Source organism: Myotis yumanensis, unplaced genomic scaffold, assembly GCF_028538775.1.
Source record: "Myotis yumanensis isolate MYYU_CA2020_CCGP unplaced genomic scaffold, mMyoYum1.0.hap1 SCAF_8, whole genome shotgun sequence".
NCBI lineage: Eukaryota > Metazoa > Chordata > Mammalia > Chiroptera > Vespertilionidae > Myotis > Myotis yumanensis.
The window spans coordinates 8,878,297-8,980,944 of record NW_027223759.1 but is presented as its reverse complement, the minus strand read 5'-3'; the positions used below and the strand labels follow the sequence as shown (position 1 = coordinate 8,980,944).

The 102,648-nt window shown below is 42.4% G+C and overlaps 2 protein-coding genes and 1 long non-coding RNA gene across 5 annotated transcripts; 1 reads left to right on the top strand and 2 right to left on the bottom strand.

Moving 5' to 3' along the window:
- Positions 1-8,915: 8,915 nt before the first annotated feature.
- On the bottom strand, positions 8,916-75,960 carry AOX1 (aldehyde oxidase 1). Of its 2 annotated transcripts, XR_011472376.1 has the most exons (36): positions 75,644-75,960; positions 71,107-71,164; positions 68,948-69,044; positions 66,789-66,897; positions 64,697-64,823; positions 64,322-64,383; positions 63,056-63,145; positions 62,139-62,219; positions 61,401-61,545; positions 60,150-60,242; positions 59,061-59,212; positions 58,775-58,868; positions 57,276-57,385; positions 55,429-55,613; positions 54,323-54,485; positions 52,651-52,743; positions 50,220-50,389; positions 49,760-49,886; positions 45,971-46,093; positions 42,654-42,750; positions 36,477-36,601; positions 33,910-34,043; positions 32,975-33,062; positions 32,045-32,131; positions 31,030-31,221; positions 28,427-28,654; positions 23,231-23,326; positions 21,015-21,143; positions 20,283-20,357; positions 18,357-18,409; positions 17,008-17,122; positions 15,432-15,497; positions 14,239-14,427; positions 13,597-13,764; positions 11,326-12,551; positions 8,916-9,028 (listed from the first exon to the last, which is right to left on the bottom strand). XR_011472376.1 is itself a non-coding variant. In XM_070421790.1 (35 exons), the coding sequence occupies exons 1-35, from the start codon at positions 75,686-75,688 to the stop codon at positions 12,501-12,503; spliced, it is 4,017 nt and encodes a 1,338-aa protein (XP_070277891.1). In that variant the 5' UTR covers positions 75,689-75,960; the 3' UTR covers positions 10,470-12,500. The 2 variants fall into 2 exon arrangements, 1 of the variants encoding a protein (XP_070277891.1); XM_070421790.1 differs by lacking the exon at positions 8,916-9,028 and having other exon boundaries at positions 10,470-12,551.
- Positions 10,629-15,035, top strand: LOC139014903 (uncharacterized). The gene is made up of 3 exons (XR_011472377.1): positions 10,629-10,756; positions 10,885-10,944; positions 13,953-15,035. It is a non-coding gene; the product is annotated as an uncharacterized lncRNA (long non-coding RNA).
- A 4,525-nt stretch (positions 75,961-80,485) lies between the features above and the next one.
- SGO2 (shugoshin 2) lies at positions 80,486-101,315 on the bottom strand. 2 transcript variants are annotated; one of them, XM_070421787.1, is made up of 9 exons: positions 101,211-101,315; positions 98,307-98,441; positions 96,311-96,486; positions 95,432-95,509; positions 92,219-92,304; positions 89,851-90,080; positions 85,465-88,635; positions 83,345-83,492; positions 80,486-80,782 (listed from the first exon to the last, which is right to left on the bottom strand). In XM_070421787.1, exons 2-9 carry the CDS (start codon positions 98,437-98,439, stop codon positions 80,767-80,769), a joined length of 4,038 nt encoding a protein of 1,345 aa, XP_070277888.1. In that variant the 5' UTR covers positions 98,440-98,441; positions 101,211-101,315; the 3' UTR covers positions 80,486-80,766. The 2 variants fall into 2 exon arrangements, with proteins under 2 accessions (XP_070277888.1, XP_070277889.1); XM_070421788.1 differs by lacking the exons at positions 96,311-96,486; positions 101,211-101,315 and having other exon boundaries at positions 80,487-80,782; positions 98,307-98,370.
- Positions 101,316-102,648: the final 1,333 nt, after the last annotated feature.

Here is a 102,648-nt window from a genome sequence, read left to right as displayed (position 1 = left end):
CCTCCTTCTCACAGACCATTGTTGTTTCTCAAGCAAGGTTGAGGGGTTTCACAGGGGTTCCACAATTGAAAATTGGACTTTTCTCCCTAGCAGAAGTAGTTAATGGGCAGTATTTCATTAAAGTTTTCCTCCCATCCATTTGTCTAAAACTAGTGGCACAAGTGATGGCCGACCCTAAGATGGAATGAACAAGTATTAAGTACATATTTATGAGGATAATTTGCAAATAGTTGACTATGCTTAATTGGGTGACCTTTCTCTCTTTTTTTCATGGACTTCTGTGCTCCCATTTTTAACCTCGTGCAGGGATCTTATAACGTAGTCATATTGTTCCTCTTTCTTCCATTTTAACGAAATTTGCCACTATCCTATAGTGTTCCCCAAAGAATGTGGTATCTCTGATTATTGACTTCTCATTGCTTCTTCACATGAGTAAATCTGGTTTTGTTTTTTGTTTTTATTATGTTTTTATTGATTTTAGAGAGAGAGGAAGGGAGAAGGAGAAAGAGGAACATTGATTGGCTGACTTCTGCACGCCCCCCACTGGGGATTTAGCCTGCAACCTGGGCATGTTGTTCTGACTTGGAATCGAACCGGTGACCTCTCAGTGCAGGGAATGGTCTTGTTTTATAGAAGAAAATAATAAGGCCCAAAGAGGGGAAGTGACCTGGTCATGATGATACAGATAGTTAATGTAAACAAGACCGTGGACCTGGGAGCACCAGGCTCCCTGCCCAGAGTCCTCTCAGCCCGAAATGGCTCATGCATCTGGGAAAAGCATGGTTTAAGCAACTTCTGCTGGTTAATAATAAATAAGAGAACCATTTCTCAAGGAAACTGAATTGTTTAATTTGTTTGAAATTAAATTTTATTATGCCCTTGTAAAAATATTATATGGAACACTATTTTGTTCTTTGTGGGAGCCATTCAAAGGGCGGAACTTTTGGTGAAATTTCCAATAAATCATTTCACATTGTGCAACCACAGAATCAGCTGAAAATGAACCTGTCCTGTTTAATAAGATACTGTGTTACTCCTTGGAGACAACAGACCAAAATGGGATGTCATACAGCCCCAGCATATGCAGAGGACAGAACTTTGACCTCCAGTTGTTCCTGGAATGGAACCAAAGTCACACACACACACACACACACACACAACCAAAATCTCCCCTCCCCCCCCCCCCCCCCCCCCCCAACTAAAGGACTGGAACATAACCAGAAGTGAAGGGTCTGTTGTCCAGGAAGATTCAGTGCTGACACCCCTTACCATAAATGCCCAAGTTCCAATGTCCTCCAATTAAAACTCACTCTGCCAGCATTTCCACATACATGCATCCCAACCACTCAAAACCCTTAACCTAGTACAGTGAGCAAGACAGATTTGAGGCACCATTAGGTCTCCCATCTTGGTTGCTGCCTTCTGGGAAATTGGGGAACCCTGCCATGGTTGGGTTGTGTGGGGAGGTGTTAGAGGAAAAAGACCTTGTTGCCAACATCTCAGTGTGGAAAATAGATGGACTGGACCAGCGCAGTGTGAGTGCAGAGGAAAAGCAGTCAATGAGCATGAGGGCTGGTGCATGTTACAATTCTCAGGCCCTGGTTATGGGGGAGGAAAAACAAAAGGTGGTGCTACCAATACCATACATATGGAAGTCAGGAGAGAGACTGGTTCAGTGGAGTAAGAGTGGGGTTACAGTGGACTCAGGATCAGGTGTGTGAAGGAAGAAAGTGTCAAGAGAGAGCAGAAGTAGAAAAGGTTAGGGCATCATTGATGGAGAGCTTACCTGGAATCTCGGGAATGAGTAAGACATGAAGTGAAGAACGCTCATGAGAATAACTTAGTTAGAAAGGAGGGTGAGTGGGGATGAGAGCTGGCTGCACCTGTGAGAAAGGCTGTCTCATCGATGAGGCATAGACTTGCCCAGTATTAGCCCATATATATGAGAATTACAGGAAAGCAGATCTCAGATCAAATAAAAAATGGCTAAGACAGAGCTGGCCCAAAGAACTGCGGAATCCAACTCTATCTCTTGGCTGTTACAGTTCCAGGGAGATTCACCACTGAGTCTCCAGTTCTAACACGAACTAAACTTGATTAGTTGGCACTCTGCAGGGAGGAGGTACAGGGATAACTATGGCTGAAGAATGAGAAATGGTTAGATTGAGCACTTAATTAGATCTTCTGCAACATTATTTTTTATGCATTCAAACTGCCATCCTAGAGCTCATTCTTGGTTATATTTCTGCTGATGTCAGAAGCATCAAATGTGGTTTGCAGGGATATACTCCCAACTCTGTCTTAGGCCTCAGGTCACTGGGACTCTGCTCTGGGTCCCAACTCTGTTGGTCAGGTCCATCAGGATAATCAACAGGATGCACTGAGACCAAATATGAAAAGCTGCAGATAAGAGAGGAGAGAAAGGGAAGACTTGCACTAGTTTGGAAGTCAGGCTTGTTTTCTTCTTGATCCAAGCAACATTTCCCTGCCCTATTCATTTGGCAACAAGATGGACTCTAGGGGAGAGTATAGGATGGCAAAATTAGAGAATTCTGGAGTTGTAAAATGCCATGAGAGGTAATAAAAAGGATAATAATCCTATATAATAAAAGCCTAATATGCTAAGTGTCTGGTCGTCTGGTTGACTGTTCAACCAATCAAAGCATAATATGTGAATGATATGCTAAGGCCGCTCAATTGCTCACTATAACGTGCACTGACCACAAGGGGGCAGATGCTCTGATCAGTAGGTTAGCTTGCTGCTGGGGTCTGGCTAATCGGGACTGAGCGAGATGGGCCGGACAAACCCTGGAGCCCTCCCTTAGTCCCTCCCCGCCCCGATGGTGCCCTGGTGGGGTCCCTCAGCCTGGCCTGTGCCCTCTCACAATCCAGGACTCCTCAGGGGATGTCAGAGAGCTGGTTTCGGCCCGATCCTGCAGGCCAGGCGGAGGGACCCCAGTGGTGCACAAATTTGTACACTGGGCCTCTAGTAATATTAATACCGACGGCAGCAGTGGCAGCACGAGGGGCAGTGGCTGTGTTAACTGCAGTAGAGGTTTTATTGAGCACTCAGTGTATGCGTGGCCTGATGTTTTCTACTCTATAAACATGACCTAATTTAATCCTCATGATCATAGTATTCTTTTACAGATAAGGAAACAGAAGCTTAGAAAAGTTAAGTAATTTATCAAATTATATAGCTAAAGAAGAGCAGAGTCAGAATCTGAAGACATGCACTCGGATAGTGGAGGCTGTGCTTGTAAAACACAGCTTTGCATGGCCTCTAATCATTAACTACAACTACAGTTTCCTGATTGTCCACCAGAATCCAGGGCTTCCCATTCATTAAGGCACTTAATCCCGCAAACAACCCTCCAGAGAGAGGAGTAGAGAGCAGGCTGCCCAGTGAGGACTGAAAGGCCTGGGGGCCCTGGAGGCCCTGAAGCCTCCTGAGTTAGAGCAATACCCACCCGGCTGCCCCTGAGACTCGGGGATTGGCTCCCTGGGAGGATTCTCCCTCCTGTTGAATCTCTGACACCAACCTCCCCCCACCCCCCCTCGGTTCATCACAGTCTGGGAATCTGGCTCAGGCCTTTTCTCAGTGCTTATTTGACCAGGTGTTCTAGCTGATTACATAGCCTTTAAATTCATGAGTAAACTGAAAATGAATTATAGGTGACAACGGAAGGTACCTAGATTCTATAAAACACATGCTTTCGAATAAATAATGAATGCATTTAAAAGTGAATGAACAAATAAATAAGTAAATCTTATTGCAATTTGTCTTACTTCTCCAGCTCAGGTAAATAGTAATACTAATATTTAGGTACCAAATATTAGGTACCAAACAGGTACCAAAACAAATGTTTTAGATGGATTATTCATGTCAACTTTATTTACAAAGCTCTCTAGTCTCTATTCTTTAATCTTTCTTTTAGACATATTTCCTTGCACACCCCCTTTCAAAATCATCTAAACTCTCACTTTTCCACATTCTTTTTAATAATTTAGGGATCCAAACCTCTCTGGGTATATAACTTCAGCAGTTCATAAGTCATATCTTTGCGGGAAAAAGATTGTCTTTTTTGGAATCAATGACTCCATATATTCTTTCTTACCTACTTGCCATAGGTTTTATTTGGGGGGTGGTTATTGGACACAGTGTGAAGAAGAGAGTCTGAAAGCAATGCTCTATGGGTGTTACAGATTGCTTAGAAGCTATTGATTCCACACAACATGAGAGATGGAAATGGCTTCCCCTCGCTTCCCCATAGACCATTAGTACTGATCAAAGATGGAATCACATTCAGAGAGGACATAGGCATTTGTTTCACAAAATGTTTCACTTTGGCGGCGACTCCGCAAATGTGCTGCTGAAATGACAGTGTGAGAAATAGTCTCTTCTCTGAATTTCCCTACCGCAAAGCTTGAGGTTAGGAAGATGACCCAATCCATTTTCACTTAGAATATGCTGTTCTGTAACCTTCACCTTCAAAGAAGCCATTAAGGTGCTACCTGTCTGTATTTCTGAGAAAAATATCTGCTTACCCTCATTGAGATGGGCAAAGCAGTAAACCTCTGAGTCTGTACCGCACAATATTGGGCTTGCCTTGAAAACCAATTGCACATAATGGGTGTGAGGCTTTGCTGTTTAATCCCGAAGTTGCTGGCTCAGCAGCTGTCAGTGGTTTCATATTCCCGGGACTGAGACTTCCCCTACTCTCCACAATGGGCCTGTACTCAGCATGGCCGCGTACAGAACCCGGGTTGACATACATACAGTGTCTCAACCCACAGGACCCTTCTGCCCTTGGCATGTCTCTCTCCTTTCTCCTCCAAAAAAGAATCATAGACAAAATCCAGTTGCTTTTCTAGATTGAGTTGGTGTCTTGAGAAGACATTTAGAGAAGATTTCTGGGGTGCACTCTGGGGAAGGGTGCAGAACAAGAAGTCAGGGCAGAGAAAGGACAAAGGACAGAGGAAACCCTACAGGAGGAACAAGCCATGGGCCGGAGATGAGCGCATCTTATGAGCAGAGCCACTGACTGCTCTAGTTCCAGAAGATCTTGACAAGGATGTTGGTATAGAGACCAGCCTTGGAAGATGAAAACAGTGCCACCTTGTGGAAGAATGATGAAGAATTTTTACTGTCGAATATAATAAAGATAATGTCAAAGGGGAGGCTTGCCACCCATTATAAAAGATTCGAGTTCCCTGATCTTAGGATGACTCTCCTGCAGCACAACCCATTACACAACCAGGTGTCTACTGGCCCCTCTGCTCATAGCCTCGTGGGAACTGGGGCTCGAGAAGCTGCCATAAATTCTATCACACTAGCCACGTTATTGCTGTAAACAATAATGTTTTTTTGTATCTGACCCAAGTGTCTTATGTCTTCTGTTAGCATCCATCAAATTGTGTCAGGCTAACATGTTTGCTTGTAAGTAGGATGAATCTCAGACTCTTTACAGTTCTTGACAATCATTACACGGTATTAAAAAAATCTCATAACATTGGAAGGACTGACACAGAGGGATTATCTCTCAAAAAGGGTGAGAGAGGATGCTTGGGGGCATGGCTCCTTGATCTGTTCAGAATGTCACTCTGTTATAATTATTTCTGTGTCTCTTCAGACCAGTGATTCTCAGCTTTATAAGAAGGAGTCATAAACTCTTTGAGAACTGACAATTCTGAGTATACACTCAAAATCACATGTAAATATTTGTGGGCCCCTTACAGGCATTAATTGGCCCTAAATTTGAACCCCTGGTTTGGACTGATTTGCCCTAAGGGTAAGAACCATAGTCATACTGCTCATAACACACTGACACTCAACTAACACTTATAGCAGGGCTCAGGAATGAACTTGAGAAATGAATAAGTAAATTAGAAGACTGACTCTTACATGGATAATACTCCAAAATATGCAATGAAAGACAATTGTGTGTGTGTGTGTGTGTGTGATAATAATAAAAGAGGTCCTGATAATTCTCTAAGAAAAATAACAATGTACGTGATCTCAAGAAAATAAACAGATTCAGCCAAGATGGCTAAGAACATGGGTTCTGCAACAGATGATCTGGGTTCAAATCCTGACTCTTCCACTTGCTAGTGATGTGATCTTAGGCAGTAACCTAATCACTTTGTACTTCAGTTTCGTCATCTGCACAATTGGTACAGAGTACCTACCACAGTATATAGTGCCTCGTACATAGCGACAGTTGGCTGTTATGGCAATGCCTAGATATTAAAGCACAGACTGTGGGTGATAAAGAGGACTTGCAATTTTGGTGCAGTGATGCTACTATTGTCTAATAGAGACCACCAAAAACCAAAGGGATGAGACCCACTAAGGGGTCTCACATCTGACAATGCTGAAGAGCAAACTAACAAAGGAGGCAGAGACCATATGAGCCTAAAATATAAACTTGAGTGGAAGTCCAGGAACCTCGCAGGAAAGAAGGGGGTAGAGGCCATTTGAGTGAAAGCTTAAAGAGAAACAAACAGAAGTTTACCCATGACTCTCTCATACATCACACCATGCGCCACGGTGCTTGCTGAAGATAACTGTCCAGATTCACTGCTTTTCTCAATTACTGTGTCTGTGTTTGTGCTTTTTTTTTTTTTTTTTTTACCTGACCTTTGATCCTTGGCCTTACTTGGCTTTTGATATCTGCCTTTAGCTCCTCAGTTTTGGGCAAAATGCTAAGACTTCTATTTCTGGCTCTTGAATCCAGTGTTCCTCTGAACACCACTTACAGCATCCTCTGCAGCCTCAATATGGGATGTCTTCATACGGCCATTCCCACCCTACCAGTTTAACCAACATTTAGTGTCTATGGGGGTTTCAACAACACAGGTCACTTGGTCCCACAACAGGTATGGATGGGGCTTCCCTAAAGCTAATTACAAACCTGGAACAGGAAAGGACATAGCTGGGAAGGGATGCTTTGGTCACCTAGGCTTGAGAGATTCTAAAGAACAGGGGCTTAAAAGTTCCTGCATGGCTCACAAGTGAGAGGAATAAATGAGGGGAATGGCTGTCAAGCTACACGCAAAGTCTGCGATATGGAAGTCATGGAATGTTTGGGGAGAACAACTTTAAATTCATAACAAGAAAAGGAGGAAAATGCTGGATTATTTATTTATTTATTTAGGGCTTTAGTCTTATGAACAGCCAATTTCAGAAAGCACAGAGCAATAATTGACCCTCTCCCACTTCCCAGAAACTGTAAAAAGGTGCACAGAAATGAAATTTGGAGAATGTAAATATAAATACAGAAGAAAGAAGGAGTTGGGGGGCTGTAAGTAGATTGCTCTCTGATCAGCAAAGATAAAGGATATGAACAAATGATGGAAGCAATGCAACAAACTGTTGAAGGCAGACGTGGCGCACGGAGCAGTGTAAAGTTGGCTAAAGCACCGGAGAGAGATGTATTTTGTGGAAAATACTATAACCATAAGATGTATCAGAAAGAGAACAAACATACTGCTCAGTGGCCGTAGAGTAATACTAACAAAGGCCAGAGAGAAGGCAGAACCATCTTATCCTAATTTTTGCTTCCATATTTCTCACTAAAGGTGTGCTCGGTACACTAAAAGCACCAGAAAGACCTGAAGGCCAAGATACTGGGAGATTTCTAAGAGAACATGTAGCCTTTTTAGATTTGTTCACGTGGTCAGATCGATCGTGGTGCTTTATGTCCCATGACCTTGAAATAATTTGTAGATGAGATCGTGAAGCCATGATCAGTCATCTTTTTGAGACATCGCAGAAAACCAGAGCCGTGCTAGAATACTGAAGACAGGCAACCACTGATCCCAATTTTCAAAAAGGTGGACTCAGATGAGGTCAACTCTGTTCTCAGGCAACTTTCTGGATCTATTCTGCAATCAATTATTGATGAGAGGGCGTAGAGCACTGGTCCCTAAGAGGAGTCTGGGTACTCAAGAAAACCAACCCCCTTTTCTTTTTGAGAAAAGATTTCTGTACTGAGACACTAATCAGTGTCAGTGATACAGTAGGCGGGGATTTCACAAGGCACTTGACAGTGTCTGTACTCCCTCTGTGAAGGGAATGGAGAAGGTAAAAGTCTGATACCACAGAAGAGCTGGTGCTTGACTGAACAACAGCTTGATGTTAACGGTATTGATTCATTTGCTCATAGTTCTCCACTTGGCTTATCCTACTCAACATTTTAATCAATGACCTACAGAGAGAAGGCAATGTTTAATCAGACTTTCAAATAATAGAATAAAAGTTAAACAGTATCTTGAAAGGATAGAATGCATTGTAAAATTTAGTATGAAGTTAAAATTTTCTAAAAGGACAAGAAGGGAAAACATCACTTTAAAAGTCTTAAGGCGTTTCAAATGACTGCAAATGTATGAGTCATAAGTGACTTTCCCCCCATTTCTAAGAGTCTATGATTTCATGAGCATTAATAGTACTGTAGCAGCAACAGCCACAACAAAAAATATAAACAAACCAAAAGGCCATTGCTTCTTTTGGCTAAGTACATAATTAAAAGATGTTTTAAAGCCCTAATATTTCCAAACATCATTCCAATAGCATTGCAATTGCATCAAGACACCCACGCAATGACTGTTTCCATAAGCATCTGCTACCCTCACATACGTTTTCACTATGATGATTACAAACAATTGCGTGGTGCCAAGAATGTAACAGTCATATGGAAAATTCACTTTATTTTCTGGGTGGCTGCCTCAGTTTCCCCTCCCACTACATAGGGTTGGATAATACTTGCCAACACTGCTGGCATAGACCAGAAAGATCCACAAATCAATGTTTGTCAAGCCCTTTGGCTTAATTCCTTGGAGGGAAATATTCAAGTATCCCTCTCCTCTTGTTAAAGACAATCCTCACTCCACAGAGTAAGAGGTTCATGACTCACCCCCCAAGCTTCCCATGAACTGCTCTCTGGTTTCCTAGGAGAGTGTAGATGCTCATCACCACACCTGGGATGCAGGACCTGCACTGGGAGATGCAGCCTTCAGCAATCCTTTCCTAAAAGCAAAGAACACAGAGGACCCGGCCTGAAAACTGAGGGGTAGGAAGCTCTCAGAAATGAATGGAGGCTTCTGATTGGTGCAGCTAAAGGGAGCACAGGCCTGTCAGGTCTCAGTGGGAAGTGCTGTGATTGGTTTCCATTGACGATGCCAAGGGAAGCTTTCTGGGAAGAGATTGCATTGAGGTATTTGGGAGAGGAAGTGCTCACAGTTGATCCAGGGCTTGAATTGAAGGGCACAGCTTAGATTCAACCAAGACCACAATGAGATCACCTGCTTTTACTTTGTTCTCTCCCTCATGCTGCTGCCACTTGAGAGGGAGGGAGAGGAGGGAGAGGATTTGAATTGTAGGGATTTATTGAAAAGTCTTCTGTCCACCAAGAAAGCTCCAGCTTTTCTACTTCTCTTTTCCCGTTCTAATGAGGAGCGTTAGCAGTAGTTTCCTTCACTTTGGGACATTTTTAACTTGTGCATCTTTAGTCCATGAGTTAAAAAAAATCCTATACAAACTCAATCCTGAGTCTAACATGCCCAGCTGCGTGCATCTGATGGTATGAGAGGCTTCATGGACAAAAGGACACATAGGCCTATGATGTTACTGCCTCCCCGCCTCCCCCTCCGCCCACCGCCTCTGGCCCAGTGGTCTGCCAGCAACCTTTATGGCACACCAATTCCTCTGGTGTGGAGGTATTTTTAGAACAAGACACAATCCTTACCCAAAAAGTGTTTATAACTTAGTATGGGGTATATTCAACATAGACAGTCTTGATTAAAGACTTAACACACCAAAATAGCCACATCAAAAAAGTATTTTTTTCTGGCTAGAATTAGCAGTATGCTCATTTACACAGACCAAACACAGACAATGCAGCCTTGCTTTTCTCATTTTATTATAGGAACCAAGATAAATGTGAATTGTCCCCTTTTCGTGTCTTTGTGCACAGGAGCTAAATCAAAATCTTTGCAATGAAGTGTGACAGAGAAAAAGTTGTGCAAATGCCAGAAAGATTGCAAAGTTTCCAGAGTTTATTATTTGCTTTGCTTTCCTAAACAAACAAAAGGATATAGTTTTCCTGCAGGTAGAATAATAAATATATTTCAGGGCCTGAATTCTTCTCAATGATTTGTGCAGAGGAAATGATCCTATCGATTGAGGCAGTTTTTATATAGCCCGTTCTTTATGAATAACTAAGAGTCATTGAAGATATGTTTGCTGATCTTGTTTGCCTGAGTTGATCAAACATCACTCTTTGCAATTATAAAATGATGTAATACTGTATTGTATTTTGTTTTATTTCAGCAGGACAAATGTTTGGCTTTGTTTCAGAAGATAAATCAGCAAGAATTTATATTCTAATACAGCACTGGTTTTGGGTAAATCATAAAAGGTTGTGAAATATTGAATAGTTATAAACTTAAAAAATCTTGAGTTCACACAGTTGAATAAAAGAGTTTTAATTCTCACCGCTACCTGCAAAACATGTTCTTTGTTCTTGACTCATATTTGCAAAGTTAAGAAAACAAGACGTTGGCAGCCGTAGGTAAATGGCGTTATTTCAGCACCCACAGGAACACACTGGCACCACCCACCCCTCTTCCTGTTAGTGAAAGGATTCTAGAAGACTCGCTACCTCCTTAGGAGAGGACACATGTCACAGAGGAAAGAATGCAACCTGGGGAGCAGACAGATGAAAAGCAGAGTCTTTCTAATGCTGAGTGATCTTGGGTACATTATATACGTGGAGCTTCCATTTCTTTGCACAGCCTGGCGGGGGCGTGGGCTCGGTTTCAACCGTAACTAACTCTTCCCCTTGGTTGTGGAGCTGAAAACACTGATACAGGGTTGCTCTTCAGGTGCAGGTTCAAGGACAGTGAAAAGCAGGAGCACATTCCATTCATGAACTCAAAACAAAGGTAGGACCAGAAAATTATTTTGTCCATTCTGTTAAGTAATTTAAGAATCTCTGCTTAAAGGAGCAACATATAAAAATGTGAACTAACTATGAAATGTATTTCTAGCTTTCCGGTATGATTTCCCTTCTATTCTTGCTGGTCAAAATTTTATAATTATTTGCAAATAACCTGAAGGTTTTATACTCATGTGTGTTTGTGTGTGGTGTTGATAGTGGTTCAAGGAGTCAGAGGGGAGGAAGGTAATGGGGGAGAAGAGAGAGATGAAGAAAATCATAATAAGGAGAAGGTGATGCCTAACACTTAGATGAATACAAACGCAATTACAAAATGTAGTCTGAAGGCTCAACATAACCAAGTGCTTTCCATGAGGAATCCTAATACCTTTCACGAGTAGATTCTCTCTCCTGTATCCGTTCTCTTGCTCTCTCATTCTCGGTCTTTCTTCTCTCTCTCTTTTCTCCCAGAGAACTATAAATACAAATTGATACAGGTTTATCACAATCAGAGCAAATTCCCAGCTCACACACTGGTCACTTGGACACCTACTTTCTACTGTGGTTTTTTTCTCTACATAAATGTAGAAATAACAATGTGGAAAATTTACCATTCTTCCATTCACAAAGAAAACAACTTCATTTGACTTCTTAGACTACACGTTCTGCTATAACAATTGGCCGACAGTTGTCCTATAGAAAGCACTGTTGCTGTGTCCACCTGAGAGACTAGCTGAGATCTCCCAGGAGGAGGGACAGCTGGTTGAGGCAGCCCCCCAGGTGGGGGGTGATTTTGGCTTGTTCTCTGCATGTGTTCCTCCAGTCACATCCTGCCTCTATGCTCTCAACCCTCTCATGTCCCCACCTTCCTCTGCTAACTCCAGTTTCCTCCCCTCTTCAACCAATTTGAAATTTCAATCTCAACCTCATTCTTACACAATGCACACTTCTCCCTGCCCTGAGGCGACCCCCTGGAATAAAATTTCCTGCAGTCAGCAACAAAGACCTTTAGTCAATGAAATGGAACTAAACCATGGAGACGTAATGCATTCAGGTGCTGTTTCTAGGTGTTAAATGGGTCTATTTATTAATTTGCTTTAAATGACAAAACTAAAGCATATTTTTAGAAACTAAAACATACAAAGCGTATAAAGTAAAAAGTGAATATCCTTTACAGTGTATACTACTAATAAAATCATTTAGAAAACTTCCTTTCACTAGACAGTATAATTTCGGTTGCATACAAGCCAGATGTGAATTACATACAAGTCATCACCTTCTATTCCATTCAGCCGGAAGGCTTAAGGGGCAGAGTGATGGGGAATATCTTAGAGGAAGCCAGCTAGTGTTTACACCATTTAAAATATGATTTCTAAATTGCTTAAGCATATCTATCAAAATCTAAATGGAACGTTTAAAGTCGGCATCATATAAAAGCAATACTCTGTGAAATGACTTCTGAACGGTGATTTGTCTTTCAGACCGAGCATCCTAGAGCATAGAAACTGGGTAGATTGCTATATTGGAAGAATCACCCGATTTTCTCCCAAATTCTGTACTTGATCATATGGGTATATTCCAAGGAACATAGGATCCAGGTTTGTCTCTTGGAATCTAGAATAAAAGGACAAATGTGCACGTTTGCATTTGGAAAACATTTGTGACAGGTGAAATACAGCAGCATATAAAATAGGATAAAGACCACCCGAGGGCGACCAGGACAATGAGAGGTCTGGCAATGGCAGTGTGAGAAATGTGGAGGAATCCAGGAGAGGACTCAGGGTCGGTGGGGGGGGGGGGGGGGGGGGGGATAGAGCAGCTACGGGAGTTTTCATCCCATTTTGAAGAGGGACAAATGAAAAGTGGAATCAGTCTGTGTTTCTCCAGAGAGAAGAGGTGACTCATGGGGTCAGGAAGAGCTGTACCAGTAAGGGGTGCCACAAAGAGCCAGCATGTGCAGAGATATGGGGGCTCTCCCATCAATATAGGGATAAACAAGGAATAACGTGTTTATAGTCAGAGAGGTCACTGGGAATTCCTCCCACAATTAAAAATCCCATCACTGAAAATGACCAAGGAGAGCTCAGATGTTTGCTCAGCAGGAGTGTGGATGTAGGCAGGATTCCTGCTACTGGGGGCTGAGAAAGGGCCCGTTGAGTGTGTGCAACTCAGATTGTACATGCCCAGTTGCCTGGGTGGGGTGGACTGAGATAGACTGGCTGCTGGAGTGGCCCAGAGTCTTGGCCTCGGTTCTGAGGCTCAGGGCACAGCGCCTAAACTTCTATCCTGGACCAATGTGTCCTGGGAAAAAACAAAAGAAGGGAGGAATATAACTGATGATAAAAAAGAAACCTCCTTTTTTTCAAGAAGTGCAGAACTGAGCCTCAGGACTCGTGCTATGAAATCTTTCCTGCACGAACTCAAGAACCCACACACCAGCAGCTGGCCCCAGGCAGTCCCGCTCAGGGCTGGGTCCCCTTCCTAGTAACAGGGCCAGGCTGATGGAAAATGCACTTCAAGGCCATGCTGCTCTTCTCCTGTTCAAGTGCCCTTGGGATTCTTGTCACCTTTTCTTCCACGGAAAACCGCCATGGTGGGCTAATAACACTCAACCACAGGACAGGGGACAAAAATTCAGAATTTGATGAGCAAAGCATACCATTTTTGTGAACTTATCTTCACAGGCCATTCGAATCTTCTCTGGGGTCAGTGGGCTATTGAGTTTCAATGGTCCACGCAGGCCTCTCTCCTGTCGCGCTGCACTCACCGCGTCATGGATGGCGAAGAACACTGAGCAGCCCAGGAATATGCCAGACTCTCCCAGGCCCTGCAAGGGGACAAGTGAACTAGATTCTCTCTCTCTCTCTCTCTCTCTCTCTCTCTCTCTCTCTCTCTTCTCTTTCTCTCTTTCTCTCTGTCTACAGTACATGTGTGCACGTATAAAATATTAAATCTGTAACTTTTTCCTTTAAAAAAAAGCAATTTACTATTTAATCCTGATATTCCCATTCTTAGGATTCCAGTCTAAGGAAATGATCCCAAATGGAGAAAGGAGATATGGGCATGAAGATGATGATCACAACGTGAAAATTCAGATGCAACCTGATGACACCAGTAGTTTGCGTTAGGCTCCAAGATTTGGAGTATTTAAAAAGAATTATGTTAAATTATTTTATAATTAAAATGCTTAATAAGCCTTTTTTCTTGGTAAGAACTCCAAATAACCAAAAGATGAATGCAGCCCTTCCCTCCCTGCACGAGTATCTCATCAGCATGCATTTATTCATGGAGGATAACTTACCTTAGATGAATACAGGGTATTTGAGTCTTGAGATGGAGGCAAAAAGGAAACGTGAAACTCTGTGGGGATGTCACAGATGGTGGGGATTTTGTATTGGTCTGGACCTCGAGTGTACAGGACACCCTGAGGAGAATAATTCAGTTCCTCGATTGTGTAGAGTCCCATGCCTTGAATAAATGCACCTTCGATCTGAGGCCAAAAAAATAAAATAAAAAGTAGAATTTCCATGTATGAGAAAATGCAGTCAACAGTAACATTTCAACTTCATGCTGTTTGTCTGAATTTTTAAAATACAGTGCAAGAGGGGGTATTCAGTATGTCTTGGAAAACGTCTATGAAGTTTACATAAAAGTTTGCCTAAAAGCCTTTTAAACACCTTATGAGCCCTAAGTTCAATGTCAAAGGCCTTGAGTTCAAATCTCAGCCTGACGTTAGCCTGTCAAGGGCCCTGGAAGAAGCCTCAGGAAGCCTGGAGGTTCAACTCTCTCGTGTTTTCTTCCAGATGAAACTCTGACTGACATGTCCACAGGTCCCAGCCCAGTAGGAAAGGCTCTCGGGCCTCTGGAACCAAATCACCCCTCCTAACATTCTTGCTCACGAGCTGGCCAGCCTGACTCCCCTGGACTCAGTTTCCCCACTTGTACCATCAAGGGTTTGAACTGTGTTCTTCAAGCTCTTAGATGTGCCAGACATTTCAATATTGATGGAAAACATCTTGTGATTTTTCAATCTTGTCAGTTACTGTAAATTTAAATTAAAAACATCTGGGGGCAACATAGGCTGCCTCTCCGTCACTACTGCTGCAGTTATGTGACATTTGTTATCTCGGCCCAGCTCCAAACTCCTCGAAGCTCAAGCCTGTTGCAGGCCGAGGCTCAGCACTGAGCACCCTCCTTTACCTCCACCCCCAATGTGGGGCTCGTTCTGTCCCCTCCAAGCTTAGCCCTCCCTCGTTCAAGCTGCCCAGTCCCAGGCTGCATGTTTCTTCAAACATGAACTAAAACTCCTTTGTTTCCTTCCCTTTTTAAACAGTAAGAGATGTGAGTTGTGTGGCTGGTCTGAATAGAAAGATTCTGACTCCGGGGTAGAAAAGGGAGATGAGGAATAAGTTAGGTGGGATGTTTCCCCTGAAGATCCCATAGCAGCCTTGGCTTTTACACACAGGAAGTTAGGCAAGTCAATCCCACACATACCTGGCCTATGTCAAGGGCTGGATTTATACTGCAGCCAACATCCATGACGATGTCTGTCCTGATGTTCTAGTCATTAAAAAAAAAGTTAGAATGTTTACTGTGACGAACACAGCACAGGGAGGGAATGCTGAGAGATAGTCCTGTCAGGGTGGCGTGGCTATAGAACCTTTCTTTGGGCCACATTATACTTCAGAAGAAAGAGGCAACATTGTATGTTACCACGTGTATTATGTATGAATTTCCGAGTTCTACAAATACTCTCCACCCGCTTAAACACTGAATATTTTTATTGGAAACAACAGGAGAGGAAAATATTGACTTGGCTTTGATTCCAGCTGAGTGATGTAACATACTGAGTTCAATCCAGTGCATGACATGAGACACGACACAGAAAACAGAAAACCTCTATGGCCCTCGTGGTCCTCATTGCGAAACTTTGTGGTGACTATACAACCCAACACCCAACTGGCCGCTTGCCGTTTCCCGAATCACAGAACTCAGGGTGCATCAGCAAAAAAAGTCTTTCAGTGATTATCTGCTGTTCTAGATTTTTCATTTTTAGAGCTGAAGAGACAGTAAATCTAACATTGAAACTTGGTGACTAAAAATTCTCCAGTAACCTACCAAGGAGGAGCCGGGCTACTGGAGCACCTGGGCTCTCCGGCGAGCCTGCACCACCTCTGATGGGACATAGTGGTTTCATAATGGCGATGGCAAACAGATTCTACTCATAACTATTAATGGGACGAAGGAAACCCAAGAGTGTCCTTCTTTGAAGAGGGACTTTCATCTGACATTTTTCTTATGAAAATCAGTGATCTGGAATGTTCCACTATAATAAAACATCAGGCCCTCATCTCTCTTATTTAAAGACATAATGAAGTGTAAAGTTCTCTTTGACATCAGGCAGTAAGGGTCCATGAGACCAGTGGCCCCCATCGGAGGGGAGGGGAGGTGCTCTCAAGTCTGCAGTGTGAGTGAAGCTTTTACTTTCAAAGCTGTGGAGTTACAGGACTTACAGGGCTGGAGAGAGTGGCTTTAGGTTGTGGCTGCCAGCCTTCAAGATGGCCCTAAATGACCCCCACACCTTGGTATCATAAGGATGAAGCCTTCTTGTGGTTCCTTCCGACATTTTACCAGGATTGGTTTATGTGACCAATAGGATATGGCAGAAGTAATCGTATGTCACCCCAATATCAGGCTATTAAAGACTGTGGCTTCTGTCTTGTTGGCAGAGTATGGGTGCTTATGACTTGGCACCCATATGATGGCATTTCACCAAAGTGGTCCCCACAGTCTACATGGAAGCCCCCTGTAGGCTGTGTTTCTTCCTTGAAGTGGCTTCTTTCCTTATTCCATTAAAGGGCCAGGGAAGTAAAGAAGAGAGGCCACTGGTTGTTTTCCATGGGAGCAATCATAGCACCAAGGGAACTGCTGGGCTTCTATTTTCCTCTGATAATACAGAGAATTGTCTTTAGGCCAAATTCCTGGTGCTTCCGTGGTGCTCAGTAGAGGGGTATGTGGGGTTGAGGTGCATCCAGCGTGCAGCCTGGAGACCCTCCCCATCGGTACTGACCTTATGAGCACCTGTCAGGCAGTCTATTTCAACCTCGGAACAGGCAGCTCCGTAAACAAAGTATTCGAAGGGATGGCCTTCGCCTGTTTCCCAGTTCATGTTTGACTCGTAACCCCTGGAGGAAAGAGAATGCTTGAGGAGTGTTGTTATTAGAGCTGAGCTCGATTTGTATGTCCTGCAAACCAGATGAGTAGACATGTGCAATGATGTGCTTGCACATACCTGCAATAAATATGTTGCATAAATCAGTATTTACTTCTTCCTAATTAAATTTGTTTTTCCTGATAAAAACATCCAATTGTTCCCTACCAATGACTCCACAAGCCTGGAAGTTAACTGCTGACTGTATGGTTATCTACCCCATTGCTTTGAGCTAATATTGGCTCAGATAATCCTACTGTCATCAGATTGGGGAATTCCACCTGCTTCTTACACAACACACTACTTCAAAGGTTCACACTGACCTGTTTATTTGTCTTTCTGGCCCCAGGATTTAGCCTCCTGTGTGAGGGATAAGGCACCTAGGCTATCTCTCTCTTGCTTTGAGAATACTCCAAACTCCCACCATCAACTCATCTTTAAGGACACCAAATGCATGTCCCCCTTCCACCCATCTTCTAGGACACCACATGCATGTTCACCATCAACCCATCTTTAAGGACACCAAGTGAATGTCTGGTAAAAGAGAAGAGCCAGCAGCTTTCCAGGACTCCCTACCCCTTTCTCCTGCTTCCCCAACCTGGAGGTGGCCATTAAAAATGCTTCCAGTGCTTGTTCTCCATAGCCAGACAGTGCCTGGGACTCCCAGGACAACTGGCAAGGTGCCCAAATCAGGTCAGCCTCTCTCTGATGGCTTCCACTCTCCATTTGAATAATCAGATAAATTGTTTACCAAAGCACGTGAGTTCCACTTTTTCCACATCTTGATAACACATAGTTATTGTCACATTTCTGATCTTTTGCCAAGCTGGAAAGTGTTAATGCTGTTTATCTTATTATGGATTTTATTGCATTTTTTTCCACCTTTGTTAAGGAATATACTGAGTTTTCAACAAAAGGTCAGCCACTGCTGTAGGTTCCTGTCAGTGCCCTTCACTAGCCCCAGAGAACCCTCTAGAACTACCCAGTAGGATCCGAACCATCGATTCATAATAGGCCCATTTTATTTGTGGGCCTATTTCCCCCAACAACAACCTTTCTGGACATTTGGATTAAGTGGCAGCTAAATGTTTTTGATTACAGTGGGTCACTAGAAGGTACAGTTGGTGCCACAGCTGCAAGCAGAAGCAAAATGCTTCCTCCAGATGCCCCTGCCGCTTCCCAGAGCCGAGACAGAAAGGACGTGTTACCTGAAGTACCCGGTGGCCGAGAGGCTGATGCTTTCGTCGAAAGCCGCCTGCGCCTGTGAAAGAGGGGGTCGGGACACAATAAGGGTGTTTCAATCAGAATCACTGGAAACTTCCATTTTAACTGCAGTATGCTACATAAAGCTCACAGGGGTCACAACTAGGAAGAACCAACATTAATTTATTCCTGTCGGCATCCTCCACCTCCGCCGGTATGTGTGGTTCACTGGTTGTGGTCCCAGCACCTGTTCAATGTATGTCACTGTCATCAGTGATGCCACGGCATGCTACACGGACAGCCTGGACTGTGCTGGGCAGCACATATTCTGCTCATAAAGACTCTCGATCAGTCATCTGTAAAGACTAAGCCTGTTAACATGAAACATTTCAGGAAACAATGAGTGGTTGCATGTTTCATTTTAACACCATATATCCGTAACAGTCATAGGAGAGAGGTAATCTTGTGCTAAATTGTACCATTTGAAGCAAACGTTCTCCTGACTTTGCAGCACACACAGATGACTAATAGATGGGAAAATGGGGGTTAGGTCCAAGTCCCCAAGTCTGAGAAAGAAAATAGGAGAAGTGCAACTGTACAGCAGAAAGTGGGCTGAATGGCAGCACTGCCCAATGGTGGAGGACTGAGCCTCTTGCCCTGCATCTCACCGCAGTGCGTTGGCGTTTCTCCAACCAGACTCCTCAGCCTCCAGGGCCCAGGCAGCACAGGCAAGAGGGCAGAATAAATATTCCCCAAAGGGACTGAGTGCTCCCATAAATATGAATTATAGAGCGAGTCCTAACTCTATGGAATAGAAGAAACCATTTCTAAGTAAGACTTCCCAAATGTTATTTCCTCCAGACCCATGCTTCTAATGTGACATGCCAGAGCTGTCATCATGGCACACGCTCCCAGCCTTTATTGATATCCATTCCATGTCATCTGGTGCTTTAGAACCTATTACTCTGAAAAATTTGCTGGTTGAATGAGTGTTTTCTCTTCCAACTACATCACACGTAGATCAAAGGAAGCAGTTAAATATTTCCATTCCATTTCAACTATTGGTTGAATATATAGCCAATGGCTTGCTTTCCTATTTCTAAATAAGTGTTCACATGGTTTTTAGTTTTATAGAAGGAGAACTGGGAACTGTTTTCTTCCCATTGTAGGAACAGTGGAACCCAAAGAAGGAGAACAAACAGATTTACAGCTATTATCTAGAAAACACCTTAGTTCTTGCTTAAAGTAGGAGTTCTGATAGGAAGTACCATCAGTAATATTGTAATCACTATGTGTGGTGTCAGATGAGTACTAAATTTATCAGGATAATCACTTTGTAAGTTATATAAAAGTCAAATCATTATGCTGTAAAAAAAGTTTATACTATATGATTTAATTTTTATAAAACTGTAGACAAAGCAAATTGATCTCTAGTGACAAAAAGCAGATCAATATGTTTGGGGATGGTGGGGTGGGCATGGGAGGAAGGGATAAGTGAGAATGGAGCACAAACGAACACTGCCCATCTTTTGGGGGTGATGGGTATGTTCACTCTTAACTGTGGTGATAGTTACATATATGTACACATATATCAAAACTTATCAAGTTGTACACTTTAAATGTGTGCAGTTTATTGTAGGTCAATTATACCCCAGTAAAGATATTTAAAATAAAAATAATAAACATATTAAAGCATTTTAAAAGAGTTCTAGACAAAAACCATCTTTTTCTCTGATAGAGGATTTTCTCAGATGTAAGTGCTTCCATCATCCTGTGATATGATTTCCCCGTGCCAAGAGCCCAAGGGCCTCTGTTTACCCTTACGTAACTACAGCACCTCTTAAAATGCTCTTTCTACTGATGTCCAGTTCATACATAGCCCTTTCACTCTCCCTCTTTCATTCTAACATAAAACACAAAGTGATTCTCACCCAGTCCTTCCAAGTGCCTCGAGGATTCTTGCTGATGATGGGTTCCAGGCGCTTTAGGAGAGTTTGGCAAGCGTCCTGGGGATTATTTTTTAGTTAAAATTATAATCATAATTCCACGCAAACACCAATACCAACACCGCATGACGTGTGCCCTTACACAGGCTTGTTTAAGAGGCCCAAGGAACACAGAGAAGGAAGAGACCCATCTTGTAAGAGGTGATGTGACAGGTCTCCCAGGGGTGGGCTGACGGGTGACAGCCTAGGCTGGGAGCCACGCGAAGTCAGGACTTCACACAAAAACTGCTGGCGAACCACCCACCACTGTTTTTAAGCACAGCCTGGTCAGGTTTACTCTGTGGAAGCATGAAACCAGGTGGAAGGCAATGTAACTGGGGCGCAGAAAGAGCCCGCAGTGGCCGGGGCAGGGGCTGTGGTCTGAACCCAGCAGCCGTGTTAGCAAATCAGGGCGGTAGAGATGTCTCCACAGAGATGTTTTTGCGAAGAATGGAAATGACCTGAACACCAGTGAGATGTCAGGAGTGAGCGAGGAGAAGAGGTGGCGTTTCCAGCTCAGAGCGCCTGGTGCTGCACCACTGAGCCGGGGAAGGACTTTCCACCGAGAGGGTGTGGGGAGGGGCTAAGAGCTGGATTAATTCCCAACATCTTCCGAGTGCCACCCGCGTGTTGGTCCTGATGGAGCTAACGATCTGGCTGGCACAGCAATGACCTTACCTTTACTGCCAGCCCGTTGAGATCCGCCACCACGGAGCCCCCGGAGACGTTCGCATTGGGGACGGTTTCTGTGCTTGTCCCACGCAGGTGGACATTGGACAGTGGCATCCTTAACTCACGACTGGCCACCTGGATTTTAGAAGAGAGTTGTTTTGTTTTTCTCCAGATACTTTGGGGAGTCACAGGCCCATGCACGTGCCCACAGGTAGCACCGGCAGGAAGCCCTGATTCGCCCACTGGGGACCGGTGGGCAGAAGCACAAATTCTTCCAGCCGCACAAAGTTCCTCCGAATAAAAACCCGTGGCTAGTCTGGATCCCAAGTGCTGAGCACATGTTCTTTGTCTCTGACTGTCTTATGTGCAATGGCGTCAGGAAGAGGAAGCAAAGCCTCGGCAGGAAGAAGTGCTTTATGTCTTTGTCATCATGAAATCAACACCGTTGAGGCCTCTCCGGCGCTGCACTCTGTAAAACTGTAGGCGAGCTGACCTTCTCAGAGTGGCGATGCCCTCCCCGCATTCCCGGAGGGGCTGCAGGAAAGAGCACTTCTGAGAAGGAACAGTGGCCTCGTTAAAGCAGCAGCACCAACACCATCTCAAAGGAGACGGTGCCAGGGCCGCTGGCCTGCACAGGACTTAGCTGGCCGCTGTGTTCTTCCTTTGTTTCTAGTGCTCGGAGGCAAAATCATATTACTAACTGCAGCGCATTCAAAATTCTCCTCTTTCCTGCAAGCAGGATAGCTGAATAGAATTTGCTCATAGCTGTGACAAGGCCATGGTCATAGGGAGTCCTGCTATACCACTGACTTTCAGAAGATTGTCTACATGAAGTGCATCAGTTCAGACATAAAGTTCTGATGGCCCATTGAAGAAAACACCAAAGTCTCACCTCCCAAATGGGCAAAGTTATGACCAGACAGTTCTCAAGTGACTGATTATATGAGAGAAAATGTATAGTCAACATTTCTCTACTCAGAAAAAAATGCAAATTAAAGCAATAATGAGGTACAATCATTCACCTATCAATTTATCTACAATTTTAAAACAGCCCATAGCATATAACGTTGGTTAGTGGTGTAATGAGATGGCTACATTCTGGAAAACAAGTTAGTAATATGTGCCCAATGATTTAAGGCACACTCTGTGACTAGTAATTCCATTTCTGAGAACCTGTTCTAAGAAAACAGTCACTAACTTGATCACAGGCTTCTGTAAAAATATTCACGGAAATGTTCACCCATCAGGGAAGGTTCAATAAATTATATAGACAACCCCGTGCAGCAATTACAAGTCATGAGGGCAAAGGCTTCTAGTGCCAGGAAGCAGGGCTCACTCTGTGGAAGGACAGGTGAAAAACCAGGGTACAAAAGCCTATACACAGCATGTTGGCAATTTTTGGAAAAAGAGAAAAGTCAAGCCCAGCCGGCGTGGCTCAGTGGTTGAGTGTCGACCTATGAACCAGGAGGTCACAGTTCAATTCCTGGTCGGGCCACATGTCCAGGTTGTGGGCTGAAGCCCCAGTGTGGGGTGTGCAGGAAGCAGCCGATCAATTATTTTCTCTCCTCATTAATGTTTCTCTCTCTCCCTTTCCCTTCCTTTCTGAAATCAATGAAAAATATATTTTAAAAAAATCAAGATGGGAAAGGGCTCAAAAACAGTAATTATTGCTAAATGATGGAATTGTGTAGGATCTTCTAAAAAAGAATTATTTGCCTCTTACAAATGTCTTTCAACCTCTGTTATTACTGGTATGATTAGCAAAATAGAAACAGTACCTAAAAATTAATCTAAAGTAAAGGAGCCATGAGAAAACTGGTAAAGTTTGATTAGTAATATCACATGTAATTTATAGTATCCGTTTTTTAAGAGTCCTTACTATGAAAAAGCCAGAAATAGTGCAGCACATCAGAATTTACACATCTTTCTATTTTTCCAGCAAAGGTTTAAAAAAGACAACTCATTTGTTCTTATGTCCAAAGGAAAGCGGCCAATTACCACAGAGCCTTGTTCAGCAATGAGACAACTCAAGACTCTTCTGCCACCTCCTTGTAAGAGGGTCCGTTACAAACTGGATGGTTAACCCAGTTTCTGCTTGTAGCTTCATCTCGGAAGTGGACAAAGCTAAAGTCCCCTCTCCTTTTGACTTTGGAACCGAGAATGTGCACCCGCGGTTTCTCTCTCAGGCACACCCCACTTCACCCAATGATCTGCGTCCTTACCTGAATCATTTTCGTGTGGACCCCTTGCCCCATTTCAATTCCTCCGTGAGTCACCAGCACGGACCCGTCTAGATAAATGTGAACCAGGGCAGCAGCCTAAGCAAAAGAGATACAAACAGCTTCCATGATCTTTTGACTGATATTATCATATGTCTTGTCAATGAAAACATTTTCCCTGGAAATGATCCCTTCCCTTCCATCACCGGCCAAAATATACATAGACACTTTTCCTGGACACTTTTCGCGTCACCCTGAGAGCACTGAGCAAAGCCAGGGCAATGCTGGGGCCCCCCATGGTCACCCACGAGAGGCCAGAGTGTTGCTGGGTAGCTTCGAGTCTGGGTCAGGACCCTGCTCTTTGAGCTACTATGTCCTCAGTGGGACATCTGAGGTTACTGCCTGGTACCTTTTAAGGATCCCCCAACATGGGTGGGGTGACGATATAGGTTTGGGGGAGGGGTTGTCGGTTTTAACAAGCAAAGATAAATGTAGATAGAGGAAGAGGGAGAAGAATTACTTAATGTGAACACATAGTCCCACAGTTGTAGGTTGCTATAGAGAAGCAAACATGAAAATCCAAGTAAGATGAAACAGATAATTTTCTCACTGCAAAGTGAGCTAAGCCCACTCTCACTCATCTTGGCACAGCATTTCGGAGCTTCAGTTGAAAGGGAACCTGGAAGTGATCTTATCTAGCTGTACAGCTCCCCGCAGCGATCCAGAAGGAACCAAACTGCTCACAGAATTAAAGGCGGCTGTGATCGGAAACATCCCAACTCTAAGCTAAACATGTTTTACAATTAACTAGAATATGCCGTCTTGCAAGTCCGCCCGTGCTAAACCAGGGAGTATGGAGACAGCGCAGGAAACTGCATTAAACAGGGCAGCATTCTCAGGCTGCGTCTCCAGTGTAAGAGCAATATTAACGCGCACGGTTTTAAGAAAGGCCCCTAGCGCTGTGCTTCAGCAAGGCCTGCGAGGCACCCCGTGCAGCAGCTCCACTGGTGTGGGCTGCAGCTGCCGGGGTCACACAGAGCTCTATTGGCCAGGTGTCTTAGCCTCTAAGCTTCGGTCAGAGTGGCACAGTTATCTAGGATTTGTAAAGGCGGAGCCTTCAGAAAATTCTGTAACAAGCTAATTTCCATCTAATAAAGCTAAAATCTGAGTAAGGCTTTATGACTCACTGAGATGACTTCTAAACAACCCTGGTCCTAAACCAAAGTCGACGGACTCACATGTCAATCACCAGATACATTCCAAGGAAAGGACTGCATTCCTGGGCCCATTCTCTGCCCCGGGAGGGCCTCCTTAGCCATCTGCCAGCCACAGGCCACATGTGGAGAACTGCCTCTTTATTGGTGCCCAAAGGCCCGCATTACTCCAGCGAATGGCAAGCAGAAGCCTCTACTATTCCAAATAAGACACTCTAGTCACCTGGTCCCAGTGCAAACTAGGGAAGTATGGGGAAATAGGGACCTGGGTTACCCCTTCTCTGAGGACAAAGGCACATACCTTCCCAGCCCAGGGGAGAATTTCAGCGCCTTCGGGAAGGCATGGTGCCATAATAACCAGCCCGGGCCTTGGGAAGATGCAGCAGAGTGCACTGTACTGTCTGTTGACACACCGTTCCTGGAAACACTGTCTTCTGCTCCTGGCCACTTATTCTCAAAATAATAAAGACAAAGCGTGGCTTCCTCTACAGAGAGCCCAGAGCTGGCTGCCCTGGGGGCGTGCTTGGGATGCCAGCTGGTGCTGCGGCAGTGGCTGCTCCGGGCTCCCTTCTATGGCACCTCCCTGTGCTCTGCTAGAACGTGAGCCCCTGAAAGAAGAACCTGGGGCATCCCTTGGAATGCAGCACAGCCTCTCACGCCCAGCGAGCGCTCGATAAAGGTTTGATAAGTGAATTTGCAACAACACGGCCATTCTCTCTGCTTCTTGAGCTTGTGGGCTCCGTGTTTGGTGTCCTTGGCTCCGCTGGCATGTCAGATGTGGCGAGTGAAGTTCGCAGCTGGCGCCTGAGGCTGAGGGACAATGGCAGTGGGTGGCGCCTCTCTCACACTGTGTGGCCTGCTGGCAGCGGTGCTCTGCCCACGGGCCCAGGGCAGCGTTCCTATCAGGGGCTGCCAAGTTCCTGGTTCCATGTACCACTGCCGTCTCCTGGAGCCGTTTCAAATGTCACATTTGGTTCCGTGAAATGGCACCACCGGATGGTTCACTGTGAGCCCCACAAAAGACAATCCCACGGAGCTTCACCCACGCAATCGGCACAACTGGAGAGCTAGAACAGACGGCTCTGAGGGATAAACTGGGGACTGCGTCGGTGACATTTAAATCTTCGAGCAGTGACTGCCGGTGTTGGTGAGACGCTTGCTTTGGTCCCACAGATCCCCAAATGTCTGAGCCATTCAAACATGTGCGTTCCTGCTCTGCTCTAGACTCCATCCCAGGACACTGGGAAGACAGAGGTTACTTAACTACCGTGTGTCCTTCCGTGTTCACGGTTAGGAATGAAATATGATGCAGGTGAGGTGTGCTTGGCCCCTCCGCTGTGGGGAGCACAGGGCAACTTCTGCTCAGGGAGGCGGCGTGGAATGATAAAGGCATCCCTGTGTCCCCCCTCCCCCAGTCCTGAAGTCCGATCCCTGCTCTGTCACTCACTGGCTGCATGTCCTTGGGCCAGAGAGCGAACCTCGATGGACGCAGTTTATAAAATACGATCACACCTACCCAACAGACAGGGGCTCAGTCAAGTGGGAAATTACAAATCATTCAGCCTCGGGCCTTACACACAGAAGGGGCTCGAACATCACTTCTAGTTCCCTCCTGCTTGGTTGGCGTCAGAGTAGCCTTTCAGCATCTGGCACGGGAAGCAGCTTGGCTGCTCCCGATGCTGTGAGTCAGCCCTAAGCTGATGTTTTAAACATGGGCGCTGGTTAGTTTCCGGCGGGTGGGGGAAGGCCTGGTGGCTGGGCCCACTTCTCAGTGGTCTTTGAGAATGAAGTTGTACTGGTGGCTGCTGTCTGGTTTCTTCCCAGCTGAGTTGAATCCCACCTCAGTTTCCACGAAAAGGCTGAGAATGCCCTGCTTCTGGCCCCGAGCCCGCCTCTCAGCAGCTATGGGACTCGTACAAGTCGTTTAAGCTCTGGAGCCTCCATTTCTCATCCCCGAGACAAGGCTACAAATCTTATAGGTTGATCTGAGGGTTGAATGCAATAAAAGCTAAAAGTACTTATAAACGTAATGGGAGCTTAGCCATCCTCATTATTTTTTAAATCTAATTTTTTGAGAAATTCCTGATGAGGAAAATGAGACAGACCTGGTCCCCCAGAGGCCAGATGTTAAGTGATGGCAGCCATTAAGCAGAGACAGCTGCCATGCCTACCACAGCCTACAGCTCACGGCTCTTCCTACAACCCACAAACGAGGCGGCTGTTGTCCTGGGACCCCAGCCAGCCTGCACCAGGACAGCAGTCCAGACTGGCTGCCAGCTACCGGCAAATCAGTTTCCCCAAAACTGTGTACCAAGACTCCCCGCTCACTACTCCTTTTCTAGTGGCACTTTCCCCCTTTCCTTTCTTTTGAATAACCTTGTTTTTGTCTTTATTCCTCAACCCCAGCGTTTTGACTGTCCCACTCATCTGGGTAAATGGGGTGCAGATGACTAAACGACTCTGTGTTGGTTTTTGTCATCACAAACAGACAAGAGATGGTTCGACTGTAATAAGATCACCCCTTGTCATGTCACATTGCTCCTCTGGGTGAATCCAGCTACAATCAAAACTGCATGAAATGTTCTAATGATTACACCAAAGCTGAATCTGGATGGGCAGGTGAACGGATGGCTATGGGGATGAGGGAAGGACCTTCCCACTTCTCTTGGCCTCCTCTACTCCCTCGACTCCCAGCCTACACACTAGTGTCCCTCACAGCCCCACCCCCATTTATCAGTATTCTGTCAGCACATCTGCCACATCTTCATCAGGCCTCAGCCAAAGGTGTGAATAATGCAAAGGGGTGACAATCATATTGAGGCTCTGCCATGATATTCATATATAAAAATATATATATATATATATATATATGCTAATAATAGAGGAAAATGCAAATTTTCTGGGACACCATCACATTAGCAGTAACGACTGAACAACAGGCTGCATGGGGTGACAAGGCCGGCAAGGGGGTTAGTGAGGGACGACCAGATGACTGAACAGCAGGCTGCGTGGGGTGACCAGGCTGGCAGGAGGGGCGGTTAGAGGTGATCAGGCTGGCAGGCAGGTGAGCAGTTAGGAGCCAGCAGTCCCAGATTGTGAGAGGGATGCCCGACTGCCAGTTTAGGCCTGATCCCCGGGATCGGGCCTAAACTGGCAGTTGGACATCCCCCAAAGGGGTTCCAGATTGGAGAGAGTACACACACACACACACACACACACACTAGAGGTCCAGTGCATGAAATTTGTGCACTGGGGGAGGGGGAGGCCTCAGCCCAGCCTGCACTCTCTCCAATCTGGAACCCCTTTGGGGGATGTCCAACTGCCAGTTTAGGCCCAATATATATAATAGGGTCCCACATCACAGCTATACAATGAGCAAGGAGAGACCAGTCCTTCTTCAGTAAGTTGCATTCAAGAAGGAAGACATGGTAATAATAAGTGGGATTTAGCAACCAAGCAGGGAGTTTATTTAATCAATAAAAGAAATTAAACTATAAGAATAGATTTTTAGTCTTCCTCTTCACACTTTCAATGGCTATGAAGTGAATAAATTCCTAAAATTGTGTTCTAAGAATTCTTTAAATGATCTACTTATCGTTTAATTTACCCCTCAGCCTTGCAGCTGCCTGTTTCTACTTCACAGCCCAGAGACACTGAAGCACAGAGGAGCTGAAAGAAGAGTCTTGGCAGTCATTGGTCCCACCTTTGATTTTATATTGGAGCAATCTGGGGCCAAGTGAGTTGGCTCAGCTGCTTCATACTAGGGCCAGGAGTAGAAACTGGGTCTCCCAATTTCCCAGGAGGGATGCTTGTCACCAACCTGGGGATGTGGGCAAAGAGGCTCTGGTCTCCTCTAGAGAAAAGCCAGTGTGCTTGAGCCCAACTTTGGTGACATTTAGCAAGCAGATATTGCAGCCATATGGCTAATTCACCTCCATGGAAAGCTTCCTGAACACCTTTTCATTTGTCTGTTTGGAGAACTGACCTGGCCAGCAGCCCGGGATCCAAGGCCAATAGGAAACTTCACGGGGACCATGGCCAGCCCCTTCTTCTTCCAGGAATTCTCCGAGTTGAATTTTTCCACAGCTGCTTTCCTCAGGGTGTAGGAAGACATGGCCATACATTCTCTCCAACACTGGATCAGGTTCTTGGCATTAATCTTTTGTTTGTAGTGTGTTTGATCAATTTCCTTGTACATGTTTATCATTCGGACCTATAAAAGGGAAGGAGATGAAAAAAAAATGGGGGTGAGGAGACTTGGCAGATAGACTCTTCCATCCACTGTCCTCCTAGTCAAAATCTGCTCCTCCAGTAAGGCCCAAACTGAGTTCAATGTACGCCTCGTTGAAGCCTTTCCCAACGTATAACAGTCTCTTTTACTCGGAGCCTCTGTCAAATGTTACCACTTCCATGCTGCCCATGCTGCTCTTATGTAAGTTAAGGGAAGGCATCCTTTCCTTGTGCTTCTCACAGAACTAACCCAGTGCAGGTACACTGTGGACTCTTAATACTGGATGAATAATTGCTGAAGGATAATCCCGAATTTAATTTCCAGGCTACATGATCTGCATGATTCAGATGATAGAGATGCCGTGGCAAGTTAAGATCACTTCCTTCCAAAAGGAAAATGTGAAAGTTTGTTTACATAGAATCCATAACTGTGGTGAAAAACCAGTGAAAATGTTCGACCCCAGCCTGTCTGAAGCACCGAGTAGAATTCTTCCTGAACTCCCAGAATTGAAGACAGACCGACAGCTGAGAATGAAAAGTCAAGTAGATCACATTCTCAGTTGAGAAAACTTGGCAGCTGAGGCCTCAAAGCTGACAAGGGCCATTACACACATCTAGTCTCCCCATCCTCCTAAAAAATTCCCGGATCATCATAAAAAGATCACTGGTAGGGGAAGCCGGGGTATTGTCAAGGGCGGGGGGAAAAAAAGGACACATATGTAATACCCTTTGTAATACTTTAAGCAATAAAATAAATAAATAAATAATAATTAAAAAAAAGATCACTGGAAGTTAGTGAGCTGTGCCATTTTGTGCAAGGCAGTGGTTTTTGTTTTTTAAATATATTTGTATTGATTTCAGAGAGGAAGGGAGAGGGAGAGAGAGATAGAAACATCAATAATGAGAGAGAATCATTGATTGGCTGCCTCCTGTAGGCCCCATACTGGGGATTGAGCCCAAAACCCAGGGATATGCCCTTGACCGGAATCAAACCCAGGACCCTTCAGTCTGCAGGCTGACGCTCTGTCTACTGAACCAAACCAACTAGGGCTAAGGCACTGTTTGTAAGGGTGGCCATTCTTTCCCTCAACTTCCCCAGGGGATGAAAGGCGGGCATTATCTGATGTTCTTCCCTGGCACTACCAAGTGTGACAGAGCATTGGGGAGAGAGGCTGTCGTCTGATGGCCAGGAAGGGTCCCCCACAAGTTCAAGAGACATGAAGATGGCTCCTGCCTATGGTCACAGGTTCTCAGGCTGCGGGGGAAAGAAGTTAGGGGCTTTCTAAGGATGGCTGCAGCATAGGGCACAGGGGATGGGCATCAGGGGATGCCGCCTGAGGGGCCAGTTAAAGGGCAGGTGAGATTAAACTCCCCATCACAGAGGACTGTCAATTTTCAAGAGAACTGGCAGAAATGGAGCCCAGATACAAGACACTTGAGAAGTGGCTGCATCTAACCAAGGAGAGGACAGAGAGCTCACAGGGAGCAGTCCCACGGGCAGATGCTGCCTGTTTTCCTGGTCCTCCCTTCCTCCTGCCCCAACACTGCAGCATAAGACACAGGGAGAAGGGGCAGAGAGCACCGAGTCCCCCACCTAACTCCACGCCAGGACCCTGGGGGCAAGAGTTGCAGGGAAGGGAACAGAGCTGTTAATGACAGAGTTGAGACTGAGACTTGAAGAACTGAAAGGAGACCATTGTGGATGAAGGGACTGGAACTCGGTGACAGCTGCCTGAGACGCTGAAGGAGTGAGGAAAGAAGGGGTGACAGAACCTGTCGGTAGCAATTACACCCCAACCAATGGAGATTTCTCACTAAATGAGTTGGAATCCAATGCTCACTCTTCAGTATCTCCTGGGCCCCAGGGTTTATTTTATGCTCTTGGTTAGAAAATGGTTGCAATAATACATCAGAAACATGATATGTTTTAAAGGAGATTTCCTTGTTGTATTAAAACTTCTGATAGAATTTTGGGCCATATGCCTGGAAGATACAGTAGTGATTAACCTTCTGAATTCCCCATTTTATAACCAAGAAAAATGAGTACAGGATTTTTATAAATTTTTTAATAAATCTTTTTATAAATTTTTAATAGATCTTTTTATAAATTTTTATTTATTGTTGACAGTATTACAGATGTCTCCCATTCTCTACCCCCTTTGCCCTGTGCCCAGGATTTTTGAGAAGCACCCTGAGTGAAACAGGGATCACTGAACTTGGGGTCCCTGGTGAGTTGGGTTACCCAGGGCAAATCACTTAGCACCAACAGGCCTCGTACTCCTCAGCATGAATGGCCTCCAGTGGCCCTCCTACCTTGAAAAGTCGGTATCTTTGTACGTGGGACTAATTTAGTCTTACCTTCTCAGGGGACAAGCCACACTTGGCTGCCACATCGGTGATGCAGGCTTCGGTGATCAGCCCTGCCTGCGGGAAGCCGAACCCACGCAAAGCCGTGTTGGGTGGCAGGTTGGTTCTGCACACCCACCCTCGGCAACGCAGGTTGGGGAACTTGTAAGCATTATCCAACTTCAGGAGTCCCATTTCCAGCACCTGGGAAAACCCAGAGTTGATGTGATGAGACCTTGTCCTCTGTCCCTGTTGTACCATCCTGAGAGCTCAGACCAAGAGCAGGCCAGAAATGTCCAGCCACCTCTCCCTCACATCAAACATGTTCAAACAGACGCAGAGCTCAACTTAAATTCATCTTTGCTGCAAGATAATATTTAGGGATTGGGATAATTTTTCTTTTGAAATCATTTTTTATCTTCATATTTTACTAGTAGAGCAGATGCATTTTTTTTTCCAGGTTTCAAACATTTCAAAAGTCTGTGAAGCATGCATAGGCCCTAACCACTGAATCCATAGAATGTACTGAGTATAAATCCTAGAAAACAGGAAAAAAAATGTTTGGGCATTTGGTTGAACGCATTGGTTCTCAATGAGGGGCAATTTGGCCCTCTTTACCCCTGGGACACTTGGCCGTGTCTGGAGACAGCTTTGGTTGCTAGGACTGGAGGGTAGCTGTGCCACTGAAATCTGCTGGGTAGAGGCCAAAATACCGCTAAACATCCTACAATGCACAGGACAGGCCCCACCACAAAGAATTGTCCAGTCCCAGGTGTCAGTAGGGCTGAGGTCTAATGCTTGCACCTGGGGAAAGAGCTGGGAGTACAGGAAACATGGAGATGGCACACAGGTGCAGACTTAGCCAATATCTTCGGGCTCACAGTGGGGCACCAATATCATGTGGCTATCCCTGCAATGAGGGTCTTTCTGCTTTCATAATGAAATATATGTGGCTATTGGAAATTTTCTAGATTAAACCATTTTATATAACACTTTCCAGAATGTGAACTTGCTCCTTAAAACTTACAAATAATGACTCGTCCAGGGAGGCGCCTCCATTGCCATAGTGCTCCATGTCCAGGGCCAGGATCCTGCCGTCCTTCATGAACCCCGCCTGCGGAAAGAGAATTGGCCTCTGACACACGTGTGGGGGGCCGAGTCTAAGTGTGCTCTGTCACTTGTGAAAGCTTCATGACATTGGATTCAGTAATGATTTCTTGGATATGATGCCAAAAGCAGAGTCAGCAAAAGAAAAAATGGATAAACTGGATGACATCAAAATTTAAAAATTCTATATATCAAAGGACACAATCAACAGGGTGAAAAGACAACCCAGAGAGTGGGATAAAATATTTGTCAATCGTATATCAGTTAAAGGGTTAACATTCAGGATGTATAAAGAACGAATTCAACACAACAGCAAAACAACAAACAACCTGATTAAAAAATGGACAAATAAACTTCTTCCTTATAAAGCAAAATCATAATTATTTTCTGCTATGGAAAATTTTCTGGGACAGTTCTACAAAAATACCCTGATATACCTAAAAATGAAGAACCTGCTGGCAAATCATTATAATTTCATGTAACACTGTTGTTATAGGAATCATTCTATTTTTATCTCTTTTTTATAGGTGAGAATAGTATGCTTATCAGATCTACTTTCATGGACTTATATACTCATATGTTTTCCAGTTATTTCCTCTGGATCAGCCAGTACCAGCCAGCACTTTTCACAAATTGTCATCTATGGGCTAAGCAGCAAAGTCCCAATCCTACCAGCCAGTAACCAAGCAATTAGCACAAGAAATAGAAAGTTAAACAGAAGCCCAGTTACTAGTAGTTTGCTCGTTGTTATGCCCCATTACAGAGTAGCCAGGTGCTGCCTCTGCACTTAGGGAACGTTACAACATGAGTAAACATACAACACGAATCCTCTCTCACTTCTTCTACTCACTTTGTACTTCCCAAGGTAAGGGTGGCGGCCCGCGGTTATTAACATGTCTTCTCCCCGCTCCAGGATGCAGCGGACTGCACGGCCATGTCTAACACAGAAAAAATCGAGAGAGGTAGATACCACATAAGTATCACCCAGGGTTTATGTAACCCCTTGTGACAGCTTGAGTGGCATCCAAGCTGACAGAGCAGAGCTACTCCCTGAGCCCAGGCTGTGCCCATCTCAAGTGTACACAGTCGGTCAGGGCACCATGGCTGGCATTCACTGCTTATGGGAGGGGGGCTCTGGGGTGCTCCACAGTATTGCTCTGGGAGTACTTCACCCTGTGCCAACAACCTCCGCCAGAGGCAAAGAGTCCAAAGACCAGTTCCCAATGGAGACACTCAGGTGGTGTGATTGCCAAGGGCTCCCCAAGAAGACAGGTCTGGAATCAAGGCCTTTTTGTGTCATGGGATAGAGGACCTGACCTATGCTCTCAGCACAGAAAGGGAGCCTTCTAGGAGAACCTGTTCAAAGACAATTCCTAGGGAAATATTTTGAGATTCTTGAAGGAAAATGGTAATTTAAACAAAGGTAAGCATAACAAAAGCAGAACCTCCATTTAAGTCAAGGGAACACACACACACACACACACACACACACACACATGCTAAGGATAAGTAAGCTCCACCCTTTCAGGACCTGTTTCTGTCTGCTCTCCAGGTAAACACTTTAGTATGTCCACTGTGGTTTTTATTTTTTTCAGTAATTGATTCTCATTTTGGTTCTTTTAGTATGTAGTTTGACAATATAGGATAAAAAAGTTGTAATAACTGGTAGTGTCTGTGATTTTAAATAATCTTCACCCTGGTTCTTTCTCTATAATTCTGATATTGCTAATATTCAGCACAGCCTCATTTAATTTTTAGCCTATTTAGCAGATTTGTTCCACTTACTTGTTTGCTGCAAATGCGGTGATGGCTGCCATGACGCCAGTCTTAAACGCCTTCCCCCCGAATGCTCCGCCAACACGCTTTACATGACACATGACCTTGTTCGCCGGCAGCTTCAAGACCGAAGCAACGATGTCCTGGGAATGATGACAGTTCTCATTAATCTAATCCATCAGTAGCAAGGGAGGTGGGACGCCCTTCCACGTTTTGATTCTATAATCTTGTATATGATACACGAACTGTGTGGTTATACTAAGTAACAGGACACTTTCCAATGACCTAGGCATGCATCCATGCTCATCTTAGTGGGATTTGGCTACAGTGACATTGCCAAAACTATCATTAATATTGAGTAGTCCATTCAGTAGCAATGAGATATTTCTGTGCTGATAATATTTTACCAATTTTCCCCATGAACTATACTCAAAGTATCCTTTCACACTGATCCCTGGGGATATGGTTCCCGAAGCAGTGAGGTTTTCGGCCTTCCAAACCTCGTTCAGGTAGGTCTTCCCATGTATTCTACCCCTTTCCTCTGGGAAGTGCTCTCTTCTCACCTCCTGTTTGGATTACTGCTGTAGTTGGCCAGTAGGTCTTCTCTGGATGCAGGTCTTGCTCTTTTTTACATCCTAATGTTTAGAGGTCTTCACAACTCATTTTTATAACTAGGGAGCCCAAAAGGGATGAAGTGAGGGGCCCAACGTCACACAGGACGTGGGAAGCAGAACAGGACTAGAATGGAGTTTGCTTGACCCTTCTTAGTGTTCCACCTTCTACAGGCCTCCTTCTCCACATTCCCACATTCCACTTGCTCTGTAACAACACTGCTCTGGTAACAACCCTACTGAATCAGGACCCCTCTGCTTTGTTCCCCTTACTTTCACCATGATGCTTAGACTAGCCACCTCTAAGGGGCATCCTCCATCCCAGCGTGGCCGGTCCTTGTATTAACCCTCCTGTTTTATATGCATGCTGTCTGATATATAGGCAATAAGTGTTTACAGAAGGGGCAGGTGAGCGAATGGATGGATGGATGGATGGATGGATGGATGGATGAATGGATGGATGGATGGATGGATGGATGGATAGATGGATGAATGGATGGATGGATGAGTGGTATTTGATCTTGGTGTGAAATTGCCTGGAAATGGCATCTCTTCTCACCATCTAGACCAAGAGTGGGGAGTGTTTGGCCTGCAGTCCAGTCTGGTCCTGCCAAGGCATTAGGGGTGAGTTAATGAAATGTTTGACTAAATACAGCAGGCTAATTTTTAAGTTGATAATTTTGTATGGCCTGAGAATGATGTAATAAATATCCAAATGGATCTTGGCAGAAAAAAAAAAGGTTCCCCACCCCAGATCTAGATAAACCTTATTCTCAATATAAATCCAAATTTAAGACTTCACCTCCAGGGGACTTTCTGGATGATTCCAGCTCTAAGCAGCCCCGTTTCCCTTAGTTCTTCCACATACTAATATGAAGATTTACATCAGGTTGCATTCTCCTCAACACGCTTTCCTAACTACTTCATGTGGCTTTGGAGGGCAGGCCCTCTTCTTTTTCCTTTTTTCTAGTTTTATTGAAAAATTATTAATGTATATCACTATGTAAGTTTAAGGTGAAAGCATGATGGCTTGATTTACATATACTGTAAAATGATTACCAAACAGGTTTAATTAACATTCATCATCTCATAGATACAATAGGAAAAAAAAATTCTCCTCAGGAGGATAACTCTTAGGATTTACTCTATTAACAACTTTCCTACATTATCATTCAACAGTTTAAGTGATAGTCATCACTTCTTTTGTATTCTTAACAGTGTCAAGAGTATAGCAAAAGAGCCCTGGCTGGTTTTGCTCAGTGGATAGAGCATCAGCCTTCGGACCAAAGGTCCCTGTTTGATTCCAGTCAAGGGTCAAGGGCACCTACCCCAGTTGCAGAAGCTGGGTCCTGGTAGGGGCATATGCAGGAGGCAACCAATCAATAGGTTTCTCTCACATCGATATTTCTCTGTCTTTTCCTCTCTCTTCCACTCTCTGAATATCAATGGAAAAATACCCTTGGGTGAGGATTAAAAAAAAAAAGAGTATAGCAAAAGAGACCTGCAGATTCCCTATCATTTTACAGTTACAGATCCACAAACAGAAGGCCTCTACTCTTTTTTAAAAAATATATATATATATTTTAATTGATTTCAGAAAGGAAGGGAGAGGGATAGAGAGATAGAAACATCAGAAATATCAATTATGAGAGAGAATCATTGATTGGCTGCCTCCTGTACACCCCACACTGGGGATTGAGCCTACAACCCAGGCATGTGCCCTGACCGGGAATCGAACTGTGACCTCCTGGCTCATAGGTGGAGGCTCAACCCCTGAGCCACACTGGCCAATCAGAAGGCCTCTACTCTTATAATACTAACTTAAAAGATTTAAAATTGTATGGTTATTAATACCCAAATGGATATTCAGTTTCTGAAATGACATTTTTGTTTGTAATTGCTCTTGGTATACTTTGCTGGTAGAAACCATTTAACTATGTCCTCTCCACAATGGCCCTATGTTACCTGTATGCCTTTGGGATGTTGTGTGGACACGTAGACATCCATTTCTTGATCCTCCCCTTTGGGAACAGCAAGCATGCTTTGGGTTTCCATATAAAAATGTTCTTGACCTCCCAAATGTATTTCACCTGTAAGAGGAAAAGACACCAGAATCAAGAAGGCCATCAGGTCAGACAGGTAGCATCCCCCAGCTGTTTTCCCATTATGAAGACAGTCCACTGCCAGTGATTCTGCTGACAGGGTCACAGACAATAATCTTTAGCTGTCATTATACCTGCAGATTTGAAGTACAATTCTGTAGAGGAATCTGTCATATCTGCCAATACAGTAGATCACACAGTCCTAAGGAAAGGTGTTTAGAGTAGAAATAGTATGACAAGGAGATTTCTAGTTCTAAGACAAGATGGTGTAGATACACATCTCCCTGTTCCTTCTGCTAACAGCCTGGAAATCCTATATAATAAAACCCTAATATGCAAATTGACCGAACAGTGGAACGACCAGTCGCTATAATGCACACCAACCACCAGGGGGCAGATGCTCAATGCAGGAGCTGCCCCCTGGTGGTCAGTGCACTCCCACAGGGGGAGTGCCGCTCAGCTAGAAGCCAGGCTCATGGCTGGTGAGTGCAGCAGCAGTGGCAGGAGCCTCTCCCGCCTCTGCAGCAGCGCTAAGTATCCCTTGGGGGATGTCCGACTGCCACAGGGAACGGGCCTAAGATGGCAGTTGGACATCCCCCAAAGGGACCCAGACAGCGAGAGGGCACAGGCCAGGCTGAGGGTCGCTCCCCCCTCCCAGTGCAAAAATGTCATGCACCAGGCCTCTAGTTATATATAAAAGGAACATAAGAAGACTCTCAAAGATAGAGAGGGCAAGGCACCAGCTAGGGACTTTGGGACCCAAGGGAAGATACAATGGTGAGTTCTATGGGTTATGCTGCTGTTGTTTGCTTCTTATAGCCTATACTTGGTACCAGAGGAGTCAGAAATCCAAAAACACTACCAGGCAAAGACAGAAAAAAAGTCCCAAGGAAAGCCTTTCTCTGGATGAAGAACCACGAAAGGAGAAGCCTAGCAAGCCAGAAAGCTTTTATACAAAAACCACTCTACTCCAGTCTAATACTACAGAAAAAACTGTGGACCTCTCTTTGTCTGCAAAAGTTGAATGGAGAGCCTAGTCTTCTACCGTTATCAGGTTGTAATGAGGTACTGAAGACCCTCTGCTGGATGGTATCATAGAGACCATATGGGAACCTAGATTTCCACCCTCTACCTGGCAATAAAAGGGCATCGCCACCCCTTTCCGCACCAACACAGGGCCAGAGGCATTCTGATAAAACAGAAGGTTTAAATAAGATCCAGAGTCTTTTAACATAATACCCAAAGTGACCAGGGTACAATAAAAAATCACTCATGAGAACAAGAATTCAACTTGAATAAGAAAAGACAATCAACAAATGCTACCACTGAGAGGACACAGGCCGTGAAATGTTCTGACAAGGATTTTAAAGCAGCCATCAAAAAAAATGCTTCAATGAGTATTGACATGAACACTTAAAGAAAATCTCAACAAAGGAACAAAATATACAACTAGAAATGTTAGAACTGCAACAACCAAAATATAAGAGGCTCAATGGCTGAGCTCAATAACAGAATAGAGAGAACAGAGGAAATTATCAATGAACAAAAAATATAGAACAAGAGAAACTTTCCAACCTGAACAACCGAGAGAAGACGGACTGAAAAGAAAATGAACAGAGCCTAAGGGAACTCTGACTGAAATAAAAGATAAAAAATTTGTGTCATTGAAGTCAAGCATGTGAAGAAGTAATCGCTGAAAATTTCCCAAACATGGTAAAAGACACAAACCTACAGATTCAAGAAGCAGAGTAAATCCCAAAGGGATAAACCAAAGAAATCCATGCCAAGACATCACAGTCAAACTTCTGAAAACTAAACACAAAGAAAATACCTTGAAAGCAGAGAGAGAAAAACATTACCTCATCTATTAGAGAAAGATACTTCAAAAGACAGCAGATCAGTAACCATGAAGGCCAGAGGAACTGGTAAAACATTTTTCTGCAAGTGCTAAAAGATCTCTCAGTTTTGAATTCTATATCCAGTGAAAATAGCCTTCAAGAATAAAAAGGAAATAAAGACATTCTCAGATGAAGAAAAACTAAGAGAGTTTGTCTTCAACAGACCTATCCTAAAATAACAAATGGCTCAGGTAAGTTCTTAAAACAGACAGAAAATGATTGAAAAATATCTTGGAACATCAGGAAGGCGAGAGCAATGGGAAGAATAAAGGTACAGGTAAGCCCAATAGACTTTCCTTTCCTCTTGAGTTTTCTAACTGGTATTTGAAGCAGAATTACAACATTGCCTCATGTGGTTCTCAATGTATGTAGAGAACATTTTAAAGACAATTATATTGTAAATGAGGGAGAGTATATCGGGGCCAAAGGAGTAAGGAATGTCCCATACCCTATCCAGGAGTGGTTGTCCAGTAAATGTAATGAAGACGAAGATTCACCACTTCATCCTACATATTAGTTACCTATGTACTTGTCACCACTTCCAAAAATCTACAAACAGTTTACATGGATGAGAACTGATCACTGATTGTCAAATAAAGTTATAAAACAAAAACAACACTAGTGATAAATCAAAATGGAATTCTAAAAAACGTTTAAGAAACTCATTGGAGGACCGGGGAAAAAAAATTAAAAAACAAAGCTTAAAAACAAACAAACAAAACAGAGCACAACTATGACAGTCATCAAGCTAGGTGGGAGGCAGACTTTTTTTTGCTAATCCTCACCCAAGGATATTTTTTTCCATTGATTTTTTAGAGAGAGTGGAAGGGGGAGACAGAGAGAGAGAGAAAAACATCGATGTGAGAGAGACACATCAATTGGTTGCCTCCCGCATGCACCCCAATCAGGACCAGAGATCGAGCCTGAAACTGAGGAACATACCCTTAATAGGAATTGAACCCACAACCCTTTAGTCCAAGGGCCAATGCTTCAACTACTGAGCCAAACCAGCTATGGCAGGCAGAACTTTTAAAAGTTAAAAATATACCCAATAATAGTGATTTGTAAATTGTTTGAGAAAGATTCCCAAGGAAATCTTTTGTATTGGAGTCTGGACTTCCTAGCTCATCCACAATCTGAGTAAAGAAAGAGTAAAAAAGAATGGACAGATTCTGCTTCATTTATAAAACACAAAAATTAAAATGTCAAGAACTCAGATCTTGGTTGTAATGTAAGCTTTTATCAGGGACTGTACATTGAAAACCCCACTTATCAGTAGGCTCCAGTTCATGGTTTGCAATATTAATGATCACACCTATCCACTCAAAATTAATCTTATTAAATATGCACTTCATTTAAAAATACACAGAACTAAAAAAAAAAAAAAATACTAGACAAGAGCCATTTCCAGGGCCCTGTTATGTTGTGCTGCCCACCTCTATTGCCCCACACCACGGTACCCTCCTTCACCCTGGGGCCTTGCTCTCAACTCTCTAGGCTGGAAACCAATTTGTTCAACTAATCCCTGAGATAAGATTTCATCCCAGTATGGGTTTAATAGTGATTCCTCCAGGCATATTTACATTTTAATAGCGGCCCTTAAGGAAGGCAAAGCCATCCAGATAGGAAGTTTATCTGTGCTGTGCCCAGCAGGACCGGCTGCGGGGAGGTAATCTCGCCTGGGCTTCAGGCCTCGCAAATCTTGCTGCAGAGATTGCCATCTCCCTCTCCAGTGGAAAGCCGGTCCCAGCGATGGAAATTGTAAAGAGATAAATGGGAAGCGGCTTAATGCAGAGGAGAGAACGTGCTAACTTCAGAATTGGAGAACTTAGGTTTGATTCCTGCTGGATCACACGCCTCTCTGGCCTCCGCTGGCTCATTTGTGCGTGGTGCTCTTTAATGCCTGTGACCCCGGGGTTAAGGAGGGCTGAAATCTATCTTCACAGCCAGCAAAGGCAAACAATAATATCACCCCCTTCCACAACACAGTGTAAGACTTGATATAATGCCTGTATTTTATCTTGTAAATATTCTTTGTTCTTGGAGCACCAATTTTCCTAAGGGGCAGATCAAGGGCTGTTGTGACAATTACCTCCAATTATCTCACATTGAAACAAGTAGTCAAAACATCTTCACCCAAATGACAGTTGCAGAGTGAGAAAAACAAACAAACTTAGTGAGTTAAGGGAGTGAAAACTTAAAAGTCCCCTTTTGACCTTCCTGTATCATTTTTATACCTATTTACAGGGTGTGATGCAGGTAGCAAGTTAAAATTCAAGAAAGAGACAGAATGAACACATTACCTAACTGAAATAAATAAATAAATAAGATGCCAGGACCTTCCATAAAAACATATTGTGGCACAAGTGGAAGAAACCCCTAAATATTGACATTTCTAAGATGTTCACACCATGGACTCTCTATGCTAAACATGCTCCCTCTTCTCCCCTAAAACAAACTCAGCCTCGGAGCGTTGGCCACTTTATTAATCCCAAAAATCACCCGGAGCACTGGTAAGACTGGTCAGAAAACAGTCGGGTGCCCCTGGGTCCTCCGACTCTAGAATCCCAAGAAAGGGGCCCGGGAATCTCCAGGCTGGTTTCATGATCGTCTTCTAGTGAGAAAAACTGGGAAGCAATGGGTTTGATAAGTGCATGCCGGCCAGCGTGAGAGCTCAACAATAGCAACCTTTTCTAGGGAAGAACAACAAAAACATCCTAACTAATAATAATTGTCGCTCACAGTTACGGTCTCTTACTCTGTGCCAAGCACACATGTATTCCCTCTTACACTTTTCACAATGGATCTTTGAGATCAGTATTATTTTATCCATATAGAGGCATATTTCACTTTATTGCGTTTTGCTTTATTGTGCTTAACAGATGTTTCTCCTTCCTCTTCTTTTTCTCCTCCTCCTCCTCCTCCTCCTCCTCCTCCTCCTCCTCCTCCTCCTTCTTCTTCTTCTTCTTCTTCTTCTTCTTCTTCTTCTTCCTTTTACAAATTGAAGGGGAGACCTTCCACCAGCCAAAAGATTACAACTCACTTTATTGCAGTGGTCTGGAACTAGACTCACAATATCCCTGAGGCCTGTGTATGCCCTGGGAGGAAGGGAAGGAAAGAGAAAGGGAGGGAGACAGCAGGAAGGAATGTTGGCAAAATCAGAGAAAGGATGAAAGAGAAAGAACTATGGGCTTGGGAAATCATTAAAAAAAGAAAGAAAGAAAGAAAGAAAGAAAGAAAGAAAGAAAGAAAGAAAGAAAGGAAGGAAGGAAGGAAGGAAGGAAGGAAGGAAGGAAGGAAGGAAGGAAGGAAGGAAGAAAGAAAGAAAGAAAGAAAGAAAGAAAGAAAGAAAGAAAGAAAGAAAGAGAAAGAAAGAAAGAAAAAGAAAGAAAGAGAAGAAAAGCTATCAATTCCAGACCAACTTTGTCACTTAGTAGCTGTTGTATGAGGTCATGCCCCTTAACCACTCTGAGCTTCAAATCCCAGCCTGCAAGATGGCTGTGAACAGAAACGTAACAACTATGGCCACAACGGATTCCCCTTCATCATTTTTTTTCCAGGTAGTTTTACCATCAGGCATTTGATCAACCACTTTATTTTTTTTACTTATTTATTTTTAAAATATATTTTTATTGATTTCAGAGAGGAAGGGAGAGGGATAGAGAGATAGAAACATCAATGATGAGAGATAATCATTAATCAGCTGTCCCCTGCATGCCCCACCCTGGGGATCGAGCCTGCAACCCAGGCATGTGCCCTGACAGGGAATCGAACTGTGACCTCCTAGACCTCCTGGTGACCTCCTGGTTCATAGGTCACTGCTCAACCACTGAGCCACGCCAGCTGGGCTGATCTACCACTTTAAAATGCTTCATCGATATTTTCATATTCCAATTTTCTTTCAGGGTAAGTGGTCACTGCATGGGGCTGGCATGGCTAAGGCCTCCCACTGTGCCTCCCTGCTGTGCTACACACACACATTCACATGCACACACACACACACACACACACACACACCCCACAGAGGGGACCGCATTTATGAGTGAGTTGCCTATTCCCAGGAGCAATGTTAGATAAGACGCACTTGGAAGGCTTTCGGGGTAGCTTCCCCTTCTCATCATTTTTTTGCCAGATAGTTTTACCTTCAACAATGTGATCAACCACTTTAAAAGCTTCATCAACATTTCCATATTCCAGTTTCCTTTCTGGCTCAAAGAAGGACTTGTGTTGTATAGCTTCCTAGAAAGAGAACAGAAAAGTGAGGCTGCCTGGGCATGCTATCCAGCCCCACGAAGGAGCCACACACAGGGGCATCGTCCGAGTCTGGGGAGATGAGCACAGGTTTGCACAGGGCAGTAGGACACCTGGAACCTCCAGTCCTGGAGGTAAGATTCCATTACAATCCCAGCATGGGTACCACAAATTATACACTGGTTCTTATTGGCTTCCCCTGGGTGCCCGATGAAGGGGAACAGTAGTGGGGACACATAACCTGGGGTGCAGCGATAATAATCTAGGTTGGTTTTCTTGCCTATCCTTAGGAATTTATCTCACTGTAATCCCTGTGCCAACTGGGCAATGCCACACGCCAGCTCCTGCAGCAACATCTCCCATGATTACTGCCCATCCCTGGGATTCCTGCCTGCTGGCAACTGGGGATTCTCCTATTGCTGGTTCCCGTTAGCCACACCAGTAGGCTTCTAGCAATACCTTACAGGGATGTCCTATTGGGATCCCGCCATTTCCTACACTGGAAAAGGGATTGATTTGTTTTTACTTCTGTGGGGCAGATTCTTTGATAGAGTGTTTATTGACTGCTCCTATGACTGACCAGCTGTGTGCCTTGGGGGGCAACCCTGTCATTTAGTTTCCTCGCCAGCACGGGGATAATAACAGTTTTTAATCTCATGGGATTGTTGTGAGAATGTAGTGAGTAAATGTAGGAAAGCAGCTTAGCACTATATAACTGCATAGCGAGCTCTGTGTAGGAATTAGCTAGTGTTGTTGATCATGATGACTGATGGGAGATTCTGGTCAAGGGCCTATTTTTTCTCACCAGGGTCATTGGCCTGACCCTTTGAGCCAAGGGTTTGCCCATTCAAACTACTATTAAAAACTCTAAAAAGCACAAGCTAGGTGAAACCTTAGCGATTAGTGACAGAGACACATTTTTTTATCCTATTTTGACTGATACCACACTTTTCTACTGGAATCAATTTATGTGATTTTCTTATTAATCTAAGACTCAGCTATTCCAGGTCGGAAACGGAAGTTAAGTTCTACAAATCCTATTTTTAAAATTTTAATCTCTTTCCACTTCACTTGCTGCTTGCTCTTTGAGCAACGTTGAGCCAATTTCCTGAAAAATTTCTGGTCAGGAAAGTGATAAAGATAACTTTAATATCTAGAGAGCTGGGCATATTTCCCTGCTATAAATGACTTTGATTACTAAATCCACTCTAATCTATTTGATAGACCTTGGAGAGCTTAATCACTAATAGAAACACAAGGTGGCTCTACTCCACAATGGCCAAGTTTCTTATTTGATGCTGGTCTTCTTTGGCAGGCGACAGAGGTCTGCTGACTGGAGTTGGGGAGGACAGAAAGAGAGTCTTATCTATTTGCTTATTTAGAATTGAATTTAGCTGGAAGGGAGAGGGAAAGAAGAGAATATAGCCACTGGTATTGGGCAAAGGATTACAAACAAAATTTTTGATGAAGCATCCTATATAATAAAAGACTAATATGCAAATCGACTGGTTGCTATGATGGGCACTGACCACCCAGGGGCAGACACTCAACACAGGGGCTGCCCCGGATGATCAGTGTGCTCCCATAGGGGGAGCACTGCTTAGCCAGAAGTGGGGAGAGGGTTTAAGCTGTCAGTCGGACATCCCCTGTGGGCTCCAGGACTGCAAAAGGACACAGGCTGGGCTGAGAGACCCGCACCCTCCCCCGCCCCCCGAGTGCACAAATTTTGTGCACTGGGCCTCTAGTTATGTAAATAATTTCTTATGGAGAAGTCATTCTAATTCTAAAATAGAATGTTGGGGAAGAAATAGAGTAAAGTAAGGAAGCAGAGCAGGCAAGATATGATTGAAAAGGGTCTGAGAAGTGAACAACATGTTTGAACTTGAAACTGGCCAGGAAAATTTAGAAGAACTAATCCCTCTTTGATTCCAATTAAACTTCCATATTTTTGTTTTCTTCACATGATTTTATTTTAATTTTAAAACTCAGAGGACACTGTCTAGAAATGAACTCTGAGCTCCTAGGCACAAAGCAGGAGGATAGGCTAACTTTTCCTGGAGACACTAATCTTGGTCAAGTCATTTCCATTTTCTGCCTCAGGGCATGTTAGTGCCTGGACAGCAAGGTGTCCATTATGCTGGGAAGATAATATTGCATTCCAAGAGCATATGGAGTCGGTATGTGCTGAATCTAATCTGTTCTCGCTGCTTTTCCAACTTTCATGTTTTGATTACTCAGTGAATTATAAGAACCAACGAATTTATCATTTATCATTACATGGAGATGAGTCTTAAAACCTTTATAAATTTCAAACTCCTTTCTAAAATATAGGATAGGAAATGCAATTTAAGTTGCTGAAATACCTGTAGGTATCATAGGATCTGTTTCTCATACTCATTTAAGATACACATGAAAGGATCTAAAAATATTGTCTCCAATACTTGCTCCCTCGATCATCTTGTTGGTTCTCACTGTGCCTGGGTGGAGAGTCTCTGGGTGAGTCTGGTTGAAGGTGAATGCAGTAAGTCCTCACTCAACATGCATAGGCTCTTGTAACTATGGCAAAATGTCTTATAACAAAATCAAGTTTACTATAGGCTACCTGATGATAGAAACAAGAGTTAAGTTCTTAAGGCATCTCATCAACATTATCACGACACAATGTTGAATGAACCAATGTTATTCAAGGACCTGCTCTACGGAGTTATGGGGTGTGTCTCCTCTTGGGGACATTGTTGGTTGTCCATCCAGCATTCTTCTCACCTGTCCCCTTCCAAACGATGCTCAGATTTCTGCTCAGGTCTCCACCATTCCTCCATCCAGTCCTTATCCATCAAAGAAATCTGACCTCCCAGAAGTAACGAACAGATCCTCCATTCCCCTGGTCAGTCATTAACCCAGAGATGGATATGTGACTAAGGGGCCTGATGAGGCCGGATTTGGGGACTCATGGAATGCTGGGACAACACTGTTCTCTCTTGCTTCTGGGAGCTCCTGGCTGCCATCCTATGACCACAGGGGATAATGCTCCTACTGTGGGCAGCAGGGAGAAGAGTTGGAAGGTCAGGCTTCTCACTAACACTGATATAGTTGGAGCCAATGAAGCCCCCACTTTTTTATCAAATTTTGTTTCCTGTTACTGTAACCAACATTTTTACTGATACACCACTAAAATTCGCTCGTTTGGCCCCACCCTTGAACTCATTACCTCAATGGTTAGGATCACTGGCTCCAAATCTTGGTAGACAATCTTCACTCGCTTCGCAGCTCTTCTTGCCTGAATCTCAGAATCCGCAATCACGGCACAGACAAGCTGACCCACGCAAAACACCTGCAACACAGAAAATACGTTTGTGTTCCAGACGGGCAGGCATCAGGTGCTCTCTTCTGGTTCATTCTTCTCCTTCCACCTAGCACAGAGCTAGACACACAGTCAAGGACCCCTCACTTGTCAAACACGGTGCCATGTGAACAACAGCTTTGGTACGACAGTGCACTTGTCAGAGTGAGTCTGCTGCCCCAGGCACTGGGGAAGTTTGAGTCTTTTTGCTGCATCACTGGCAGTGGTGGCCGAAGAGATTGAGAGCGATGCTGCCTCCCGTACAGCAGACTCAGGCTCTGTCCAGGTCAAGCCCACAGAGCTGCCCAAGGGCCAGCTGGCCCAGGAGAGCCAGGCTCAGGGAAGGGCCTGTGGTTGCCATCCCAAGAGCAGGGCCATTCTGAGAGGTAGCTTTTGCCTTCCCAGACAGGGAGGACCAGGAGGTACAGCCTATCTCATCCAGAGAGGAAGAAGAGAGGGGGATGATGCAACACTGCTGGTGAGCAAATCTCTGCCCCAAACTGTGGAGGAGTACAAGCTTTTCATTTATCCAGACATGAGACTGGACTAGCTACCGTGTGACCAAGCACAGAACGCTGATCATGTCACCCGCAGGTGGGTAGGTGGCCTAGGGAGTTTACACAGGGACCAGGCACAAAGTTGATGGAAAACAAAACCAAATCAAGGCTCCAGAAAGGTAAAATACTCAGGACTGAAAAAGTCACCAGGACCGTTTTGTTCTCTCTCCCATCTTATGCCATGATCGCAATAAAAACTTAATCATTTATTTTTAAAATCTACATTAGACTATTAGGTCTTTTCTACAGGGAACGTATAGTAGTTTTATCATCAAGAAAAACATGGTAGTAAAGCAAGTTAAATCCAGGACATACGCACGCGCGCACGCGCACACACACACACACACACACACACACAGCATGTTTGTTGGGTTTGCGTAGGTGGGGCCAGTGGGGTGATAAATGAAACAAGATTCGACAAATGTTGAATCTCTATTTTTGTGCATGTTTCCATTTTCTGCAATGAGAGAATTTTAAAAGGCATAACATGCTATAGACAAATCTTGGAAAAGGAATTGAACTAACAAAGGCAATCCTTTACAGTGGCTCTGTTCCCTGCTCTCCACAAACGCCTGGTTTTGCCTCTGTGACCTGGCACACAGACCTGGCCCCCAGAGGCTCACAATCAACATAGCCACACCTCAGAGAGCAGGAACTATCGTGCAGACAGGAATGGCTTTGCTTGTTTAGGAAACATCGATGCAAAGACCACAATTCTCATTTTCTTCTGCCAAAGTCACTCTCTTGGGGGAGTTTCAACCTTGACTTGAAACTCTCAGTCACCAAACTTTCGTCTTTATTAACCGAATCTGCTGGCAAGAGCCAGAGGCAGGGGCTGCCCCAAATGATGAAGCTCTTTTGGGTAAACACTGAACTGAGAAGCCTGAGTTCTGCACAAAAGCTGCTGAAATGCCTTTACTGCATTTTCTGATGACTGAAGATATGGTAGGAAAAGTTTTAATCATTTGAAACTTTCAAACAGCATTATTTCTCTACTCATTGACCCTGCTACATGGAAAGTGGTGTGTGGAATATACAGATGAATCAGATGTACGGCCTCATTCAAGGATTCACCAGCCCAGGGGAAAATATAGGGTGCCCTCCCAAAATGTATACACACACTTTGAATAATTATAGGCAGTGTTTATTAAAGTACATTTCATGTTCAAAACTGAGCTGTCAGTTAAAGTGTGTATACATTTTGGGGGCATGCCCTGTATCTAAGGCATGGAAATAAATAAATAAGCTTAATCCAAGGTAGAAAGTTCATGAAACGTCCACTTTGCTTTCTCCTCCAGACTTTAAGCTCTATGAGGGCAAGGACCGCACAGGTCTTGTTCCGCTACAGTGAGCAGCCACAGTAGGTACTCAGTTAAAAAATGCCTGTTGACCTTGAGCTTAAACTTGAAGGAGGAATCAATTCCCAAGTGAATGAACAAAGGAAAGTTGGACTCCAGTCCCACGCAAACCTCCTGCTCTCCAGACCTGAGGCTGCATGGGTACATTGTCCTCTGTGGACAAAAGGGTTTGTAGTCCCCTGGCACAGGAGACCAGCTCTAGTTCCCTGTGTCTGCCAGAGCAAACAGGGAGAAAAGTCAGGCTCAGTGACTTCAGGGTTGCATCTTATTGCTTGTGCCACAGAATGCATCTATTCTCCCACCCCCGCTCCCCAAAATGAGAATGAGGGGGCCAAGACAAAGCTGAACCCTAGTAAATGTCAGTGGGGGGTAACTAAAGGCCACCCCAGGATGTAGAGAGCGAGGGAAGAACACAAAAGGAGTGACTGGCAGTTACTGCAAAGTTCCCTGCACATACTAGTAAGGGCACCAGGCACACCGAGATGGTGACAGAATGTTGCCTGATGTTAGACCAACAATCAATAACTACAAGGCATGTGAGCACCAACTGTTCTGGGGTCTCCAAGGAACCCCTGTCTCTTTTATTTATTTTATTTTGTTTTATTTATTTTTTAATCCTCACCTGAGGATATTTTTCCATTGATTTTTAGAGAGAGTGGAAGAGAGAGGGAAAGACAGAGAGAAACATCGATGTGAGAGAAACACATCAATTGGTTGCCTCCTACAAGTGCCCTGACCAGGGCCTAGGCCAGGCAGGAGCCTGCAACTGAGTTACATGCCCTTGGCCCCTTCAGTCCACAGGCTGATGCTCTATCCACTGAGCCAAACTGGCTAGGGTGTGTCTCTTTGCTTTCAAAATATAACTATTAGTTATAACTATACACAGATATACTTAGTTCAGTTTTCTCAAGAGATTTTATATATGATAAATCTATTAAAGCGACCGATACATTTGCTCACAAAGGTTACTGATTATTAAGGCTCTATTGACTTTCTACTACTTCTACGTTCCCACTTAGATGTCAGTGAGCCCCAACATGAAAATTGTTAACTGTAATGCTTACGTGTCTTGTAAATATTTGATCAATGTGTTCTTGGTTTGTGCTTTGCCAACGTGTGGATTCTGGGAAAGTGTGTATATCTGTTTCTTTTCATACGTGTGCATTTCTGAGGGCAGGGGGCATATTTGTTTAGCTTATTTTTCACAGTGTCAGTTCCACACACAAGGGCATATATAACCAATCCAATGTACAAAGGAAAAAAAGCCTGTCCAATACCTGGCAGTATGAGTGGATGAGTCAAGGTGAGTTCAGACAGGGAGAGAGAACTCCTGGACTAAAGGACAATGAAAGGCTTCATGGGGGAGACACCGCTTGAACTTGGACTTGGACTTTGGACACACTGACTGGGGCCATGGCAAGAGATTCTCAGGAGAGAGATTAGCAAATGAAAATGACCACTCTTCCCTCATTTGCTCTTCTATACTTGTTGGCAGCACACTATCTCACTACTAGAAAATGTCAAACAATCATGTGCCTTTTATATAACTACTCAGCTTCTTTTCTTATGTGGAAAATGAATATATGTGAAGCCATTCAGCATTAGAATATAGTGTTTTATAATAAGCATTAAAATATATAGGAATCCTTTGCCATGTGCCAAATGCTATGCTATCTTTGAGAAAATCGACCTGCCACGGTGGAGGAAGTTATTATTAAAACAGAAAGCAAAAAATTCAGTACCATCTCTGACTCCAGCAGCTTCTCAGGTTGGCCCAGAAAGCAGAAGGAGTTCACTCCTTGAAGGTGCTCCTCGGCCAGGACGTCCACCACGCCTGGCAGGCTGAGGGCTTCTGACACATCAATGGACCTGGATGAGGACACAGAGCAGGCTCCTCAGAGAGCCCCGCAGCCCGGGGACCAAAGGGGACGGGCTCAATTGGGGAACAAGATATGAGAGAAGCATGATAAGTCAAAACCACTCCAGTAGTTCTCTGCCAGGTGATCGGGGAAATCCCTGGGACAATGAAACCATTCAATGGAGGGACAAACTAGTAAATCCTACATATGGATCCCACCTCACCTCTAATCTTCATTGAATATCACCAACCAGTAGCTTGCCCTCCTCACACCATTACTTGTCACCAATGTGACTTAGATGAGACAGCGTTCACGTCTACCAGGTAAAAACTTTATCACTTACACAATCTTAGCATGAGCTCTTGAACTTGTTACAAAAGCCAAGAAAAGTTCCCCGTCCATGGCAGGCATGTCGTCACAGTAGATGGCTTCTCCCGTGGCATGCTTAATACCAGACAGGTGCATGATGGGATGGCCGACTGGGTCTTGAGGAGATTGCTTTGGGTCTACCTTCTGTTTAATCAATAATCAGCATATCAGTTTTATAATCATATTATACACATCTCCCATAAGATGGTAGCTATATAATTAACATCTAAACCAGAACACTTTTGAAAACAAAAACTACCACTATCAACAATAATACCAGGACAATAAGCCTATTTCAATAGTTCAATCGGGAGCCTGGGATGGATGCCTAGCCATGATGTTGTTCTTATCTTTTTTCTCATTTTTTTTAATAGACTAGTAGACCACAAACATCTCTAATACAAATCCCATTTGTATAAGTAAATGCATATAACCCTTCTTGGTGATGTAAAATTATCTCTTTTTGCTAATACTCATGGATTTCTTTAAATTTTACTATCAAAATATTTTTACTGTTTGTATCGAAGCACAGCACATATATTCTGCAGAAGAGCACAATGACATCGTGACTATGTTTATAAGAAATGCTGAGGACATGTCTATTTTGAGTAAAGAATCCTGTCAAGAGATTGAAGAAAAGTCCCAAAGGCTATCTTTGTCCTATTCTATAATCAAATACGAACTGGCTTATTTTAGCTGAAGACACTTGATGTTTGGTAGTCAGCTGTGATGAATCTCCTGGTGAAAGAGGTTGTGTTTGATGCTTGCTTCTATTTGTTCTGTGGTTATCGATCTGATGGAAGAAAGAATGCTGTCCCACAAACTGCTGGTCTCCGGAAGCTGTGACAAATGCTTTCAAAGCAAAAGAACCGACAGGGAGACAATGCCCGTCATGAGCGTGGAAGCTGTTCTAGCAATGAGGGTGTCTCTGTGTGAGAAAAACCACAGGAGAAGTAGAAACAACATGCATCTGTGGGAAGTACACTGCTTCCAAGCCTTGACTTGCAATCCATGACAGCAAACTCCCTTTTAAGGTTGTCAACTACATGAAGATGATCACTTTTCTTTGAGTGATTTGAATACCCATTAATTTGTTGTGGTTTCTTCCTAAAGTTTACTCCATTGTCGCGGTTAGGTATTTATAAGCTAAAGGTTGTAGCTATCAGATTTTGCTGACTACAAAGGAAGGTGGCAGCTGTTTTCTTTTTTTTAATCCTCACTCAAGGGTATGTTTTTATTGAGTTGAGAGGAAGAGAGAAACAGGGAGAGAGAGAAACATTGATGTGCGAGAGAAACATCAACCAGTTGCCTCCTGTACTTGCCCCCACCGGGAATCAAATCTGCCACCTAGGTATGTGCCCTTACTGGGAATTGAACCTGAAACCTTTTGGTGTGTGGGATGATGCTCCAACCAACTGAACCACCCAGCTGGGCTGGAAGCTCTTCCTCCCTCACTTCCTTCCTTCCTTTCTTTTTTATTTTTATTTTTTTTGGGGGGGGGGCAGCTGTTTTTAACAGTCAAAATAATCACTTTCAATGGAGTATGGTGTATTTGAATTTTTGAACATATTAAACTTAAACCCTGAAGGGTATACACCAACTTCAATATACATTGCAACATACTGTAAGCTTTTATAACTAAATCCAACAACATATTCAATGCTCTTGACTTAATAAAACCTTCCAGGTGAAGTTTCTTAATAATAATTCCAAGGAAAAACACATGGAGTCTTATCAAGTTTACCAATGGGATGACTGCAGGTGACATTTTTATGATGTTGTGGCAGAAAATACCATTTGAAATGTCTGAGGGACTCTGTTCTCCCTGATAGTCAGCTTTCAGTAGGGGAGCTAGAAACAGCCCTTAGAACTTACGTTTGATCCAACTCTAAAACGTAACTCACAGAAAACCCACTGGGTGAATGGGGATGGGGAGCAAAGTAGATTCACATCGAAACAAAATAAATCAGCAGCTCTTTTAAAAAGCAATACTGCGTGTCATCAACGCCCAGGGCCTGTGTGTTCTGCTCCTCTGGAAATCAAAGCAAAGCGGCCCCAGGGCCCTGACATGGAATGAGGCTGTGGGGCTCCGACTTCCACGCTGCCAAGGGCAGAAGCATGTGGCGAGCCAGCAGCTCACGCACATGGCAGCACAAGGCCGCAGAGCCAAACACACCGCCTTCAAGATCAAAGCAGACATTTAAAAAACAATGGCCATTGGTAGCTTGGTTTTCAGTCACAATTCTTCATTGATTTTGAAACTTTAATGAACAGGAAAGAAGGCTGTGAATTCACCAGAGGGGAGCTTGGCTTACTGGGCTTGTTCAGTGGGTCTGCGTGAAGGAATTACAGCCAGGCCCTTAGAATTAAAAAAAAAAAAAAAAAAAAAAAAAAAAGCCACTTACCTGGTACTTCAGTGCACTCTGGCGATGCCTAGGATGAAAGTCTTCTAGAGCACTCTCATGCTTGTCTGCAAGGCTAGGATAGTGAACAGGGTCCTGAAAAGTAGAACCAGCGTGGATATGTAATATGTGCCCGAGTGGCCTCGGAAGGGAGGCTAGCGTGGTCCTTAACCAGCAGCTCTAATCTGAAGTCTAACGTTTGCAGAGGGCTCGCCCATCAGAGCCCTGGAAATACAGCAGCTCCTGGCCTCCAGGCCACACGTCCTGGACGGTCCATACTGAAGAGCCAAGTGGACCTAGTAGGCCACTGCCTTCCAACAGCTCTGTCTCCTATGGCTCTCTCACAGGTTTGGTCCTCAGGCACCAAGAGCGCAGGAAGATAAAAGCTAAATAAATACAACGGACAGGGGTAGAATGCTTAATCCAGGAGCAAGAGTCAAAGCACTCCACAGCAATGTGCTTAAAACTCTGCACCGCCAGCCAACTCGCCAACTCTCCGAGAGAAAGGACAACACAGAGGCCCACGCAGCTGTTGCCCCACTGAGGAAGCATTGCAGGGTCCCAGGAGGAACGTTCCTTAAAACCAAGGGAAATGGGTCATTTGGGTCATTATCTAAGGCTTTGAACAATACACCTAATGGTTATTTTTCACATTCGTTTTTTAAATAGTAGACTATTATTTTTAATAGTAGAGGAATACTGAATAGAGAAGTTGAATTGAAAGTATGAGACTATAAGGCAGGAGGAGTCTACAATTGGCTTTATTTTTTTTCTCTTGTGATTACCTGGTGGTAATATGTCACTTATCTATGATTTCAAACTTTTGTTCTCAAAAATTTGATACAATTGTTTTGGTTCTTAGTTGTTCCTCTATATAATGAGAAGATATCCCCAGAAGCAATGAGAAGAGAGAACATTGTGCCTCTCACTTAATGTGCTCATACTAATTTCTATACCACAGAAAGGATGTGCTTGGCTTCTGGTCAGTTGGTTGTAGTGTGGGATTAATGAGGCCAATATGGCTCAAGTTCCCTTTGGGCCCAGCAAATTCATTCAGAGAAATTCTTTTAGTTGTGCCCTCCCTTGCCAACAATCTTTTAACTAAAAGTCTGTCAAAAGGGAGACCAGGCAAAAAATGCCTAGATGATTACTGCTCTTATTGAGACTAGTACTAGGCAGTCTTCATCATGTTCCTCTAAAGCCCTGGGCTGAATAGGGACTATAGTCAGCCCTGTTCCTATGATGGCCCATTTCACAATGACCTTATGGAATGGCTGCCATCATCAGATTACAGGTGAGAGAAATGAAGGTGAACCAGAGAAGAAGGCCAAACGCATGAAGGTAACCCCCAACCGGGGGAAGAAGTGCTTTACTGAGGGAAAGTATATTTAAGTCATAAACGAGTTTTCTGCACACCACCTAGATAAACAATGGCTCGGAAACAAAAGAACCCAGTGGTGTTAAACACAATCCTGCACAACTCTGTGCTCTACTTGCAACTCTTCCCCAAACTACAAGCCATTAATAGGCAGCCTGGAGCAGGCCCAGCGAGCCCACACGTTTCTAATCTGGGTTGTCTTTCCTGTTCTACAGCCATTGGTCAGGGGGTTGCTGCCTCCACTTTGGGTATCCCCATGGCCCCTAAAGCTGGGAAATACATGGTCAGTTCATTTACCATCCTCCTTAGAAGCTGCGACACTTCCAGGTAGAACTTGAAGAGGAAGCTGATGATGAGAGTCCTCTTGAACTCCACCTTCCCGCCCGGAGCTGAGCCTGGGAGGGAGACTTCATCCAGGACCAGCCTGCAAGCTGCGTCCAGCATCTCTTCATTCCAGGGCCTGTGAGGGTCAGAAAAAGGACTCCTTATCTCACAGGCTCAGCTATTGTGCGAGACAAATAGCCACAATCTAGTGCAGGGAACAAGAGTACAAGCTTCGAAGTCGGGCAACCCACATTCAAACCACAGCGCACCACTCCCAAGGCGTCTGGCCCAGGCCCCCTCTTCGTCGTCTGTAATAGGGAAATAATAGTAGGATCCACCTCGTGGAATGGTCACGAGGAAGAAATGACAACCTGTGTTAAGTCCTCAGCCCAGGAGCAACACACTCCTGTATCACTAGAATGTTGACTGCAAGACAGGTTTTGGTTTTAAGCATCTTATATGTAGTCATGCATTTAATCCCCTCAAGTGTCCTGTGTGGTGGGGGTGATTGTTGCCTTTGACATAGGGAAATTGAGGTATCGTAATGTTAAGTAAACTGATTGTGATCACATAATTAATAGGGGGTGAACTGAGATTTGGACCCAGGCAATTTGGCTCAATCGAGCTCATGTTTTTAACTATTAGGAAATTATAATTGATACTGGAAGTATTCAAGAAATATTGGCTACTAGTATCACCTAAAGATATAAAAAGTCAGGTAAGCAAATGCATTTAGCAATTTTTATAAAACAAACTGCCATAATCTGTTTTTCATCATAGTAAATTATTCTCTCAATAAAGAATAATGTACTCATTTTGCTTACTGAATCTATGTGCTACTGGGATATGGTCTCTCTTTCTCTCTCACACACACACACACACACACACACACACACACAGACTACATGATTCTCACTTCAGAATTCACTAAAATCAAGAACTATGGAAATAATTATAAAATCGCATTGGGATTCTATACCACTAAATAAAAACGTAGTAAGCATGTTGCTTCTTACAATTTCATGTTATCAAAAAAAGAGCTGCTCTGTTACTTGGGGTCTAGGGACATGATGCCGTACCTTCCAATGAGTTTCTGGCAGGAATTCTGTGCGCAGATGGTGGTTGGGCCGACGCCTCCATACGAGATGGATAACTCTCTGATGATGCCGTCCCCTTCTCCAAAAAAGACTCTCATTCCTGAGTTGACTATTGCGAGCGCGTTCTGCGGCCGCTGGGCTTGTCGGAAGGCCGACACAAATTCCCACTGGAAGCCAAAGTGAAGTGGTGTATGTAGAAACACACTGAGTTTCTAGGCAGTTTTGCCTCACATATCCTTGCCACACTCTGTTAGACTGAACTGTGTCCTCCCTGAGTTGAGGCATTTAAGTCCTCGCTCCCAGGACCTGGAACGTGACTACATTTGGAGACAGGATCTTTAAAGAGGCAACTCGGTTAAAATGAGGCAAGTAGGGTGAACACTAACCCAACAGGGTGGTGTCCTCATCAGAAAAGAAAATTTGGACGCACACACGACAAAGGAAAGACCATGTGAAGACGCAGGAGAAGATGGCCATCTACAAGCCAGGACAGAGTGAGATGGCTCAGAAGAAACTAGCCCTGCTGACACCTTGACCTCACATTTCTAGCCTCCAAAGCCGTGTGAGAATAAATGCCTGTTGCTTAAGGCAGCCAGTCTGTGGTGCTATGTGATGGCAGCCCAAGCAGACTAACACACCCTCCAGGACAGGCTCAGTTATTCCCTTTTTATAGGGACTCTAAGGCTCGGAGTGAGTCTGCAATCAGTTCAGGGTCACAGCAGCTCTTAAAGAGGATTCTACTTGAGTCTAACTCCAAAGACCTTCCCCCCTATGTTCTATTGCAAGTGTAATTTTTAAGCCTCCTCCAAACCCCCAGATTTAGGTAGAGATTTATTTTCAAGCTTTATTGAGGGAAAACCCTCCTGGCACAAATATTTTTTTTAAAAAATTAGTAAGAAAGTAACTTTAGAGTTTGGGGTAGCGGGAAAGTTAGAGAGAGGGACAGAGACAAAGGTCTGATTTCAGGAGTGACAGACGATTGCATAACACAAATAAAAAGCAACTACAGTAGTCACTGGAGATTTTAGCTACCTCAGCATAGGATTTTTTTTTAATATATCTTTATTGATTTCAGAGAGGAAGGAAGAGGGAGAGAGAGAGAGAAACATCTATGATGAGAGAGAATCATGGATCAGCTGCTTCCCGCAAGTCCCCCACTGGGGATCGAGCCCACAATCTGGGCATGTGCCCTTGACCAAATCAAACTTGGGACCTTTCAGTTCGCAGGCCTACACTCTATCCACTGAGCCAAACCGGCTAGGGCCTCAGCATAGGATTTTATTTTTCTTCCCTTAAGTCAAGAACTTCTACCTTTTCACTTAAAAGAAGCACCGCATGGCTTCTTTGGCATATCCACAGTGCCAGCATCACCACTGTTGGGCTTTGGGCCCAGTATAAAGTAAAATAAGGGCGACTTGAACACAAGCACTGTGACACCACAACAGGCGATCAGATAACCAAATGGCCACTAAGTGACTAACAGGCGGGGAGCATATCCAGTGTGGAGACGCTGGACAAAGGGCTGACTCGCCACCTGGGCAGGACAGAGTGAGATGGCTCAAGATTTCATCATGCTACTCAGAACAACGTGCAATTTACAACTTGCGATTGTTCATGTCTGGAATTTTCCATTTAATATTTTCGGACCACAGTTGACTATGGGTAACTAAAACTGCGGAAGTGACCCCGTAGATAAGGGGAGACTACTGTGTGCACAAGTCCTCATAATCTCACCTGTAAACACTGCACACCTCCCCCTAACCCACTGCGCGTCAGAGTTAACAGCTTCGGGCTCACAGGAAAACCGGGGAACAGAAGGGCAGCCTCACCTTCCTGGAGTAGGGGATGTTCACGGAGATCAAGATTTCTTCAGGCTTGAGGTCCGCACTCGGGCACTTCCTGAGAAACTGCTCGTTTACAGGAATCTGTCGTGCCCCTTCTGTGAAAGAAATGACACTTTCCCTGGAATCTGTACTATTAAACGATCAAACTCCCAAAACTTAGGCAACAGTTCTACCAAATATCTGAGGAAACTGGGAAAAGGAGTGATCTTCTTACCATGAACAAATCTTTCACTTATAATGGCATTTTGCAACATTTCTTTGAATCTAGATTCCACCTTTTCTTCCTTCCTTCCTTTCTTTCCTTTCTTCCTTTCTTTCCTTCCCTTCCTCCCTCCCTCCCTCCCTCCCTCCCTTCCTTCCTTCCTTTCTTCTTTCCTTGGCTTATAAATAAAAATATCTAGCAGAATAGCCCAGAGGTCAGGAAGAACAGGACCTTGGTCCCCTTCCTGAACAGCATAATCCATTTTGGGCTTTGTAAATAGGGAATGGATATTAATGCCCCTTTTGATATTCCAATCAAGTTATTCAACAAACATTTATTGTTTATCATTGGGACCCCTAGTAGGTTCAGTAGTCAATAAATAAATTGCCTTCAATGAATTCTGATATTAGTGATCTTATATTCTTTTTGTTTATATCTTTTTCCAGCACCTAAAGAAACTCCTGTTTTTTAATCAATATATTTGAGGGAGAAGCTGTTTAAAGCTATAATGAAATATGTTGCTGGGATGAAAGCTAAGAAGCTTCTGATTTTTATATTCACATCACAAATCTTTTTCTCACTATATAATTTTTTAAAAGGGATGTTACATAAATTGATAATTCTGAATGCAAATCTTCCTCCTTAGGATAATTTTGTGGTTTTAGTGATATGAAGAGTAGTTCTTTGACAACGAAGATAATAGAAAACTAGTCCATATTTTTAAATTTTAAAAAGAGATTTATAGAGGACCAATTGGAACTTCTCAATAATTGTTGACTATGTTAGCATAAGAGAAATAAATTAAAAGTCCTGAACTTAGTTTCAAAACCAAAAGTCAAGTAAATAAATACAGAATTAAGCCAAACCATCGTTCAACAGAAAAAGGTCCGGAGGCTTCCATTCACGACAAATTAAGTATGAGCCCCCCGCATGATGTGGGAGCCACCAGCTCCTGAACCCCTGGGGGAAATCTTCAACAGTCGTTCTCAACAGCCTGTAGTCTCTCCACGCTCGGGTCACATCCGGACACCACCAGGTGTGGCCAGTGCCGGTGACCAGGATGGGAAAATATCTAGCACTAGTCCCCAAAAAGAAAGTGAGGGAGACACAGGAAGTGCATAGAATTAGGACCAGACTGGCCACCTTTCCAGCCTCCAGAAAGGCAGAGAGAATTATTAATAGTCTAAAGGGGAGTCACTTTCAAAACTGGGCTTCCTGCACCCAGAGAAACAAAGGGTAGAAGGAGCCGATTTCATCACCCTCCGAAGGAGCTGTCACCTACCTTTCGATAGCAAGTTGAGGGTGCAGCCGCCCACAGCCAGGAGGGGGTTTAGATCGGAATCTACATGCCTGCTCACGATGTGGCCCCCTAGAGACTGTTTAAAACAATGAGTCATTCTCACGCCAGTTGTACAATCATCGAAACACAAGTGATCAAATAAGAATCAAGCAAGGCTTTGGAGAACTATTCTTTCGGCCTGTCCCACAAGAGTGACAATGTTCTGATTTGTCGGGTGGGGACAGCCATGCAAGGGGCACACACCAGTTTACTGTCACCGCATACATACAGCCATGTTCCGGATCTGGGCTCCAGCCAGAGTTCCCAGCTGCTTCAGGAGAGCGCGGTATGTTTGTGTCCTCTCCTCGGGGAGCTTCAGGACCACAGCAGCCAGGGTGTCCTTCACCTGAGCCAGGCTGAGGCCGGCACCTAAGGTCAGCCCTGAAATGAAACCATTTGTAAGTCATGCAGTGTGATCGCTGCTGGCCGGGGATGTCCATTCGATTTCAGGTTACGGATACAGGACCTTCATGCTGCATCGTGCTGCCCTGCCCTGTGATGGTGACAGAAGTGGTGTTGGTGATGATGGCTGTGAAGGCGGCTAAACATTTTGTGCACTTGCTGTGTCAAGTGCTCCACTGAATGCTCCACAGAATCGCCTTGCACCCAAGGCTTTGAGATGTCATTAGCCCTATTTCACAGACCAAGAAACTGAGACTCAGTTAAGAACTTGACTAGTTTTTTACAGCTAACATATGACACTAGAGGCCTGATGCATGAAATTCATGCAAGAGTAGGCCTTTGCAGCCGCGGCAGCTGCCTCAATCCTACAGCTGCAGCCCCGGCTTCGTCCAGAAGGTCATCCGGACGGCTGTTCGGTCGATTTGCATATTACGCTTTTATTATTATAGATATAGATAGTCAAGAATTAGACTCCACAGCCAGGCTTCAAATTCTCATTTATACCCTTGCCATTAAATCAATTTCCTATATCAGAATGAAAAGAATCTGTCAGCTGCTTAATGCATAAACTTGCTCTGCTTACTCCTGTGCTTCTGGAGGCAAAGACTGTGTTCACTCATCTCTGTCTTCTGCCCAGCACTTACACAGCGCCCTTTGTGGAAGAGTCGTTACGTTTCTCCGATATGGCACACACAGAAAGTTCCTCAGAAAAGCTGACTATTCAGACTATTAGTAGCTCATAAAATTACAGAGAATTCTTCCCTGAGCCTCCTCCAGAATGTTAACCTTCTTATAAGAAAAGAATCTCTCTGTCTGTTATATTTTGGAGTAATTCTTTTTCTCGTTATCTGCTGGGCAAAGCAAATAAATTGATTCATTCATTTTAACTAAGAAAACAGGGACCTTTAGAACTCACCATTATTTGCAGAATTTACAACATTCAGTTCTTCAATTCTATCGGGAGAAATGATAACTGGGTGAAAGACACCTTTAAATTTCACTTCTGGCCCTACAGGATTAAAAAGAAAAAAAGAGGAAGACTAGGATAAAGGGGTAACCGCCTTGTTAATTTTGAAATTGGGATTCAAACTGATGACTTTAAATATATAAAAACTACATATCCTCCTACTGGTCTGTTCATGGCCAAGTCACACACACACAGAGAACAGCCAGCTGAATCTTCACTGCATGGGGGACCCTTTGCATTGTCAGCCTGAAAAGTTGGCTGATGAATCCAAGACAACGTGTGGCAACTCAAAATTCCCTTTGGGCCCAGCCAGTGTTGCTCAGTGGTTGAGCACTGACCTATGGACCGGGAGGTCACAGTTTTTGTTTCTGGTCAGGGCACAAGCCTGGGTTGTGGGGTCGATTCCCGGTGTAGAGTGTGTAGGAGGCAGCAGATCAATGATTCTCTCTCATCTTTGATGTTTCTTTTCTTAAGATATTTTTATCGATTTCAGAGAGGAAGGGAGAGGGAAAGAGATAGAAACATCAATGATGAGAGAGAATCATTGATCTGCTGCCTCCTGCATACCCCCTTACTTGGGATTGAGCCCGCAATCCGGGCATGTGCTCTGACCGGAAACAAACCGTGATCTCCAGGTTCATAGGTCAATGCTCAACCACTGAACCATACCAGCCAGGCTCATCATTGATGTTTCTATCTCTCTCTCTCCCCTTTCCTCTCTGAAATCAATAAAAGTATATTTTTAAAAATCCCTTGGGAGGACCCTGGGAGCCTCCTCAAAGAAGCAGGCGGTCAAGCTGAGTTTACAGAGCGGACAGTAGGAGGACCCCGTAACTGCAGCGGATACCCACTGAGACACCTCTGAGAGGAAGCAGAGCCATTTCAGACACGAGCCCAGATCGGCCTCCACAGGGAACAAGGACAGGACGGCCGTCCCTGGAACTGCTGCTCCTGCTTTGCTAGGAAGCAGCCCTCCCCGCCGCCCCCCACAACTTGGTGCAGCTCTGTACACGGCTCCCAACAGGGACAATAGGAATCACTTATGTCAGGAAGCTGTGAGAGTCTTGTGAGCAATGCCGGGGAAGCCAAGACTCAATCCGGCTGCTTCTCCTGAGACGCGCATGTCTGAGGTTCTTTTCCCCAAAGCACTTTCCCTTGGTTTCCCTGTAAGAAGTCCCCGAGGTATGGGGTTCTGCATACCTGTAGAGGTGTTCCCCATGATGACAGGGGCCTGGGGGTACTTGGCTTTAGCCTCCAGAAGTTCCTTCAGGGTCACTGGGGAAATCCACGTCATTCTCTCGCCAGCAAAAACCCTGGTCCTCAGTGGTTGTTTCTCAGCCATTATCTGGTGAAAAACCAGTAGGGATTTGAGGTTACTTTATGACCATGTTTCCACCTGGGTTTGCTCCATCTTTGTATAAACAGGGAAAGAAAATGGAGATTAAAAAATAAATAAATAAAAACGACCTAAAAGTACAGCCTCACTAGGAATCAGAATAAAAATGGGCAATATTTTACTCCTTCTGGAATCTGTTCCAGTGTCTCCTTTTGGTGCTTTTATATCTTAAAGGAATTCATTTCAATGTTCACAGAGGTTTCATCATGCTTAATTTTGTCACAACATTCTATGGAGGAATAAACTCGGTTTTCTGCTGGAAGTAGAAAACATGTCTACGTCCACAAATGTTGTGATGTCATTTCATAGCATTTTTTATGGACACTAACTGCTGCTTCTTACAGTCACTGTCTCCTCCAGGTGATCCCCTCCTTGCTCCCCCCTCTCTGCATCAGTCCCACGCTCTTTAGACCTTGAGTGGAGGACGACAGATGGATATTACCTGGTTGCCGATCAGCTTTGAGAGGATCCATCAGCAAACACCCTTCCTGCCATTTCACCATGAACTCCTCTAGGACGAAGCCAGCGCTGCCTTCACTTACCATTAGCTCGGGAGGAAAAATCAATTCCTGAGTTGGATCCAGTGGCAGAAACTCCTCTTCTGAGAAGAGTTTTGAACTTGTCTTAAAAAGAGAAAGTACAATAAGTAACTGTCATCCATCAACTCGAACAACAGTACTTTCAATCCTTTGTGGAATGAGCTCAGAAGAAAACAGACACACAGCACACACACACCAGAAAGCAGCTGGCCAGCCACAGACCCTGGGCTCTGAGTCAAGGGCTCTGACACAGACCTGGTCCTTAGCAATCAGCGTGGGTGGTGGGGAGCCCCCAGGCCCTGCACCTGCTGCGTGTTCACCTGGAGTTCGGGGAAGCAGAGGTCACAGCTGAGACCAAGAATATCTCCCTGAATCGCCACCTATTCTTTCATCACCCTGACATCTCCACTATGCTTCTCATTCTTGAAAAAAGACTTGAAGGAGGCTTTTTTAAGACTAAGAAAGAGCCTGGCTGGTGTGGAGGTCACAGCTCGATTCCCAGTCAGGGTACATGCCTGGGTTGTGGGCTCAATCCCCAGTGGGGAACGTGCAAGAGGCAGCCGATCAATGATTCTCTCTCATCATTGATGTTTCTATCCTTCTCTCCCTCTCCCTTCCTCTCTGAAATCAATAAAAATATCTTTTTTTAAAAAAAGACTAAGAAACACTGAGATATCAATGTGCTTTCTCTCCTACAGATCGCTATGCTTTGAATGAGAGTAACATCTGGGATGAGGAATGCAGTTGTCAGGATAGATTTGTGTGTGCACATGGCAGAGACAGAGTGAGAATGGGAGAGGGGGACATGCTGACACACCTCCAATTAATTTAACTCAGGCAGCTGTTTATCCTTCCTAAAAGTCAGCTGGTCTCTGACCAGGTCCTGAGAAACCCTTATAAAAAATGCACATGTCACTGACCTTATTTCCTTCCTCAAGTTCTGGGAATCCGTTTAGCCCTTGATTCAGACAGCAAACCCCATTCTCCTTACTTTGGCAGCAGCCAGAAGTCTAGGGGGTGAAAAATAAATAACGGAGAATTTATTGCTGATTCTACTAAGAATTTTTTCAGCTTTCTTGATGTATAATTAATAAATAAAATTGTATACATTTAAAGTGTACAGTGTGATGATTTGATATATGTATATTTTGTTAAATGATTATCACAGTCAGTTAATTAACACACTTATTATCACACATAATTACCATTGTGTGTGTGTGGTGAGAACACTTAAGGTCAAGTCTCTTAGCAAATCTCAAACACACAACACAGTATTATTAACTATTGTCACCATAATTTAAAGATCGTATAACAGCCCTAACCGGTTTGGCTCAGCGGATAGAGCGTCTGCCTGAGGACTCAAGGGTCCCAGGTTCGATTCCGGTCAAGGGCATGTACCTTGGTTGCGGGCACATCCCCAGTAGGGGGCGTGCAAGAGGCAGCTGATTGATGTTTCTCTCTCATTGATGTTTCTAACTCTCTATCCCTCTCCCCTCCTCTCTGTAAAAAATCAATAAAATATATTAAAAAAAAAAAAGATCGTATAACAAAGTCTGGCACATAGCAATAAATATTAACAATGGTTTTTCATAGTAATATTTTTTATTTTATTAATAAAAATGTTAACAAGCATTATTATCACTCTGACCTTATTTATGATGTACTGATGTCATAGTTTAACTTCCAAAGGGCAATCTTATGTCCCTCATTTCAAGGTCATTTGTTCATTTATTCATTCAACAAACAATGATTGAGTGGTCACTCACTCGGGGAATGGTGTCCAGTTTGGAGACACATGGCCTCTACTGTCAGGCAGACCAAAGTCTGATGAACAGGCAGAAGAGCAAATGGGCAACTGCCCCATCATGTGACCAACGCTGTGACAGGGGCACGCACAGGGGGCTGCAGGAGCACCATGGCGGGGTATCCGAGTCAGGCAAACAGGTCAGGAACAATGACCACAGCCAACATCAAAGTGCTTAGTGCTCACTACGTGAGTAGCAGGGCCAGGCCAGTGAACGAGGGTAAGCACCGTGCCCAAGATCAGATAACACCGTTATAGGCTTTGAGATAAAAAGTAGCCCTGAATCAGTACAAATGGCTATTCCCCAAGTCACACCTCACAACCCTACTGTTCTGTTTCATTGGGAAAAAATACACTTACTAATATGTTCCTTTCTACTCACGTTACAGAAAGTCTTGCATGCATCAATGATGGGCCTGTATCCAGTGCAACGGCACAGGTTACCTGAAGGAGAAACACCCAGCTCTGTCAATCAAGGAACCTAAAGAGAGGCACAGACTGCCAATCATGATGGCAGTAAGGCCCCCATCCTAGAAAAAAGTCTATTTGACATTTCAGTGCACCTAATCTACAAAGTCAGAGTTTTTTATCAGCAACTTGGGATATTTGGTTGATATATAAAGTTACTGCAAAGAGCAAATGAGATCATCTTTACATAGCATTTAATACAGCGTGTGGCACACGGCAGGTGTCCAACATTAGTGTTCATCATCATCATCATCATTCAAAAACGGAAGCACACATACATATAACCTACCACCCAGGGCATCAGTTAACTGGTCCAGGGTGGGATCCAGGTGGTTCCTCAGCAGCGTGTAGATGGACATCACCATCCCAGGGGTGCAGAAGCCACACTGCGTGCCGTGGCACCTGGCGATCCTCTCCTGGAGGCACAGGAGGTATGGACATGCAGAATCTGGGGCCCCACCCCAGACCTACTGAATCACACCTGCCTTTTGACAGGAGCCCCAGGCGAATCGTACGCACATTGGGGTTGGAGAAGAGGCCCCAGGAGATCCTTCTCATCCTAGGGGTCTCACTTTCTTAGGCTAAGTGGCCAGGCATACTCGTCCTCACCAGCTTTTGAGCTTCATTCAAGGTTCTCAGCTTTCAGAATCAACAGGGGAGTTTAAACATGTCCAAAAGCAGCACACCCAAGATCAACTGACTGAGAATCCCCAGGGGTGTGACACAGACATATAAAGCTTCCCAGGTTGCCCGTCTGGTGTGGCTCAGTGGTTGAGCATCGACCTATGAACCAGGAGATCATGGTTTGATTCCCAGTCAGGGCACATGCTTGGGTTGTGGGCTCCATCCCCAGTAGGGGTCGTGTAGGAGGCAGTCAATCAATGATTCTCTCTCATCATTAATGTTTCTATCTCTCCCTCTCCATTCCTCTCTAAAATCAATAAGAATATATTTAATAATAATAATAATAAAGATTCCCAGGTGGTTTCAATTTGTAGTCCCGAATGGGAATCACTGAGATAAAGTGATTCCAAGGTTACTCCCTGGAAGTCTTTCAGAAAATGAACCGAATTATACCCAAGTTGAGGGGGGAAAACAAACAACAAACAAACCTCCAAGTATTTCCTGCCCACTACTGCCCTAATACTTTGGCACAGAGAAGTTTGTTTACAAAGCACCATTATTGATCCTGAAAGCAATCAAGAAGGAAGTATTGCTTTTATTTTCCTTCCAACCCTTTCCCGCCCCCAGCATGTTCTCCTTGGAATCTAACGTCAAAGTTGCAACCTCCTTTTGGAAGCTGTCTTCTGGCTACATTGTAACCAGGAGAGGAACAGCAGTGACTAAATGAAAGTGTTGTCATGCCTGTGAATAGGGAAGTCTCACCAGGGTGTCCAGGCAGAATTCACACCCTCTAGGTAGTGGGGTTTCATAGAACATAAACAGAACCCACGATTCCTTCAAATCCTGAGAGTTTGAAGTTTGGCCATTTTCTTTGTCACCTCAATCTTTCCCCTCTTCAGCCCTCTCCTCATAAGTGACCCTTATCAACTTAGAGAAAAACATGTAGTACCAGCATTTTTGTGGCAAATGCATAAATAACGAAAAGACTCAGGAGTCAGAGGTGCCCTTTCACTTGAGGCAAAGTTCTAAGAAGGTGCTGCCTTAGGAGAAAAAAACCTCCAAATTCATCAACAATTCCTATTACCTGTCTTCTGAACAAGTCCTACACTTAAATCTTTTTGGTAGCTGAGATGGTCATTCAGCTTTAAAATCATGTTGTTTTCCACTTTATAAAAAAACAATAAAATTATATTCCTCAATGCACAGAGCTCTCGTTTCTTTGTAAGGTTGGAAGATGCAAAGCGGATAGTGGATAGGTGCCATTTAATTAGAACATAGAAAACAGACTGATGAGTCTCAGAGGGAAGGTGGGGAGGGTGGGTGGGTGGGTGGGAAACGATTAACCAAAGAACTTGTATGCATATATGCATAACCCATGGACATATTTGATAGGGTGGTGAAGGCCTTGGGGTGGTGGTGCGGGCTAGAAGGTGTCAATGGGGGAAAAAGGAGGACATCTGTAATACTTTCAACAATAAAGATAATTTTAAAATAAATAAATAAATCTTTAAAAAAAAAAAAAAAACCCAGTGAGGTCAGTGTCTGTTTGTTTTTAACCAAGTCCTCTAGTCTTCGGAAAACATCAGGCACAAAACATCCATGTGGCCCAGGTTCCCCTCCTGGTCCCCAGCTGGATTTCATCTGTCGGCTGACCAAGCAGGAGGACCCAGGCTGCTCGACTATATTAATCTCAGGGGCTCATCATGACATTAATGGTTTTCAAAGCCCAGGAATCCCCTGAAGAGGCCCACTCTCACCTGAACTGGGTGAATCCTGGTCCTGGTGCTGCCTATGCCTTCCACTGTGGTGACAGCAGCGCCGTACACAGAACAGATGGGCATCAGACAGGCGTTGGCTGGGTAATGTCTTCAGAATGCAAAAGAAAAGCACAGATTAATCATAGCCAATGGGGAAGGGGACTGAACATTCACTGAGCACCTCCAATGTGGAAAGTTTGGAAGAATGTTCCAGGCTTTGTTTGCATATACATTTTATCCTTAGCTCACGTTCATTTTACAAAAGTAGAATCTGAGGGTCAGAGTGGCTTGCTTGGGGACACAACTGGAGCATCAGAGACAGGATTCATTAGACGTCCAAATTCTGACTCCAGAACAGGACCCACTCACTTTTGTTGTTTTTCTCATGGATGAGGGGCTGACATTCTCCTCTGTAGTCACCTGCGATTAATCAGCTAGAGCAGTGGTTCTCAACCTTCTGGCCCTTTAAATACAGTTCCTCATGTTGTGATCCAACCATAAAATTATTTTTGTTGCTACTTCATAACTGTAATGTTGCTACTGTTATGAATCGTAATGTAAATATCTGATATGCAGGATGGTCTTAGGCGACCCTTATGAAAGGGTCATTTGACTGCCAAAGGGGTCGCGACCCACAGGTTGAGAACCACTGAGCTAGAGCATATTCCATCTTCTGGGCAGGTGCTGAGCCAGGGGTTGGTTGGGGAATACAGTGAATTTGAAATTGTGCTTCAGAAGAAATAGGGTGTGCGATACGGAACTCCTCAATCCCATAAAACCTACTGCTTGGAAATGTCCAACTCAAAAATGACAACTAAAATGTTCTCATTCACCAAACAGAATTACAAATGGCCAATAAGCACATGAAATATATGTTCAACTTCAAAATAACCAAGAGAAATTCAAATTAAGCAATGAGAAACACCATTTTTTAAATCAAGGAAAATGACAAATATTTTTCAAAAGTGTAATATGCATCATTAGCAAAAATTTGGAAAAAAGAGACTCATGTACTGTTGAATAACAATGTAAATTGATAGAGCTCTCCTGGGAGACATTTCACTGGAAGGCATAAAAACTTTTCAGATACATACACACTCTTTTACTCTGAAATTCCATCTCTATGGACTGTCACAGATATATGTATATATCATTGACACATTGCCTATAATAATAAAGAACTGAAAACAATCTAAGTGATTAGTATTTGGGGATTGATTTTGGTGCACTCAGCAATGGAACATACCTAACCATTAAAATTATATTTATTACTTTCAAAAGATATTCATGAGAATGTACAGATTTCTAAACAGTATATGCAGTATGCTTCTGAGTGCCTACCATGTGTCAGGCAGTTCCAGATGCTAGGATTCATTGGATAAAACCCCTTCTCTTGTAGAGTGTATAGTTTAGTGGAGGGAAGATAGACAATACCTATGTATACAGATAAGTTGGCTTGGCTGTGGAACACAGACAGATCTCTGAAGTCTCACCAGTGCTCAGATCCTTTGCCCTCATCTGAGATCTATGGAATGATGTAAAATGCTGTAATATGTGCATAATTAGAGATGCAGGGGAAGGGAGAGAGAAAATAAATATTTGAAGAGATAATGACTTGGGAAGTTTCCAAAGCTGATAGAAGACATCAACCCACAAATCCAAGAAACTTGGCAAACAAGAAAGAGATGTTAAATGTAATGGTAAGCCATTGGTGATTTTGAAGTATGAGAGTGTTGTGATCTGATTTATACTTGAAACACATCTCTCTGAGTGATGTATGAAGAAGGTACTATATATTGGGGCAAGGGTGGGAGCAAGGGGATCATTAGTAGGCCGTAATAGTGATATAAGAGTGTGATGATGGCATTATTCTCCCCTGCCATTTGAGCCCTCCTTTCCTCCCAGACAGCACAGGGTGTCAGACAGCCTTTTAACTTTCAATGGGGGATTCTTTGGCTACATGTTATCCTCATTGATGGCACATTTTTAATAATCCATTCATATTCCTGGGATAATGTTTGTCTTGTCACTGTGTCTCCAGTATCTAACATAGTTCCTGTCACATAGTAGGTGCTCAGTGCATATTTACCAACTAAAGGAATAAAACAAAGTTCAAAACTACAAAAAATCAACCATATCTGCACTTTGCTGACAGGTACCTTATCCTCTTGGTAACGGGGTTATATCGTGATATCATCACTGTGCAGGCACCACAGCCTCCCCCTCCACAGCCATACTTAGTTCCTGTGAGTCGAACTGGGAAAAGCACAGTTAAGGATAACGTGTTTTTCATAATTCTCTTTCCAGATAGAACTGATCTTAGGAGACAACACTACCAAAGACTTATATATATAGTTAAATTAATACATAATTACCAAATGATGGCTGTATGGATGCTATTATTTAGAATGATGTAAATTCTTAATTTTCATTTGTGCATTATATCTAGTTTCCTCCTTTTCAAAAACAACTGGGCCTCAGGTTGCCAAAAATTGGGCCAAACTAAGAAAAGGAAGAGTCTATATACATAAGGGCTTAAATATTTGAAAGTATGAGTATATTGTACATTTGTTCTCAACCTCATCTGTGTCTCTGATGGCATACAAAGTAAAATGTCAACGTGTAAATAATTCTTGAAATATTTCTATCACATTATCCATGTTGGCCATATTTCTCTGCTTCTTGGTGGCAGAAACTATTGGTTGTTCCCCAATATCTTTCTTCCTCGGTTATAAAATCCTCAATTTTTAGCTACACACATGGTTTCCCAGGATAAAAAAAAATATTTTTGCAAGCTTCCTCTGCAGCTAGATAGAGTTATCAACAATGGTGGCCAATATGACTTCCAGAAGGAAAATGTCCTTTCAAAAGGAGAAGGGTGCCTGTTTCTTCATCCCTTACTTCTTTCTATTTGCTGGAATTCAGATATGATGGCTGGGCCTCAATAGTCATCTCTGACCAGGAGGAGAAAGCTGCATGCTGAGGTGGGAGAGGGGGAACGGCAAGATATAAGGAGCTTGGTTCCCTGATTACGTTGTGACACTGCTTTACTAGGCCTGATATACCTACATTTGGGATGCCTCTATGGGAGTAGGATAGCCATGAGAATGTGCCTCACACACCTACTTCAACAGGGAGGGTACTGACCAAGAGGCCCAGCAGCCACACTCTGAAATCTACCCTCCAGTTGTCACTGGCTCCCTCCCCATTTCCTTTCACTCTGGCATTTCATTTAATAAGACTCTTGCACATTTAATCCCATTTTTTTAGTCTCTGCTTCCCGGAGGACCTGAACTAATACAATGAGAAAGGAATAAATGTCTATTTTCTATCTTGTTTATTGCTATTGGGGATTTTCTGTCACTCACAAATGAACTGAATATGAAATATTACACATTAATACCATGGATAACCAAGAAATCAGTGTTCATTGTTTTTACATCCCAAGATCTTAAATGACTTCCAGAGGATAATTATTGATGCTTTTTGAGTTGTCTACTCTTTGGGGAATTTCACTCTCTCCAGGAGAGAGAAATGTACCAACTCCCACTGTCACATAATTTTGTATATAATTTAATGGGGTCTACAGAACTCTGGGAGCACACTGTAGTTCATGCCTAGAAGGCTAAGAATCCATTCCTTAGATGACTTTTTAGAAAGTTTTTCTAAGGTACCATTCTCAGGCTTGATTTCTCCATTGTTCTTTTCCTTTTGTTTCAGGAGATTTCTGTGCTCTCTTTTTCTGATGGGCATGATGATTAGTCCTCAAAGACAGAATGTCAATATTGTGACTCTTGATTCTAAAGGATGCTTAATTAAGCCTTTCAGCATCCATTGTTTTCATTCCCATCGCTAGCTTCTCCACCTATACAGTATAGTAAGTGCCAAAACAGATGGGAAAGAAGCTGGTTCTTCTGACAGTCTCAACTGTGCACTGCCTACAAAACTACAATGTAAGACTTTCTCAAAGAACATAAAACTGCAATAGTAGAGAATATATGACTCAGTATGGCTTTAAAAAGATATTTGAGCCCAGCCAGCATGGCTCAGTGGTTGAGCATCGACCTATGTACCAGGAGGGTCAGGGCACATGCCCGTGTTGTGGGCTCTGTCCCCAGTGGGGGGTGTGCAGGAGGTGGCCAATCAATGATTGTCTCTCATCATTGATGTTTCTATCTCTCTCTGTCTTCCTCTCTGAAATCAATAAAAATATTTTTTATAAAAGATATTTTAAATATCACCTGATGAGGCTGTCAGAACCCCCCATCCCTACCCCTACCTCCAAACACACACAAGCACAAAGCAAAGGAAAGGATACGCTTCTTTCTCAGATATGGTAACAGCATTGTTTCAGGATCAACATTTTTTTCTATCACCTGCACCGGAAGGAAAATAAGAGTTAGGCACACACATTTGAGAGAGCTTGTGTCATTTTTGTTATAGCAGGCTTATGTTAATTTGATGGAAACACATATTAATTAACTCTCTTAAGTGTAAGGTCTGAATCTTGGGCCCCATCACCACTTCGTCACTGTCCTTGGTGCTGAATCATCACTATACACTGTTCTCCAAGGCAGTGGTTGGTTCTATTAGTAGGAACACTAGTGACTTCTGTTCAGCTTCTGCTAGAAAGTCTAAAACGGATAATATATTAGTATAAAAGAATGGAGAGAGAGAGAGAGAGAGAGAGAGAGAGAGAGAGAGAGAGAGAGAGAGAGAGAGAAAGAGAGAGAAGCTGTTGGAATAGAATAGCTTCTGAGAAATTGATAGTTTTTTTAAGACCCACTTGCTTATCATGTTCAAAGAACAAGTTTCCAAAAGGAGATCACAATCAACCATTGCCCACAAATAAAACAAAAACAAAGAAGAAGATAAAATGTGTGTGCCGCACTAGCTGGTTTAGCTCAGTGGATAGATCGTTGGTCTGCAGGCTGAAGGGTCTCAGGTTCGATTCCGGCCAAGGGCACATGCCTGGATTGTGGGCTCGATCCCCAGTTGAGGGTGTGAAGAAGGCAGCCGATCAATGATTCTCTCTCATCACTGATGTTTCTATCTCTCTCTCCCTCTCCCTTCCTCTCTGAAATCAATAAAGAAATATATTTTTTAAAAATGCGTGTGCCAAGTGATACAAAGATGGGAAAGCAAAGACACCCTGGGAAGCAAGGCTGTGAGCAGCACAGCAGTAGGACGGAGCACACAGATGTGGCATGATTGAAATGTCACCATTGGTTATGTTTTCCAAAGTGATCAAGTTCTCTCTCTTTTGATTAAAGAATTGGATTTCTCTCAGATTCACAAATAAAAGCATGGCTTACTCCACAAGTCAGAAGTAGAGTTCCCCTTCCATCTTGTTTCACTAATGTTCCCTTCCAGGAAGTAGATGAGGAAACGACAATGCTTATTCTATGGATGCCTCCTTACCCTTAATTTTAAGTGGCCATACACCCAGCAAAGAAAGACATGTGCCAATTGCCAAGGTTAGATATAGGTCCTAGAGAGTCTGTATACAGTAAGGAAGATGTGGTGTGTGCGTGTGTGTGTGTGTGTGTGTACACATACTGTAATACAGAGGAGCACCCTAAGCAAGCCAAACTAAATTGACCCTCAAATGGAAAACTTTATTTTGCTTACTTTCCCCAATTCATTTAATGGCCTCACCATCTGCTAGGTCATCTAAGATTAGAATTTTTAGCTATTTTAAACTTTTCCTTTCTTTTGATCTGCCATAATCAGGGTTGCCAAGTCCTGCCACGTATACTTCCAAAATGATTCTCTGAACACCTTTCACTTCTACAGCCATTCCTCGAAATCAGCCCTTATTACCGACTGCCTGAACAATTACAACAGTTCCCTAACAGGCCTCCTGCCTCCATTCTTGGCACCCGCGATGTCACCCTCTATACCACTGCCAGAGTGTCCTCCCTAAAATCCAAGTCTGATCATCTCCTGTATCTGCCTAAATTCAACACACACCCCCAGCTGCCAAACTGCCATGCTGTGAATTCCTCAGTCACTCACGGTACTTGTTAAAATGAAACCTTATGGAATCAGACTTTCTGGGAGAGGGAACCAGAAAATGTGCATCTATAATGAGCACACTGAGTGGGTATTGGGTGAATTTACATTCAAGAGTACCTGGATATGCGTGGCTGGTGTGACTCAGTGGTTGAGCATCAACCTATAAACCAGGAGGTCACAGTTCAATTCCCAATCAGGGCACATGCCTGGATTTCAGGCTCGATCCCCAGTGTGGCACATGCAGGAGGCAGCCGATCAATGATTCTCTCTCATCACTGATGTTTCTATCTTTCTCTCCCTTTTCCTTCCTCTCTTAAAGCAATAAAAAAAATATAAAAAAACAACAACCTGGAATACAAGAGGCTCAAACTTCTCAGAATAGCCTAAAAGGCCTCTTTGATACACTGCCCATCATCTCCAGCCACTCAACCCATCTTGAAGTATCTTGAAGTCCAATCACGTGGAAGAGCCGGCCAATCCCAGCAGTGCACAGACCTTTACCCTTCACTACAGGTGCTGATAGAATTCCTTCTGTCCCAGAAGTCCTCTGATTCTTCTAACTCGACAGAATTCTGTATGCCATTCAAATCCCTGCTCAAATACTCTCTCCTTTTTGGGGTGCTGCTGTCTACTACCCCCTCCCCACTCTGCTCAGGGAGCCATCCTCTTCTGTGCTCCCGTGGGAATGTCCACACACCTCTCACAGAATGTTTTACCTGCATCACAATTACTTGCAATGTATAAGTCTTTCTTGATCCCTGAGAGAAACCACCTTCTGCTATTCTTCTTTGTGCCAAACACTGAGCTAGGTGTTGGTGATATAATAAATGCTAATAAATTTAAATGAGTCACTTGAACATGATATATACAATTTGCTAGGAGAACTCTGAGGAGGAAGGGGTGATTTTTCACAGGCTGGAACATCTGGACAGAAGAAAGACAAGTAGAGAAGTGCCAATAATGGTGGCAGAAACTGTTGGTTGTCTACCCAGCATGCATTCTCCCTTTCTTCCTTCCTGCTGCCTGGAATAGGGATGAAATGGCTAGAACTCCAGCAGCCCTTTTAGACCATGAGGCAACATATTAACAGCAGCAGAGGAAAAAGAAAGAAGGTGACACTAAATCTTCTAGGCAAGTTCCACAGTGTCTATCCCCAGAGTTGTATTGGAGACTGGCATTTAGGGTATGATCCACTCATGGGCTCTTGCCCCTTAAACTCCATGTTAATTGGATGCCTGTTCTGGGGGCCCTGGTAGAGCAAGGCAGTCTTCAGACATCTCTCTGCAACTAAATCTCAACTAAGACCAATGGCAATGGTCTTAGACCCTGCTCAACCACACCTTTTGGAATCTTGGGGGATTTCTCAAAAATCACAGACCAGAGGCCAATCACATCACTGAGAATCTCCTAATTGGCTTCTAAGCTTCCTTTCACTGGCAAGTCTGTTTTTGTTTTTTAAATATATTTTTGTTGATGTCAGAGAGGAAGGGAGAGGGAAAGAAAGATTAGAAACACCAATGATGAGAGAGAATCATTGATTGGCTGCCTGCTGCATGCCTCCTACTCGGGATGGAGCCAGCAACCCAGGCATGTGCCCTTGACCAGAATCGAACCCGGGACCCTTCAGTCTGAAGGCCAATGCTCTATCCACTGAGCCAAACCAGCTAGGGCAAACCCTTACTTGTTTAAATAAAAAGGCCAGTTGTCCTTAATATACCATTCAGTTATGCCAAAGAAGAAAGAGTGACATAATACTTCCTCCCATTGCCATATGTTACTCTACAGATTGGGAACAGCAAGCTCATCTTATCTCGTGGGAAATCAGACAGCGGGGCAGAGGCCGGCTTCAACCTGTGCCGGCCTCTACAACCTGTGCCTTTGAACGCGGGGAGCAGTCCTCTTTAAGGAAAGTAACACAGAACTACAAAGGCTCAGGGCCCTGGTCCTGACCCCCCTCCGCTTCCTGGGGGGTCCCTCGCACCAGTGGGGGAAGTGCTGTGGCATCTGTGAGCAGAAGCAGGGGTGGCAGGTGGCTCTGAAGGCGCTGGCACGTGGGAATGCAAGTAGCACGGCTTGGTGGTCAGCTCTTCAGGTAGTCCCTTACCCTTCCTGCCTCAGTTTCCCCCTTGCAAAACGATGCCAAGATGCTGGGATAACATTAAGAGTGACAGGCCATGGTCTGTGTGTCAGAGCTTGGGCAAGTGTTTTAAAGGGTGCCCTGGGGCTTTGACACTGCCTGGAACCGCCGGGGTTCTGCAGGGTGAGCTGGGCTCTGAGGGGACAGATGCCACACCAGCTGTGAACCCCCTGAAGACCAATCCTCAGAGCCCAGCAGGGACTCAGCTCTGCCAGGAACTGTCTGTGACTTCAGAACTAGAATTTCCTTATCTGAGGAATGTCGGGAGTGGTCTGAACTAGTTCAACTCCATGGCGCTGTCCCAACTCTAAATTGCTCCCTGCTCATCCACCTCTCTCCCGCCTCCCCCCCCCCCCCCCCTCCACCTCCTCCCCAGCTGAGGCTCAGCCCTGATAGACCGTTTTCAGTCTATTGAAAGACATTTTTCCCAGGGGTTTCAGGGAGGGAAGAGTTGGGGGTGCTGACCTCCATGAGTAAGAATAGCTATTTCTCTTCTTGTTTATGGGGTGAGGGGGGTAATGGCCTGTGCGTCCTGGACTGAGAGGGGAAAGGAACTTCTGGAAGGTGCTGTCCCCACACACTCAGGCTCTCCCTGCCCCTGGGGCAGGGGTGGGGGCGCTCGGGCAAATCCACTTGCAAACCGGCAGGAGCCCTCCCTGCGGTACCCAGGGCCCGGTGCCCAGTCCCGCGGCGAGCTCACCTTGCGGCCGTTCACGTAGAAGAGCAGCTCGGACGCCCCGTCCATGGCGGAGGCTCGGGTCTGAGGGCTCCGAGGGGGGTCGCTGGCACCTGGGACCCTGCGACGCTGACCTGGAGAGTGAGACGGGACAGCTGCAGCCGGAAGTCCGGCCAAGACGGATGCAGAAAGTCCAGATTAAGATCCAAAAGTTGTGCGAGCGCCTTCCAGATCAACTTCCCCGAGATGCTGGCACGTCACTGGCGCTGGACTCTGGCCTGAAATAATGGGCGGAGCCCGTCACCTCCTGGCCTGGCTGGTGCTCAGCTCTGTGCCCCCTCCTGCCCCTGGCAGGTCCAGTGTGATGACATATTCTGAGTGGCTGCCAGCTGGACGCCCAGGCCGGGAGCAGCAGGTTTCTTTGTACTTTCCCTCCCTCCCACCCGCCCGCGGGTGCCCTTCAGTTAATAAACAATCACATTTGTTCCAACTGTACGAATGGTTTTGCAACTTTAGCTCAGTTTTATAAATAAGTACCCAAGTTTATTTTCAAAATCAACAGCTACCTTAATATAAACTTTTTAAAAAGTTTTATCACTATTCACGGTTTATCTAGTAAATAACCACAAAGTTCACCTAGTAAATATCAAGAGGTGTAAAACATTTGGAGAACTTTTAAAAAACATGGAAAGTGTTGAAAAGCATAAAAATAAAAATCACTCATAAGCCTGCCTACAAGTTAGAATTTACCGCAGTTAACTTTGTGGGTCTATCTCTACATTTTTGAAATCTGTGCTATGACACCTCTTAAAAATTCAAATCAAGCAAAACTGGTTCTTTTCCAGACTAGTTTAGGTACTGCATCCTGAAAGCATGGAGGAGGAGGGCGACATTTCCAACCTTGATTGCTTCTGATTCCTGCTGCATCACTGGAGGAGCAACTGCTTCAGGAGCAACCGCTGGCTCCGGGTCGCAGCTTTTTCACAGTCTCCACCACAATTGCCATAGCCCTTCAGGGAGACAGCACCGGCCAGTGGCACGCCTTCCCCGGTCCTGGAGCTCAGCCTCCGAGGCTTTTGGTTTCAATCCCATCCGTTTCTCTTGCTCCTAGATATTCCGCTGGTCCCTTTTGCCTCTTCAGTTCTTGTCAGTTCTCTAGTATTTGGTTAGCAACTTATAAAATAATTGTCTTTTCTTCCCTTGGCGGGACCCTAACACAATCTCAGTCAAGGTCAGAAGTCACTTGGCAAAATTCAACAATTATTCATGATTTTTTAAAAAGTGCGCAATAAAGTAACAAGAATAAATACTTTATGTGATTATAAATATACATCAGCTCAAAACCTGGCGTTTTATTCAATGGGGTAAAACCAGAGACATTCCCATGAAAATCAGGAACAACAGACATGAAAACCACTATTCCTACTATTTAATATTTACTCAAGGCAACAGCTACCCAATTAGACAAGAGAATGCAAAGAGCAGCATAAGAATTGAGGGAAAGGAAGAGGAAAAGCTAACTTGAGTTTCAGGAGACAGGTCTGGAAGATACTACAGACTATACATAATAATTAACATACAAAAATCAACAGTTTTCATATATGAAAACAATAATCAATTAGAAGAATCAAAGAGAAGATCCTGTAGGTATTAGCAAGAAAAAACTAAAATACCTAGGCATAAATCTATCAACAAATGTATAAAACCTCTATGAGGGAAACTTTGAAATTCCCCTAAAGTCTCTGTAACTTAAAGAGATGGTAGTGGGGCACAGAAAGACAGACTAGACAGAAAATTGAGAAATAAATTTAAGTGCACATGGGAATACAACATTTAAAAAGGTGGCATTTCAAATCAGTAGTGGAGAACATGGACTTTTTAATTAATGGGAAGTCAGTTTGAAAAAGATTAAACCGCAGACCATACCATTATACTTCACACCATACAACAAAATATATGTGAATCAGGAATGTAAATATAAAAACAAAATGAAACCACAGGGAAATGTGTTTATAATCTGGGAACAGGAAAATAGTTCTTACTGTGACCAAATCCATCAGCAACAAGATAAAGTTTGCTAAATCTGACTACGTAAGATGGGAAATAATTTGCATAGGAAAGAGAAAAGAAGACAAACTCACAGAAAGAGGAAAAATAGAAATAAGGAATAGGATGATACTGTACATAGTAAAGACTCCATCAAAAAACTATTGGACTTAATAAATGAATTCGGCAATGTAGCAGGATACAAAATTTACACCCAGAAATCTATAGCCTTTTTATACACCAATAATGAACTCACAGAAAGAGAAACTAAAAAAATAATCCTATTTACCATTGCACCAAAAAAAAATTAAGATACCTAGGAACAAACTTAATTAAGGAGGTAAATGACCTGTACTCGGAAAACTACAAGACACTGAAAAAAGAGATAGAGGAAGACATAAACAGATGGAAGAACATACCGTGTTCATGGATTGGTAGAATCAACATCATAAAAATGTCCATACTACCCAAAGCAACCTATAGATTCAATGCAATCCCCATTAAAATACCAATGGCATATTTCACAGACTTAGAACAAACTCTCCAAAAATTCATATGGAATAAAAAAAGAGCCAGAATAGGTACAGCATTCCTGAGAAAGAAGAACAAAGTAGGAGGGATCACAATACCAGATATCAAGCTGTATTACAAAGCCACTGTTCTCAAAACAGCTTGGTGCTGGCACAAGAACAGATATACAGACCAATGGAACAGAACAGAGAACCCAGAAATCGACCCAAAACATTATGCTCAATTAATATCTGGCAAAGGAGGCAAGAGCATACAATGGAGTTAAGAAAGTTTCTTCAGTAAATGGTGTTGGGAAAATTGGACAGATACATGCAAAAAAATGAAACTAGACCAACTTACACCATAAACAAAATAAACTCAAAATGGATTAAAGGACTTAAACATAAGACAGGAAACCATAAAAATCTTAGAAGAATCTATAGGCAGCAAAGTATCAGATATATATCGTAGCAATAACTACCGATACAGCACATAGGACAATGGAAACTAAGTAGAAAATAAACAAATGGGACATCAAAATGAAAAGTTTCTGCACAGCAAAAGAAACCATCAACAAAACGAGAGCCCACAGCATGGGAGAACATATTTGCCAATGTTATATCTGATAAGGGTTTAATCTCCAAAATTTATAGGGAACTCATACAACTTAACAAAAGGAAGATAAACAATCCAATCAAAAAATGGGCAAAGGACCTAAATAGACACTTTTCAAAAGAGGACATTCAGAAAGCCAAGAGACATATGGAAACATGCTCAAAGTCACTAATCATCCAAGAAATGCAAATCAAAACAACAATGAGGTACCATCTCACACCTGCCAGAATGGCTATCATCAACAAAGGACAAGTGCTGGCGAGGATGTGGAGAAAAAGAAACCCTCATGCACTGCTGGTGGGAATGCAGACTGGTGCAGCCACTGTGGAAAACAGTATGGAGTTTCCTCAAAAAATTAAAAATGGAACTCCCATTTGACCCAGTGATCCCACTTCCAGGAATATATCCCAAGAAATCAGAAATACCAATCAGAAAGGATATATGCACTCCTCTGTTCATAGCAGCACAATTTACAATAGCTAAGATTTGGAAACAGCCTAAATGCCCATCAGTAGATGTGCGAATTAAAAAACTGTGGTACATCTACACAATGGAATACTACACTGCTTTAAAAAAGGTACTCTTACCATTTGCAACAGCATGGATGGACCTGGAGAGCATTATGCTAAGTGAAATAAGCCAGTTGGAGAAAGATAAATATCACATGATCTCACTCATTTGTGGAATATAATCAACAACATAAACTGATGAACAAAAATAGAACCAGAGACATAGAAGCACCAGACTGTCCAACTTACAAGGGAAGGCAGGAGGTGAGGAGTAAGAGATCAACCAAAGGACTTGTATGCTTGCATGAGAGCATAACCCAAAAACACAGACAGTCGGGGGTGGGGGTGAGAGCATGTGCTGGGAGGGTGGGAACGGCTGGGGAGAGGTCAATGGGGGAAAAAGGAGACATGTGTAATACTTTAAAAAATGTATTAAAAAAATAAAAGAAATAAGGAATAGGTACAAAAATATAATCCCAGAGAATGACTGGGAGGTCCAAAGGCTGAGTAATAAGTAACAGGAGTATAGGAAAGGGAACAAAGATTGCCAAGGTACCAAGCTCTTAACCACTGTGCCAACGGTTCCTTAAAAAAAGCCTCTGGCCCCCATTCAACCCACATTGTTGACATTATGAGTAAGTTCTGTGGGACTCTGCACTCCTACAGCAGTTTTTCTCAAAGTTTGGTACTAGGACATCTGACCCAGAATTATGTAAAATGTTTGCTAAAAATGCAGACTTCTGGGCCCACCCTGTCACTTGTCAAATACTCTACTTTCCCATCTAGGCAGAGTAGAATTGGACTAGTGATTTGAATATACAATAAGCTATGTTCATTGATCTCAGATATGAATAGGATTTATTACTTTTACTACACTAGTAAGTGATCTTTAAAATACAGTTATAAAAACCAAAATCAAGAGAGCCTGAAAGGTTAACCTAACCCCTCAGCCAAGTCATCAGATTACACAAAACAGAATACAGAACCTGACACCTAAGTAATTACGGATCAAGTATTCTGAAAGTATGAAAGAATGGTGAGAAAACTGACCAGCGCAGGAGACTTTTACAATCTTAAAGGTGTTCACATATATTAAATGATTTGAAAACAAAACTAAATAAGTTAGCTTGATATACAGCAAGATAACACTGCAAAAGTATTTATTATACATTTTATTGGTTAAAAGGTTAACAACTATTGTTTAGTTAAATCTACTACATTGAAAAAGTTGAATGAGCAGGAATATAAGTTATAGGATAACCAAAAAGATTTTAAATTTTGTAATACAATTTAATATTACAAAATAGCTGTTTTATGCACATATATAAACATAAAAATGGATAAATCAATACTCCATGAAAAGGTAGAAAATAAAAAAAACTTCATGTATTTCCTCTTCTAATTATATCCCTGTTTTGACTCATTATGGTTTCGGAATTCAGAAAAGCCAGAATTCATAAATTCACCTCATCTTCTCATTTTGCTGCAAAGTAGAAAAAAAGGGAAAATTAGTAACAACACAAAACAAATGCTTTTGCTGTGAAGCATGGAGAAAATTGCTGTGTCATACTAGTGGTATGTTAAGCTTTGCCATATTTCTGAAACTCTCTGCGATAGTGGGAATTATAAATAACAATTAAGAAATATTAATGAACAGATTTTATACATGTTTTACTATAAGTTCCTTTTAACTACAAACTTTAGCATATATGCAAATGTATAACTTTAAAACAATTAAATACACGCTGATATACGTACCTCCTGTTTCTAGTATTACCATACCCAGACTCCTCCAGTGTGTCCCTTTCTGATCACAGCCCGCTAATCCCTCACAAAGTAACCGCTAACCTATATTGTGTTAACCTTTCCCTTGCTTTTCTTTACACTTTTTACCATCTGTATATTACACTCCTAAAATGTATATTATTTGGCTTTAATCTATGTGTGATCTTTATATCATTCTGTAGGTGATTTTCTATAATTTTTTATCACTAAATACCTTGACTCATTTTCAAGCGTCTCCTTTACTGAAGCATTAAACATTCTTATTGTATATTCTGTATCTGATTCTGCTATCAGTTGCTTTTGCTAATCTCTCGTTCCCTTGTGTGTTGTTCTTTGCTGTGAGCTGCTGTTTCATTTCCCTTGCAGCTTAATCTGTGGAAAATGTCCGGTGGACTGAGATGAAGAAGGGCTCCTCTAGAAAATATTTGCATTTGCTTCTAATAGACAACAGGGGGCACTAAAGCTCAGGGGCTAATACTAAATCCTCAGCTTGATGTTTTTTTGTGACTTCCAGATATTGTGAATTACAGCTGCTATACATGAGGGTTTGGTTTTGGTTAAGAATTCTTAGAACATTTTTTACTCCTCAATTCAGTACCAGAGTTATTTCCTAGAGCTTAAAAAAAGCTGGTGGGAAGGTTATTTTTAGTTTGTTCTTCTATTTGAGAGTAGCTCAACTTTACTAAGGGAGATCCACTATTAGACTCTTAATTTTAGCTAAATCCTAGAGTCTGCCTTCTGTCCCCAGGCCCATAAGGCTGTGAATCCAATGCTTAGGCAAAACGTCTTCAAGCAAAAGCCAGTTTCTGGCTCCACTTACCTTCCTGGCTTCGTCTCTAATCCGAGCTTTCTCACTTCTCTAATAGATACATTCAAGGAGTATTTTGCTTGTTTGTTTTAATATTTTGTCCAGTAATTCTACTTTAGAGGGTTGATCTATTAACCTAGTATATAATGCTGCAAGAAGTGGAGTTATATTATTTATTTATGTTTTTTGGATGAAATACGTAACACATGGTCCCAAATTAGAAGGCATAACGGGTAAAAGGAAGGTTTCTTTCCCTCCTCTGTACTCCTCTTCAGAGCCAATAAGATACCCTTATTTTGGGTAATTAGATAGAACCTAATTAATTCTTTCAAAAGAGCTGTCATGGGGATGTTGTATTGATCATGTGCTGGTTATTGTTTTAAAATACCTATCAAAGCCATCATGTTTTTCATTTCATAAAAGAAGCAAGCACTAAGATTGTACAGAGCCTGGCCTGAGTGGCTCAGTGGTTGAATGTTGACCTATGAACCAGGAGGTCATGGTTCAATTCCCAGTTGGGGCACATGCCCAGGTTGTAGATTTGATCCCAGTGTGCAACATGCAGGAGGCAGCCGATCAATGATTCTCTCTCATTGTTGATGTTTCTATTGCTCTCTCCCTCTCCCTTCCTCTCTGAAATAAATAAAAACAAATACATAAAAATAAAAGTGTAAAGAAAGAAAAATTTAAGGATATTTTTCTCTTCCTTCTGAAAATATATCCTAAATATCATCAGGTTCTATACAACAGGCTACTTCATTAATCCTTTTTAAAAATGAAATGTTGAATAAAACACATATTAAAGGCATTTGAACCGTTTTGAGATAATCAAGAAAATTTGAATAAAAATTATCTATTAGATAACAGGAATTATTGATAATTTTGTTAGATGTGATCATTTTTGTCAAGTTTTGTTAAAAACTTTAAGAAGTTCTTACTTTTTAGAGATATACTCACAAGTATATATATCTTTATTTGCTTGAAAAATACATAACAAAAAAGACAGATGAAGTAAATATGGTAAAGTATTAATAACTGGTGAACCTCAGGGATGGGTAAATGGGGGAAGTACTATTTCTGTTCGCTGAGATATGTTTGAAGTTTAAAAAAGGGGGAAAAAAAGAGTATTATTCTTTGAGGCCAAAGGACACATAAACCACTTTGAAAACCACTTCTAGGGAACAAGGTAGAAAATAAATTAAGGGGAGTAACAAACATGTAAACTGTGCTTTATAAATTATAGGCAACATCTTTTATAAAAACTGTTCAAAGAATAAAAGGAGACATTTCTTCACATCTTACTCAGATTATACTGTGGTTGTTACACGTCAATAATATATACTTCATTGATATTCAGAAGTGTTCAAATACTAATTCAGGAAGGGATTTTTGAAAGAGTGTATATTTGATAATATCACACTGAAATCACTCGAACCTCACTGAAACACTTACTCTTTGAGACTTGGCTCTTTCAAATTGAGAGGAGTGCACCTTCTTCGTTTTGGCAGCCCTAAAATAAGATCTTCTGACTTGTTCTCAGATGTAGCAGTGTTATTTGAAACAAAATTGGTATTTGTCAAGTCCTGTAGTGTTCTACCACCTGAAAAGAATATTATTTTCACAAATATTTATAAACATTTAGAAATATGGAAATAGAAATGGGCTATTTAGTGGTTTGCAAAAATCACTGATAGCAAATTTTTAAACTTAACAATAATCAAGTTGTAATTTTAATTATAATAGTAGCACTACAATTATTTGTAAATCAGTTTTTCTCCAGCCTTAATGTTGTAGTCCACAACATTTTAATTCAGAAATCACTTATAGGCTGAGAAAAATTCTTCATGGTCCAACTATTCATAGAATCCCACAAATTACTGCATTCATTCAACATTTGTCATTCATTGGCCACTCTGTGAAAGGCACCATGAAGAAGACAGAGATGAAAGATGGCTCTCGTCCTCTAACATGTCCTGTAACTCTACACCTTTGCTTCAGTGTTCCTTTTACCTGGAATAACCTCATCCATCAAATCCTAGTGTCCTCACCCTCATGTTCATAACAGCATTATTTACAATAGACATGAAACAACCTCACTGTCCATGGATAGATGAATGGATAGAATTGTGGTCCACAAATAAAACGCAGTATTATTCAGCCAGATAGAAAAATAGGAAATCCTACCATTGTGACAACACAGATGGGCCTTAAAGACATTATGCTAAGTGGAATAAGTCAAACAGAGAAAAACAAATATTGTATGATCTTACTTGTATGTGGAATCTTAAAAACAAAACCCAGACTCATAGAAAGAGGTCAGACTTGTGGTTAGGAGGCAGCGGAGAGGTAGGGAGGATGGAAAATTGGCATTAGATGATCAAACTTCTAGTTATCAGATAAATAAGTACTAGGGGTGTAATGTACAATATGGTAACTATAGTTAACACTGCTGTATGATATATAAGAAAGTTAAGTGAGTAAACCCTCAGAGTTCTCATAACAAGGAGAAAAAAATTTTTTTTCTTTCTTTTCAATGTATCTCTGAGAAGATGGATGTTAGCTACATCTGTGGTAACCATTTCACAACATGTATAAATCATGCTGTACACTTTAAACTTATAGTGATATATGTCAATTGTTTCTTAATAAAATTGGAAAAAATCCCTGTGCTCCACACACATGTAGTAAAATTTTAGGCTCCCACTAGAAAATTTTAATTGATATGGGAATGTCTAATGTTACAAAATTTCTAATAATAAAGGAACATCCGTAGAATTCAATGTTAAGGGGGAAATGTGAGATAAGTAATGTTTTATAGAATATGATTTTAAGAAAAAACCCATAGATTCAAGTCTGCATGCATATGCCAAAATGTTGACTGCAGTTCTAGGTGATTGTTTTTCCTACTATTTTCTGATTCTCTACTTTCAATTTTCTGCAGTGTTATTTTAATAACTGGGAGAAAATTAAAAGTAAACCTTAAGGTAAAAATCCTACCTATCCTTTAGGGCCTAAAATGCTACCTATTTCATATGTCTTTGCCAGTTCCTTTAGTCAAAAGTACTCCCCATTATATCCCTTAGCATAATATGTGTGCGTCTAGTAAAGCATTTACCATTGCATTTGTAACTTTTACATATATTTATTCTGAGGAAAGGGAGTTGGTAGTTTATTTTTATTTCTCTAAAACACATAGAATAATGCTTTCATCACAAATATATACTGTTATCAAAGTCCCATGCTAAACAAACTTGCAATTGTCATTGATAAAATCAATCCAGCACAATTCCTTATAATATATATGTAAAACACACAATTTCCTTCAAACATATGAAACAGGAAATTACCTGCCTAATGGTATTACCAGACAACTCTGTGGGAAAAGCCAATCTGTTTTTTAGGTTATAAAGTCCAAGACATTCTCACCAATATCTTTCCAAAGTACTAAGCTCTCTTTAAATTCTTGGGTCAAGCTAGTTTTTAAATTCCATAAAAGTAACTAGAAATACTTTACCAGTTAAGTGGGGAAAAAAATACGCTTTTAAAATTGATCACTTTAGGCATTGACCTACCTGCTCCTGATCTTTGTGTTCTCTGGGTGACTTGAAACGTCATCCCTGCCATCTCCTCCTGCACATCATCACTTACTGCACAGACTGGTGAGCTCTCCAGGGTGACATTTTTTTTTATCAGATTTTTACTAGAACTATGCAAAGGTCTTGAACCCTCATGAACACTGTTATGAGAAGAATCTTGTACGTTAGGTGAATATATCTGAGATAAAGAATTAAATATCTTTGTATAAAAGTCTGGCTTAGTTTTCTCATTTTCCAAAATTTGTTCATCAGCTTGTTCAGATCCAACTGGCATTCTCTGACTGGTGTCTGATATTATGTGCATTACTTCATGGCTATCTGGAGAAGGATCTATTAAAGTCTTCCTTTTCTTTGATTTGGATGTCATTTTACTTCTTCTTTTGATCTGGCACTCTCCTTTCATCACTTCTGCAAAGGGGATATCACTTTTTTTATTAAAAGTTGTAGTGCTTTGCTTCGGATTCTTATGTGATCCCATTTGGTTACTAGAATCTGCTTCATTAGCAACTTGTTTTAAATCTGATTCTAAGGAGACAGATGTCTGTGAAGAATCTGTTAACTGAAAAATAGATTTATTTTTTGCCAAAATATTCTTTGTCTTGCCTGATGATTCTTTCCCGTGCTTTTTTTGTTTGTAAGGATTTGAAATTTGCTCACAATTTTCCTTTTCATTACTATTGATTTCCATACAATATCCACTGATAATACCTTGGCATTCAAGTCTCTGTTTAGATTCATGTACTTTAAAATCAAGATCTTTTGTACAGCCTTCTTGGCCATGCACATCTTTATCATTATCCCTATATATCTGGTATGCTTCCGAAATGATTTCTGTCTTCCGATTCACTTTCTGCTTATTTATTTTTGAAACATTTTGTTGAGCAGGTTGTGTATCAGTTACATACCTTTTCAAATCCAACATATTCGGGTTCTCATAATCATATAAATTTCCATTATCTTTGGTAGAAAGATAAGCTGGTTGAAATTCATTTGTGACTTCTGGGTTTACAGAAATAGTTTCTTTATCCCTTTGGGTTGGGGAAAAGAAGTTACCATTTTCTGGGTCATGCACGCCTTTATTAAACTCACTTATTTGGTTCGTTTCTAAAATTATTTCTGTCTTCCGACTTCCTTTATCCCTAAGCCTCTTATTTATTTTGGATCCATTTGGCTTTGCAGGTAGCATCTTAGTAGCCTGCTTTTTCTCACAGTAAAGGTTTCCAGTCTCATAACAGAGGTTCCTATTACCTCTGGGAGAAGGATCAACTATCTGAAAATCATTTGAGTCCTCCAGGTTTTCAGGAATTATTTTGTTTTCTTTCTGGGTTAGAGAAAATAGGTTACCCTTTTCTGGGTCGTGTGTATCTTTGTCATCATTCTCATGTACTAGGTTTTCTGAAATTATTTCTGTCTTCCGACATACCTTTTTCCTAAGCTTGTCTATTTTTGATTCCTTTTGACCAGCAGTTTGCGTATCATTGGCATGCTTTTTCACTTCCAAAATATTTTGAGTCTCACAATCAGACAGGTTTCTATCAACTTTGGTAGAAAGGGCAGGTGTCTGAAACTCACTTGCGTCATCTAGGTTTTCAGGGATGATTTCTTTATCCTTCTGGGTTAGGCAGAAAGGGTTACCATTTTCTGGGCAATACACATTTTTGTCCTTACATAAATGATTCACTTCAGAAATTACTACTGTCTTCCGGTTTACTCTCTGCCTAAGATTACTAGCTTTTGATTTATTTTGCTGAACAGGAAACGCTTCGGTGACCAGCTTTTGTAAATCCAACACATTCTGGGGCTCACAATCGAATAGGCTCCCATTATTGCTGGTGTGAAGAGCAGGTTTTTGAAACTCATTTGAAACTTCTAGGTTTCCAGAGATGATTTCTTTATCCGCTTGGGTGTGGATGGAAAAGTTACCCTTTTCTGGACAATGCACATCTTGATCATTATCCCCATGTATTTGGTTCATTTCAGAAATTATTTCTGTCTTCCGATTTACTTTCTGCCTAAGCTTCTTAATTACTTTTAATTCATGTTGCTGAGCAGATTGTGCATCGGTCACATGCTTTTTCAAATCCAACGTATTTTGTGTCTCATAATCACATAAATTTCCATTATGTTTGGTGGCAAGGTCAGCTGTTTGAAATTCATTTGTGATTTCTAGGTTTTCAGAAATGGTTTCTTGATCCTTTTGATTTAGGAATAAGTGACCTTTTTCTAACTTATGAATCACAAATGTCTGTCTAGAAGCTTTATTTTTATCATAAGCTAGAGATGTCAGATCCATGTCAAGTTTACTCTCCTGCTGGAATTTATCAGAATTTTGGGAGAAAGAGTATGTTTCTTCTTGCTCATTTGTAACATGTATTCTTTTCTTCTTCTTCTTTTTCTTCCCCTTCTCTGTACTTTGTCTGTCATCTTGATCAAAGTCATTATGAAGGGTTATTGTCTTCAGTTTGTTCAACTGAGTCAGCTGTTCAGTACTGAAGATAGAATTTGGATCTTCTGAATCCCCACTGTCATTCAGGCCAACAGGTCTTTTTTCTGGTTCATTTTCAATCTTTTCCTCAACATTCATTTCTGAAGTATTTTTAATTTGTCTCTTTGATCTTTCCCTCTTTTTTTCAGAGCTTGAATCTTTCACTTTCCTGAAAGTTTTGGTTGCACAGTCATTTGGTTTATTATTTCTTTTATTTTTAGTGCCTTTTGAAACTGTAACAATTTGGCTTACTACTTCACTAGCAGTTAAATCCATGTCAGTATCATACACAGTTTTCTGCTCCTGAAAGTCATCATTACCCTGAACTTGATTTATGCATTCTGTAGCAGGTTCACTTGCAGGCTCAGATGAGTCTGGAAGGCACTGTATGTTTCTTTGCATTTTAATATTTCTTTCATTAGTATGATCATTTATGTTATTATTCCCATTTAATTCTGGGCTTAAAATCCCTTCTTGATTTAAATCTGTCATACAAGGATTGTCTGGACAAGGATTATTTGATTCCAGAAATGATGCAAGCTTTTTCCTTTTAGTTATGTTATTAAAAGATGGTATCTCCTTTTTGTGACTGATAGGCTGGGAATTTTTCATTTCACTCATTAGAGAACTCTCGGAACTTTGTTCATAGTGGGAACAGTTCTCTATAGAATAAAGGGAAACAAAATTCAGAAATAAGTAATGACAGGTTTATAATTTTAAACAAATTAGGTTAGAAATCAAGCTGTTTTACAGAGGATTTCTAACCATGTGTTCTGTTCAACTATTTATAAAGAATCTATGCTGATAAAAAAATAAAGTAGAAATGATGAGAGTAGTCCTAAGTCACATTTTACATATGTATCAATGGAAAATAGATATTGAGAATTCACTCTGCCTTGGCCCCAATAGTAGAGCCATTAATATATATATTTCTAAAGTGGAGGGGACCAGCAAATGACCCCAAATAACAATGGTAACTCTAATAAGAACTACTATCAGAAAACTATCAGCAGAAAGCTAGTTCCTATAAATTATATATGGAATGTACAAATATAAATTTTTTTTAAAGTTTTACTCTATTTATTTAATACATTTTATTGATTTCTTTACAGAGAGGAAGGGAGAGGGATAGAGAGTTAGAAACATCAATGAGAGAGAAGCATCGATCAGCTGCCTCCTGCACACCTGCTACTGGGGATGTGCCCGCAACCAAGGTTCATGCCCTTGACCGGAATCGAATCTGGGACTCTTCAGTCCACAGGCCAACGCTCTATCCACTGAGCCAAACCAGTCAGGGCTACAAATATAAATTTTTAGAAAGAAAAAATAATTCTAAGGTCTAAATTCAACATATCAATTGGAAAATCTATGGCAAATACATAAACCAGACTACACCACACAATTATTTTGAAATATCATCTAAATAAAATGTGTCATCATTTTCTCTTGCTCAACCATTATGCACGCTCAAGTTTTTGCTTTACTATTAATTGGTTATGATTTTGTAAAAGTCACTACTCCTATCAAGGCCCCCAATTTTCATATTTATGAACAGGAGAAAATGAAAATGTGTGAAACTAATATGGTATCTTTCTATTCATAAGCTAAGATGTCAAGAAAAGCTCTTTAGGCCAGCACATTTCTAAATATTGTTTCCAGAGAAACAGTATCAGGCCAATGTGGAGCTGACATTTGTCAGCATACTGACTTTTAAATGAAAATTTTCATTGCATTTTAAAATGGTAGAAGTTAGCAAATCTGTAACATTAGAGATTTAACTTATTAACAGTTTACATACCATGGCTATCAAGAAGAAAATGTTATGAGTGTACTATTTAATACTGATACTCAAAATGAGAATTTAAAAAAAATCTCACCTTTAGGAAGTATATCAATAATAGAAGAAATCTGTTCTGAATCATCTAAGCAACACACATTTTGATTATTTTCTTTAAGACATGACTCCAAATTATACTGAGCTGATAAAGATTGTCTTGTTGATACCAAAGTAGGAACATCAGACGATATCTTTGATATAAAATTGTTGTCATGTTGCATTTTCTCTTTATCTTCATCATCATCATCATCATTTGAAGTTAATGGAACTCTAAAGGCAAGTGGGAATGAATGAAAAATTTTGCATTTTATAAAAATTAGAAAATGACATAGACATTTCTTTCTATAATCTATTTATTTAAGAACCAACCACAACCTCCGCCCACCCCTCTGGGTACCTTTTTGTGTTCAATGAAGACAAGTATAGGTAGGAAGTAGGTAGTATCTAATAGTATAGAACTGGGAGTAAAACAAGAATGCTTATCTTCATAACCCCAGTGGCCCCAAAAGGAGATAACTGATATAATCACTGGTTAGGCTATTAAGGTAATAATAATGAAATAAATAAAGTCCAGGCATACTTTTAAACACTTGTATATAATATTTATAGTTTTCCTTAAATTATATGGAATACCCAAAACTCTTCCTCTGGTTTCAAACAAGTACAATTGTATAAAAAGTTATGTGTGAGATGAAGGTCGTTATTTCCAAAAACATCCATGTAAACTGAAGCCATATTCTACAGTACTTAAATCTATGGGAGTGGAAGGGACACAGAAATCCACAGAAATATATTGTTAAAGTGACCTTCTTGAATTAAAAGAATGAAGAGTAACATCAAAGAAAGTGGGAGGGGGGCCAGCAAATGAACCCGAATAAGTGATATTACCTAGTTTTGGTCTATTATAAAGAGTGCTGCTATTTATATGCCTTTTGAAATGTATACACACATTTCTATTGGATATGTACCTAGTAGAAGCCCTGGGTTTACATATAGTTTGTGGCTTTAGGAGAAAGAACATTCTTATTGTGTTCCAATTATTTAACATGCTTGCTCTTGAGTTAAGCATGGTGTGAAGAGCAGGTTTGTAGATTTTCCTTATCAGCTTAACCCTACCAGACCGCTGTACCGATTTTTTGGTAATTTCCACACAAAGGTGGAATATTGGCGCTAGATGAAAGGTAGATGAAAGGTAGACCTATTTTCTACAATGTCTCCAAGTTCTATCTTATTCTAACCACTTGTTTGCATGTAACTAACATTTTTCTATATCATGTTGGTTTTTTCTCTTTAATGCTCAGGAGCCCAGGTATAGGGGACAGTTAGGTTCAGGGCCTCAGGTCTGGTAGGATTAAAGAAGTTTCCTTGTACTCCTGGTCTGCTGAAAGGTTTTTCATAAATGGCTATTGAATTTTATCAAATGCCTTTTCTGTCACTATTGAAAAGATACCTTTCTCTTTTTTTCCTATTAATGTGATGAATTTTTTAATCCCAATCAGATATGTATGTGTATACATGCATTATGTAAATTGACAAGTTGATTCTAAAATGCACATGGAAATGCAAAGGGCCAAGAACAGCCAAGAGAATATTCATGATCAAAAACATAAATGAAATGGAGATTCATATTATCAAATACCAAGGCTTAGAATAGTGAGTTCAGAAACAGATGCATACACATCAAGTCACCTGACTTATGAAACAGATGATATTGCAATGAGGTGGGAAAAAGACGGTCTTTTCTAAATAAATGGTGTAGGTCAGTAGGATTTCCACATGAAAAAATAAACTATGACTCTTCCTTCATTATACCTCAAATTCTAGGTAGACTGAAGATCTAAATGTGAAAGGGAAATAATAGAGCTTAAAAAAAAACAGAACACATCATGACCTTCCAATTAGAAAAGAGTTTCTTAAAAGGACACGGAAAGTAGTAACCATAGGGAAAGGGGGGTTAATAAATACAACTTAGTTACTGAATAAGGGTAAGTTTCTTCAGAGCCCTGAAGACACAATCTGAGCAAGACTCACAGACCATCTCTTTCCTACCTCAGTAGGCAACCATAGGTTAATAAAACTCAAACATTATATAACACATACAAAATTATTGTGTTATATACAAATCTAAGTACTCTGAGTCAATGTACTTTAAACTCATGTAACTAAAGGTCCATCTGTGCCTCTTTCTTCTCTAGAATCTATGGGAAAGCTGAATATTATTTCAAAATATAAAACTAAATTCTATTATATTATGTCTTCAATTTCTTTTGCTGGTATAATTTTAACAAGTATTTCATTATTAATTTTTAAATGTTTTTCTATGTTTCAAGGAAGTGAACCAAATAAAACTTTCAAAGTCCAGTTAGAGGTGTGCAGGCTAATATTTAACCAAGTTTTGAAGCAATTACCTTGCAAATGGAAGACGCATCGACATGCACTGTTTACTAACCCGTTTATTCTTGCTGGCTGGCAGTAGAAAGGGACTCTGATGGAACTATTTTGGGGAAAAAATACATAAAATAAAAAACACACAAAATTTCTAATCTCATTAAATCATGTTTGTTATTAAAACATCAAATTATGCAAGAATACCAATACTAATGGAACAATTCTTGCATTAGTCTTTAATAGTTCAATGAGAATAATGTGATAAGGTTAAACACAGTTCATCCATAATCATGTCATCCAAAGAGAATCACTACTAACATTTTGGCATATAACTTCCCAAACTTTCTTCTATACATACAAATACATAGTGCATAGCCACACAAATATGATGTCTTTACATATACATAGTTTTGGATTCGTGGTTGGGTAAAGAGCCAACTTAACTGATATGTGGATTTTGACTATGTGGGGGTTGGCATCCTTAACTCCACATTGTTCAGAGGTCAACTGTATAAGAAATATGCTTATGTCTACATATGTATTAAGTAATGTATTATTGGATATAATATACTAGAGGGCCGTTGCATGAAATTTGTGCACTTGGAGGGTCCCTCAGCCCAGCCTGCGCCCTCTTGCAGTCTGGGAGCCTCGGGGGATGTCCGACTAACAACTTAGAGAGGCTCCCGCCACCGCCACTGCGCTCACCAGCTGTGAGCCCGGCTTCTGGATGAGTGGCGCTCCCCCGTGGGAGCGCACTGACCACCAGGGGACAGCTTCTGTGTTGAGCGTCTGCCCCCTGGTGATCAGTGCACATCATAGTGACCGGTCATTCCACCCTTCAGTCAATTTACATATTAACCTTTTATTATATAGGAGGATATTTTTAAATGGTCCTTTAAAATTCAAAGCCTGGGTGATTTTAATGTAGCTTTTAAATTTTTGCTTCTCTCTATTTGCTAAATTTTCACGTTTTCTGGACATGTTTTAATTATTTGATAAAGACCATAAAATTAGGCAACATACAAACATGTTTTCTTAGTACAGTGCTAACCTGCAATATAAATGGGTATGGGCAAACTGACAACCTAATTTCAAAATTCACATGGAAATGCAAAGGACCTACAATAGCTAAAACAACTTTAAAAAAGAACAAAGTCGAAGGGCTATGGTAATTGAGACAATATAGTATTAGCATAAAAACAGACAAATATACTTAAATACAAAATACAAAACAGACAAATAGGTCAATGAAATAGAACAGAGTTCAGAAATAGATACACATATATTTGGTCAATTAATTTTGGACAAGGTGCAAAAGCCAAATGGGGAGTCTAGACTTCCACACTCACCAGGCTATATACTAAGGCAACTTTTCTCCAAACCAGAGGTACTATCAGAAAAGGCCAAGGGGAGAGCTGGGACATCTGGTGGCAATGAGTGCAGACCTCCTCCCCCGCAGCAATATCAGTGAAGGACACATGGGGACTTTGGACTTCCACTCTCATTTGTTAAGAACAAATCCTTTCTGCATCCAAATGTGGATTACATTAGCCAATAAAGTACCTATTCTTTGGCTAGCTTTTATAAAAGATTCTGACAAAGGAGCTACACATTGACCACATAGGTTGAAAGAGTTCATATCTTCTTACCGCAAAGACAATGCACTTAAGAGATTTCTAAATGACTTTAACAGTTTTTAAAGGACAGATTTGCAGAAAATTAAAAAGTAATGATAGCTAACATTTATTGCACTCATCCTATTGAAAGAATACATGCTAGGCACATTTAATTCTTACACTAACTCCCCATTATTCATACCATGTAGATGAGGACACTGGGGTGCAAAGACTGTAAGGCCAAGGTCACAGAATCAGGAAGTAGCAGAGCTGGAATCTAAATATTGGCAATCCCATTTAAAACGCCACCCCCTGAAGCACTAACCTGCCTGCAGAAGCTAGTAAGAAATTTGCCTACACTTGGGGCTTCACTGACCTTTCTTCAGGTTCCGTACCATATATATTTTGCCTTATCATTAGTTATCCCTTCAAAAGTTATTTTTCCTATTTAGATAATTAAGTAAATTTCACTCCCTTCCTGAAATTATTTTATTTTCCTTGTGCTAGATTATAAAAGATTTTAAACTATTTACATTAGAGCTTTTCTGCCATATGTTTAATTTTCCTAGTCTGTAATTTACCTTTTATTTTTATGATTTTTAGGTTTCTAAGTTTTGTTTTTGTTTTTTTTGTTTGTTTGTTTTTTTAGAAAGTCCATTAATAACTTCCTTTATGGTTTCTATCTGTTTTAGGTATAGAAAGGCCTATCCTACCTATGTGAATTCATTTGTAATTTCTTCTCATTTTATATGACTTCCTTTTTTTACATTTAAGTCCATCTAGAATTTATTTTAGAGAATGGTATGGAGTAGAATCTTCCTCTTTTTTCTCCTATTGTTTTTTAATTATGTCTATCTTTTAATTTTCCAAATCTTAGAGAAAGTTTATTTAGGAAGTTACAGAGGTAGAAGAGCCAGTAGGGCTGCGAGGCCTCAGGAAACAAGTTACAGAGGTGAAGGATGGGCCCTGGGAGCTTAGGAGAGAGAAGGGTAAAAGTAATGGCCTGGGGAGAAGGAGGGGGAAGGAAAAGGCTCAGGTATGCTCCTGAGAGGAGAGCCACCTGTCCATCTTTTTTTTTTTTTAATATATTTTATTGATTTTTTACAGAGAGGAAGGGAAAGGGATAGAGAGTTACAAACATCGATGAGAGAGAAACATCCATCAGCTGCCTCTTGCACAACCCCTACTGGGGATGTGCCCGCAATCAAGGTATATGCCCCTGACCGGAATCGAACCTGGGACCTTTCAGTCCGCAGGCCGACGCTCTATCCACTGAGCCAAACCAGTTAGGGCCATCTTTTTTTAATAACACAAATTCTTTCCTAGTTTGAAATACTACCTTTCTACTATTGTCTTTCATGCTTTTTAGTGTGTTTAAGGGCTATTAGGTTCCACTGAGCTATCCAATCCTGTGTTACTTTTAATCAAAACTAAATTTTATGTAAAAATTACAATAACCAATTATACCAAATGATAATGTTCTGTTAACCCATTAATATCATCGTTCCTTTGCACAAAGTTTAGGATATGAATCTCTAATCTTGATGCTACTTAACTAACCTCAACTATTCTCAGTAATGCTAAAAAACTGCACCACTTACACACAATTCTACTTACCTCAGAAAAATTGCTCATTTCAATTGCGGTTATCAAACTATTGTTCAAGTGTGCTTCTATTTCTATAAGCTTCTTATTCTGTATAAGTAAAAAAAAAAAGACCCCTTTTAAACAATTAAGATTTGGAGTTTATTAAATCATACATTTATGAATACAATCAGCTGAGAAGACTTAAAAAATAACAGAGATAACATTGGACTAAAAATTGAGATTACATTGAGCTAAAAAGGTACTAAACTGTATAGTTCAAATAGACACACATTTTGAATGCTTTTGAACTATCCAATCATAAATTTTTCTACAAACATTTTTCTATCTTCTTATAATACATTATATGGCAAGTAAACATAGTTGGTCAGTCACAGGAATTTAACCCTAAACTGTAGTAGGTAATTTTTCCATTTTTAAATTAATTTCTACTTATTTTATAGTTAGATCTATAGTTGCAGCCTAGCTAATCATTGGAACTTACTACCCTGTCTATGGACAGAGTTGCCAATTGGAAGGAAAAGCAACGACTACAATATTCATTCTATTTGGCTTAAAGTCAGGGAAACACTGGGGCTAGAGGAGAATACTAATACTCTGTGAACTCCCCTCCTTTCCATTCACTGGAGGAATTAGTAATGCACAAAGCTTTGCTTATGATAAGCAATCAAAGGTTAATCAAGGTGTTATGCTGGTGTGCAGAGCCACAAGTAAATATTTAGAATGCAGACTTAAGACACCAATTTTATTAGTTTGCCCATGAGCAATGTATGCTCTTTCAATAATTTTTCATAATAATTGGAGGTTTGAAAAACATATCTAGAGCTTCTATAGTAATATAGTTAAGATTTTGTTATAATTTAGAATTCAAACATAATATAGTTTCCATACCAAATTATTTAGCTTTAGGCGAAGAAATGAGTTCTCAAAATTCAATTTTTCCACTTCTTTTTGTAATAACATCTTTTCAGTTGCCATTCTTCGAGAATTCTCTTTTTCTCTACTAAGAGCCTGAGCTAATGCCCTGTTGTTGTGCTTTAAAGATATTTTGAAAATAGAAGAATTATCTGTAAAAAAATTTTTAATAATTAATATTGAACATATACCTTAACAATTTTTCACATTCCTTAATAAAATTCTTTTAGACAAAATGCATTTCACTTTATAAGTTTTAACTGAAGGTTGGAAAAGAAGAGACTGACAATACAGATGTAGTTTTGAAAAAAAATGTACTTAGAGTTTGGAACTGAAGAAATAAAAGCCGTCTAGGTGATGAATAAAAGGCATGAGAAAGGCAGAATGTCTGCGGATACAGAGTTAGGAAACAGAGGGCTCTTCTACAGACACAGCATTCTAGATAATGAGATCAGCCACAAACACTGAATCTTGATACCTGCTGCCCTACCTTCCTTTTGCCTTTGACTAGGAGGTAGAATGGAGAAGCTGATCCTGCAGCTCTAACTGGAGATGTCCCATAGAAATTAGGGTGGCCAGTCTGCGAAAAATTTAAAGCCAGTTTCTGCGGCTGCAGAATGGAGCACATTAATTAATGCTCCCAAAGTCCATTTTTCAAAACCTTGAGTGAAAGGGAGCATACTTACTACAATGTTGGATAGATCACCTAACCTTGTGGGATACTTACTACAGTGTTGGATAGATCATCTCTAAACCCTATGGGATAGTCTACCTCCATCCCAAATATCCTCCCTCGTATATGCGGGCATCTACTACAATCTAAACCGGACCCCTCTCTTTACAAGCACTGTGTAAACATAATTTAAGTCAGAAATGCTTTCCCGTTGTAAGGAAAGAAATTTAATTATGAATCCCTTGGTAAATCTCACCTTAAATATAGTGTGCTCCCTGTGTACACTTAGAGCATACTCTTATCTTCATAATTTTGATTTACATGCCACTGAATAAAAATGTATATATGTAAAAATGTTTAAAATAATATTTTAAAAATACTCAGGGAAAGTCTGGGAATCTAAAAAACAGAGTCCAAAGAAGTACTTTATCTTTGGCACAGAGAAAGCAGTTTCAACAGCCGCCTCTGACACAGCCACGGAAACACACTAGAACCAGTGGGACGCCACAGCTAAAGGATAATAACCTTTTCCTGTTGGAGGCCTCAAAGTCAGTACGTTCCTTCTTAGCAGCAGATGTGCAACGGTCCTGCCAGAGAGCAGGAAATAGCCTCTAGAGGCGGTGGTCTAACACAACACATGGCCCAAGACACCTGGGTAGGAGCAACATTATGACTGGAAGATACTCAGAAGGTTTGGCTCTTTCCCAGGCACAGTTACCCTCGGCAGTGGCTTCCCCACTCCCGCTAAGGTGGGTATGATCCATTGAGACAATTTTCAAGAGCATTGAAAATTTATCTTGGGGAGTTTCCCCATTTCTTTCTTTTTTTTTCTTTTTTGCCCTTCTGACACCCTAATTCCAGAATCCATGAGACCCAACTCTAAAGGGTTCAGTGCCCTCCTAATGAGCTTTGGCTATATAAGATCACCCACTACAGCAGCCCATGTGGGCCAACCCCTCTAGGTGACCCATCAGCCAACTGCTACAGCACACCATAACGATCTACCACTTTTTAAGATATTTTCCAGGAATGGCACATTGGTATTTTCCTTGCCATGTAGGAGGTAGCTGCCTTAGGCTGCACCAAGCTCACTGCTGAAAATTCAGCTGTCACCACTGGGGGAAAATCATCACAACCATTCAACTAGTAGGAGTTGAAGGAAACAGAAAGGACTGAAAGGAAAGGAAAGCATCAGTTAACAAAAATAGTCATTTTCTATACTTAATAAAATAAAAAAAACTCATCAATTCTCCAGGGAAAAGTAAAAACGTGAGTATATGTACAACCAATGGTACTTACTTATTATTTTTGTTTTGATTTTGGAGGCAAGAGAAACATTCAACTTAGCAGACTTTGACATTCTTTTGTCTTTCACATGCCTCTTAATTCCTGAGGGGAAAAGTGATCCCATTTCCGTTACTTGATAATCCATCACTGAAACAAAAAAGAAAAGGAAGGAAATCATAGTATTGATTAATAAAAGATCTGAGTAACTGATATATTCTAAAAAGTAACAATCATGACAAATGATATAATTTGTCTGTACATACGTATCAATAAAACCCCTTGAATAAAACCGGAAAGTATGAATGTAATTAAAAGTGGTTTAAAGTAGAATCCAAAAAAAAAGATAAGCGACTGTTTTTCATTTAAACCTGTATTATTTTATCGTCATGCCAGGAGCCAGGCTAGGCTGGAGACAGAAAACAGGACATGGCTGTATAAGAATGTATAATATGGAATGCATAATCTAATGTGGGTATAGGCACTCTTTGATACTAGTAAAGGGTGTCCCAAAATTCATGCAAGAAGTAATTTTGATAGAAAACACAGGTTTATAATTAAAAATTGTAAATTTTTTATTGATTCATAAAGTATACAGTATAGGGTTATGTATGGAATAGCATATCGGGTAAATGGCCTCCACGGCTTTGCTGGCACATAGGCACTCTTTTGTTGAAATTTTCCATGACTGTTTTGCATAAATGTGGCTGAATTTCGATGAGGCTCATTTTCATCTTGATGGCTTGGTTAATCAACGAAATTGTCACATTTGGGGTTCAGAAAATCCACGAGTGATTGAGAAACAAATGCATCCACAACATGTCACTGTTTGGTGCGGATTTTGGGCTGGAGGCATCATCGGACCACTCTTCTTCAAAAATGCGACTGCTGTCCTAACCGGTTTGGCTCAGTGGATAGAGCATCGGCCTGTGGACTGAATGGTCCCAGGTTCGATTCCGGCCAAGGGCATGTACCTTGGTTGCAGGCACATCCCGGGTAGGGGGTGTGCAGGAGGCAGCTGATCGATGTTTCTCTCTCATCAATGTTTCTAACTCTCTAGCCCTCTTCCTTCCTCTCTGTAAAAAATCAATAAAATATATATTTTAAAAAAATGCGACTGCTGAGGCAATAACAGTTAATGATGCTCGCTATCGCGACATGATAATCCAGTTTTTATGTATGCTATTCCATACATAACCCTATACCGTATACTGTATGAATCAATAAAAAATTTATAATTTTTAATTATAAACCTGTGTTTTCTATCAAAATTACTTCTTGCGTGAATTTTGGGACACCCTTTACAATGTATGTAGTGTAACCTTAGAGATGTGCACAGAAGAGATATGCCTAATCGTATTTGGGGGAGGAGTAGGCAGGAAATTTAAACTTGTCTGTTAGAGTTATGGCCTATTTGATTAACAAAAAGATATTCACATCATGACAAGAATGATGGCTATAATACACAATGGCACAGAAAGTGATTAACTCTGCCTGGTCCAGGGAAAAGGATCTGAAAAGGTTTTACTTAGAAAATACAGTTGAAGTTCAGCCACCTACTTGGACAAGGCCAACCTCCCAAGTCCCCCTCCCCTTCCCCAAGCCTCCTCCTCTCCACCTGCAGAGACCTGGAAGACACCCTGCCACCCCCACCTGCCTAACCCCCAATACTCAGCCTGTCCACCACTACCTACCTACCTACCGAGTCCACAGGACTAACCTCACTATGCCCTGCCCGTCAGCCACCACAAGAATCCCGACTCCCAGGCCACCCTCATCCCCTCACCCTAGTCCGCACGTCCCTCATTTGGTCCTGCGGTGGGGTGAAAAAGGGTCCCCCAAAGCGATCAGGTCCTCATCCACGTCATTCTGAACCCAATGTGGAACAGGGGTCTTTACAGGGTCACTGCGGATCTTGTGATGGGAGACGGCCCCGGATTATCCAGGCAGGCCCCCCGGGTGCCATCGTGAGTATCCGCACAGGAGAGGGGCAGAGGCTGGAGTGAGGTGACCAGACCCCGGGAGAGGTGAGGAATGCCTCCCTTAGGGCCTCCAGAGGGGCGCAGCCCTGCAGACAGCCTGCGTTCAGCTCCGTGACCCTCAGTGTTTGGACTGCTGGCCTCCAGAACTGCGAGAACATACATTTCTCTTGTTTTAGGCCACCCAGTCGGTGGTGGTGCTTTACAGCAGTCACGGGGAATGAACAGTAGTCCCCCTACCTCACCCTTGTCCAACCCGCAGAGTCCTCTGGAACTCGCAACCCATCAAAACCTCTAGCCTCAGTCTCTTGCCTGGACATCACCTAATGGTGGTTCCTCTGCGGCTCTTGTCTGGCCAGCATCTCAGCTGACCCCTCAATCAGGAACGCTCCTCTCCACATCCAGCTTCCCCGAATGGGATCCCGCATACAGAAGTCCTCGCCCCGTTCCCTGCCGAACCACTCCCTGTGCCTCAAGCCTCAGTTCCAGCCCTAGGTGCTCCCAGGCTCCCTCCCTCCGCCTGCACTAGCCTCCCTTCTCCACGGCGCCCCAAGGAGGGGGCTCCACGGCGAGACCCTCCCACCACCACGGAGCGGAGCGGCCGCCTAGAGAGAGATCCCCTCCTGCAGGGAGCTGACCTCCTACCTGGCGGCTCGCCCCCCGCCCCCGCCCCCGCCGGGCGTTCAAATCCCGGGGACCAGAGGCCGCGATTTAGATGCAAACTAGGTCCTCGCCCCCTGCCCCCTAACAACAAGCCGGACGAGGGGTGCAGGGGCTGCGGCTCTGAAAGCCAGGGCGGAGGGTGGGCGTGATGAGCGCGGGTCGCGGGGCTCGGCGGACCCAAGACGCCGGAGGACCAGGCCGGGTGGTTCCGCCCGGGAAAGACGCGGATCCCGCCACAATGGACGGCCGTCCCGAAAGCCACCGGCCGCCGACTTACCGCTCCTTCAGAGTGCGGGGCGCCAGCCCGCTCCCGGAGCTGCGCGCCGCGGCCGAAGCTCCGGTTCAAACCCCGCGGCCGTTGGCGGTTGCCCCATCAGCCAACCAGGTCCCGAGAAGCCGACGCGAAAGAGCGCCGGGCCCGGAAGTGGGAGGCGGAAGGGGCGGGACCTCGCGCGGGCCGGGAGGGGGCGTGGTCGGGGGCGTGGTCGGGAGCGCCTGCGGACCGGCCTGGGGGAAGGGCCAACCCGTGGGCTGCGTGGGTCCCTGGCGCTGGCGTCTGGTGCGGGAAGGAGGCGATCTTTTGACAAAATTACCTCCATCGGCCGGTGTCCGACGGCTTGACAGCCGCCTAAAGTCAGCGGGAAGTTCTTGTCGCCTCTGACGCGGCCGGGAGACCGCCCACCCCATCTTAGCATTTCTTGTGCTGCTTTGCCCTGTGAGGCCGGCTCCGTTGCTTTTCCCTTAAAAGCTCCCCCCATTTTCCTTCTAACTTTTTGACGAAAAGCGGCAGTGACATTTCGTTGTAAATCCCGGATCGCATCAATATTTAGGTCTTGTACTAATGGTCTGTTTTAGCTAACGATACAAGAATGGCATTTGCCATTATACACAAACTACATATGTATGTAATATATGTCACATGTGTTATATATGCATAATATATGTATATAACATATTCCATATGTTATATATTGCATATGTTATATATGTTTTATATATATGAGGTTTCCTTATCTGTAAAATGGAGGTTAATAACAGCATCTAATATATTTTTATGGTGGTTCTAATCAACAGACCCTTCAAAAATATATATATTTTTTATTGATTTTAGAGAGGAAGGGAGAGGGAGAGAGAAACATCAATGATGAGAGTCATTGATCAGCTGCCTCCTGCAGCCCACTACTGGGGATCCCTGACTAGGAACTGAACCTTGACCTCCTGGTTCATAGGTTGATGCTCAACCAGCAAACCACAGCGGCCTGGCCAACAGACCCTTTTGTTCAAATATATTAATACTAGAGGCCCAATGCACGAAATTCGTCAAGGGGCTCGGCCCTCACAGCCCCGGCTTCGTCCGGAAGGACATCCGGAAGGTCATTCGCCTGCCTGGCCTGATTAGCATATTATGCCTCTATTATTATAAATTACTGTAGATTGCTTTCTTCCTGACTCATTTTGTAGCTACAACTCCAACAGCAAAACAAATAGAAAAAGGGAGACAGAGCAGTCAGAGGTAGGAGAGTTGTTAAAAGTTTTATCAAGACATGAATACCAACATGGCTTTTTAAAAAAGTGCTCATTATCTTATCCCAAAGCAGTTGAGAGAATTTCATGAACCAAGAGCTTTTTAAATTACAAAAACTCTTGAAAATGTGAATTCTTATCATGTACAACCATAAACTTAAAAAGTATAATTAATTAGGCTACTTAATTTA

What these genes read in the sequence shown, in the direction of transcription:
- AOX1 (XM_070421790.1), bottom strand. Translation starts at nt 75,688, where the DNA reads ATGGACGGGGCGTCCGAGCTGCTCTTCTACGTGAACGGCCGCAAG. An exon ending in CATGGGGAACACCTCTACAG is followed by an intron (nt 60,243 to 61,400) that starts GTATGCAGAACC and finishes TTAATCCTGTAG; the next exon opens with GGCCAGAAGTGAAATTTAAA. An exon ending in GATCCCGGGCTGCTGGCCAG is followed by an intron (nt 23,327 to 28,426) that starts GTCAGTTCTCCA and finishes TCTTTTGCTTAG; the next exon opens with GCTGCTGCCCTGGTTCACAT.
- SGO2 (XM_070421787.1), bottom strand. Translation starts at nt 98,439, where the DNA reads ATGGATTATCAAGTAACGGAAATGGGATCACTTTTCCCCTCAGGAATT. An exon ending in GCCTAAAGCTAAATAATTTG is followed by an intron (nt 95,510 to 96,310) that starts GTATGGAAACTA and finishes TTACTTATACAG; the next exon opens with AATAAGAAGCTTATAGAAAT. An exon ending in ATGCGTCTTCCATTTGCAAG is followed by an intron (nt 90,081 to 92,218) that starts GTAATTGCTTCA and finishes ACTTGCCTTTAG; the next exon opens with AGTTCCATTAACTTCAAATG.